This window comes from Lynx rufus, unplaced genomic scaffold (assembly GCF_022079265.1).
Source record: "Lynx rufus isolate CCGP_SWC_20201006 ecotype Redwood Valley unplaced genomic scaffold, mLynRuf1.p SCAF_3, whole genome shotgun sequence".
Taxonomy (NCBI): Eukaryota; Metazoa; Chordata; class Mammalia; order Carnivora; family Felidae; genus Lynx; species Lynx rufus.
The window spans coordinates 102,422,680-102,566,858 of record NW_025814845.1 but is presented as its reverse complement, the minus strand read 5'-3'; the positions used below and the strand labels follow the sequence as shown (position 1 = coordinate 102,566,858).

General features: G+C 36.3%; 1 long non-coding RNA gene across 2 annotated transcripts; it reads left to right on the top strand.

Moving 5' to 3' along the window:
- Positions 1-70,265: 70,265 nt before the first annotated feature.
- LOC124520721 (uncharacterized) lies at positions 70,266-127,473 on the top strand. 2 transcript variants are annotated; one of them, XR_006964386.1, is made up of 5 exons: positions 70,266-70,352; positions 82,439-82,504; positions 125,163-125,241; positions 125,986-126,207; positions 127,181-127,473. It is a non-coding gene; the product is annotated as an uncharacterized LOC124520721 (long non-coding RNA). The 2 variants fall into 2 exon arrangements; XR_006964385.1 differs by lacking the exons at positions 125,163-125,241; positions 125,986-126,207; positions 127,181-127,473 and adding an exon at positions 106,509-106,548.
- Positions 127,474-144,179: the final 16,706 nt, after the last annotated feature.

The following is a 144,179-nucleotide window of genomic DNA, read 5'->3' as shown; positions in this document are numbered from 1 at the left end:
TGTTTTTCACTTATGTCTTCAATGACTAATAATGCTACAGATCTTTTCATGTGCCTATTTGCCATTGACAAATCTTAGAGAAGTGACTTTCAAATTTTATACCCATTTTTATACGTTTCTGTTGTTTTGCTCTCATTATTGAGATTTGAGGGCTCTTTTTTTTTTTATTCTGGGTACAAATTCTTTATCGGATAAATGATTCACATATTTTTTCCCACCCTGTGGCCTGCCACTTTTTCTTCTGTAATTTTTAATTTTTATTTTATTGCTTAAAGTTTATTTATTTAGAGAGACAGAGAGAGAGTAAGGGAAGAGCAGAGAGAGAATCCCAAGCCACCTCTGTGCTGTCAGTGCAGAGCCTCTCACACACACACACACATACACACACACACACACACACTCACACACACACATAGATATGTGATATCTTCTTTACCCATTCATTGATCTTCTTTATCCATTCATTGATCGATGGGCACTTGGGTTGCTTTCATACCTTGGCTATTGTAAATAATGTTGTAACAAACATAAGGATGCATATATCTCTTTGAATTAGCATTTTCACTTTTGAGGGGTAAATAACTCAGTAGTGGAATTACTGGATCATGTGGTGTCTCTAGTTTTAATTTTTTGTGGAAGTTGCATAGGTTTTCCACAGTGGCCATGCTAATTTACATTCCCATCAACAGTTCATGAAGATTCCTTTTCTCTACATACTCACCAACACTATTCAGTTCTTGTCTTTTCGATTCCAGCTATTCTAACAGGTGGGAGGTGATACATCCTTGTGGTTTTGATTTACGTTTCTCTGATGATGAGTGATGTTGAGCATCTTTTCATGTTTCTGTTGGCCATCTGTATGTCTTCTTTGCAAAAATGTCTCTTCAGGTCCTCTGCTCATTTTTAATTGAACTATTTGTGTGCTTTGAAGTTGTGTACCTTTTTAATATATTTTGGGTAATAACCCCTTATTGGGTATATCATTTATAAATATCTTCTCCCATTCAGTAGGTTCTCTTTGGTTTTATTAGTGGTTTACTGCAAATTGCAAAAGCTTTTATTTGTGTAGTAGTTTATTTTTGCTTTTGTTTCCCTTGCCTCAGGAAACATATCTAGAGAAATGTTGCTTTGGCAGATATAGGAGAAATGACTGCCTGTTTCCTTCTAGGAGTCTTGTGGTTTCAGGTCTCACATTTAGGTCTTTAATTCATTTTGAGTTTATTTTTGTCTATGTGTAAGAAAGGGGTTCAATGTCACTCTTTTGCATATAGCTGTTCAGTTTTCCTACCATTACTTATTGAAGAGATTCTTGTTGTTTATCTTTTTATTGTCTTAAAAGGTTTTTCAAACAAAATTCTTTATTTTGATAATTTAATAAGCATATTAATTGTTTCTTTTATGAATCACTGGATTCCTAGTTTTATAGAAAGCAATAATAGGAATAACAATTGTATACTGCCCATCCTCTTCACACTATGCTAACATCTGCTAATTTGATATTCATTAGCTGTACATAGGAATTGTATTTTCCAGGCTAAAAGTCAATTCTATTGAAAAATAAGTAAACACAGAAAGATTCTTGATTGCAGTTTTTCCAAATTTCACACTCATAGCATCCAATATCAAATTGTTTCTATTGGTTATTAGGTTATTATTGAATATAATACCCCATAGTATATTTATAATGTAAATTATATTTTATAACATATTTTATATTATTCTATTTATAATATATTTTATATTAAAATATCTTATAATATAAAGTTATGTTTATAAAGATAATTTCTATTTTGTCAAAAGGGAGAGGTTTGAGGATTTATACTTTGTCAAAAGGTAGGGGCGCCTGGGTGGCTCAGTCATGATTTCATCTGACTTTGGCTCAGGTCATGATTTCATGGTTCATGGGTTCCAGCCCTGCATTGGGCTCTGTGCCAACAGCTCAGAGCCTGGAGCTTGCTTTGGATTCTGTGTCTCTCTGTTCCTACCCCCACTTGCGCTCTCTCAAAAATGAATAAACATTTAAAAAATTAAAAAAAAAGTGGAAGACAGTTAGTTGAACTTTAATTCTAACTTTTCATACATGTTATATTTTAGTCATCAATTACTATTACGGTTTGGATTCTCCATTAATTTTATCATATCAACGAATACAGAATAAAGCTCAAGAAATGGAAATAAAAATGTTTCCAATTATTATTTAAAAGGATGAAGATCCTACAAATGAATGAACAATTTCCCCATATGTCATCAGATATTAGCGGTAAGAAAGACTGTATAAGTTTGAAAGTTGGCTTATTTACTTCAACTTGTTTGTTTAAAGTCTAGATATTCGTGAGAAACTCCTAAACAGTCACAGGCTTACTTACCACATTTAGGAAATCTAATGACTCTTTAAAGTGTTGAGTTTAGGTACTCCTGGGTGGCTTCGTTGGCTGAGCATATGACCCTTGATATCGGCTCAAGTCATGATCCCAGGATCATGGGATGGAGCCCTGCGTCAGGCTCCAGGCTGAGCATGGAGCTTGCTTAAGATTCTCCCTCTCTCTCTCTCTGCTCTCTCTCTCTCTCTCTTTCCCTCTGCCCCTCTCCCTGGCTCAATCTCTCTGTCTCAAAAAAAAAAAATAAAGATTAAAGTGTTGACTTTACATAATAAACAGAAGAAACTTGCTGTTCAGGAATACTGTCTATATATGACCACAGATATAAAAATATTTGGCTTATCTGGTTTTACTGGCAACTTGATTTTCTGGAGGGCGATGCATTGATATGGAAACCTAGATTTTTAAAAGTAGTCTGGTTTTATGAAGGTTGAAGCACTGTAGAATTCAGTAAGGAGGCTTCTCGTTGATAATCATTGCAACACCAGCTAAACTTGGAAACGAAAAACTGCTCCTGAAGATAATTTATCGAAACAGAGTCAGAAAGTTTAGTAAAATAATAAAATAATTCTGTCAGGGACCCATAGGGTGAGAGAGAATTAAGTTTGGATCCATGTAGCTGCTGAGAGCACAGTTTTACTTCTACCTAAGGATGGACTGATTCTCCTCTAGTAAGGACTATGTAGAAAAGTCTGTCACGTGAGAGGAGTGAGTCAGCCTACTGATTAGGCTACTGATAGACCAGAATTCTGCCAGAGTGATAGGACTGATAAAGTGATGACATTAAATATTTACCTACAAAATATCTCCTTAAAAACAGTCTGCAAATGGGTAGATTTTGGTAACCGATTGTGTCTTAAACACTCCATATGGAATGTACCTTGATGATCTGATCCAAAGAAAAAAAGATTTAGGTCATTTATGGTATAGTAAGAAGTCTGTCAAAAGCAAAAGGCAGTAAACTTTTTGTGTTGGGATACTTGTGAGGTCATTAAAAAATAGAAGTTATTAATTTTTGTTCAGATTTTATACCGCCCATATTTTAATGTAAAACCAAAAATATACCATAGCTTGGGTCCCATTTTAATAGCAGGAATTTATGCTACAAGAAGATTACCCCAAGGGATGTAACTATAATCACATTTTAGAATCCTCACACTTTCCTCTACCTAGATGTGTGCCCATAGATGGTTATACACTCTCTATCAGATTCAGCTTTCTCATTTTTAAGGTGAGAAAAATCGGTAACACCTGCTTACTAATAGGTGGCAACACATGTAAATTACTTTGAATAATACCCGGTACACTGTAAACATTCAATAATGGGTTTTGTTGTTACTATTCACTTTCAGGTTTCTGTCTTAGCCACTCTGCAATTATAAGCATTAACTGTTTTACACAACTTAAAAAAAGTCAGCCAAATAGATAAAGAATTTGTCTATTCTACTAATATTATGGAATTTGGATGAACAAACACAAACATTATTAGACTGCACATTAATACATGTATTCATAATTGTCCTGGGGGTTAATTAAGTTTCTGACAAATCTGGGTAGTCCCAGATTTTAGTTAAGGCCAGGATAAGAGGGGATTAGTCAGGTAAAGTTCTGAGGACATAGGGCATTTTGGTGGTTATGGAACAGAGATTCCAGAATACTCGGATTAGATTTGCTTGGGCAGTCTCAGCAGACTTGGTACCTGATCACTGTGCTTTCTGATTGTTTAAAAAAAAACTTTATACACTTTGAAAATTACAGCAATATATACTGGTATTTCTATTTGGGGACACAACCAACAAATTACATATAAGATTAAAATTTACTCATACAAACTCACTCAGCGAAATTATAAAGTATGTTCCTCTCCAAGTCCAAATTATAAGATCCTAGAAATCAGGAATCCTGAGTAATGTATTTAAAATATATTAAAGGATTCAGATTCTGAATAAATATTTTTTTTTAATATTTTTTTTTCAACGTTTATTTATTTTTGGGACAGAGAGAGACAGAGCATGAACGGGCAAGGGGCAGAGAGAGAGGGAGACACAGAATCGGAAACAGGCTCCAGGCTCTGAGCCATCAGCCCAGAGCCTGACGCGGGGCTCGAACCTCCGGACTGTGAGATCGTGACCTGGCTGAAGTCGGACGCTTAACCGACTGCGCCACCCAGGCGCCCCTGAATAAATATTTTTAAGAAACAAAACTAAGGATTTTGTTCGTATAGTGTACTCTTCATCCAGAAACTCTGTATCTTTGCTACATTAGTGTATGATAATAATAACAATACCAATATTAGTAGTAGGAGTGGGCATTAAGTACTTATTCTGGGAAGGCATCTGTTCATTTCATAGTTTAACTCAGTTAATTCTTGTAACATTCTCATATAGATTACACTTATCATCCTTACTTTATGGATAGCGAAGCACAGGCACAGAGAGTTAAAATAATTTTCCCAGTTTCCTAAGAACTGGCATTTCAACACAAGCAGTCAAACTCCAGATATGAACTGATTCTCATTTTGTCTTACTTTCTGGAACAGGCAACATACATTCATATGGAAACTCTATTCATTCATAACCATCTTCCCATTAATCTAGGGCTTCAGGATCTTTCTTAATCACACTATTCTGCTATTTCCAGACTATTTCTCATAGGTAGAAAAGGTAGAAATATAATAGCAGAGCTCTGTTTTTTCTCTGTCAGGATTTTTCTTTTGCTAATCAGTCTATACTACAAAGTCCACAATTTTAGCCACTCCTTCAAAAATATCGTAAAATCCTATTTTATTGTTAACCCTGGACCAAAACAAATATTTTCTAGTATCTCAATTTCTGAGATCTGCTGGGAAACAAGCAATAACAATATGGACTTAGACCACTGCAAATGTAAGGTTTAAAATTTTAGCTGTATTTCTAAGTAGTTCTTTCTGCATACAATGCTGTGGCTATTCTTACTGCTTGAAGTACTTGCTCAAGTCCAACAGTTCTGTATTTCCCCACCTCTCCCACCTGAGGAAGATGACCTCGTTTCCCACTTCAAAGAGGAATAGAGTGAAATATGGCACTCTGTCACCAGCTTCTACATATTTCTTGCTTAGCATGCCCTTTCCCCCTGTGCACACAACGGATGCTAATATAAACTACATTCAATGTGGTTTTAGATTCCAGAACAGGCTATGATCAAAAGCACAAACTCTGAAACTGAACTTCTTGGGTTCAAATATGGTTCCAAATGTTGTTTCCTGTCTGACCACGGGCAGATTTTTTTAACCACTTGCAACTCAGATTCATTATCTGTAAAATTGGGATAATAATCGTTCCTACTCCTTAGGTGATTATGAGGACTAAGTGAGTAAATGAGTATAGACTGCTTGGAATAGGGCCTAGCACATAATAAGTGGAACAGTAGTTATTATTATTTTAATTACTTGTCTTCCAAGAATTACCTTTAGGTTTATCCTTTGCTGTATAGTTGTCTCTGATTCTCCATGTGGAATTAAGTTAGTCCCTTTACTTCTGTAGTCCCACAATTCTTTATATTTTAGTTTTATTATAGCACCTATCACCTTAAAATTATACCCAACAGTGTAGAGCTGTGAACAGAGGTTGTACCTTACCTTTGTACTGTTACCACATTCCCTTCCAGTAGTTCAGAATCTCAAAATATTGTTAGTAAATGAATTAAAATGAGATTATGAAACTACTCCTCATTAATACCTGAAAAATAAATGTAATGTCATTGATATGGAATGGTCTAGCTTTTCCAGGTATTCAGTTAGTATCTGAAGCACTTCTGTTCACTTAGTAGTGAATAATATTTTATTTAACTCTCTAGTGTGAACAACCATGGGTGTCTTATAACACACATCTTTCCTGTTTATTTTTTAAAATCTGCAGATAAATTTCAGGAAATATTATCTGTAGACAAAAAATACCTTGATAACAACAAACAGATATATTCAAATTTAAATAAGTCTAGCTGCATTTTGGCTCATAAAAATTTCAATCCCTATGCAATTTTGTGAGCTATTATTAATGTGGTTATCATGTATCTATGTATAAATATAAATAGAAAACTTCTAACTCATGTATAATTCATACACTTCCTTGAATGAACTGCAAATGTAAGAATTGAGGCTATAATCTTTTCATGTTATAGATCAGCAGTCCAAAAGTATGATCTGTGGGCCTCTAGACGCTTCTGACACATTTTCAAGAGTGAGTGCAAAACTATTTTCATAATAATATGACATTATTCTCCTATTTCATTGTGTTGACATTTTAGGGATGGTGCAAAAGCAATGATGTGTGAAAGTGATGTGCCTTAGGGCAAGCCAACGCAGTGGCACCTATTTGTACTGTAGTGATTGTATTCTTCATCACCACGCAAGCAAAATTCAAAAAAAAAAAAAAATACTAGCTTCACTTAAGGATGTCCTTGATGAAACAGTAAGTAGGATTTTTTTTTAAAACCTTAACCCATCAGAACATGTGTGATAAAACTGGAGTTTGCATTCAGCACACTTCTGTTGGGTACATACAAAAAATTGTTGGACAAGTAAAGGGACTAGTGCAATTGCTTGACTTGCAGGTCAAGCTAGCTGCGTTTTTTTTTTTTCCATCAAATGCCATTTTTTCTTGAATGAATGACAGGTAGACGCACTCTGATTATTCAGACTTGTATATCTATATCTGGCAGATATTTTCTCGAAAATGAGTGAAGTGAGCCTGTCACTTTAAAGAAAAACTGACAGCATTTGTTGCCAGTGAAGGAACTCAAGCTATCAAGTAAAAATTCGAATTTCAGAAAACTTGTGTTCATCATTAGGAGCTCCACAGTTTCTAATACCTAAAGACTTTCCTGATGAGGTTGGTGATAATATTAATAAATGATTTTTTTTATATTGTACACTGAAATGTGTCAACACCAGGAAGGTCTGCATACCTCAGTAAATTTCCCATATAACCAGCATATAATTTTATAAAATCATGCACGGTAAAATATTCAAAGTACAAGTTAAACTAATGGGTTTTAATATAACACAGTTCAAAAAGTTGATTGATATAATTACAGATTTCATAGTGCAGCTCACCTTTGAGAAACTACCACCTGTCAAATACTGGTGAAGTAGCAAAGAAGAAAATATGCAAGTATTTAAAAAAAACTGTTAAAATATGCCTTCCTTTTCCAACTAAAAATCTGTAGGAGGTCATATTTTCTTCATATACTTCAACAAAAATAATATATTTCAATAGATGAAATGCAAGGACAGATTTAAGAAACCAGTTATCCTTCACTAAGGTAGACATTTAAAAGGATTTTTAAACATGTAAAAACACTTAACGGTGTAAAAAGTAACTATTCTTGCCAAATATTCTTTTTTGGTTTGGAAAATATAGATACTTTTCATAAAACTATGTTATTTATACTCACATATAGTGGTGGTATTATTGCTATTTTAAAATTGAAACCTCTCTTTGGGTATCAATTAGTTGAGCATCTGGCTCTTGGTTTCAGCTCAGGTCATGATCTCACCGTTCATGAGCTCAAGCCCCACGTCGGGCTCCATGCTGACAGTGCAGCAGAGTCTGCTTGAAATTCTCTCTCTCTCCCTCTTTCTCTGCCCCCCTTCTCTCTTTCTCAAAATAAATAAACTTAAAAATTAATTTTTCTCTTTAAATTGATACATACTGAATATTGACATATGTAAACCACATAAACAAAAGCTCTTTGGGAATCCTCACCAATTTTTAAGAGTATAAAAGGGTCCTGAGACCAGTACATTTGAGAACTGCTGCAGTAAACAAACAGTGCAGTCAGCATTGCCAAAGCATATGGAAGGAGAAATCAATTTAGGTGTTTGGAAGTTCCTATCCATACCTATGTATGTTTGGCAAAGGGAGATGGAACACTTGGTGTAAAAGGGTCTTTAATGAAACAGTCTCCTTTCAAGTTCACATGCATGTCTGAGCACAGCCCCATAATGCCAATCCAATCACACAAAAGGAGATGCTATTCTTATTTGTGTCCATTATGTGTTAAGTATGAAAGCTGGGTCCTGGGTACCAGATTCTGTGCTGCTAAAACAAAAGTACGGGTATTAAAAAGATCCTTGTACTCAAGAGCCTTTCTCATTGGCTTATCTACTTTGTGCTGGTTCTTTTATATCATTTGATTAAACCTAAGAACAAAACTTTCACTGGTACGTAGACCTGAGAACAGACAGGAGAAAATGTGTTTTCTATTAGAGAAAGAAATTGTTGATTTGAGAAAGAAAAAGTATACTATGAGAGAATTCTTCAAAGTGAAATTATAAAAGTACCTTATTGAATTTTTAGTATCAAAGAAATAACATGTTACGAAATTTTGGCATCATAAACACCTGGAAGGGTTAAAATGGATCACAGGCTGCTGCAGAAATTTTGTTATCCATTTCCCCAGCCTCCCCTCCATTTCCTGCTTTGTGTTCTTTTTAAAGAACACCACTTCAAGGATGTAGAAGCTACTTTTTGATGTCAAAGTGACACTTCCCTTGTTTCTTTTGAGTGAGGAGAGGCCTGGAAATTTCATTAGTCCCTCATTAGGGCTTTCAAAAAGTTCAGCTATTGATTTCATAAAATTCCTTTCCTGTATTTTTCTGTAAATGTATACAATAGCTCCTAACACATCCTCCTCCAGGAAAGCAGACACTCAACTAGCAATTTGACCTTCAGAATTTCTAAATGATGTAAGAGTGAAGTAATTATAGCACATATGGATAAATCATTATCAAAAATATTCAACTACTGATTTCTTTTCTCTTTTCTCTTTTCTTTTCTTTCTTGTTTTCTTTCTTTCTTTTTTTGATAACGTGAGGGCAATGGGCTTGATATCTGGCACAGGGCTAACACTTAAAAATTACATATTGATTTCTAAATAATAATAGCAATTAGAGTTTCTTGTTAGGTATATTAGTTTCTATATGTATGTTAAGGATTTATAAAGGTTCATGAACTCTTTGGGGTGACAAGGATAATAATTGGCCATCTGTGAAAGAAAAGCTGTACGATCAACATTTCTGGAAGTTTTTCTTTCTATAAACTATTTAAGACAAAATTTGTAGTCTAGTGACGTGCAGTTTTCTACATTCTTGATTTTAATCCCTACTTAGAAAGTTTTTTGGCTTCAGCATCCTCTTCTGTTAATAAGAATAGCAAAACCACAGTCACTTATATGAAAGGTATAATTCAGAATAAGAGTTAGCAATTGCAATATTAATTAATCCTCTAATCTGTTTCCAAACAAAACTAAAACAATACAAAGTAATAGAATTAAGAAATAATACATTTTTAGAATCCCAGTTAAAGCATAGGTAAGAACATAAGATTAGAAATCAAAAGATCAGAATATGAGTGTAGGTTCTAAGAGTTCTATTTTCTTCACTTAAAATAGGAATAAGAATACTGTCATAATGTCTTGTCAAGTTACTGTATAAAAACATCTAACATACTCTAAAAGCTCTAAGTGTAGTAGCTATGATTGCCATGGATCTTCCCTTTACTTTTTCAAATTTTCCCCATCCTTCAAGATACAAATCAAATGGCTTTTTCATAAGAATCCCTAGTTCCATTCAGACCCAAATAGCTCTTCTTCCTATGGACTCAGCTCTTGTGGCACATACAATTAAATCAGGCGTGCCATCCCTCATGACATCATTTATCTAATGTTTGTATGGTTTTATTTGATTTTTCCTGTATTCATTGTCTCTCAATGTTGTATGTTCCTTAAAGTTATTAATGATGTCTTATTTTTCTTTGGATCTTTTATAGTTTGTGGTGTCTTGAACATAATAAACATACTATTAATATTTGTTGATTATTATATTAATGATAGGCTTTCTGAGGTTTTCAAGAGTACAGGAGACACTTTCATGAAAGCATTTAAGAAACTATAGAAGAAAGTAACTTACTTATAAAATTAATATGCCTCTTTGGAAGAGAGATAAATCACTGTAGTTTGGAATTGGAAAGGGACAATCAGATTATCTAGTGTAAAGTTTTATGTTATAGATAAAACTGGAATCAATACATAATTCATCACTGATTTTCATATTAGATAACTAGCTATCATTCTATGACTTTGTAAATCATTTGAAACAAATTTTCAAATAAGCATAAGTCATTTAAATGTGTGTCTTGTAATAGATGTATATGAACTCTACATGTTATTCGAAGTTTCTTATCTTTTTATCCTTGGTAATCATAAATCTAGCTATTGAGACAATTTATTGGTTATAAGCTATTTTCTTTCTGAAGGAGGAAAATAATTTCTGATTCCATGTTTTTCTTCTGAAAAAGGTTTAAATGTTTTGTTTCTGAAGATTCTGTTTTGTAAGGACAATGCAAACCTAACTTAAAAGTCAATATTTCATATATGTCACATGAAGATTCACCTCATGAAAAGAAAACAGGTTGAGGAAATAAAATCCTAGCTGGTTTATAGGGATAAAGAGACAGGCAATGAAAACCATTGTTTCCAGGAATAAGAAATCTGTCCTTATTATCTGTACATGTAACTGCCATGCCAACAGAGTGTCAGATACATTACAAAGTTAACCTCGAATCCTGCTCAACTCTGATACTATTGTGCCCAATCTATGTGCTGATGCCACTCAAAACACAGAAGCAATTTCATACCTCAGAGGCTTAATGGGAAAAGCACCTCTCTTACTTCTTTATGCTGCAAGCATGAAATGTGGACTTTTCTTAAACTATGGGAAAAAAAATTGTATCACTCATCCCAAAATTGAGGGAAAGGGTTATTTTGTTCTGTTTGTTGGTGTTTTGGTGGTTTTTTCTTTTCTTGTTTTTAAACCCCAAAACAGAGCCAAGATCAGTAAGTACATTTTTTTTAAATATGAAATTTATTGTCAAATTGGTTTCCATACAACACCCAGTGCTCATCCCAACAGGTGCCCTCCTCAATGCCCATCACCCCCTTTCCCCTCCCTCCCACCCCCCATCAACCTACAGTTTATTCTCAGTTTTTAAGAATCTCTTATGGTTTGCCTGTTTCGACTAAGTACATTTTTAAAATACCACCTTTTAATAAAATACCAATTTTCTGGTACAGAAATGATTTCACTGAGTCAGGTAAACCCAGCCTACAAATTAGCGTATAGTGTTCCTTTGATAAAAGTAATAAGAGCTGATCTACAGGATGAGAGGCTTTTAGTTCTCACAGAGAAAGGATGATCACAAAGTAAACTCCACACTGCTTAGGTGAGAGGGAGAGAAGCATGGAAACAAACAACAAACAAAAAAGTACCTGAAAACTGAAAGGTAAAAGAGAGGTCACCTCCAGGGTAAAATGTTGCCTCACAACAATTATAGACATTAGGACATATTTAATTGTCTCTGTCAACCCCTCATTTATGTATGAAAAAAACTCTCAAAGAAAAAGAATGTCGCTGTGATGCAGAACTCAGAGGCTCCCCTTGAATCTCTGGCAAACGTCTTGGATGTTAGGTGAGCGTTCTTTCCAAGAGATCACAAGCACATCCAGGCATCCATCACTCACTCCTTTAACAACCAGATATCAGACCTGTTCTCGGCACTAGCACGGTGCCGGTGCCGGGCACTCTATGCCCTCAGGCCCGGCCAGAGAAGGGGGGGCAGCTGTCAGGGACCCCGGGATCCTGTTTGTCTCCAGGTGGGGCTGAGACAAAGCTTTGCATATTCTGCCGCAAGGCTGGCAGCCAGAGTAAGTTTCCTGAGATAAAGCAACTTATTTCCCTTTCAAACTGTCACATGAACTCACTGGGAGAACGAGAGAAATGGCTGTAATGGGAAGGACACTGAATCCTCATTTTAGAATAATGGATTCAAGTTCCAGCTCTGCCATTTATTGCTCGACTTCTTCCGCCCCCGGTCCTCCACCTGTCCCCTCCTGTAGTGGATGCAATTTAACCTCTCTAGGCCTCATCTTCTCCACTGATAATGTAACAATAAGACCTCTACAGGAAGCTTATAAGGTTGTTAGATTTCAAGGAGAAAATCAATGTAAAATCACTTTATACGTTTTAAATACACTGCAAACAACAAAGTTATTATTCCAGGTCATAAAAGAGAATAGCTTCTATTTCAGAAATATCACTTAATCAAATATTGCACAAACGTATTTTAAAGATTAATATCTTCAATAACTTACATTGGCTTGATTTAATAAGCTGAGAATTCATTAGTTTTGCTCATCAAATGTATGCCTTACTGGTGATCATAAGAATAAATAAAAAAATAATACGACACGACACTGAGAAATTGCAAATAATGACATACATTCCCATTTAAAACATATTTAAAGTTCCCTACAAAAGAAATGCTATATTTTGGTATTCTGTTAAAATTCAAATGTTAACTTAAAATAGAAAAGAATAAAACAATGCCCCAGTTTATAAAAGAAACAATTTAAATAATATTCAGTATATGATTCTTGATGATTAGCTCTGCATAAAAGTATGTAAATCATGCAATTACAATGTGTACTATCAAAGACTATTTCCTGGGTTTCCCATCAAATCATCACATTTAGCTTTGGAGACAGGAAAGATATTACAGCATCATTTAAGGAAGAGAAATGCATTTATTTAAGTCTGGCTTTGTACAAAAGGAAATATCAAGTTGAAAGCAACCCTTTTTCTGATTATTTCCTTGATGAAGGTATAAAGAGTTTCTACTATGGCAAAGAAGCCTAGCTCCAACGTGAAATGCTTGACTGTTTTGTTTGGAACACACATTTCTATTTTGCAGCCACGGCAAGATTGATGAAATTCTGGCTGGTGAGTGTAGGGGGAAAGATAAGCCCTTATGTCAAGAGTTTCTGCTAACCTTGCTACATTTAGTATCAGAAAGAGAGTGGAGATTTGCGGCTTACTGAATTCTGAAGCCAAGAAAATGAGATGGAAAAAAAAAATTAAAGAAAAACTACACACATTCTGTTTTAGTAATCTCGTATGCTTTCAGGGTACTAGATAGCTATAATAGGATTAACTTCAAGACAGTTTTAATAAACAGAATTATTAAGTTATTGGGTTCATGCTATATCTTATATACACAGGCACATTTTTCTTGTGGCTTAATTGGGGATTGGGATTTCAGTCTGGTAGAAGGTCTCCTAAATGTAATAATAATAGAGTTAAAGGAAATTTTTCTAGTCAAACTCTTTCCCCTTTCCCAGCCAACTGCATTTAAATGAGGATACTTCTACTTGTTTGGTATAAGGATATTTTAAGCCATCCTATATTAAGGACAATACAAAGAACTACTAAGTTTGTAGTTCAGGTCTAAGTTTTATTCTAAAATTGCTGCATCCACTTTCCTCTAAATTTATAACCTTAAGTAGCTCCTCTGAGCCTCAGTTTCTCATGAAAATCAAAACTATTAATAATTAGCGGTCATACCTCCTGGTTGCAAGAAACAGGCTTTTCCTAATTAATGAGAAAACTGGTCCAATAATACAGTGGACCATTATGGAAATTTCGCTGTGCCACGGAATCTTCAAAATACTGCAAACACATTTAACCCCCACATTATTATTGTTATTCTCTGTGACAGATGAGGAAAGTGAAGAGCATAGGGATTAAGTTACTTGCCCAGGGTCACACAGCTAGGATGTAGCAGATCTGGGCCTGTGCTCATAACTCGTACTCTAAACTGAGTCTTTTGTTTGTTTGTTTCTTTGCTTGTTTGTCTTTGAGTCTTCAGCTCACTAAAATAATACTGGGTGACTTACAGAGATATTAGCCTGGAGGCAAGCAGTCAAAAGCAAAGATCAAAACCATGTTAATGAGGAAATTGCCCGCTGCCATCACACCCCAGCTTTGAGCCAATGAGCTCTCCCAGGGTAACTTCTATGCAATTTCCACCTCTGAGGCCTGCCTGTCGTCAGCAGTCACCACTGTTGCTGCTGCCATCCCCAGAGTATGAGAGGCAAAGCTCCCCATTGCAAGCCAGGCTCCGGTGAGACTGGATGTTAGTAGGAAAGTGGGGAGCGAGTTGACAAGGAAGGCTGGAAAAGAGAGCTCTGGCTTGTTTAGCTCCTCTAGGCCAAGAACCCATCTTGTTTCCAGCAGGACTCAGAGGGCGAGGGATTCTCCCAACAGAGAAAGTCTCTTAAAAGTTCAAAAAGTGAAACCAACAACAAAATCCCACTTTAATTGTTCTAAAGATTAATAGAAATAATGTCTAGAAAAGGCCAATTGTTTAGTGATTAATTATGTTCTGGTGTCAGCTCACCTCAGTTCAAACATCAGTTTTTCCCTCACAAGTTGTGTGACTTTAGAGAAATTACTTTATCTCACTGAGTTATTTGCTTCATTGTATGTTTTTGTTAGCATTAAACAAAATAAAGCATGTAGCTAATTATATTAAGCACTCCAAATGTACATATAAAGTAAATCTAGCTATGCCTATGTAATAGCAAAAAAAAAAAACAAAACAAAAACTGGTTAGTTAAAATAAAATGAAAATTATGGGACTCCTGGGTGTCTCAGTGAGTTAGGCATCTGACTTCTGCTCAGGTCATGATCTTGGGTTCATAAGTTCGAGCCCTGCTTTGGGCTCTGTGCTGTCAGCTCAGAGCCTGGAGCCTGCCTAGGATTCGGTGTCTCTTTCTCTGCCCCTACCCCACTTGCACTCTGTCTGTCTCTCTCTCTCAAAAATAAATAAATGTTAAAAAAATAAAAATAAAATTAATATACTGATTATTTTTTACCAGTTGACAGGAAATTTCTGATTTGGGTAAGTATAAAGTTCTAATCAATTTTCTTCAAATGACTGGAAAAGTTCCATTAAAAATATAGATCCATTTTTAATCAATATTTTAGAGTTTAAAGGAGCAGAATATTATCATAAAATGGGCAAGTTTAGTTCTTAAAGTTCGTTCCCATTCAATTTGGAGCTAGGTACTCTTCTTGTCTAATAAAACCTAACACACATTAATATTTGGGGACTGACAGAATTCAGAATATAATCCTGAAGTTTAAGATTTTTGAGTTTTAAATGAAATTTATATCTGTAAATGTCAATCCTTTTACTTGAGCATTCTGGGGTTGGGGTCTTTTAAGTAAAATCCTTACTGTTAAAACTATAGTAATTTCATAATTGTATGTTTAGCTCGATGTTTCAAAAGGAGTTATTTACACATATTTTGTGAGATTGTCATGTATCTTTATTTCCAGATGCACGGGTCATCATTTCTACACACATTGAATGGTGTGGACCTTGAAGGAGAGGAAGACCAGAATTGTTGAGTCACACTAAGGAAAATCACAGGCAGACCCGGCTAATTTCTTACTCACGTTATCCATTCTCTCATTTCTCCTTGTTATTGTAACCCCAACTGTGTTTAAAGTAGAAATGTCTCTTCTTAATGTCCCAGCCTTTACTGAAATTAGGGGTGGCACATGATGGGGTCCAGGACAGGCTACCCCAGACTGTGCCACTTTAGCATGAAGATTATTTTGAGCTGAAGACAATCAAGGCCAACAAGACTCAAGAAGAGTCTTTTTTTACTTCCCCCATTAATTGCCTACAATAATTTAGATATGGAGCCTGTACCAAGAAGAGAACTATTACTAAAGTAACTTTTTATACAAGAAATACTTTTCCACATAGTTTGTTTACCAAACATTTGTCTTCCCCTTTCCTTGTGAATTGATTTCCTTTCCTTTGAAGTCCCAAACCCCTATCCCTTTCTCCTTAGCTCAGGACTGCCTAGAAGTCTCAACTCTCTGACTCATATTTTTATGGGCCCCTTCCATATATTATTAAATGTGTTTTTCTCCTGTTATTCTGTTAATTTTATTATTAGACCAGCCAAATAATTTAGAAGGATAGAAGAAAATTTTCCTCCTCCCCAAAGCATATAGCACAGATCTGGCCACAGAGTTGTAGGTTAAATCTTCTGGGTATGGCTAGGAAAGGGCACCATATTGAGTAGAATTTCCCATATAGGATAGGCTCCCCCCCCCGCCTTTTTTTTTTTTTTTTACTTTCTTCTTCTGTAATATAGATATGAGTCAAGAATGAACAGCCATCTTATAACTGGGATGCCTATAAAGGTGGCAAATTACATCCAAAAGACAGTGGTCTTTAGATTGAAGGAACATGGGATATAAATGGTATCAAATAGTTGTTTCCTTACTATGACACATCTTATTAAGTGAAAAATTCATTTATGCCAGTGGAATAATATTTCTGCTGAATTCATTATCTCCAGCAATCACCACAGGGGATAGATTTCTAGGATGGAAAAAATTTTATCAAAAATTGAAAACCAATATTCCATTGTCTTTTAGATCCAGAGTTTTTATTAAAACAATAACAACAACTTACTCTTGTTTATTGAGTCTGTAACTTTTTTCAGCCTCCTCAATTGCATTTAATTTTTTCTCTTTATCAGGACCTGAATGTGAGATAGGAAACCATCAAAACCCTAGAGGAGAAAGCAGGAAAAGACCTCCCCCACCTCAGCCATAGCAATCTCTTACTCGACACATCCCCAAAGGCAAGGGAATTAAAAGCAAAAATGAATTACTGGGACCTTATGAAGATAAAAACCTTCTGCACAGCAAAGGAAACAATCAACAAAACTGAAAGGCAACCAACGGAATGGGAAAAGATATTTGCAAATGACATATCGAACAAAGGGCTAGTATCTAAAATCTATAAAGAGCTCACCAAACTCCACACCCGAAAAACAAATAACCCAGTGAAGAAATGGGCAGAAAACATGAATAGACACTTCTCTAAAGAAGACATCCGGATGGCCAACAGGCACATGAAAAGGTGCTCAACGTCGCTCCTCATCAGGGAAATACAAATCAAAACCACACTCAGATATCACCTCATGCCAGTCAGAGTGGCCAAAATGAACAAATCAGGAGACTATAGATGTTGGAGAGGATGTGGAGAAACGGGAACCCTCTTGCACTGTTGGTGGGAATGCAAATTGGTGCAGCCACTCTGGAAAACAGCATGGAGGTTCCTCAGAAAATTAAAAATAGACCTACCCTATGACCCAGCAATAGCACTGCTAGGAATTTACCCAAGGGATACAGGAGTACTGATGCATAGGGGCACTTGTACCCCAATGTTTATAGCAGCACTCTCAACAATAGCCAAATTATGGAAAGAGCCTAAATGTCCATCAACTGATGAATGGATAAAGAAATTGTGGTTTATATACACAATGGAGTACTATGTGGCAATGAGAAAGAATGAAATATGGCCCTTTGTAGCAATGTGGATGGAACTGGAGAGTGTGATGCTAAGTGAAATAAGCCATACAGAGAAAGACAGATGCCATATGTTTTCACTCTTATGTGGATCCTGAGAAACTTAACAGAAACCCATGGGGGAGGGGAAGAAAAAAAAAAAGAGGTTAGAGTGGGAGAGAGCCAAAGCATAAGAGACTTAAAAACTGAGAACAAACTGAGGGTTGATGGGGGGTGGGAGGGAGGGGAGGGTGGGTGATGGGTATTGAGGAGGGCACCTTTTGGGATGAGCACTGGGTGTTGTATGGAAACCAATTTGACAATAAATTTCATATATTGAAAATAAAATAAAATAAATAAAAATAAATTTTTCTCTTTATCATTATTTTGAAATTTGAGAATGTGTGAGTTTGTCTTTGATAATTTATATTGTGTGGCTTTTAGCAGGTCATAAGCTCTGAGAAATATTTTTCCCCTTTATATCCTTTATCCAACCTTCCTGGATCTCTTAAGCAGATGTTGGAATTTTAAAATTTATCCTCAATGTCTATTAAGCCTTCTTTCCATTTTCGTTGTTGTTTATTTATTGGCCATCTTTATATTAGAGAAATCTTGATCAGTGGTGGATGCCATTTCTGAGAGTTATTTTATGGAAAGGCAGAGTGGGGTGGTGATTTACTGACCTTAGCTTCCAGGTGAGTGGGATCCCGTTCTTCTTAGATGTTACCAGCTAGGAGATACTACCAAAGGAGAACTATAAAGTACTTAACTGCTGGTAGATTAAGTCAGGCTTTGTTTTGGTGTTTTAATAGTCATTCTACAGATCTTAATGATACCAAACAAATATTTATTGTAGTCCCTAGGGCACCTAGGCTGACAGGAAATCTATTCGGTTTGGAGTCTAACATTTCAACATAAAGCTTCAGGATTCACCATGGAAGGTGAAGAATACATTTTCTGAATGTTTCCATTTTGGAGTGACATTATAAGAATGACATTATAATTGTGTTTATCTAATATCTGAAGAAAGACCATTTACAAAACACATTAGATTGTTTTCATCTGATTTTAGATTGCATGACTGAAATAGATGAGATGGTGAAAAAAGCTGTTGATTCATACCTAGTAAAAGAAAATGCTTGTGTGTTTTTCATTTTGTATTTAAAAAATAGTTATACAGTTATACAGCCGCCTGGGTGGCTCAGTTGGTTGAGCACCCAACTTTAGCTCAGGACATGATCTCACAGTTCATGGGTTCGAGCCCTGCGTCGGGCTCTGTGCTGAACACTTGCTCAGAGTCTGGAGCCTGCTTTGGATTCTGTGTCTCCTTCTCTGTCTGCCCCTCCCCTGCTCATGCTCTGCCTTACTGTCTTTCAAAAATAAATACATGTAAAATAAATAAATAAATAAATAAATAAATAAATAAATAAAAGTCATACAAAGAATACAAGCCTCTATCCTCTTTAGTACAATACTCAAATTTCCTTCCACATTTTATTGGCTTGAAGCAAGTTATGCAGCCACTTGTAAGCATAAAAGAACATGTGTTAAAAAGGGGGAGAAAGCAAACATCTGAGAAGCCTGTTACCATCTGCTCTACTTTGTATGGCACAGGTACTGAACAGCCAGAATGGATACTGGCCAGAGCCTCAGACTGGAATCTTGCAGTCCCTGGTAATGCCAAACTACTACCCTTTGGTTGTTGAGTTGCGAGGAAATCTAAGGGTCCTGGAAGAGATGCTTGTGGGCTGAAGCAGTGAGCAGCACATAGGGGCCTAAGAGCAGTGTCCATTTGTCCATTTGTCCATTCTCAAAAAGAAGTCCTACAATATTTTAACAACTGGTTCAGCTAGTCTGTTCCAGCTGCATATTAGCCCTGCCACAGTCCTTTGTCCTAGATGGCCACATCTTCACTGCTTTAGCCTGGAGAAGAATCTCTGATGCCTATTTATAAGCAAAAACATAAGAGGAAGCACCTATTAACTATTATTAATAAATACCTATCAACTTTTCTGAATCAGAGCCCCACTGATTCATCCTGACAATTGCCAAAAGGAACTCTTCTACTTTACATTCTTTGTCTGTGAACATGGTGTGCCTTAGATTCCCTCCTGCATCTTCAGCAGGCTTTCCCAAAAATGGTTTGAACTATGGATCTTTTGACAATCTGGTCCCATCAACTTTATTTTCTTTCATAATTCTCCCAGAATTTTAGTCTGCCAGCGTTTGTAGTTTTCTAGTGATAATAATGATATTTCTTTTAAAATTCCGCATTTGGTCATTTCTAAGAATTTGAAGTGGGAAGGAAGATAGTCATATTTGCTTATTCTGCCATCTTGCTACGATGTCTTACATGGATTATCTACTAAAGTTCCTCCTTAAAAACTGATGAATTTTACATGACTAAAATAACTGCGAAATAGGTTGCACAGCCATCTGTTGACCAGCTTTTTCTGGGGGTATAGGAGATAAGAAAGACAAAAGAAAAGTGACAAGGGGTAATATCAAAAACCTGGCACTGAATCCCAGCTTTGCCTGTGAATAATTAAATACCCTTTTTCAACTCACCTGTTTACTCTGCAACTCTGTTCTCATATTTTAAAGTAGAGATAGTAATTTCTACCTGAAGAGTTAAGTGCAGATGATAAAGATAACACCTATAAACAAATCTGAGTCTTAGACACAAGTATTAAATTGCAGTTCTTAATATTAGTGTAATGCTAGAAAATTCACACATCATATGATGATTGACCAAAATTGTCTATAAACAGAATGAACAAACATTCCAGTTTACTTGACCAATACTAGTTTATAGCCGTTTTCCTAGCAAAGTATCATTGGCACAGTCTTCAATTCACAAAAGTATCCCCGTTTGGAAGACTGGGCATTGTATAATAATGCTAGCATTAAATACGCCGAGCTTCTGTAATACTATGATCCAGGATATAGGTATGCCAATCAGTGGAGATAACTGCCTTTCTTGGAACTTTGGTAATAAGCATTGAACCAGCCTTGTTCATTAAATGAGTATAGCCATATAACTGCATACTGGAGGATCTGTAGTAGCTAAGTGTTCAGCTACCCAATTGGGCAAGCATAGGTTGAGATTCAGGTTTCCACGTATACCAGTTCTGTGAACTTGGACAAGAACTCAATCTTTCTGAGCATTGGTTTCTTTCTCAGTAATATGGATAGTCATTAAACCCTTTGAAGATAAATGAGATAACATATGTCCAATGCTTATCACACTGTGACAAGCACATGTTGCAGCAGCATAGATGCTTTCTGCAGAAGACACAACGTAGCATGGAATTCACCGTAGATTTTGGCACTTTTTAACTTGTGCAGATGGGTTTTGGTATCCACTTTCATAGTGTACTATTTTTCCCTCAATGTGCAACAAATTGCACCTTTCAATTTATTAATTCTCTGTTTTAGAACACACGAGATACTATGTTGAGATGAAATAAAATGGCACATAGTCCCACGGTGATGTTCATGAGTAAAAAAGGAAGGCTGAAGCCTATGTCCTCCAAAGACCAGATGGGATATTTCCACTTGTTTCTGTTCATTTTACAGCCCAGATGAGACTGAAACAACAGGATCCTCGGGGTCCCCAAAGGAAGAGAACTCCATGTTGACTTCTGATTTATTGATTCCTTCCATTATTCTATCTCCTGGGTTTAAAATGTTAGTGAATGGAATGATTTTGTTGATGTTTCCAATAGTGGTCTCTTGCCCTCAAAGATGCATACTATTTAAACAGGAAATCTGCCCTTTTAGCACTGAAATAAATACAACTAGTGATGAACCACCCGCAGGCAATTTTCTAATGAAGCCCCTCAAACCATGACTTTCCTGCTACATGGGCCAAGGAAGACAAACACAGCTTTGAGAAGAAAAAGCTGACTCTCATTTTTATTGGAATTTCTCAGTTTTTAATTCATAGAATTTTGATAAATGCTATTGCTCCAAGGTCACTTCCAGGGTATTGTGAGACTTCTTTCTTCCCAGCCATCCTAAATATTTCCCTTTCTCCTCCTTTAAAGAAATCTTCATCCGTAATTTTCATGTGTTGTCTATTAACAAAACATGCACATGGAATGCAGACTCTCTATATTTCAAACATTTCTAACGTTCAAGGATGGGGGAAGAATTAAACAAGGGAGAAGGCTGGCTTCCAGCAATAACACAGCTTTAATAAATACATGAAATATTTATAGAACACATAAAGAACAAAGGAAATAGAACACTTCCTCTGTGTATGATTTCTCTCAATGTTTCAGTCAGCCAGGTCTTTTGCCAGTATTTTTTTTTCCTTGAGATGTCCGCTAAGCAACAATGAGTGAGGTGTACCTGGGGAATGTACTTTCAACATACCGTCTCTCCTAATTCTCAAGAAGAATTTTAGACGTTAATCATGCTGGATTAACATTTTTATTGTGGGCACATTTTTTTTGGAGTAAGTTCATTGAGAAGTCTAAGGCCTTTAATAAGTCATAGCTAACTGAAGGCACTATACAGTTTTAAGCCAGAACAATAACAAAATTTATTGAAATATCATAATTATTATTAATTATTAGAATTAGTTATTTCTCTGCATAACTTAAGAAACTTAAAGACAGTTATTTTCTCAAAGTCAAAGAGAGAGTTAGTGGCTTCATTTCTGTAACTCCTTTCTAGGGACCTAGCTCATACTTCTCTAGAGTTTAGTTTAAAAAGTCTTTGCAAATAAAATAATTTATTTAATTGGCAACAAAAATGTATATAATTTTTGTGATGAGAAAGAGAAAATTAGAGCATGACAAATACCTTTTTGGTAAATTACTGATGTATAATATCTACCCTGACAGTAGCATTACTGGGTATCTTCCCCATATATCATTCCCCATATACCTTCCCAAAGTTATATCTCTTGTCCTGTCTTCCCAAACTGGGATCCTGAATTTAGCACTGTTGCTAAGATGGTATTTATATTCAATAATTAAATTTTATAATGCTAGCTTATATTTATGTTACCAGAAGCTATGCTAAGTGCTTTACACAGGTTATTCCATTTCATATTCAAAACAGCTCTATTGTATTGGTATCACTCTTATAATAATATAAGAACACTGAGGACTTGAACATTTTAAATAATTTGACCAACATCACAAAGGGAAGGAGAACAGCCTCCACGTAGACACCTGGCTTCATGTGGACTCCATTCAGCCAAGAAAGAGGATGGTGCAACTTTAAATTGCAGTGTTTCCTCTCTCCTCAAAGTAAAATGTGGTAATTGATTCAGGAAACTTTTGTGTGTGTGTGTGTCAAATTTCAAATTTCACATATTCATGTCATATATACATAGGATATACTAACCTAAGATAAGAGCAAGCATCAATGTACACATGTACATTCTGGAATCAACAGGCAGTTGCCCGTGGAAATGATCTCCTAGTGTCCCACCTCCATTTTCTGGACCTGGCCTTTCCTTCTTCCGCTGAGGACCTTGCCTATGTTGTTTGCTTCGTTTAGGGGGCAGATCAACTTTCACTTATAAATGTTTTCTCCGCATGTGGGATTCAAATTGTCTGAACTCAAGGACTGTTAGGAGAGATATTGTATATGAGCCAGGACAAGACTTTCAGGGAATCTGAATAAGGCTGATTCTTAGCAAACCACTTGGAGAAAAGTTCAGCATGGAAGAAAGGGAAATCTGTACGCATACTGCAATTGGGAAATTAGTTTAAATAATCAAAGCAATTTTAAACAAATTTATTCCATTGGCTATAAAGACATGGTAACCTAAATTATGTCTGTGGACACCAAGCAGGGGCTACAGATAGATCTGTTACACAACACGTAAGCACATATACATATTCAGATAGATATACAGATAGATCTGTTATACAACATGTAGGTACACATACATATTCACCTACTTTTTATTTAATTGTTCTTCTGTATGACCTAATGACATGATATTTTTACTATGGTAAATAATTTCTTTAAGAATTCCTTTTAAATTTTGCAAGCTAACTTCTACTAACTCTATCAAAATTGGTTGATCCTCTAAAAATGTTGTGTGGATCTATACTGTGGGTGAACAGTTGTTTTTTTTTTCTTTTTCAGTTCAGTCTTTCCCCCCATGCTCATCTCAACTCTATCCTGAAAATAATAAAGATGGCATGTTGGCTGCCTTGAGCTAGTCAGCTAGCTGACTGCTATCAGTTTGATCTTATTGGCTTGCTGGTTGTAATTGTCATTATGTAAGTAAATTTTCCACCCCATGCTTCCTTCCCCTTTAAGGCTCAGATAAAAAATTAGCTCTTTCACGAACCTTCCCAGAATCCCAAGTAGTACAGTGTTCCCTGCTTATCCGCGGTTTCACTTTTCGCGGTTGCAGTTATCCACTGCCAGTCATCCTCCGGAAACAGATGATCCTCTTCAGAATCATGGTCAGAAGGTCCACAGTAGCCTAATGCTATGTTACAACGCCTACGTCATTCACCTCACTTCATCTCATCGCGGTAGGCATTCTACCATCTCACATCATCACAAGAAGAAGGGTGAGTACAGTACAATAAGGTATTTTGAGAGACACAGAGAGAGAGAGACAGAGAAAAAGACCACATTCACAAAATTTTTGTTACAGGATATTGTTACATTTTTTGCATTTCATTATTAGCTATTCTTGTTATTCTCTTACTGTGCCTAATTTATAAGTTTAAGTTTCTTATAGGTACGTATGTCTAGGGAAAAACATAGTATATATATAGTGTTTGGTATTATCCACAGTTTCAGGCATCCATCCACCGGAAGTCTTGGAATATATCCTCTACAGATAAGGGGTTAACTACTGTATTACTTTCTCCAAGGCTCAGTTCCTATAGCAGCTTCTGGTATCTCTGAAAGAGCTCCTTTTACCATCTGTCTTGCCGTATACGTGAGAAATCTTATATACTCTGTCTCTTTCACTAGTGTGAATGTAATGTGTACATAGAGGAAGGCTTGGTTTTCTTTCTCTTACTCTTTTTGCTAGCAAGGCCTAGCATTGTGTGTACTAGACATTTAAACGTATTTGTTAAATAACAACAGACCACTTTTATGTTAATGTGAAGTTTTTGATAAAACGTTTTTCTTTTAAACTTCAGAGCTATTATTCCCATTTTACAGTTAAGCAAACGTAGGCTCTGAAGAGTTATGTGACTTCCTTTCAAAAGGTGGCAAGAGTCTACTGTTACAGGATCCATCTTAGAGATGTTCCATTTTCATCTTGCAGTTCAGTATTTTTATTTATATTTGTCATCTTACTCTTTCTTAACCTTTTAGAGAACTTTAAAATAATGATAAATACACTTATTACTTTTATGCCTGTTAGTAATTTATAGTTGACCTGAATTCTACCTATGTGATACAATTTAAAAAGATACAGATGAACTCTGCTTATCTTTAAATTCTCTTCCAATGAACTAAATTTAAAACAAACAAACAAACAAACAAATACCTCTCTTTGGTGTCAAAGTAAAGTTAGATTTTTATCTCCAGAAGGCAGCAGTTAAAGTACATTGAACTATACTAGCCAGAGTAGTAAGCATGATTGTAGCTGACATTATGGAAGCTGACAGAACGAACTGCCAAATACATGAGAATAGATGTGTGTGGCAATCCTTAGAGGTTGAGACACGCCTTGAAAGCGCTGTGGGAGAACCCACAGAATCTCTCTTCCTGGAAGATCCCAGTGGCCCTGACATTTCAAGGGAACAGAGACCACTGCTTACAATTGTAAAACACTTTAGTTACTGGTGCGTGTAGCAGTGGGTTGCCTTAAGAGTGGAAACATTAGGGCAGAGGGTATTGAATTATTAAAAAGAGATGCCATCCAACAAATAATGGTGGAAATTGTGTCCTGATGAGAGACTTTTGATTCAGAAAAAATGGCCTGATTTGACAAAAAGTAAGTTATGTAGTTAAAACACCTAGTGTTCATTTTAGGATGAGGTTAGAAGAAATTTGAGGCCAGCTCTACCAGTGAAGGGGCTATGAATATTGAAGAGTAAACATGAAAGAAATACATAGACAGAGACAGACAGAGAGAGACAGAAGTGCCATTAGCTTTATTTTCTGCACTTTTCTTCTACCTAGGCTTTTCTCCTGTAGTCAGTTCTGAAGAGGACTGTTCTGAAATTCAGTCTGTGAGCCTTGTTAAATGGGATTAGTTCAGAGAAACTCTCAGAAATGACAAAAAACTAAAAAAACACATGAGGATTATGGGGCCCCACCCCTAGGACTGATAGCTCATGGTAACACCAGGGAAATGGAAGTGTTCCAGATATACACTTCACCTGTTGAATGACTACGATTTTTGTCTTCCATGCTGTTTACAATACCTTATAGGAAGCATTCAATTATGTTAATCCAAGATTCCCCAGAAATTTTAATATACAATGGAGGAGAAAAGGCAAATACTGAAAACAATCAAAAGACCTTTGAAAGCTAGGAGAAGAAAAGGGATAAGAAAGGGGAAATAAAACAAAAAAACGAGAGAGAGTAAAGTAACTTGGATGTTAGGGAGAAGTTGAAAGCTACAAATTTTTCCTCAGAGGCCACTAGGAAACCTTTAAACAAGATTCCTTTCTGGCATAGAGCAGTTTGAGCAATAAATGTAACTGATTGCTATTTTATGAAGAAAAATATTACATCATTTAAACAACCATCTATCCAATTGTATTCCAACAGATCAAAACTAAAAGCAGTCAAAATCCCCAATAAATAAAAAAAATTATGACAACATAGTTCTAGAATTACTGCATCTCTTTAGTTGAGTAATCACACAACCAGGTGAGTATTTAAAAGGCATATGCTGACTAAATTAGAAATGCAACAATTTACAAGGTAGTCAAGTAAATACTTTGCAGTATTTATTGAATGAATTAAATTAATTTTGTGCTTTCTAACTTAAACGCTGAGTTTTCTTGGATCTACTTTTCTTTTGTCTAAATATATTTTTGCTAAGAAACCAAAACACATTGAAATTAAATTAGGTTGCATAAACAAAACAATACTGAGGTTGAAATAAGCTTTTAGCACTATTTCTGCAAGTATAAGCATGTGTAAAAGTAGCATACTTCTATAAGTCTTTAGTAGCAACTATTTTTAGGGACTATGATAAAACCTGATTTTGAGTAAATTAGATTTTGAAACCTCAAAATTGAAATAGGTTTGGCATTTTCTCATCACTGGAAACTACCCATGTTATTAAATAAGAAACCTGAGAACTGTATTTTCCATGAAATTTTTGAAATGCCACAAGTGGCATTAAATGATATTTGGCTATGTCAGTGCAGTCTTGAGTCTCTTTTGGCTGAAATGCTATCCAAAGACAAATGATGCCAATTTGCCTATATGTACTTCATCCTCCAAACCCCACTTTTTTTTCCCCTTCATGAACATGTACTGAGATCCATCGCAAGAAAGCTTCCTTAAAGTAATATAATAGTCACGTTTCAAAATCAATATGTCAGATATTCCCCATTGGTATTTAAATATGTTCCACATTCTTCTTTCTGTGGAGTAGTATTAGCAAATTATATTATTCTAATTCACTGATGATTTGCCGTTCCCATCTATTACTATGGAAAAGAAATGACATAAAACATTTATTAAGTTTCTACTATGCGCCTAATAATTAAGAAACAATCCCTATTCTTGAGGACTTTATATTTTATTGGGAGACTGACAGTAAATAGGTTATTAAAATGCAATAGAGGGGCACCTGGGAGGCTCTGTCGGTTAAGTGTCTGATTCTTGATTTTGGCTCAGGTCATGATCTCATGGTTCATGACCTCGAGCCCCGCATCAGGCTCTGAGCTGATGGCACGGAGCCTGCTTGAATTCTGTCTCCCCCTCTCTCTCTGCCCCTCCCCTGCTTGTTCTCTGTCTCTCAAACTAAATAAAAATAAATGTAAGAAAATAACTAAAGTGCAATAGAATGAGTATGGTGACAACTGTATGAACAAAATACTATACAAGGGTTCAGAAGAGAAGCATCTAATCTAGTGTTAGAGATAAAAGATGCTTAACACTCACTAAAAATATCTGAAACTATAACCAGAACATTAAAATTTTAAATTATGATTTGTCAATAAATGTCTGTCTAGTCAGGAGTAAATTCACCAATTAGCTAGATGTCCTTGAGCAATTTCCTCACTTCATTTTTGTGTTTAAAATAGGAATAATAGTATCAGTTACAAAGTACTTTACTAAATATTAAGGGTCCAGTGTGTTTGGTTTAGAAGAAATTCAATTTTTGTTCTCAGATTTGTATATGGAGGTAATAAAAATCAACTGTATATATGCTTAAGTATCAGGGAAATTATGTTAACATAATGGGATGGAAAATAAAGTTTTATTTATCTTTTTAGTGATTTTATTTAGGATCTGATGAAAAATTTTGTAAATCATGGAAAAACATCACGGATGACATTGTAGCTCAAGGCCATTTTTACTTGAATGCTATTATTTTTAAGCTATTCATAATGGTTTTCTCACAAATATAGTCTGAGCTCTGTAATTTCTCAAAAACTATAGAGTCAATAGTTTACAATCCAAATGGTCTGTTTAATAAGATGGAATCGCTTTTTTATTTAATGGATTATGATTTGCTAGTAGAAAAAAATTTAGATCTATTGTATGTGGTTTTAATAAAACATGGAAAGTTTACAAAGACTTTGCAGTCTTGAACTTTGTCTTGATTGAAGCTCATACACATTTTACAAGCCTAGTCTATCTTTAGTACAGAAAGAGGTGCCAAGTATGAAGAGTTATGGTCCCTACCCTCAGAAAAATTGATGTGCACATAGTGGAGTGCCAAATGGCATAACATAGGTAATATGTGGTGTTGAGGTCATTGGGTATGGATTAAATATAGAACTACACAGATAAAAAGGTGCTGGTTTTCCCAAAGAAATCTTGTTAATTCCTACTTCTATATTTGTGTCCCTCTAATTCATTCTCTACCCACTGGGTCTCTACACACAGTAACATAAGGTTCTTTAAAAATATTTATTGTATCTTTCAAACTTCTTGCTAAAAACCCTATGATGTCTTCCACTGAACTTGGGAAAAAGACTAAAATGAGTACTATGCTCTATAAAATGTCTCATGATCTGAGCCCTGCCTGTCTCTCCTGTTTTATTTATAAAGTGTCTCCCCCCCGCCACGGCCTCCTTCATCAGACCTGAGCTCGTATGACTCTTCTGTCTTCACAGGTCAAAACTGATTCAGGCTCACAGTTGCTCTTCCCCGCCCCCCCCACCCCACCAGCTTTTTCTTTTTCTTTTTTTTTCAATATATGATATTTATTGTCAAACTGGTTTCCATACAACACCCAGTGCTCATCCCAAAAGGTGCCCTCCTCAATACCCATCACCCACCCTCCCCTCCCTCCCACCCCCCATCAACCCTCAGTTTGTTCTCAGTTTTTAAGAGTTTCTCATGCTTTGGCTCTCTCCCACTCTAACCTCTTTTTTTTTTCCTTCCCCTCCTGCATGGGTTTCTGTTAAGTTTCTCCCCCCCCCCAGCTTTTTCAATGTAACATTTTATCATAAGCGTTTTCTTATATAATTAAATATTTTTAACAAAATGATTTGTAGTAGCAACATAGAAATACATCACATTTTAAATCATTTTGAAGGGATAACTTTAGTTTCTCTCAGCTAAAAAATACTTTCCCTTGTTGGGATAAATTTCTTTTTAACCATCAATTTTCTTTTGCTTTGAACTCATGATTTGGGTAGAGCTGTTTCTGCTCTAAGTACCAGAGGTAGATTCTACTTAGCTTAAACTCTGAGTCAATCTTTAATCAGAGGCAGACACCAGGAATATTGCCCTGAAGGCCCCTATATTATAAAAAAAAAAAGAAAAGAAAAGAAGAAAAGAAGAAGAAGAAGAATAGAATCTACAGGCAAAGAAAGGTTGGAATTTTCAGTCCATCCATTTCTGAAACTAGCTCTAATTCTGATTTTTTCATTTCAAATTTCTTAAAATTTTACATCCAATATCTCAGCAATCTACCTTTGTCCTCATGTCTGATGTGAGATAAAATATTTTATTTATTTATTTATTTATTTATTTATTTATTTATTTAATTTATTTATGTCCCTGGTTCCTGGCACGGAATTCCTAAAACCTTTGCAATTTCCTAAGTGATAAAAATATTAGAAGCATCTTTTTTTCTAATATTTGATCTTGCCCTTAGTTCTTGACACAGAGTTCCTGAAACCCTTTAATTTCCTGGGCTACAGTGAGGTGACTCTGGGTGGGCTTCTGAATGACTCCTGGATGAGGGCTGATCCCTAGAAAGACCAAGCCATGATTTGAAGCTTGGAATTTTCGGCCCCCTGTCCCCCATTCTCTTGAGAAGGGAAGAGGGACTGAAAATAGAGTCAGTGATTGATCATGCCTACATGATGAAGCCCTATATAAAAATCCCCATTGTATGGGGCTTGGAGAGCTGCCAGGTTGGCCAACACATTTGCATATCAGGAGGGTGACACTCCCCAACTCCATAAGGAAAGAAGCTCCTATGCTCAGGACCCTCCCAGACCTCAGCTTATGCATCTCCTCATCTGGCTGCTCATCTGTATTTTTATCATATCCTTTAATAAACTGGTAAACGTGTTGCCCTGGGTTCTGTGAGTCACTTTAGCGAAGGGTGAGAGTACCTTGGAAATCGAGATCGGTAGCCAAGTCAGACAGAAGTTGTGGGTAACCTGGGGACCTACTACTTGCAATTGACATCTAAAAAAGGGTGGAGGCCGTTTTGTGGGACTGAGCCCTTAACTTCTGGGATCTGACACCATCTCCAGGTAGACAGGGTTAGAATTGAGCTAAATTGTAGGACACTCGGCTGGTATCACAGAGAACTGTTTGGTGTGGGAAAAATCTCCACACATCTGGTGTCATTGTTGTGCATTTGTGGTAGTGGTATGAGAGTAAAGGACACCCTCAAGAAAGAAAGACATAAGAGGTAGACTGAACTGAGTTTTTTCTAATATATCTGTTTCTTCCAGGAATTGAGTTAATGTTTCAAAGGGCAAGATTGTTTTTAAATCTTCTGATACATGCTTCCAAGTTGTTTTTAAGAGGTGAGAGTACCCTTCCAAATTCAAAGAAAAACAAAATCTAAGGGAGAAAATAAAATCTTTACCTTACATTCTTCCACTAGTTACTTACAGGATGTTACTAACTTTTAAGTTGGGAGTGATTTACATATTAGTATATGGGGAAAAAATGACAGGAAATGAACCCATCTGGGGACTGATTAACTCTCAGTGTTCTCAACATTAAGGATATTTAAATGATTATGAATGGATGGAAATCAGTTTTAAGATATTAGGCAATTAAAAAAAGTTCCCAGAAGCCATATATATTGTAGAATGTACTTATTTTTTTCTATGTATTTAATTTTAGTTGACTGTTTTACATTTTGCCTCATAATAGTGGTGTAAGGATTATTTTATTTGGTTGGGCCCCTAGGCCTATTCTAAAAGCCAAATGAGAACCATCCAATTAAAACTAAATAGTTAGAGAAATAAGAACTTTAGCAAATTGGTCATTTGGAGGATTATCTGTTTGGTGAATTGACTTTTGAAGAACTGACTTTCAACCAAATGACCTAGACCCAGATCCAGTGGGTCGAATTTTACTGTCTTAGATTATATGAACAGTCTTTGTTTATGAGACTTTACTAGCCCACAAAAGACCAACTCCAAAACCAAGAAATGGGCATGAAATAAAGAAGGGCAGATTTGGGAAGGTGGGGGTATCTGGGTGGCTCAGTCGGCTAAAGCGTCAGACTCGGCATTGCGTTCCACACAGACAGCTTGGAGCCTGCTTGGGATTCTCTCCCTCTCCCTCTCTCTCTGCCCCTCCTCCTGCCTCAAAATAAATAATAAATTTAAGAAAAGGGCAGATTTTAATTGGACATAAAGAAAAATTGTGCTAATTTTAATTGAGTTGACTTTCAGTATGCTTAGACACTCATCTCTGAAGTTCTTTTCCAGGCCTATGAGGATAATGCCTCTCTTAATCCAATCCAAGGCTAATGGGAAGGTTAAACACAGGGAAATGCTAAAGGATCCAGGAATACATGGAGAGGATAAGTTCAGAGGAATGCAACGAAGGGGAAGGCAAAAGTTCAGAAAGCACTGGCTGGGCACAAAAAGGACAAATGACAAGGGTTTTAAGCATTTCACACTATTATTGGGAGAAGCAGTGTGGACACAGACATAGGACATATGATGCCTATGACTGTTTCTTTAGAGGCACAGCCTGAGCGGAATTTTTGTGCAAATGATTTATTGAGAGAATCGTCTCAGGAGAAAGGGAGTGAGGGAAGCAGGGTGGCAGGAGGAAGTTAAGTAAGCATGGGTTTGGTCTCAGCTGGAATGCAGCTTCAGCATGACCCCAGAGGCAGTCCTGGAACCTGAATCCTACCTCAGAACTGATCCTTTCCTAGCAGTTGGCCATTGCCCAGTGGCTACTGTTAACACCCCACACACGATTTGTCTGTGGCTTACTTTAGGCACTTGGGGATATGTATACCTACATTTGTGAAATGCAAAGTAGGAATCATTAGCCATCCCTACCCTTTATGCGTGAGGTAGTTGATAATCTGAGGGAGCTAGATTTTCTATGAATATTTTTATGTTTATTAAATTACAGGGGCAAAATTGAGAAAAGTTTGACTTTCTTTGGTCATTAAATCGTGTTAGAGCTACAGAACTGTTTTCCACTGGTAGATACATTTAGCAGACTAAAGACTTCTTGGGTATACATTTTCTTCTACATTTTTTTTTTAATTTTTAAAATGTCTTTAATTTATTTTGAGAGGCGAGATAGGCAGAGAGAGGGGGAGAGAGAATCCCAAGCTGTCAGCACAGAGCCTGACGTGGGGCTCAATCTTACAAACCATGAGATCATGACCTGAGACGAAATCAAGAGATGGACACTTAACCGACTGAGCCACCCAGGTGTCCCTCCCCTAAATTTCTTATATCATTTGTTCCATTAAAGTGTATTTAGATTTATGTGATTATTTTTCTTAACAAGGGCTGTGATTGTTTATTTGAACTTCATCGTGACACATGCAGTGGGACTATAAAATGGTTTTAACCAATCCTGTTTACTTTGTGGGATGGCAAATGAGCTGAGTTAGACCACAAAGTGTTGGGCTGGATTGGAAGACTGGCACATGTTAATTCTGACTGGCTTCAGTAGTGTCTCATTTCAGCTTACCACTGAAACAGTAAACAAGCAGTACAAAGGTTCCATGAATTGAGGATACAAATAATTGACTGCAAAGAGCTTGGCAAAGCCACCCTGCATTTCTTAAGGAGACATGCCTATGGTTTAGGAGTTGGAAGCCTGTAGGTATTGAGAATCCTGCCCAGTGATAGATAATAGCTGACAAATGAAGGTATTTTATCCATTAGATTGGGACAGGGGCCACCTTGGCACTAAGCTCCTCTTTTACCAGTATATAAGACAATTCTTTCTATGCCACAGGTACTGTTTAGTTTCTTACTGCTGCATTAGGCCTATTACTATGGGCACACAAACATAATCAGCTTAATTATTGGAGATCTAGGGTGAGTAGGCTAATCGTGGGGTCAAAACTCATAAACTAAATCTATTTCTTGAAAAAAATCCAACTATATAAAAATGTTCTAAATTGTGTGTTAAAGACTGACTCCAACTGACCACAAGACTGATCCATTAGTTTCAGAAAAATTGGTCAAATGCTAAATAATCAGTATGAACCAACCAATATACATAGATTCAGTCGCCACTTAGATAGGAATAGAACTCCTAAGGTTCAGTAAATTGGGGCACCTGGGTGGCTCAGTTGGTTAAGTGGCTGACCCTTGGTTTCCTCTCAGGTCATGATCTCATGGTTTGTGAGTTCGAGCCCCATGCTGGGCTCTGTGCTGAGAGTGTGGAGCCTGCTTGGGATTCTCTCTCTCACTCTCTCTCTCTGCCCCTCCCCTGCTTGTGCTCTGTCTCTTATAATAAATAAATAAACTTTAAAAAAAGATACTGGTAAGTTACCTTATGTGGAACACAGTAAGCACTTGTAGCATGTATATGGGATGAATCATTCTATTTTCTGTGCAACTTTACTTCAGGAAGTGTTCATACATGTTTTAAAAAATATAATAATGCATTTACCTCACATTATAGTACATCCTGCCTACAAAAAGTAAATGATCATTCATACTATTGTAAGACTATTATTATCAGGAACTCCCTGATGCCAACTAGGAATCCTGTGATTTTTTCCTATCGAGCCCAGGGTGCAAACTTTACTTCTCAAAAAACACCTCTCTTCTCTTACCTCTTTGTCTCTTTCTCAAACACTTACATACATATCTTCTTTGTCAATCAGATTTCAATCTCTAGTTAACTCAGATATTGCTGGATGACAATCCTCTTTAATTGAACTTCCATAGTTCAGTAAAATTTTATGAACAACAGATCTGCCTGTTTGTGTGTGTGTGTGTGTGTGTGTGTGTGTGTGTGTGTTTATCTGTGCATTTATCTATTCACTCATCAGTGATTGCTTCTTCTGGCTACCACCTAGAATCAGGTCAACAGTGCGTGTGCTCTGCATATTCTTTTGTCATTTAGACAATTCACTCGTCTCTTGCATTTGTTGTCTACTTGCTTAGGGATAGGAAATCATTATATACCTATTTGTCACTAGAAAATTAATCAAGTCAATTTAATACATTGTGGGTTCCTTTTGGAAGGTAGGGGCATACAACTCAAGTCAATTATTTTATCCCTTAATTATACCTATGTAGCATTAAAAGAATTATTCTATAGAGAAATAATTGACAATTTAATTCCTCAGACACATTTCAATACATACTATAATCATGAATTTGATAACCATGACCCCTAAAGTATATTGTTTGAGAAAACGTAATGAAAATTCTTAGCATTATTTCACTGGATTAACAGATTAATAGCAAAACTAAAGAATTTTTTAAATTATGCCAAATTAAATCATTTAGTAAAGAAAATAATAACAGAAGATGAATTTCCACTTCTCAAAAAATATAAGCCATATTTATATATGGGAAAAAAACTACTGTTTGGCCTACTTTCTTCTGAAGCCTAGGAAATAATTCAGCAGCAGTAACATAAGAGCTTGCTCACTGCATTAAAACATAGAGATTAGTCAAGCACAGGTTGCTCCTAACAATTAGGCTTGATAACTCACAATCACATTCTTCCTGAACATTCTGAGCTTTGATACCATCAATATTTTTTAGTCAAGTTTCAGAATCATCATATTAAGGATTTGAGTTTAAATTATCCATTAACAACTTTCTGGCTGATGATATTGAAATACAACACTCTTGTATCTTCACTTTCACTCATCACCATGCAATATGCTCCTATTTAGTGTTAAAATGGGCTGAGCCATTTTGAGGAGTGTTTTTCTTTAAATACAGCTATTATTCCAGAGTTTTGCCAGCCAGTGACAGAAATCTAACTCCATGGCTTTAAATGGGAAAAAAAAAGGAGACTTTTTGGCTCTGATAACTAAACCATGAAAAAGAATGCAATAGCTGAACCCCGTCTCAGTGTCAGATTTCCTCACCATATCCCTTCCTCTGTTTCTAACTGTAAATCCTCTTCAGTCTCTTAGTATCTTGTTTTCACTAGTGACTGTGTCACCTTCTTCCAGATTTGCTTGCGTGGTTCTGCAGATGCCAACTGTACCCTTGGTTTCAAAGTTACATACTTCACAACATAGAAAGCTCCAGACTGTACTACAGGCCTATTGGATCACTGACCTTTTAGGTATAAGATTGTTTTTCCTTTTTTAAATTGAGATAGAATTTGCGTAGCAAAAAATTCATCTTTTAATGTATAAAATTCAGTGCTTTTTAATATATTCACTCAGTTGTACAACCATTACCACTATCTAATTTGATAACATTAGCTTGTCTTGAAAAGAAATCTTTTATAAACTAGCAGTCAATCCCCATTCCCACCCCCTTTCTTTCCTCAGCCCCTGGAAATCACTAAACTACTTTCTGTCTCTATGGATTTGCCTATTCTGGACCTTTGGTATAAATGGAATTATACAGGAGCTCCTGGGTGGCGTACTCAGTTAGGTGTCTGACTCTTGATTTCAGCTGAAGTCGTGATCTCAGGGTCATGAGATTGAGCCCCGAACAATGGGCTCCATAGTGATCGTGGAGCCTGTTTATGACTCTCTCTCTCCCTCTCTCTCTGCCCCTCCCCTTTCTCACTCTCTCTAAAAAGAGAAAGAAGGAAGGAAAGAAGGGAAGAAAGGAAGGAAAAAAAAAGAAAGAAACAAAGAAACAAAGAAAGAAACAAAGAAAGAAAGAAATGAAATGGAGTTATATAATATGTGGGATATTTTGTGTCTGACCTTGTGTTTAGCATAAGTTTTCATCCATGTTGTAGCATGCATCAACACTTGTGTGGCTATATAACATTCCACTGTATGGAGAGACTACTTTTGTTTATTGATTTATCAGTTTTTTCTATTTTTTTGGCTATTAAGAATAATTCCACTATAAATATTTGTGTGCAAGTTTTTAAGTGGACACATGATTTATTTCTCTTGGGTATAGGTCAAAGAGTCAAACTGCTGGATCACATAGTAATTCTGTGTACAACTTTTGAGGAATTGCCAAACTGTTTCTAAATCTACTGTACTATTTTATACTCCCATTAGCAATGTATGAGGGTTCTAATTTCTCCACATTCTCCTCAACATGGTTATTGTCCATTTTTTTATTCTAGCCATCCTAGTAGATATGAACTGGTATCTCGTTGTGGTTTTGATTTGCATCTTCCTGTGGCTGATGATGCTGAGCTTTTGTCATATGCTTATTGCCCATTGTATATCTTCTTTGGAGAAATATCTGTTCTTATGCTTTGCCCATTTATTGGGTTATTTGTCTTTTTATTATTGAATTGTGCAAAAACTGTACATACTATAGAGAATAGACCTTTATCACATTTATGGTTTGCAAAAATTCCACGTGCACTTGAGAAGAAGGTGTAGTCTGTTGGCATTGGACGGATTGTTCTATAAATGACTATGTAGCTCTAGTTGGTTTATAGTGTTGTTCAACTCTCTTATTTCCTTCCTATTCTTCTGTCTAGTTGTCCATTCAGTTACAGAAGTATGGTATTGAAGATTTCATTGATGATTGTTTAACTGCCCATTTTTTCATTCGATGAATCGATGTATGTATTGTATACATAACAGTATGGACTCTGGTTGACAAACTTTTCCTATCCTTTTATTTTCAATCTATTTGTGTCTTTGAATTTAAAGTGTGTCTTTTATAGACAGCATATAGTTGAACAATGTTTCTTTTTTATCTATTCTGCCAATCTCTGCTTTTGATTGGAGTTTTTAATATATTTACATTGGATGTAATTACTGACAAGGTAGAATTTATGCTATTATGCTATTTTGCTATTTTCTATATATCTCTTTTTTTTTTTTTTAATTTTTTTTTTTTAATGTTTATTTATTTTTGAGACAGAGAGAGACAGAGCATGAACGGGGGAGGGGCAGAGAGAGAGGGAGACACAGAATCGGAAACAGGCTCCAGGCTCTGAGCCATCAGCCCAGAGCCCGACGCGGGGCTCGAACTCACGGACCGCGAGATCGTGACCTGGCTGAAGTCGGCCGCTTAACCGACTGCGCCACCCAGGCGCCCCGTATCTCTTTTTGATTCTGTAGTTCCCCATCACTGCCTTCTGTTGTATTAAATGTGTATTCTCGTGTATAATTTTGATTCTGTTGTTTCTTTAAATACATTTTTGAGATATTTTCTTAATGCTTGCCCCAGGTGGTCACAATTAACGTGTTATAACAAACTAATTTGGATCAATACACACTTGATTTAAATAGTTTCCAAAAAATTTGCTCCTATATTGCTCTTTCTCCCATTCTTTATGCTGTTATTTTTATAATATATTTCATTTTTATACATTGAATGCCCATCAACAAAGATTTATAAGTATTGTTTTATGCAGTTGTCTTTAAGATGAGACAAGTGAAAAAAAGAGTCACATAAAAGATGAAATGTAAACCGTCCTTTATATTTACCCCTGTAGTACTTTTACCAGTGTCCTTTGTTTCTTTACACTGATTCAAGTGTTTTGTCTAGTGTCCTCTTATTTCACCATAAAGGGCTCTCTTCATATTTCTTGTAGGATAAGTTTTCTAGCAACAAATTCTTTCTGTTTTTATGTATCCAAGAATGCCTTAATTTTTTTTTTTTTTTTTTTTTTTTTTTTTTTTTATATTTTAAGGATAGTTTTGTTGGATATGGACTCTTTGGTTGACAAACTTTTTCTTTCAGCGTTTTGAATATGTCATATTCTGGTATCCATGATTTCTGATGATAAATCACCTGTTAATCTTACAGAGGATTTCTTGTGCTCAATGCATTGCTTCTCTTATGCTTTTGTCAGCTTGTCTTTGACTTTCAACAGCTTGAATGTGATGTGATTAAGTGCAGATCTCTGTGAATATATACAGTTTAGAGGCTGTTGGGCACATACAAGAAGTGCAGATTAATATTTTTTCATGAAATTTGAGAAGTGTTGGGCATTTCTCCAAATACACTTTCTGCCTCTTTCTGTCTTTCCTTTCCTTCTAGTACTCCCATTATACATATGCTGATATACCTCATGGTATCCCACAGGTCTGAGGCCCAGTTCACTTTTCTTCATTATTATTATTATTATTATTATTATTATTTATGTTTCTCAGAGCATTGGCCTGAATATTTGTGTCTCTCCACAATTCACATGTTGAAATTCTAATGTCCAATATGATGGTATTGGGTGATGGGGTCTCTGGGAGGAGCCTAGGTCATGACAGTAGTGCTCTCATGAATGGGATTAGTGCTTTATGAAACAGACCCCACAGAACTTCTTAGCCGATTCCACTCTGTGAGGACACAATGAGATGTCTGCAACTGAAAGAGGGCCCTCACCTGACCATCCTGGCACCTTAATCCTGGACTTCCAGCCTTCAGAACTGTGAGGAACAAATTTCTGTTGTTTATAAGCTACTTAGTCTGTGGTACAATCCTAAGGGACTGAGACACTCAGACTGGATAATCTCAATTGACCTATCTTTAAAATTTTTATCCATTTATTAATGTTCTCAGTTTGGTGAGATACTGTTCCCATATTTTCCTTTAACTCTTTAGACATGGTTTTCTTTAGTTCATTGGGTAAATTTAAAATAATGATTTAAAATCTTTATTTAGTAAAACTGATGTCTTATTTCCTCAATATAGTTTCTATTGATCTATCACATATTTTTCTTGTGTATAGGTCATACTTTGTTATTTATCTGCATGTTTCATAATCTTCATTCTAAAATTGGACAGTTTAGATAATACAGTGTAGCAACCCTGGAAATTAGATTCTCTCCCATCCATAGGATTTATTGCTGTTGCTGCATATTGTTGTAGCTATTTGTTTAGTGACTTTCCTGAACTAGCTCTTTAACATTGGTACTGTTTATTGTATGCGGCCTCTGAAGTCTTTGCATAGTAAGCTTGATGGTTAGCTAATACTTGGAGAGAGATTTCCTTAATGCCTTGAATCAATAAATGTCCCATCTTGCTGAGTGGCTGTGTATGAGTTTGGGGACAACCTTCAATATCCATACAGGCAGTTAGCAACTCTGCCTTAGTCTTCATTTCCTGCTCAGGTGCAGTTTCAAGGACAGCCACGGGTCAATGCTTACAGCTTTTCTTCATCTTTCCTGGGCAGGCACAGAGACCTATGCATGCACATAGACTTCTAGATTCCCAGAAATATCTTGGAGATTTTAAAAGCACCCTGTAGACATTTCATTCTCCAGGTTTTTATCTTTTAAGTTTTTCAGTTACCTTGTTGTTTTCCCCAATTGTTATTGCTACATATGACAACTCTAATGTTAAACAACTGCTGCTGATTACTTTTAAAATGCTCCCAGGGAAAAGATGTTCATACTGGATGAACTCTGACTCTAGTCAAATAAAGGAAAGCTTTGGGCTTTTCCAGGGAGCTTCCAGATGGATTAAATAATGGCAGTAATCTGGGCATGGGGCTTTGAAAGAGCTCTCATTCCATTCTGCTCCCTATCATGGCTGCTAGTCTGCTAGTTATCACCATGATTGTGGGACTGATAGTTTTTAAGGCTACCATGAAATTTGTGAGAGGGGTCTAGGAATATGAAAAATTAAAATTCCACAAGGCTCACTGATGCTGCTGAGATCCAGGCATTTCTTTTAAATAAATACTTTCCAGACTGTTCCAAGCTCTTTGTTCATTTCTGCTAATTTAATTTCTGCTAATTTCTGTTAATTTATTTTTGTTAATTTAAAAATTGATTTTGAAAATGTTTGCCAATGTTATGGTTGCTTTTATTGAGCAGAGAATATTTGGGGGTTCTTACTCTGCTCTTTCCACTCATGTCATCTGCCATCTGCCACCTAACGTGTGAGAATTTGAGTTTATATTTTCTTCTGGGTTACAACCAAGAGTATCTCCACTGATACCCTTCTCCACTCAGTATAATTTATGGCCTCCAGTTCTGACTTTAGATGTCTTTTTGAAGAGCTAGCTCGTAATTAATAAAATCTCGGGATAAATTCAGATTGACAGAACCTGAGATATCTCTCCATGTCCTGTACAGTCACTAAGACAAGAGAGTGTTGGTCATCCCTCAGTTGTACCAGCTGAGTTGTCAGATGAAAACCGAAGTGAAACTGTGCTGGCAGGCCCCACCTGGGCCACATTATTAGAGCAGGGAGAAACAGTTTCCTCAAAGTAAAGTGATGTTGTTCTGAACATAGAGAATGAGAAATGAGAATGCGAAATGAGAAACTATGATGTTCTGGTCATTCACAACATGGCAAAATCAGAAGAGAAGCTATATAGTCTTGTCATTCTGCTTTGGTTTCTTCCATGTTCCATACTCCATGTTTGTTATTAAAATAAACTTCAAATCTCAAATTCTATGCATGAACTTCAACTGTGAACTATGACTTCCCTGATCTGTAGGAACAGTGAAAGGCTTTGATATAAGGGATTCTGTTGGGAAGAGGAGGAAATACTAAAGAACAAAATAAATAGCATTCTACTTATCAGAAATTGCATACTATGATTTTTCACAGATAAGAAAAATAATGGCAGAAGATAAGCTGCCAAGTGTCTACTATATTACATGAATTCAAAAATAAGCCAGCAAGCAGAATGTTGGTTTGTTTGTTTTTGGTTAGAAATTCTGATAAAACATATTCATGACTGCATTTTAATCAGTAACTATGTTGCTGTTGAATGTTGTCATAATGCCAAGGCTTAAAGATTTTCATATATTTTTTGTTTACTTTGCTTTTAGAAAAAGCTCTTTTCACCTAATGTATGGATTTTGATAAAAATAGCTTTGAGAAATGATTGTCTAAGTGAGATTCTTATACATAACCATAAGCCACTCTTACATTTCAATAAAAGATTTCCCTTTGTCCATTCTCTTAGTTCAAAAATGTTATACACAATTCAGACAATAGTGCTATCAATTAAACAGTGCAATATCCTTGAAACAAGTTATGATTGGATAAATATTCCAAATGAAGTAGAGAAGGGGATTTTTGATGTCCTTTGTGGCTGATCCTATTTAAGTCTAAGGGTATAACTTAAATGTCTGGATATCCAATAGGAATAGTAAAATAATTATTCTGGTCCTTTCCTGTGTAGAAATAAATATTTCATAACTTTAAGACTGCTAGAAATTCAATATTATTCTATATCCTGGGGTCATTGCCAGTATACTCTTGTGTTTTGGGGTCATTGCCAGTATACTCTTTGGAGCTACAGATAACAAGGAACTGATAATGAAAGTGAGGTATGAACTACAGCTATTTGCTGTGTATTTAACCTCCCTTGCAACTAGACACTCTCAGCAGTAAGACAGAGGTTGTTTCCTTGCCAGGTCCTTATTCGGCTGAACAAAATTTTAGATTTCAAAGACTCTCAGAGATAGACATGGTTTTGCTTGTCACCCAGTCCACGATTTAATTGATACATGAATTTCTCTCAGTCATCTTCAAATGTTATCCTTCATCTTTAGAATACAGTCAATGACTGGAATCCTGATTTCCTAATGACACAAGCCATTCCAATTCCAAATACCTTCTAGAAACTTGTTTGTTGTATAAGCTGCAGTTTGACTTGAGATTTCAAATACTGCACTTAGTTTTGCCCCAGATAGGTAGGGAAAATTGAAAGACTTACATACCATACTACTGAGAAATTTCATACTAGGTTACAAAGAAATAATTCAATTTAGATTCTTTCATTGAGTTAATGAACTATAATATTAGAAGACTGATAAAGATATTGCTATTATAGTCCATTAAGATATTTGACAGTTTTTTATTATGATGACGAGAAAATAAGGACTGGGTGGTGGGGTGCCTCAGTGGCTGTCAGTCAAGCGTCCAACTCTTGATTTCGGCTCAAGTCATGATCTTAGGGTTGGTGAGTTCAAGCCCTGCATTGGGCTCTGTGCTGACAGTGCAGAGCCTGCTTGGGATTCTCTCTCTCCCTCTCTCTGCCCCACCCCCTGCTTTCTCTCTCTCTCTCAACATAAGTAAACTTAAAAAAAAGAGGGGGGCGGTAAAATTAATCTATAATAGTTGAGTGAAGAAATGTCCCCCAAAGAATGTTTATTAATGGATTTCTGTTAACTTGGAGTTTCATTGGAAAGAGCATTTGCTTGAGCTTGTCTCATTCAACAATTTTGTCAATATTTTGCATTAGAATGATGAAAAGCATATTTATTTATATGTAGATGGCATGACATAGAGAAGAGGAGCTCTTACATGTAATAGCTAACAGAGTCAGAATCCACATGATTATGGCACATTAGATGTATGGGCCAAACCTAATCCTCTAAAATTTTAACAGAGAAAAAAAAAAAAGTCTTAAACAGTGGAGGTCTATAGCTTACAAGCATATGAAGAAAATCTAGGAGTTGTAGGTGACTAAAAGCATATGAATAGCTAATGCAGGGATTAGCACACTAAAACCCAGTCTGTTTTTGTAAATAAAGTTTTACTTTACTGTATTTTGTAAATACTGTTTTTGTAAATAAAGTTTTATTTACTGTATTTCATCCAGCCGTGTTCATTCATTTACATATTGTGTTTGTTTTCATGCCACAACAGCATTGAGTATTGCAACAGAACTTCATGTACCTCAACACCTAAAATATTTACTACCTGGCCCTTTATGGAAAGACTGTGCTGACCCCTAACCTAATGCAGACAGTTTTTGTTAATAAACATAGAGTGTCCATGTACGGGGGGATAATAGCCCCCAGTGTTTTCTGCGCTATTTCCTAGTTTTGTCTTTATTAAAAATTTCAGTCCTGGGTTCCATGTTTTGCTAGGGACATTAACAACTACCCAGAAGACAGGTAAAGGGGCTGCAAAGCAGCCATGTTGAAGACGAGTAGTTAAATACATTGGAAATAATTAGCTTAAAGGAGAGAAAATGAAATCAAGATAGCTATACTTGTTTTAAATAGATGAAAGATAATTATGTAGAAGAGTTATTTGCTATATTCTCAAGCTTCAGAGAGCTGGGAAAAATGGGTTAATGAAATATATAGAGTTAAGGTTTAGCATATTATGACAAAGAATAATCTACCGATGATAATTATCTGAAAATAAAAAGTAGATTCCCATTTGTGGAAAGAATCAAGACTGACAGCTATGTCTGCTTTTTGGAATCAATATACATTGTCTGAGGAACAAGAAGAATTGTACTTTAGATGAATTTTGAGTCCCTACAAATTCTGATACTGACCACCACTCATCTAACACCAGACTTTGTTTTGCGCTCAGTGGTTTCCAGCTTTTATTTCCTCTGTTCCCACCCTTGGATCTGTCTGCTTTTGTGGCACACAGCACAAGTTCTAATTACCCTATCCTGACATCTATCTTTGATCTTAGATGCAATAGTACTGTAATTATTTTATCTGAATGATTATAATTCTGGCCTTAGACTATATAGTAGATACCTGGCTCAAATCCAACCCTGTGATCATATTTACTCATGCAACAAAACATGCATTGATCACCTACTATCTATCAGGCATTATTCCAGGACCCAGGGATATAGCAATGTTTATTGTTCATAACTGATCTGAGTCTGGGCAGCATCTTGGATGCACCTTATTTTCTTAACCACTTGTTGTATAAGAAGGATAATATTCACAGTAGGCTACTATTTTTTTGTTTTAAATTTTTTCTCAACGTTTATTTATTTTGGGGACAGAGAGAGACAGAGCATGAACGGGGGAGGGGCAGAGAGAGAGGGAGACACAGAATCGGAAGCAGGCTCCAGGCTCCAAGCCATCAGCCCAGAGCCCGACGCGGGGCTCGAACTCATGGACCGCGAGATCGTGACCTGGCTGAAGTCGGACGCTTAACCGACTGCGCCACCCAGGCGCCCCCACAGTAGGCTACTATTTTGTACTGTTTAAAGATATTTATTACACACTTAAGTGATACTACTTGGTAGGTACTGTTCTAAGTAAATCTTTACAAATACTAGGAAATCTTTACAGATACTAGATTATTTAATGCTAGTGACATGTCTACAAAATAGGTTCTATTATTACTTCCATATTACTGATCAGAAAACTGAGACCAAAGAAATTCAATAACTTACCCAAGACTACCAAAAGTGCCAGAACCAGGATTCAAATACAAGCAGTCTAGCTCTAGAATTCCTGTTCATAATCACAAGAAGTTGAGTGAAGTTTCTATTAGTTTAGATGGAAATGTTTTCCCTTTCCTTCCCTCCTTTCTCTGATCTTACTTACATTACCCAGAAAGTCTCTTTCAAGGGAAGCCATCCCACGAGAGTACTGAGTCTGAAAACCACATCAACCTTCTGAGTTCCGGGAGGTATTTGTTGGATAAGAGTCTGACAGATCTTAGTATAACTGCAAAGTGGAAATTCAGAACTCTGCTTAACTCCAGTCTAAGTACTGAGTTAAAGAAATGGAGGAGCAAGAGCAAAAGGAAAAGCAGGATGGGAGAGAATGCTGAGTCAGAAATGCAATCTTATAAAAAAAAACAAAATTATCTAATGCCCACAAAGAATATTCTTCAGGTACTGTGGTCATTTTTACAAAATATATTGCTCATGTATAAAATTAAAACTCTCAAATAGCTTCCATTAGAAGACCATAAGGGCTGTTTATTTTTCATGCTTATATTATGCCTAGCTGCTGGACATAGCCCATAAAACTAAAGCTGTTTCCTTTGGTAATTCAAGTACTTCACAGGAGCAGAGCAGAATTCATCTATGTATACAGATTTTTAAAAAGGCAGCTTGTATATTAAAGCCTCACTCTTAAGTACATGCTTGTCCACAAGTCTATCTTTCTCCAGGTATTGCCTAAGCTTTTGATGCAATCTTGTATATAGATCTATATATTGGTTTGTCATATGGTTTCCTAATCACCAAAGTTTTTACTGATCCTTTACATACCATCATCACTACACTGGACCAGGTAGACACTTCAGAAAAGTCACTCCCAATTCAGTCTTAGTAACATCTTGCTTATGTTTTATACAGTGAAAGGAAAATTCACTGTGCAGATTTTGTCCAGTTGAAATACATAATGAGTTCCTGCCTCCTTTCCTTTCTCCCTGATTCCCCCCCCCCTTTTATTTTTGCATGTATCAACTGTCCAATATGTGCTAGGTTCTAGAGCAAAAAAAGTTAGAAAACAGAATCGGGTCCTTTACTTTAGAGCTTATCCCCCAGAGGGGAGTCTCTAGAAAAAGATAACATGTACTGTAAGGAAGCTATGTCTTGAATACTATTATGTTATAAAACCCAGAGAAAGGGTATTATTTATTATTTATTGGATAAATAATTAACATGTGCCAAATAAGAATTAGACATTGTGTTAGTTGTTGACAGGAGGTGAAGAAGTAGAGACAGATTGTAGACAACTCTTTGAGGAGTTTTGTGGTGGGAAATGGCAGAGAAATTATATCCTAACAGGGTCTAGGGAGGGTAAGTTGGGTGATCAGAAATTAGATTTTTGTGAAGATGGAAAGACAACGGATAATGCACAATAAAAAGGAGGTGATTGAAGGATCAAACTCCTTGAAGAGGTAAGAGGAAGACGGCTGTAGGTCACAAGTGAAGGTGTTGACAGAGATAGGTGCAGGAGCTGTGCTTTGATTATAACAGGAGAGAAGATGAGATTTTGTGGCCAGAGACGGTGGGGGGTGGTTATGAAAAGATGAATCCTTTGTCAGCTGCTTGCATCTTTTTTTTTTTTTTGTATACAGTAAGGTGAATGAAGGTAGGAGGGATGTTGGAGGTACACAGAGAAGGCAAAACAGTAGTTGGTTTAGACAGCAAAAAAGTGAGTTTATTAGATGGGTAGTCTTTCTCAGAGTTTTAAGTGCTTATTTGAGATTTTGCTCTTTAATTTGAAGGGAGTCAAAACACAAACTTTTCTTCAGCCAGGTCCCGTGATTTAATATGTACAGTTACAGAGTAAGCAAAAATGGTTGGATTTAATTACTATGGAGCTTTCCAAAGTGAGTCCATCAGAAAGAGGGGTAGTAAACAAGGGTGTTTCTATGGAAGTAGTTATAGTGGAGAGTCATGAAAAATGAGCTAAATGAGAAGGAAAGTGAAACATTACTGAACCATTTTAAAAACACTTTTCAATTTTGCTCATCTGAGCTTCAAAATTTTCCCTCTATTACATGGGTAGGATATGGCTGATAGAGGGGTATGTTTAACAACATCTAAAGGGGATCTTGACCTCAGAGTTTCTTTTTAAATAGCAAAATGAGAATAGCAAAAAAGAAACTTCTAATAAGTTCTATGCTTTATGACACACACAATGAATTATGAATGATGGCTAATACATGCTGATCAGCCTGCAATTTCTTCTGTATCTAAACTGTCGAAAAACTTCAATCCATGAATTTAAGGGAATACGTATGGAACAGAATAAAGAGTCTACTGTGCATTCTAATTTGTTGTTATATTTGGTCTAAGATGGTGGCTTTTTGCCTCCAAAACCTTATTAGTTATTACAGAATGTTCTTATTATCTGTTCAATAACTTGGAAATGGCTCTGAGCTACTGTAGCTCTCTGTCTCTTTAGTTTTTGATTTTTGTATGCATCCATGGTCTCTTCATTCCTAGTATTTGTTGTGTAAAACCCCCCACTCTTCTATTTTTTTATTACATGGAGAAGATGCATATAGAATCCCCTTCAGTAGAACTATGGACAAAACAATCTAGATCAAATGTTGGCAAACTATAACCCATGGGCTAAACCTGGCCTGCCACTTGCTTTTCTCAATAAAACTTTATTGGAACATAACCACAGTCATTCATTTATGTATTGTCTATGGCAGAGGTGAATGGTCATGACAGAGATCACATGGGTTGCAATTTACTGTCTGACTCTCAACAAAAAATATTTACTGATCTCTGGTTTAGAATAGCATTATGTATATGCTTGAGGTCTAGTAGTGAAAGGTTCTGTTAGTCTCTCTTTAGCAGGTGACTACAGTGCCCGGACAGAAAGGTAGGGCCCCAAGGACTTCTCTAGCTTACCTGCCTCACCTTCAATGCTGCAGCCAGCTCCTTACAGTTGCCAAGAGTTGTCTGAATCCCTGCTGCTCAGTCTCTGGCTGCCCCAAGGGTTCTCTTGCCCTTGATCAAGATTAAACCTGCAGGCAGAATGGAACAACTTTTCAATTGATTTGGGAGACAATGCCGAGTTTGCTACTCTTAATCCTTTAATTTTGAAATTCTTGTGTTTTCTTATGTTTTGAGGAAGGGCAACATGAAGAAAACTGCTTTCCCTAATCTCCGTCAGTGAGTAACAGAGTTTAAATCAAACAGACAAGAACTCAGTGCTCTTTACTGAGCTGCAAAGTTCCCACCTCTCACTCCTGCTGGATTATGCATGCATCACAACGTGAATGGAGTTGCTGGGAGTATGATGTTTATTCTCACAATAGGTCTAATGCTGAGTGAAAGAACTAATTGAAAAATCAGAAGAATTTTGTCTTTAAGTGCTCCTGTTAATGATTACATTCATCCATTTGAATTCTGATGAACTGGGTTTTTGCGGTGGAAATTCTTATCACAATGGCCTGACTCTAACTTGTGCCCTGCCTGTGGGTTTGATTTATGACGTGCTTCTTGTTGTTTGCCAGCTCTTTTTGAAACTGCAGAATGGAAAGAAAATGTTTTAAACAATGTCACATCCAGAAGGTGATTTCTGGGAGCTTCGAATGCGAGCTTTAATCTTTCTTCCAGGTTAGCCATCCGCTCAGGCTGCTGAATAGCACTCGGGCTTCTTAGACACATTAGGGATTCTGGACAGGTTTCATCCAGACACCCTTGTGCTCCTTGCCATTCTAATAGTGGCATTTTGTCTCTCAGTGGAATCTTGTCACATTACATTTAGGGGAAGTGATTTGTTTCTAGGCTACAGCTTCCCAAAAGCTATGATCACATGAGTTAACTGATGTTAAATTAATTTCCCAACGTATCCTGTTCGGCAGTCTAAGGAGAAGGAAAGCAGATACTGCTTATTTTTTCTCTTGTATTCCCTTGAATTTTCCTCAAGTTTTTATTGTGCTGGTAAAGATGAAGAAAATGGGAATCGGTGGCAAGGAAAGGAGTTATAAAGGGAGTATCCATGGCAGGACAGTTTTTTTGTTTTGTGCTGTGTTGTTTTTAGCCATGGGAGACCTAAAGAAAGCTAAGTCAAAATTCACTAGGGTTTTAGGACTGTGGGCTGCGAATTTAGATGGCATGGTCTTTTAGTGTCTGCTATACCACACATATGTGGAGTTAAGGTATAAACTGGGGAAGAGGTTGGAAAAACATATAGACTGCCATGGAAGTCTTCCTTTTTTTTTTTTTAATTTTTAAATGTTTATTTATTTTTGAGAGGCAGCGGAGAGAGAGAGAGAGAGAGAGAGAGAGAGAGAGAGAGAGCACAAGCAGGGGAGGTGCAGAGAGAGAGGGAGACACAGAATCTTGAAGCAGGCTTCAGGCTCTGAGCTGTCAGCACACAGCCTGACATGGGGATCGAACCCACAAACTGTGAGATAATGACCTGAGCCAAAGTCGGATGCTTAACTGACTGAACCACCCACATGCCCCCCCTACCCTATTCTTTTAGAGAAAAACCAGCCCTTCCTTCCTTCCTTCCTTCCTTCCTTCCTTCCTCCCTCCCTCTCTCCCTTCCTCTCCTTCTCTCTCTCTCTCTTTTTGTATGATTGTGACTTAAATATATAAAGTATGTGTGGAGGTTTCTTCACCCTTCTTGTCCAGAACAAGAAACTGCTTGGCAGCAAGAGTATGGAAAGAAAGATGCACTCTATAAAATCTGAGTCAGAAAACACTTACCATAATTGGCAAAATGGGTAGTTTGGGATTTATGTTTGGGATCATCTATTATTTTAAGAGAGTTATACTTTTTTGATGAAAAGTTTAGGGTTATGTTCTCTCTCTCTCCCCTCTCCCTTCTTCCTTCCTTCCTTCCTTTCTTCCTTCCTTCCTTTTCTTCCCCCCCTTCATTTCTTTCTTTCTTTCTTTCTTTCTTTCTTTCTTTCTTTCTTTCTTTCTTTCTTTCTTCCTCTCTGATGAAAACATCTATTCCAATTCAAAAATTAAAATAATCATAGACTTGGGGCACCGGGTGTCTCAGTCAGTTAAGCTGTTAAGCGTCTGACTTCAGCTCAGGTCATGATCTCACATTTCACAAGTTCAAGCCTCACGTCAGGCTCTGTGCTGACAGCTCAAAGCCTGGAGATTGCTTCAGATTCTGTGTCTCCCTCTCTCTCTGTCCCTCCCCTGTTCATGCTCTGTCTCTGTCTCTCTCTCTCTTTGAAAAATAAATAAAAATATTAAAAATAATTTTTAAAATAATCATAGACTTGGAAATAAGAATGTAGATTTGTGGGAAGATTTCTATGACCTAAGTAGTAATTAATAAGTTAGAAAGTCAAAACCCAAATGAAAGAGAAAGGGAGGAAGAGAAGAGCTATAACTTAAAACTTGTTTTACCCGGTGAAAATGTCAGAAAATGAGATCCAAATCCTGGGTTCCCTCCACATTTCACCATCTACCCTGGATGTTATTTTTGTTTCTTTGTTTGTTTATTCTAATGTTCAGAGAATATAATCACAGAAAGAGTAATGTCATTCTAAGAAGACTATCACTAATATTATAGCTATAATTGCAAAATAATCTTATAGTCTATTGACATTTATCAGTTATTATTTTTTATTTAAAAAAAATAACATTCATTCATTTTTGAAAGACAGAGAGAGACAGAGTTTGAGAGGCGGAGGGAGAGAGAGGGAGACACAGGATCAGAAGCAGGCTCCAGGCTCTGAGCTGTCAGCACAGAGCCTGATGTGGGGCTTGAACCCATAAACTGTGAGATCATGACCTGAGCCAAAGTTGGATGTTTAACGACTGAGCCACCCATGTGCCTCTATCAGTTATTAATTAACATATGCAGTCATTCAATAATCACTGAGTGTTCACTCCATGCCAGGTATGGAGCTACATAATAGGGATAGACATCTGAATAAAATGGCCCACCCACCCTTTATACTCAATAGGCTTAAAGTCTTTTTTTTTATAACACTAGTGAATTAATCAAAAGATAGAAATAACAGCCAAACAATTTCAGTTCTCAAAGTGATTATATCTTTCTGATCAGGCAATAATAAACAACAATTCTAGCAATTAGGCAATACCTTCCTTGAAGTCAACTTAGTTTTTTATGAGGTATTATAACAGAGCTAGATGGGGAGAAAAGTGGAATAGTAAATGGGATGGCACTTTTATTTTTATTGTGTCAAGTGCAGAATATAAGCAGGTATCATAAGTATGTAAAAGAAGATTAGTGAAAGAGAGAGGTCAATGAACTGATTGTGTTTAGGAGTTTATATAATTCTATTACCCTAAGAATTCACCCTCCAGAACCACGGGCTGCTGTGAAACACTGAAAAACGCAGGTGCAACTCTAAGGCCTGACTCCACCATTTACTAGCTAGGAGACTTTGGATGTACAATGTCATATTACTTTGAATCTGAGTTTCAGACTTTTTTTTAATAGCCACAATAATATTTCCTAAATCACAGGAATAAGGATGTGAGATCCAGCAAGTGGAAACACTTTGTAAGCCCTAAAATTAAAAGCATTGTTAATATTAATAGACAACCAATTTGAGGATATTGTATATATATGAGCACATCTTTCTGTTTCCACAATCTTTAACAATGTTTTGCCCTTTCCTCTAATGTTTAGTTAATTTTCTTAATTGATACCTGCTACCTGCCCTATTCCTTCTCCATTTCTCTTCATTATATTTGTAAGTCAAAATTCGATATTAATTGTGACTGACAGACCTAATCACGGGGTTAATAATGAAAATAAAATTAAAATATGACTTTTGGTGCAGTGGAGATCTCAAATCTTAGAATCTTCAAATATATTTCTTCCTATTTATCCATATTTGAGTCTAATTAAAACAGCATTTCCACATGCATTAGATTTCCAATTATATTTTTCTTTTTTTACAAAATTTATTGGTATTGCAATATGATGATTTTCATCAGTTTTTTGTTATAAAAATAGAATAATTTCCAAATATCCTGGAATATTTAGAACATCTGAAGGGTTAAATTAGCTTTACTTACCTAGCGTGGAAAACAACCTCTACTCTCTCAGCATTTTGCTCTTACTTCTAATAACAGGATTTACTCCACCTCTTTTGTAAATTGAATGCTCATCTTATGTATTCTTTACTTTATTTATTTATTTATTTATTTATTTATTTATTTATAAATGTTTATTTATTTTTGAGAAAAAGAGAGACAGAGACTGAGTGTGAGCGAGTGAGAGGCAGAGAGAGCAGGAGACCCAGAATCTGAAGCAGGTTCCAGGCTCCAAGCTTTCAGTGTAGAGTCCCATGTGGGGCTCGAACCCACAAATGGTGAAATCATGACCTGAGCTGAAGTCACTTAACTGACTGAGCCACCCAGAAGCTGCCTGTCTTCTTTACTTTAACTTATCCAGGATAAGAGTTAAGTTCTTATCCTATCTATATCATCAGCACTAATCCTAATACCTAATAATTATGTTCAATAATGTTCACACAATAAATTATTTGCATTGAAAATGTAACATTGAGAGGCGGCTGGGTGGCTCAATCAGTTAAGTGTCCAAATCTTGGTTTCGGTTCAGGTCAGGATTTTGTGGTTCGTGGGATCAAGCCCCACGCTGGGAGAGTGCAGAACCTGCTTGGGATTCTCTCTGCCTCTCTCTCTGTCCTCTCCCACTTGTATTCTATCCCTCAAAATGAATAAATAAACTTAAAAAGAAAATGTAACAGTTATCTATAAGTAGTTTTTCAATGGCATTTCTAAAAAGCATTTTTAGAAACAGAGGACTTTCTATGGCTATTATGTATATGTGGATGTTTACACATGATAATCAGATTAGATTTACCAATAGCCCTTGAGGTCTTATTGTGTTTAGCAGTGATATATTCACAATATCAAATTACTCAACTTTGTTAACAATCTTGAACATTTGTATAGATTATTTTAGTACAATGGTAGAAACACCATATAATAAACTTTGATTGTATGAGAATATTAAAACAAAATCTATGAAAATCCTAGACTGTAAACTTTATTAATGATATAAAAGTTTATTTGAATAAAAAAACAACATGTATAATAAGCAATACTGTTTTATAGATATTAATTCTGTTTAAACTATTTTACAATATAATACAAACCAAATCAACATTTTAACAAGACTTTTGTCTTTATAAAATTATTAAAACATTTATTTGAAATAATAAGTGAGCAAGCATAAATAAAAATTTTAATTATGTAATAAGGTAGTAGGTGGAAATTGCACTAATAGATAATAAAATATATGATACATCTAAAAAATCAGTAGAATAGATTGGGACTATTTTATAAAACAAACAAAAATATCATTTTATGGGACTACTATCAAAACAAACAGAAAATAAAATAAAACATATCATAAAGTCCTAAAATTGAACCAGGTATGGGTAGTATATAATAATGCTTATATTAGTACATAATAAAAATATGCTTCAAATTATTGGTAAAGTTGTATACTACTTAGCACCAGTTCTTATTTTTTTCATAAAAAATACATCATGGAAAACTAGTAAAAATTATTGAATATATGACAGCAAAGAATTAATGGTTTTAATATACAGGACCTTTGTCAATCAATAAGAAAAATGTAAGTGTACTAACAGAAGAATAGGCAAAGGGCAGGACAGGGATTTCTAACAGAAAAATACAAAGATATCATAGACTCATAGAAATCATGTTAACTACACTAATATCCAATGGATAAAAATTAAATAAACTGTTATTTTATGTATATTAGGATAAACAACCAGTTTTAAAAATCAATTTTGAATTACTTTGCATATATGTGGAGAATAGGCTTGCTAAGTATCTAAATATCATGAGCAAATTTAACTCTACCCTTTCTTGAAACTCACAAATAAACATAACAAATAAAAGCAATTTTAAAATACAGTATGAAGACAAAAAAAAGAAAAAAAAAAAAAGAAAGAAAGGAAATGCCTAACTTGAACTGGAACAGAAGCACATGGTTTCTTTCTTTTCTTTCTTTTTTTTTTTTTTCTGGAGAGAAAATTAGCAGTATTTACCAAAATCTCTAACAGTAAGCATTCCATTGCCCTCCAAAAATTACATTCCTTGAAATCTTCCTTAAGGAACTAATTGAGTATGAAGGCAAATATTTATCTCACAAGATATATTACAGAGCATTGTTTATAATGGATAAAAATGGAATTTAGTTAAATGACCCTCCACAGAAGGATTAAACAAATGATGATAAAGTCTACAATGGAAAGTATATATTCATTTATAATCACATCATCAAAGAATATTTTATTACATGAGAATGTCTATGTATGTCTATGTCTGTCTATCTGCATATGATATGATAGATGTATGAAGCAGTATGTATGATGTGATACAATTTTTGCAAGAGGCTTCATTACATTAGGAAAACAGCAAGTATAAGATATAACACTTGCAGATGGCTCCCTTCATCATTGGCCTTGATGTTATAGTCAAAATGGCTGTTAAGGTACAGATGCTGTATTTTACCCATTTACCTCTCAGGCATTCCTTTAACCACAGAACCTAATCAGTCTTTGCACATTCTACTCCTTGGTGAAGAAGTAAGCACCTCTCTAGGAAACCAACACCTACATGGGCCAATCTCGTGGCATGACCATCAATCATCAATCATTAATCATCATTCCCATGCATTCACTTTGACCTAAGTCTTTAAAAATGTCCTGGAGAAATCTGAATTTCTCCAGAAATCACCTGGAGAGACAATGAGCTAAGTAGTTTAGACACTAACTGATATCTATTTAAATTATTACTCATCATTACTTAAATGAGAGTAATGAGGCCCAAATAGCATAAGGCACAGAACAAAAAGCAGTTTGAGAAAGTGATAAAGTAAGAAAAATGTAAAAACAAAACACAAAATCTTTGTTTTACTTCTATAAATTTTTGTCTCAATGTCAACAAATTGTGACAAGATACAATTTTGGTAAAGCTTCCAATGTTACTACATTTTTAGTCATTCATGAAAACCAGGGTGCCATTTAGTGGGTATCATTTCATAAATGAGCATCATAATTTCTACAGCTCAATATCTGGCATGGTACACTGCATTAGTGACTTCACTGAAGAATGTAATATATCTGGTAGCTTCAGTTTGAAATCACCCAGATTATTTTAGTATAGCCCAAGCAGATTTTTTTTTTCTAGCATTTGTATCCTCTAGATCTCACAATTATTTGCTAAGAGTCTGTTGAGTACCTACTATAAAAAGTAAAGTACTGTATTTCTCTAGTACTGGACATCTACCTGCCCAAATCCACTTCCTAGAGGAGGGTAACCTAAGGTTTTTTAAAAATTTAACATTCTTGGGGGCACCTGGTTGGCTCAGTTGGTAGAGCATGTAGCTCTTGATCTCAGAGTTGTAGGTTCAAGCCCCACGTTGGGTGCAGAGATTACTTAAAAATAAGATCTTTAAAAAATGTTTACATTCTTAGTTTCATAAAAATTAGGGCACTATGTGGAAGAAGATGCTGGAATATCTCCTCAATGAAAATCATCAATTGGCTCTGAAACAGAAAAAAAAAATTCTTTCCATTTAATTAGTAACTGCTCTGTATTTTTCTTCATTCATCTTTATATGGAAAATGCTCTCACTGAGCTAATCTAATGCCAAGTCTGTGATGTAAGATGCTTTTATTGCTTTGACTTTGTAGTAATATGAGGAAAGAACAGCTACTAATGAATTCTGAAGAAGGCAGTAAGTAAGCTTCCATAAACACAGATGATGTTCCTGATAAAACGGAAATGTGCTTAGTCTTAAGTAAGGTAAAGATGGTGGCACTTATGTTGTCAGATGACCCTGAGTCATACAGTTTTCACTTCTTAAAAACGATCTTCCTATCCAGAAGCCTGGAGGCCACGCCACATTTATAAAGTATCTGCTATGTGACAGGCATGGGACAAAGAACAGACAGTGCAGACATGAAGGAGAAGATCCCTATTCAAAAGAAGCTCTTGTAAATCTAGAGACATAAAATAAGTTAATTTTGATAATGAGATTTTTGTTCTCTTATAGACATGAATAGTTAGAACAGGTATTTCTACCTGTGAAGGGCTTGAGACATCTCCAGTGAGGTGCGGAAGAAACTGGGGAAAGGCAATGGAAAGAAATGGCATTTCAGGCTGAGGGAATCACGTGAGCAAAACTACCATTGAAAAAGTTCTGTCTGGTAGAAAGCAAACGCTCTGCACGACTCACCCAAAGTAAATAGCAGCGAAGCCAAAGACAATCCTATAGTTGCTAAAGGTGTATGGAAAAGCCTACGTGTACCTTCCCTGCTATAGGCTGTATTTGCTTGTTTCTGTTGCTGAGTTTCCCCCGAGAGCTGAAAAGTCTTCCATGTGTATCAAATGTTTTTCTCTGGGTTTCCTTTCCCTCGACTTTAGTTCTGCATTTTTGGGGATGGTTACTGGTTTAAGTTGCTCAATGGTATTTTTTTTTCTTGCTATCTTTGCTGGAGGTTGTGCCAAATACAGTTCTGCTGCTTCTTAATTATATTCTTAATCTCTATAGGCTTATAACAGAAAGTCTTTGGCTCTAGGCTGCGAGAAGAGAGAATGTAAGAGCAGCAAATAATACACAAAATGAAACCATTCATAATTGTTTAAAAAATGGGAAAGCTAGCAGCTGCTCAATTCCAATTATTTCTGTTATCTGCAGAATTTCTTACTGAAGGCAAGAATAATCACTGTACTCAGCAGCTTGGGAAATGCAGTCTTATATAAAACACAGGCTCCATAAAACTGCAAAATTACAGGAAACTTGGATGTACTTCAATACAGGAAAAACTGAGACCGGGGGAAAAAAGCAGTGTCTGAGGTTGCCTCAAAATAGTAAAATGTCCAGAGGGCTTTTAGTATTCACAGATACTCGTTCATCCCTGCATTGTGTTACTGAAGATTTTATTAGCCCCACTTCATAGATGAGGAAACTAAAGCATTCAGCATGTTCAAGTTCTTATAGCGATTCAGCAGCTAAAATCAAGAACAGAATTCTGATTTTCCAGTTCCCAGGCTCATGATTTATTCCCCTGTGTCACAGCTCTGTTTTTCCCACACTGTGACCTACCAGATGGCAGCCACAGCTGAAGTCAATGTCTGAATATCCTTGTGTTATGGCTCTTGACTTACATAAATGTAATGCGATATTGCCATTTCCTCTATTAATATGGATGTGTTTCTGTTGGGAACATCTCTCTTTATCCTTTTCTGGTAAGATATAACGTTTTGTAATCCTGAACTTTCAGATGATGGAATACTCCCTCAGAAATCTACTTTTCGGGGCACCTGGGTGGCTCAATCGGTTAAGTGTCCTACCCTTGATTTCTGCTTAGGTCATGATCTCATGATTTCTGCTTAGGTCATGATCTCATGATTCTGCTTAGAACCCCATGTCACGCTCTGCACTGACAGTGTGGAGCCTGCTTGGAATTCTGTCTCCCTCTCTCTGCCCCTCCGCGCCTCTCTCTCTCAACACAAACAAACGTCACAAAAATTATTTTTCAATTCTCTATGACAGATATTTGCCATCGCTTTCCTTTTATAGGCTTGCCTCAGTGAATCCATGTCAGAGAGTTGGTTTGCTTTGTTTGTTTCAGTAAATATAAGAGGGTTTCTACTCAGCTTTTTCAAATACTACCTACTTTCTGGTGTTGGACTGTGTGTTTTGTTCCCATGCTTCTCCTTTCCTTCCACCCACTAACATTTTTTCCACCCATCCCTATATCCATTTATCTCTTCCTTTAGTCAAATAATCACTCTCTAGTGCTTACCAGGTGTAAGGCACTATTGTGGATGCTATGAAGAAGATAAAGATTCAGTCACCAAATTCTTTATCCCATACACTTACAGTATGATAGGTTAGTCAGGACATTCATTTATTACGTTTTTCACTCATTCCACAATTTTTTTAATGAGCAGCTGGAACATAAGTCCTGTGCGAGATAGTAGAGAACAAAATAAATGCTGTCTTTGTCCATCATAGACTTCCTGAATGAGTGAGGAGCTATCGTATTATTGGTAGACTGAAACAGGAAGAGTATTCAGCAAATACATACAAGCACCACCTTCTAGGGAGACAGGCTTCTCGAAAGAATTATCTGGTACCTGAAACATGAGTATGAGTTAGCCAGGTAGAGGAAGAAAGGAGTATTCTAGGAGGAAGAAACATAAAGGTCCTGAAGAGAAGAAAGCTTATCGCATTTGAGAATCTCAACGAAGTTTAGTAAGACAGTCTCAGCAGTGTGAAGAAGGGGACTGGTAAGAAATAGGCTTCAGTAGAGAAGTGTGGTATGAATGAATGGAAGCACCTTGTAGTACAGACTGGTTAAGATATTAGAGTTTTTTAAACATGCTTGGGTGTTTGTTTTTAAAACTTTCTCCATCTCCTTGTTGAGAAAAGACCAGTGGTTCTCCAAATAGTCTCAGGACGAGCGGAATGAGTATCCCCTGGAAACTTGTTAAAAATGCAAATTTTCAGACTCCACCCCAAAGCTACTGAACCAAAAACTGTGGAGATGGGGACTCACCAATACATGGTTTCACAAGCCTTTCAGGCAATTCCACCTGAACTTGAACTTGCACACCTCATGTTTGACAGCCACTAGATTAAAGAAGAACAAGACTGGAGGAAGAGACTGTTTAAGAGATGGGGGCAGGGGCGCCTGGGTGGCGCAGTCGGTTAAGCGTCCGACTTCAGCCAGGTCACGATCTCGTGGTCCGCGAGTTCGAGCCCCGCGTCAGGCTCTGGGCTGATGGCTCAGAGCCTGGAGCCTGTTTCCGATTCTGTGTCTCCCTCTCTCTCTGCCCCTCCCCCGTTCATGCTCTGTCTCTCTCTGTCCCAAAAATAAATAAACGTTGAAAAAAAAAATTAAAAAAAAAAAAAAGAGATGGGGGCAAAAACCTATGTAAGATTACACAAATAATTACAAGGTGAGCTAGAAGATTCAGGTGACAGCAGAGGCACAGTCCAACTGCCTTATTTGTTCAGAGGAACAGGTCAGACTATTAAGATAGGCTTTTTAGGGGAAATGCCATTTGAGCTGAACCTATGAACTTTAACTCATATTTACTATCATATTTATTACTTTTTTAAAACTGTATTTCTCATCTTAGTTTTGAAAAAAAAATTTGCCACACTACTAGCTTTATATAAATAATAACTATGGAATAATCAATCTTTTTAGTGAATAATTTCTCACCGAGAATTGTATCACAAAAAAACTGTTCAGAATCAATTGACTCACGCACTTAAATACAATTTTGATAAAATTCACCCAATAAAAAATAAATACTTCATGATGATTTTTAATACTGAAACTCATTTTTTAATTGTTCATAAATAATGTAAAGTGGTGAGGGATACATTTATGGTTCTTTCAAGGTGATTTTTTTAGCTTATAAAATTATATATACATAACACACATATGTACATAACATATGTATATGTATACACATACGTATGTGTGTATATGTATATATAATATTCTTGTCTTTAGAATTTGCTGGACATTTATATATGTTTGCTAGAGAAATTAACCAAAACATAACTTGAACATAGCATTGTGTCTGTTTTCTCTTTTCCTCCCTCTGTCCCTTCTTTCCTTCTCTCCTTCTTTCTGTCTCTTTGAGCCGTGACCAATTAGATCACAAATCCTTAAGGAGAAGCTAGTTTGTTTTGACCATGTAGCCCAGAATTGGTGCAAAGTAATAATTAAAACTACATGCTATTCTTTTTGTGTATAGTCAAATGGACACTTTGCAAAGTTTGCTTTTCCTCATGTTCATATTTTTTAGCTTGCTGGCCAAAAATAGAATCTACTTTTTGTTTTTTATGCCATCAACTTAGCACTTATTTTAATAAACATTTTTGATATTTTTAATGACTCATTATACTTAATTTGTTATATGTAGAATGTGCAATATTTAATTCTACAAATAGTGATACTACGGTTTCGGTGGGCCAAGTCAAAACTTAATTTTTGTATATGTATTTAATTTTTTTTTCAATTGAAATGTTCTTGTATCAAATAAGGTCGGTGTAAAATATTCCAAAAAGTCCTGTAAGGATTAATCATAAGAAAGCTGAACAAAGAGTGAACTTTGCCAAGTCTTCTGAAAAGCCAGCTGTATGCATCTGCTTGTTAGCGTGTAGCATTATTCTGAGCTGGGAATTCTGTACACTTCAGAGTATACATGGGCCATTTGTCCTGGGAACATATTTTGTGACTGCCAAAACTAAACGGAGTTAGCCAGTTCCCGTGAGAGGAACATGATGGTTCTGAAACAAAAGGGAGAAAACTGAAAATAGAGGACAATTGTCATTGTGAGGGTGGGAAATAAACTGGAAACACAAGAAAAAAATATGAATCGGGCAAGTTTAACTACTTTCAAAACATTTTCCCCCAAAACTTTTGAATTGAATGATTATTAATAATGGTAAAATATTGTAGTGTACTACTTTTATTTTAGTAAATATCTTGATAAATAACATGTTTAGAGCATTTTAAAAATTGTGTGTGATATTCAAGGATGTAGCACATAGGACTATGTTCTAAATAAAGATATTACTATACAGTTTAAAAATTAAAACTTCAAATTCTTATTTATGCTACATATAGAACCAATCCTAGATTATTTTTTATTACATATTGGTTAGGATTGGGTTCAGATGATTACAGAAAAACAAACAAACAGAAACAGAAAAACCCAGGCAGCTGAGACCTAAATAAATAAAAGCCTAGATATGTTGTCCAACGTAAGCGGCACATGGCGAGAGTGGCAGCTCCATTAGGTCTTTGGGACCTCAGATCTCATTCAAGCTCTAGGCACGGCTGTCCCTCAAGTGTTCCCCTTCCCTTCAGGAAGCCTCTGGAACTCATAAATATTCCAGACAACAGGATAGAAGAAGCAAGACGTAAGATAGCTTCTCCTCTTCTCATATGAAAATATTTTCATGCCACCTGTCCCAGGCGCGTATATTTTATATAGTTGCAATCATATTATGCATGTAATGCTATGCTTTTTTATCTGTAATGTTTTTCATATCCATTCCCACTGCCCCTTCATACTCTTTTGAATGAGTGTCCCCAATTATTCAACTTGTTCCCTATTTTTGGACATTTTTTGACTGTTTTTGCTTCTACAAATAAAATGCAATGTCTTCGCCCGAGAGTTGTTTCTTACGTGTTACTTTCAAATGGGTGAATCTTACAAAATTGGAATATTAGAACAAAGAATGCAAGCATTATTATAGTATCGTACTTAAAACATATTGCCAAATTATTTGTCAAAATGATAGTGCTAATTTACTTTGCTATCAGCTAAGTATGACTTACTATATCATTGTTATCATGCTCTTGAAGACCATTAGATGGTACAGGTTTTTTTTTTTTTAATGTTTATTTATTTTTGAGAGAGAAACAGAGCATGAACAGGGGAGGGCAGAGAGAGAGAGGGAGACACAGAATCCGAAGCAGGCTCCAGGTTCTGAGCTGTCAGCATAAAGCCCAGTGCAGAGCTCAAACTCACAAACCCCAAGATCATGACCTGAGCCAGTCAGAGGCTTAACCAACTGAGCTACCCAGGCTCCCCTAGATAGTACAGCTATTAATGGTCAATTTAATAGGTGAAAAATGGTACTATGCCACTTTTTTTCTAATTCTATTTATTGCTTATAAATAGAATTTATTTATTTCAATTTATTTATTATTGAAAGTGCAGGCTTTTCAATATGTTGGTTTACTAAATGCATTTTCTCCTGAGGGGAGTGACTAATCATGTTTTTTTTTTGTTTTTTTTTTTTGTTTTTTTTTTTTGTTTTTTTTTTTTACCTAGGCATTGGAGTACTTTTTTCCAATTTTACAATAAACTTATATTTAAAAATGCAAACTTTTTTCATGTTTTTTGTAAATATTTTTCTAGATATTTTTACTATTTAAAAATCTTATAATAGATTAAAATTTCTATATAGCTAAAGATTATTTACTTTAGCATTTCTTCTAGTGTTTCCTTGCTTAGGAAACTTAGGTATTTATCAGCTTACATTTTCACTAGCCCTTCCTTCAGACAGTTGGTGAATACTTAATTGTCTTTTTTTCTGTGGCACTTTAGATCATATGGAATTTTGTTGCATGGTGTATAATGTGGATCAAATTGCTTTATCTAAGTGCTTTTGGGTTAACTCAACAACCTTTAGAAAATGATTTTAGTATTTTTTGTCATTTTCTTATGTCATATTCATCATGAATTAAATGTTTATGTAGAATTGAGTCTCTTTGGGGCTTTATAACTCAATAGTTCTTCATGACTATTCACGTATAAACACTTCACATTCAATTAGAATTGTTTAAATCATGTGCTCATTCATTCTTCATTCTTGAGTCATTCATTCATTCAATAAGTATTAACTGAATGTCTTCTTTGTAAGCTAATGCTAGGTATAAAGTGGTAGATAAAACCGTTCTGCTTCTGGTAGAAGTTATTTATTTTCAGATGAATAAACTAAATATACAGATTACAATCCACAGGACATGACCTTGAACAAGGAGTACCATGACGTAGAAACTCAGCATTTACATATCAGTTTTCCATGTATTCTGTTTGGGAAAAAACATGTCTTATCATGAGAAAATGTCCATCATGGGTCTCCACTCAGAATATGGAACAGTAGGAACAATAATTAAAGAATAAAGCACTTGTCTTGCTGACAACATGCAGAATGAGTACTTTCATTTTACTAATGAAGATGATGGATTTGGACTAATCAACCAAAGACTCTTATTTCTAAGATGATTGGACTGTTTTTCTTCATCACATCCCATAGTGACGATAACTCTTCTCCTACTGAATTGTGTCAGAGAGTCACTGTAGCACTGATGGCAGACTTGAAAGGTTTCTTCAGGGCCCCTCCAAAATATGTGTTCTCTTTCCTGTGCTGATCCCTTCTAATCAGTCATAATTCCTTGGACTTGATCTACTTTGTTGCCTCCTTGTCTGATTATAAATGGAAATCCCTATAAATAGTTTCACACAGACTACCTGGAAGAGGGGAATTTAAGGATGATTGTTAGAAGTGAGGTGATGTGGTTGTTATACAACATCCTGTATATTTACAGAGTTTATTTCAAGCTTAGCTAGGGAATGTATTTTTGCTTATTATCTTTGATGAGTACATAGTAGAATAAATATTCCGATAATAAATTCTCACTTTGTAAGCGAATTTTTATCTTAGGAAGTTTTGAAAAATTGTGTCATCCATAGTTACTATAGATAATCAGAAAATACTGTTAAATGGAAATGAAAAAATGGGATCTTCTATAATTCATTGTTTAGCGAAAACCATTGTAAACTATTTTTGGTATATATGTTTTAGACTCCTCCCCCAAATACATATAACAATTGTTATACAAGTTGTTTATAACTGACCAGTAGCTTAAATCAAAATAAAACATAAACACCCTTCCTTACCAGTAATAGATACATTTTCAGATTGTTATTCTAAACGCATCATATCACTTTATTACTTGAATGAAACAATTTACATATACAGCCATTTTTGTGCATTTTTAATAAAACTGTAATGAAAATCTTATAAATAAATATTTGCATGCCTGTTAATACTGCTTTAGAAAATATCCCTAGGAAAAAAAAAGGAAAAAAAAAAGAAAATATTCCTAGAGATGGGGTTTGTTCATTAGGATAGCACACATTTTAGTGCTTTTAAAACATAAGATCAAGTGGTCCACTAAGAAAGTTGGGCCAATTATAATAATCCCAGATGCACCTCAACACAACATTTTTTTTAATCACTAGGAATATTTAAACAGCGGTAACTTATCTTTTAAATTTGCACGTATCTGATTAATATCAGGATTCAAGATGCATTCCCATGTTTTCGGCTTCATTTTTCTATAAGTCGTAATATAAGATGTATTTAATCATTAATTTAAAAATAACTTACTCCTTCTATGATAATACCAATATTATGCCTTTACATATTGGACAATTGGCAAATGTTTAATGGAGAAGGAATGAAAACATTTGTGAGAATATTGCTATGAATAATAATATTACTGAAAAGCCAGAGAACTGCTAGTTGATGATTTGGGGGGTGGCAGTGGCCTAAAGAAACATTAGTCCAGATAGGAACTACATCATTCAATGTCACACAGCAGGATGGTATAGAGTTATTGGATTTAGCACAATACAACAGGGATACGGGTTGAAAAAACTGTCTTACAAGAAATCATAACATATAGAGATGAAAAGATGTGAAGAGATAAGAGTGAATGTGAAAAGAGATCTCTCATCAAATAAAAGAATTATGACACTGATTAAAAGAATTTTAGACTTGTGGGTGGATAACTCCAGTTATATACACATTTCTTGGATGTCATTTAGCATTTTGGAGTGCTTTCCACAATGCAAGAATCTGTAGACAATTTAATACCCTGACACCACTTCTGTGAATTTTATTCAAGACTGTAACACTCATTATCCTATTATACTTATATTTCAGAGACTAGCAGTTCTCTAAAATTATGCAGTGATCAACAACACTGCATGCACATCAAGTGTCTTTCTTTTTATTCATGTTCACTGAGTATGGCACCAAGTTGCTCCTATAAATGACCAGTAAGGGTAAGAAAAACATAAAATGATCACAATTTCTTTGAACTAACATTTAAAAATACTTTTGGTTTTTATTAATTCTATTTTTAATTGGCTTTTACCTTATTCCTTATGCTGTACATTTGATGATTTATTAGCAATGCGAGATGCTATCTAAATGATTATGAATCATAGCAGGTGATTATAAGCCAGTCCATATTAGGGCACGAATATGCTAGTGTTAAAAATTATTGGCTTTTAGGGGCACCTGGCTGGCTCAGTCAGTCGAACCTCTGGCTTCGGCTTAGGTCATGATCTCATGGTTCGTGAGTTCAAACCTTGCATTGGCTCTGTGCGGACAGCTTGGAGCCTGAAGCCTGCTTTGAATTCTATGTCTCCCTCCCTCTCTCTCTCTGCCGTTCCCCTGCTTATGCTTTCTCTCTCAGACACACAAATAAATAAATAACTTAAAAAAATAAAGATCTGTACTAAAATGTTTAAAATAATTTTTGGCTTTTGGATTCTATCTCTTCAATAATGACTGTGTGATGCATATAATTATTCAATGGCAGTTTTCTTTGGATGTAGGTAATTGCTAATTCATTGAGCCACTGCCTTTGTATAAAATGCAGCATTGTTAACTTTGGACTAAGAAAAAAATAAGAAACGGAAAATCTGTTTCTTGGGAATTCCCATTGGTCAGGTATGTCTGCTAAACATCTAGGTGAGAAATGTTTGAAATCACATGAGTGCATATCACAATGTAAATGTGCAGCTGTCAGCCCTTTATCTAAAAAAGGAGAATGCCCCTTTGGGAGTAAAATGTTATAAATTCAAATTAGTTCATCCATGTTCAATCTCACTTTTATTTTTATATCAGTGAAAAGCAATTTTGAGAGCAATGAGTCATTTTGCAATTTTTTATCAATTTATCTTGACTCAAATAATACTTAACTTTAAAATCAAATTTATCTCATGGAATTTTTAAAGCTAACATTTGGTACGTGAATTATTAAAATCTATAGAACTATCAACAGGCCACTCTGTCAGTGAAAATTTTTCTTTAAGAATAACACCATTTTTTATAGGGACTATGTAAATGAGATAAGGCACTAGAGGTCCCCCCCCCAATTCTGTTCTTGTGCTTAAAGTATTTAGGTTTGCCTCCTGTTTCATTTAAAATGCACTTCCATTTAGCTGCTGAGATAACCTGGATCAGTCTCAATCAGATACGGGAGATGGAATTTTTAAAATGTTTGTAGTGTTTATTTATGCTATTAAAGCACCTTCGCAATTTCAAAACTGGCTTTCTAAGCTCGGTGCTGCAGCCACAGCCCATGTCATCAATATGCTCTCACCTTATTGAACTGCTGTCTGGGAGAGCTGCTAATTTATCTCCCTTTGGACAACTGGAGGCTCTCAATGTAAAGAAAGGCCCTGTGTCAGGTGATGGTGGAAGTGGAGGTGGAGGAGGGGGGAGGTCAGCTGTAGGGGACTCAGATTTATGCTATTCTTGACTCTAACGGTCAAAACCTAAAAGTGCAAAATCTAAAAATTTTGCTGGCCTGGTAGACTAGCTATCTATTCAGAGGAGAGACGATGGGAACCTGGCAGGTTCTGCAGGAAAGGAGCAGCTGAGAACAGAGAGCATGAAGGCTCTCAACCTGGTGCTGTGGAGTGGTGTCCTCACAGTGGAGCGCCCAGCGAAGGGATTAGAGCACTGCTCCAGGCAGATGGGGTCTGTTAGCCCCCATGGACTCCAGCAACAGACCACACGGGAAGCCGCCTCAGTGTTCCCAGACAGCAACCAAGATGGCTTCTGGGGCTGCAGGCCTTGCATGGATGTTTAAAGCAGGAGGGAGGGTATCTTTAATACAGCTCAAGTCAGACTTCTGCCACCATCTTGGACTAGAAGCTGTGGATTTGGGCAATTCTTTCTCCCTTTGCTCCCCCCTGTACTCAGTTCCTACCAAAAAGCAAAAAATAGTTTTCATAGATATTTTCATTTGTTCATCCATTCTTTCCTGAACACTTATTGAGTGGCCAGTCTTTTAGAGGTAAAATACTAGCCCTGGGGAACAAAACAATCTGGCCCCCAATCTAGTAAAGAAAACACACATACAAAAACACAATTAAAAAATAGAGAAAATGCAATAAGCCACACTGACTCCCAACCCCATGTTCCCTAGAAGCCCTCACTGTACAGTCCCCCTATGTTTGATTTCTTTGTCAACAATGATTCAGAGGGAGGTGTTAGTGGCTCCAGGTTATTAGGCAGTTTCCTTGGAACAGCATACATTTTCCTGACCATTGCCTGAGAAAATAGTTATCTGACAAGTTTGATCTTTCATTTTAATATTTAGAAGATTGTAAAATAAAGGTGACATGTGTCATAATCATAAATATAAATCAACATAACAAGATGATGGAGGACATCACTCCCCTAATTTTAGCGGAGATATGCCTTGCTAAAGAAGAATCAGAGGCAGAGAAGGATGACCTTTCCCATTAGACAAGATGGGACAGTTGTGTGTGAGGAGTAGATGGAAAGGCATGGAATACAGTGTGCATGGAAATTGTGCACAGAGGTTGGGTACAATCTTGGCTGGTAAGAAATTAAACTTTGGAGATGGAAAAAATGTCCCCAGATGAATTTCAAGAAGTCAGGCTGAATTAAGTGCCCTCTAAATCCTTCATATTTCTCCCAAAGAAAAACCCACAGTAAAGATATATATGATTGTTCAAACTCATTGGATTGACATTTCCCGAAGGTAAATCAGTACAGATATTAGGCCACAGGTCTGCTTAGCTCTATGCAGTTGGTTACACAGACACTTACGATATTCTATTGCCTGGGAAGAATAATGGTTTGGAAGTGGACATGTGAGTCACATACCAAATTCTAAGCAAGCCATTTTTTCATTCTGGGTTTGTATTCTCTTGAGAAGTAGGACTTTAAAACCTCTAAAGAACATTTCAGTTGTCATAGATAAGGAGAAAGAATGATTGCTGGGGAACACAGCTCAGGGCTTCTCTGGTGTGTGTGTGTGTGTGTGTGTGTGTGTGTGTGTGTGTGTGTGTTTAATTTTAATCTTCTGAAATGCTCTCCCTATAAGCACCATATCAGCACAGGAAATGCCCAAATAGAATCTGTGCCCATGTGCCCTGGAAGCTAGGAAGGGCCCACCAAATAGCCATTTGTCCATCATGAAATTCCAGTAGGAAGACAGGACAGGCAGGAGGGTGGAGGACAGCCTCTCCTCCAGGCACATGGAAAGAACACAAACCAGAGAAAGACTTGAGCCTAGTCTGCTTTACTCTGACTCTGTATTCCCCACCAGATACATTTCCACCATGACAGTAACAACTGTACTCTTCATGTTGTCACGAAACGGAAAGATCTGAGGTTTAGCAACAGAGACTCGTGTTCATTAAGAGCCCATGTTATGATAGACATCGTTTTAGCTATTTAAACTGTAAGATGCTTTACCTACATTTCATTTAATCCTTAAAACTACCCAATCCATGAGATAGGAGACATGTATCTATATTTTGACAGATGAGGACACAGCCTAAAGTCCCAGTGCTTATAAAGTCAGATGTGGGTTCTTTCCATACTCCGGCTATTGTTGATAGTGCTGCTATAAACATGGGGGTGCATGTGTCCCTTCGAAACAGCACACCTGTATCCTGTGGATAAATGCCTAGTAGTGCATGGATAAAGAAGATGTGGTATATCTATACAATGGAGTATTACTTGGCAATCAGAAAGAATGAAATCTTGCCATTTGCAACTACGTGGATGGAACTGGAGGGTATTATGCTAAGTGAAATTAGTCAGTCAGAGAAAAACAAAAATCATATGACTTCACCCATATGAGGACTTCAAGAGACAAAACAGATGAACATAAGGGAAGGGAAACAAAAATAATATAAAAACAGAGAGAGGGACAAAACAGAAGAGACTCATAAATGTGGAGAACAAACTGAGGGTTACTGGAGGGGTTGTGGGAGAGGGGATGGGCTAAATGGATAAGGGGCACTGAGGAATCTACTCCCGAAATCATTGTTTCATTGTATGCTAACTAATTTGGATGTAAATTTTAAAAAATAGGGGCGCCTGGGTGGTGCAGTCGGTTAAGCGTCCGACTTCAGCCAGGTCACGATCTCGCGGTGCGTGAGTTCGAGCCCCGCATCAGGCTCTGGGCTGATGGCTCAGAGCCTGGAGCCTGTTTCCGATTCTGTGTCTCCCTCTCTCTCTGCCCCTCCCCCATTCATGCTCTGTCTCTCTCTGTCCCAAAAATAAATAAACGTTGAAAAAAAAAATTTAAAAAAAAAATAAAAAAAAAATAAACACACAAACAAAACAACAACAACAACAAAAATGAAAAATAAAGTCAGATGTGGTATAGGAAGACTACCTGCTGACCCTCAATCTTATGTTTATTTGTTTGTTTGTTTGTGTTTTTGTTTTTTCCCATTCCATTACAATGCTTTTCACATAATAAAGATACCTTGTCCCACCTGTAGTATCATAGAGACTATGAGCTAAAGGGAAAGTTCATTAGGATGCTATGGGGATTAAAACTACTATGCACCTGTCAGTCAGATATTATAGTTTGCTTGACGAAATGGCACACTTTCTTTATGGAACAATATGAACAATCTATTGTTATGCAATCATATAGATATATATGTTATTGAATAAAAAATAAGATTTTTATATTAGCCACATGTAAGTTATTTAACAATTATCAAAAAAATTTAAATGTTTATTTATTTTTGACAGAGAGAGAGAGACAGAGCATGAGTGGGGGGAGGGGAAGAGAGAGAGGGAGACACAGAATCTGAAGCAGGCTCCGGGCACCGAGCTGTCAACACAGAGCCCGACGCAGGGCTCGAACTCACGGAACGCGAGATCATGACCTGAGCCGAAGTCAGATGCTCAACTGACTGAGCCACCCAGGCACCCTAAATAATTATTTTTAAACTTACTACAATTTATTATCTTAAATGAGCCCACAGTTATTGTTTTTATAACTATACTGTCCACTAAGTAAGTATATAAAGTGGTTTCCTCCATCACCAGATTCTAAGATGGACGAGAGACAAATCTCTAGATGATTCATCTCTGTGTCTCTAAGACTTAGCCCTGAAATCCTGGTGATAAATATTTTGTTATTTTTAAAAAATTTTTAATGTTTATTTACTCTTGAGAGAGAGAGTGAGTGGGGGAGGGGCAGAGGGAGAGGGAGACAGAATCCTAAGCAGGCTCTAGGATCTGAGCTGTCAGCGCAGAACCCGACGCAGGGCTCAAACTCACGAACCGCGAGATCATGACCTGAGCTGAAGTTGGACACTCAACCAACTGAACCACCCAGGCACCCCTAATATTTTGAGGATACATATATTTATATATCAATTTCTTTTAAATATATTTAAAACAATGTCCATTGAGAACAATATGCGTAGTGAATAGCATCTCACCTTAGGCAATCATCATAACAGTTTTAAGAGTGTAGGCTCTGGTCAGGCTAACTGGGTTTAAATCCCTGCTCTGTGATTTACCAGCTCCATGATCTTAGGCAGGCCTCAGTGTTCCTTACCCTGTGATAGTCGATAACTGAACCAACCTCTTTCTGTGAGGAAAAAATGACTGATGCAAAGCATTCAGTTAAGTGACTTAAGACATAGTAAGTATCAATAAATACATATTATTGAGTGAAAAAATTAGCTGTAGATTCACTAATGTGCAAAGAAGTGTCTCATAGTGCACTATCATTAAAGATATGGAGAAGAAATATTTTTAGCTTGATCTAAAAGATCATATTTTGCCCTTATTTTCTGAACTCTACTTTTGAAAAAGAAACTATGGCCAGAAGAAGAAAAGGGGATTAAAGCATACTTTGGGGAATCATATACTTTCTCATTATTATTCCATTCTCCCTGCTTTCTAATTCAGCCTCTAAGTTGAACTGAAACCCCAAGCCTCCTCCAACCTTTTGATCAACTCAGAGTTTAATCCTTTCCATTTTAGCTGGATTTGCACTAAGAAGAGACTGTTAAATTATAGAAGACAACTCAATCTTTGCTAAGCATTAATGTATTTGATTTTTCCTTTTCTTTTCTTTTTTTTTTTAATTTCAGGGGATCCTAATGTCAAAATCTCTTTCTGGAATTTATGAGAGGATAAAAAGTAATATCTAAAATAAAAACTGTCTATCAAAAGTGATGTAGAGGTAAGTAAAAGCTTCATGAACAAAAACAAACTACCATGCTTTTGTGTTAGATATAAAATACCATCACTATTTTTTTATAAGAATCTCACTTTTGACAATGAGGAAATGAAGTACCCAAGAAAACATTTTCCTGATTAGAGCCTTTTATATAAATAAATATATTGCCCCTTTCCTGTCCTTCTTGACCAGTGTTAAACAATGGCCACTTATAAAGGAAATGATGTCAACACCCTACTGATAAAAATCAAACTGCACTGGAGAAAACACAGTGAAACATAACAGAAAAAAAAAACAAACACAGCTTTCTAACTTATGTATGTCCTGGTAACTCCATGAAGAACAGTAAATTATTAAATTTAAAGCATATTTCCATTATGTTTGTACTGCTTTAATATACGTATCTTTCAGCAAAAACAACTACGAAATCCAAAGGAAAAGGTAAAAATAAATTGTCTTTGGCAAACAATTTACAGCCATAAATGTATGTAACTCCCTTTTGATTAAATCTTAAAATTTGACTGGCATTCCAATCCCTTTCATAGCTATCCATTCTGGAAAGGGCTATTTCAGCAGGGTTTACAGAATGATTGTGGGGAATCTTGAAGACCATTTATCAGTTTAATGATAATGAATCAATGCTTGGCAGAACATTCAGACTATGGATAAAAGATCGTATAAAATACATGAAGAATGATCCCATACCTGTAGCAAAGTTGCAGGGTTAGAATTTAAGGTGTTGCAAGTCAACCTTATTCTCAAGGAAGTGATTTCTCCCATGGACATTCTAACTCTTCCTGAATAAGCATATACCTGGATGACCTGTTTTGCCAGCTTAAAGAACCATGAAGATCAAATATCTTTTTAGTTTTTTAAATTCATGTCTTGTTTCCTCTCCTAATTAACAGCTTTTGTGCAAACTATGCAGAAGAATAAACTAATAGTAGTTCGTTTTATATATTTTGCCATCAGCGTTTTTGAGTTGATTATTAACCAGATACGGTGATTATAGGAATCCCTCCATTGTATCTGAATTTAAATATTTAAAACACTTTATATAAGTGCTATAAAAAAGCAGAGCTAATATTGGTATTCATTGTTATCTTGCATGCAAGACAATAAGATCATAAACTGTACCCTGTGCTATGAAGTAGGGAGAAGGATACGGTTTAAAATGGATGGTATCATCGGGGCACCGATGGATAGCTCAGTCGGTTAAGTGTTCAACTTTGGCTCAGGTCATGATCTCGCAGTCTGTGAGTTTGAGCCCCTAGTCGGGTTCTGTGCTGAGAGTTCAGGGCCTGGAGCCTCTTCGGATTCTGTGTCTTCCTCTCTCTCTGCCCCTCCCTCACTTGTGCACACACACACTCTCTCTCTCTCTCTCTCAAAAATAAATTAAACAGATATTAAAAAAAAACTTAAATGGATGGTGTCATCAAATCCCTAGAAGCAACATGGCACTCCAACTCCCAAATGTCCAAAGGAAATGTGAAATGCTTTCCACGCCAGAACTCTCAGTACTTCATTTCCTCTGGTATCAAAGGTCTTATTTTAATTAAAGCCCAGGCAGCGCGGAGGACTCAGTCACCACCACAATTTAAGAAGTCAAGGAAGCAGTAAAGCCAAAAAGATTACCCTCTAGGGAGCTCCAGGTGCTCCTGTCACAAAACCCTCTCTTTCCAGCAGTCTCAGGCTGTACAGCGTCGAAAGTCACAAGTTCTCAAGGAAAGCAACAGAGTGGAATATCAGTCCTTGAAATGACCTTGGAGATTTCTCAGCTGGCTTAATGCTCTCTACAAAGAGACCAAGGTGCAAAATAATAATGACAGTAATAATAATACACAATAGTGACTTATTCTGTTGTCATTTTAAGTAGATTTAGTCTATTCAACGAACAAATAAGCAGATTAAAGAAAGAAAAAAAGAAAGCCTTAATCCATGTCTCAAAATGAGACTGAACTTAGTATGTTTTCTAGTATACTATCTTGTTTTTAGTCTCTTGAACAATTTGTTAAATCAACATTTAATTGTTTAATTATAACCTCATATTTAAAAAGAGAGACAAAAGAAAGACATCAGTATTAAGTGTGTGCTTCAGTTAATGGCTGTTATGTTTCAAATCAGGGAAACAAAATGTGAAGTATATCTCAATATAATAACAGAAAAAATGGAAGGGATGGAGACAAGCTCAAAAGGACCGTAGGACAATTACTCAGGCAAATAAAAAGCTTGACTGCATTGCACTATAGTCTTTATTTTCAGAGCATGTTCATTAACTTCATCAAGTTTTGTTATTCACAAGGAATCGGCTATCATGCTACTCTTGTGACAAGCCTACAACCCTGAAATTCTTAGGATGAATTTGCAGCAGATCAATTTCCAGTAGACTTTTTAATTTCTCTCTAGAAACTTTGAAATTAAGGAGAAGGGTATTAAAAATGACTTTTAGGGTTCCCGCCCCCCCCAAACTACTTAGAACCACTCCTTGGATCATTTTATAATTTTATTATTTAAAAGAGTTATTTTTATAATAATCTTGTAGCAACATGAAACACATATAAATGACATAACTTGATACTGACTGCTAAAGGAAGGAAGAAAGAAAGTAATTATAAAGCGATACAGCCAAATAATGGAGTCATACAGTCCCATGATTGGAGATTCTACTTGAATTTGGAGTCTGATAAACCTGTGCTGAATTGCATTCTGGTTACCGGCCAGCCCCTAGAATCTTAAACCTCAATCTGCATCTGTGCCTGTGGATGAGAGGCAAAAATTTATATCTTTGTTGTGAGGATTAATGGATATAACAAATGAGATTGCCTGATATAGTGCTGTGTTGGATAAATTGTAGATATTCGAAAGATAATTTTTGTGCAAAAGCACAAATATCCTGTAACTTTACATGTGCAAGCATAGATGGCGAAGACTAAGATGTAGAGAATCACTCTGAGAACTTGTTTTGCAGATAGTATTTGAAGGATTTTAGGAATTTACTGGTAGTTACATGAACTAATGGAAACCGGCACTTCTTCCAAATCAAGCAAACATTCTAACCTTGAAACAAAACACCATGATCTATAGAGACAGACAGGGCGGGGTGGGGGGAGGGAATCTATATAAGAAACTGGTAAGGTCGCCTCTAGGAAGGAGAAATGGTGGACAAAAGTGGGAGAAGACATAATTTTCACTTTTTCCTCTGTTATGGATGGAATGTTTGTATCCCCCCAAAATTCACATGGTGGAATGCTATACCCTATTGTGGGACCTTTGGGAGGTAATTAGGATGAGATGAGGTCACAATAAAACCCTCATGAATGGGGTTAGTGCCCTTTACAAGAGTCATGAGAAAACTTGCTTCTCCCTTTTGCTCTCTGCCATGTGAGGATACAAAGAAAAGTCAGCAGTCTGCAACCTTGAGAAGGCTCTCACCAGAATTGGACCATGCTGGCACCCTCATCTGAGAGTTCCAAACTCTAAATATGTAAGGAATAAATGTCACTCAGTCTATAGTACTTTGTTGTAGAAGGCCGAACTGATGAAGAAACTCCTTTTTATATATTTGTATTTTGGTATTGTGTGTGTACATATTTTTGTTACAATTACTTTGTTATTTTGAAATAAATAGAAATTGAAGAGAAATAGCATTTAAGTACATTGCCACAGTTGCATTCCCAACAATCAGTTCTTCTATATTTGGATAGAAACTTCCAAAAAAAAAAAAAAAGAAAGAAAGAAAAGAAACTTCTCTATAGGGAATCAAATGAAAGTAGAAAAGTTTGTTAAGCATATTTTTCATTCTTTTATAGGAGTCAAAACATGCCTCACGTATTCAAGTAAACTAATTTTTTATTTATAAATAGAAAACTACCATCACAAGCAGCTATGCAATACTTCAACTAAATAGCAAATATTTTAAAAAGTCTATATGCAAACCCCCTTTCTAGTCATTGGATGGGGAGGCAACGGGAAGAAGTCATAAAAGATTCTATAGATATGGCTAAGATACAGAGAGCTCTCTGTGCTCCAGATTATGATGTAGTGGAGAAGACAGAAACATACTTAAACAACATAAGGCATCATGTGATAGATTTTGTAAGTGCACATGACATTTATACATGCTATATGAAGTAGAAGAAGGAAAGATATTTTGCGTGTAGGAATATTTGAGAAGGTGACTTTGGGGAAGGTGTTATAAGAACAGATACCTGAAGGGTATCTATGGATTGAAAGGCCATTTACACAATGAGATCAGCTTGAGTTACAAGGCAGTGTCTGGAGAGCTCAGGGTGTGTTAAGGCTGGGTGGGGTGCTGGGGCACCAAGAGAAGGACAGCATGTTCGGAGAAGAGACCTAGTCAAGAAAAAGCCAAACCAGATCAGGATTTGGACATTGTACTAGGGATTTTGAACTTTTTTCTATAAAAAAAAAATTTGAGAAAATTTGAAGATCTTCTACCCATGTTTACATGTTCAGAAGATACTTCTATGGGTGTATAGAGGCTGGATTGGCCTGAGAAGACACTTAGGACGGTGAGACAGGGAGGGAGCAGAAATATTAAACTGTGGGCTGGCCTCCAAAGACAGCTCCAAAGCAGATACATCCCATGCCTCTTTTCACATATTTTTGAATCTGGAATCTTTGTTAACATCCTGAAAAGAAACACATGTCTGGCATTATTCGTGATTACCTTAAGTGGCGAGGTAATTCAAAAGCAATTGCCTGGCTCCGTTAACCGGAATTATGCCAAGGTCATAGCTATTTTTTTTTTTTAATTTTTTTTGACTTTTATTTATTTTTAAGAGACAGAGAGAGACAGAGCATGAGCAGAGGAGGGGCAGAGAGAGAGGGAGACACAGAATCTCAAGCAGGCTCCAGGCTCCATGCTGTCAGCACAGAGCCCCATGCAGGGCTTAAACTCACAGACCTCAAGATCATGACCTGAGCCGAAGTCAGACGCTTAACCGACGGAGCCACCCAGGCACCCCAGTCATAGCTATTTGAGTCAATTAAAAAATAACCAGTTGAGATGCCGCCCTTTTAAGAGTTCAGGCTAGACCATTTTCACTATCCACACTAAGATTTTTTTTTTTTTCAACTATGGATGCATTTGCTTTGAAACTGGGTTTTTGTATAACAAAACGTTGTGCAGTAAGCTTCCAGGGATAGTTTCCTAAGATAAGGTTTCATTTAAAGCTTTTGATTCTTTGTATAAATAAGAGATATTTTTCCAACCCAAGAAGCTAAGGGTTACTTCTGAAATTCTTTGGAAAAGTTACACCGGCTAGATAGCTGGCTCACAGTTGAAGAAATCCTTTGTAGTTTAAGGAAGCTTAAACAGAAGCCTTCGTTGCTGATTTGCCGACTGTGTCAAACATCAGAGGAATTTTCCAATGGGTCTTTACGAGTTTAGCATTTGCTTTAATTAGGAAGATACCTGGATGTTTAATGGGAACTTTTCAAGCTATTGGAGCAGAACTAGAGTAAATGACCATATTTATTTGAAGACATAAAGTTAACAGTGTCACAGGTGCTTCATAAAGCAACACATAATTGCAAATGGGAGGTGAGGAAAGTAACAGAAGAGAAATTTACATCAAAGAAAATTATATCCATATATGTAGCTTAGTTTTTCTTACCACTAACGTTCAAAACAACACATGCTTACCAGGAAATACAAAAGAAAACATATTTTCATAACAGATATCTGTAAGAATATTCATTTTATTTTGCTTGAATGAGTTCCATTATCAGTAGAACTTAAGCAGTTTGCAGCAATATGGTTTTTCTGGTTATCAAGAAAATCTTGATATTTGAGTTTTTGTTTAGACAACGGGCTCTTTAGTTAAGAGAGGGAACTTCTATAAACTATTCAAAACTTGAGTATGCTGTTCATTTTTTAAAATAAAAGCTATGATAAAAATCTAAGTTCTCTTTAAGAAGTAAGTTGGTGCTAGAAGCTTCTAGGAATAAATACTTATAAAAAGAAAAGGCTTGAATAGCTTATAAAAAAAATTTAGTGTACATTAGCTTTTTATGCCAGTTGGTCATTTTAAAGGACAGAATCTCTTAGAAAAGTAGAGAAATTAGAAGAAACAGGAAATAAACACTTTACCAGGAAGAAAGTCTCTGAGAGGTTTGGGTAAATCTGGGCACTGATGCCTCCTGAAAATATTTATATACTGAGGTGGATATTTCTTTTCTACCTCAGGCCACATGGAGCAAAAAGCTGTAAAAATCTGGAAATCCCATCCAGGTGAGCTAATAGCTAATCAGAAGTCCTAAGGAGGCAAGTTAATGTCTTGTCTCTGATCAGCTGTGAGCAGTGCTTAAAAACCTCTCAAGTTCAGAGTCAACTTTCTGTGAGGGCTATTTTTATCAAGGTTGTTCCAAAACACCAAAGTACTGGGAGTCCATAGTGTGTCTTCCAATGACTTTGCATTTAGGAAAATGCCTTGAATGAGTTAGAATAAGATTTGAATTTGCAATGGCTAGTAAGAATTCAAGTGTATTAAAATTTCTGACTTCTTCAACATTTGTTCTCAGTATTGTCATTTTATGATATATAAGTATACGAGGAAATGTTTAAATGTTAACATCTGTGTTTTGTTATTTTAAAAAAAGGTACTGGGTAGGTAGGAAAGAAATAGAAGTGATGAAAAATTAAGGCTGTGGCCAGTGGTGCATGAAAACATATTCAGCACCCCTTTTATCTGGTGGCAGCCACCGTGTTATGCCTGTAGAACTTAGACAGAAAGTTGCTTAGCCTAATAAGCTCCAGTTTATGGAGAGAGGGCAGAATAATACGACATTATTCTGGACAAGTGTAAGAAATGGTAGTAGTTCCGTATCTCTGAAGTACAACAATGTCTGAATTCCAACTTTGGTCATTTCAAGTATTTCATCAGGCTGTAACTTAACCTCAGGGGTTTATCTCTTTGCTTTTAAAGGATTATTCACGAAACCAAGGGACTGCAGCCATTCTGGAATAATCCCATTTGCTCAGCACACATCATGTATAATACCACCTCACTCATAAGGGCCATTTTTCTTCCAGGACCTTTTATTGGTATTATATTACCAACCCTCTGAGTTTCCCTGTGAGGCATGTATCAATGGTACCACGTTATTTCTGAAATTAAACCACAGAGAAGTTGGAAGTCTGTCCTAAGTTAAAATAATTATTGTGTACTATTTGTGATGAGTATCTGTCTCTTTTTTTCTCACTTAGCAAAATGTACAACCGAAGTGACCAGAGGAAAGGCAAAGTGGGCAATCTAATTCATAGTGTCACTTAATAGATGGCAAAACTGAATCCTTGCAAATTTCTAAACCACTTTCTTTGATTTAATTTGTCAGGCCACAGAGCAATGTAACAGAATTGCCATATGAAGAAAAACTATCTAAATATGTCCTTCACCTTGGTAGAATCTAGTGAAAACAAAGAGGGAGAAATTTAAACAAATCTTTATTTTTTTAAAAAAATAACTGTATTTAACATGAAATAAACATTTAATCTTCTTATAAAAATAAGGTGAATTATTTTGGTTTCCTGGCCTACAGGGTTGAATCCAGGTTTTGTCAGTTTAGAAGTTTATATAATTGGGGACCCCTTAAAAATTCATAACAGGGGCGCCTGGGTGGCGCAGTCGGTTAAGCGTCCGACTTCAGCCAGGTCACGATCTCGCGGTCCGTGAGTTCGAGCCCCGCATCAGGCTCTGGGCTGATGGCTCGGAGCCTGGAGCCTGTTTCCGATTCTGTGTCTCCCTCTCTCTCTGCCCCTCCCCCGTTCATGCTCTGTCTCTCTCTGTCCCAAAAATAAATAAAAAACGTTGAAAAAAAATTAAAAAAAATTCATAACAAATATATATATATATATATATATATATATATATATACAAAAAACAAGAAAAGAATTGCAATAAATTCCAAATTTTTCTGAGGTTATAAATATAGTAAGCATCAAAATATCGGAAAAATCATAATAGTTTTATTAATTTATTGTCTTCCTAATTTTTTTGTGTACGCTTTTATATTATAATAATTTTGTACTATTTTCTGTTGAGAGAATAATAGGAAGAGAATTTAGTCTTTGTTTTAGTATTGGTGAACACAAATTTTTCCCCCAATAGTTTAGAAAGTCTCCCTTACCTCTACCCATCATCATCAATAATGTTATACAGGACCATTAACATTATACAGCTGTCAAACACATTAGTCTCTCCTTTATCTGTGGCTTTCTTTCTGTGGTCAGTTACCCATGGACAACTGTGGCCTGGAAGCAGATGATCCTCCTTGCACATGTCATCAGAAGGTCAGCAGTAGCCTAACACTACATCATAATGCCTATATCATTCACCTCACTTCATCTCATCACGTGGGCATTTTATCATCTCATATCATTCATTCTAAGAAGAAGGGTGAATATAATACATTAAGTATTTTGAGAGAGAGAAAGAGAGAAAGACCAGATTCACATAACTTGCATTAGAGTATATTGCTTTGTGCCCTATTTTATTATTACTTATTATCGTCAATCTCTTACTATGCCTAAGTTATAAACTAAACTTTAGGATAGGTAGGTATCTTAACTTAACCCCAGAAAAAAAAATAGTACAGTTGGTCCTTGAATAATGCAGGGATTAGGGGTGCCAAACCCCCACTGAGTTTAACTTTTGACTCCCCAAAAAACACAAATAGTCGATAACACATATTCTACATATGTGTTATATACTATCATTTTATAATGAAGTGAGCTAGAGAAAAAAATGTGAAGAAAATTATAAGGAAGAGAAAATACACTTTCATGAATTTTTTTATAGTATAGTACTGTATAAGTGGGCCTGTGCAGTGTAAACTCTTGTTAAGAGCCAACTGTATATGTGGAGTCCACTACTATCCACAGTTTCAGGCATCCACCAGAGCTTGGAACATATCCCCTGCAAATAAGGGGGACTACTAAATAGGAGAACATCTTTATCAAATGCCTTTCACAGAGAACCTTATGATTTTAGGGTATTTTAAGTTTTGTTATGCAATGTAATCACATGGTCTTTGAATTGATGACAAAGGACCTCTACTCTGTCTTTTGAGTCAGGATTAAGATTCCTGGAATAGCCATCTCTGCATTCAGACAGTGGGCAATTACTCTACGTGTATAGGAAAGTTATTGTGAGCTACATAAATGTATCCCACTAAACCCAAACTCAAAGTATCCTCAGGATAAGTAACTACCTTTATCCAGATTCCCACACATGTTTGTGGCCACTCCAATATGGCTTGACATTGGGGGAAGTGGGGATAGAAAGATAGCAGAATTTTTAAAAAAAATATTTACTTATTTATTTTGAGAGAGAGAGAGTGCATCTGCGTGCACACGAGCAGGGGAGAGGCAGAGAGAGAGGGAGAGAGAATCCCAACTGATTCAGCACAGAGCCTGACTCAGGTTCCATCTCACAAAAAACCATGAGATCATGACCTGCACTGAAGTCAAGAGTAGGATGTTCAACCAACTGAGCCACTATGGCACTCGGAAAGACAGTGGTCTTAATCAACTTCAGTTAAAGTGTCTTATAATGATAAATTTCACAAAAATTATTGTGACCCTGTAAACATTGCTAGGGTCCTTCTGTCAAGGAGCCTGTATAAGTAAGGGGCTAAATCATAGTAAATTTGTCTCTGCTAAATTTAACAAATTAAAGAAACTAAAGATTTATATAAAATTTAGAGTACTAAAATTTATGTAAAATTTAGAAATTAAGGTATCTCTTGATAGGCATCCTTTTTCCATGTCATAAATAATTAACAATTAATGAGTTTGTTTTAGTAACATATGTACCACAACAATATGAAGGATGAATGGCAATCTTAACACTGAGAAAACACTTTTATGATGTTCAGTAGATTCTAATCTAAGACTAGGTCTGCCAAATCGAATTTTCAATAATGTAAAAGATTTAAAAGGCATTACCTACAGTTGAGGTTGTGGAACAAATGGCTGATTAACTAATACAATGCTTAAGTGTTTGACTAGTATAATGAGAAATCTGAGCACTTTTCGGAATATGATGGTATTCCCGTTATGGTAAAAAAAAAAAAAAGTAATAATAGTTATCAAAAGTCTGAATATCTAAGGGAATATTGTCTGGGGACTTCTGTCAGTGGGATGACCTATCCTAAGATGAAATTGATATGTAGGTGAAATCTTTTGGGCTACCATTTATTAAGAAATACTTCATGAGGTGAAAAATGCAGTTTATAATGATACAGTTGCCTGAAAATCACTACTCCAAAATAAGATTTTGCTCCTTGTTTTGTGTGACATGAATATAAACATAAAAATGGATCGGATAATTATTTTTACTAAATATTCTTTCCATTTTTCATTAATCTATGTGCTAGATTCTGAAAGATAATTTTTAGTCATCAGTCTCTAAGTTTTCTTCCTTCCACCCTTCCTTTTCTTTCTTTCTTTCTTTCTTTCTTTCTTTCTTTCTTTCTTTCTTTCTTTCTTTCTTTCTTTCATCTTTTCTCTTTCTTTCTTTCTTTCTTTCTTTCTTTCTTTCTTTCTTTCTTTCTTTTTCTTTTCCTTCCTTCCTTCCTTCCTTCCTTCCTTCCTTCCTTCCTTCTCCCATTGCTCATTAAAAGAACAGTGAACAAGATAGTTAAGTACTTAATTGCTCAGTTTTCTTACTGATAATTTCCTTATTTTGGCTTGTTCCTCTCAAATTCTCTATCTTATCTCTGCACTACCTAACACACCAAGCATCACAGTATGGAGAGAATGCATAGTGCGGGGACCATGCCAACTTTGAATCAAATAGAACAGGCCCTGAATCCACCATAATGTGACCAAAGGCAAGTTATCTCACCTTTTCAGTGTTCCATTTTCTGGTGGGTTCAACTCTACTTACAAGAGGATAAAGGAAGAATGGACACGTCCCACATAGTGCTTTCTATGCAGCAAGCACCAACTACATGAATGAATGGATTTATGTGACTTGGTTTTGCCTGTCTATATGATAGAAAAAGTCACCCAAGATACATTGATCTCCCCAGCTGTGTCACTGTTTATGATATGACAACAAAGTTTATTCATTGCAACTCTGCAGATATTGTATGAACTTTTTTGGATGTTTCTCAGGGCGCCTGAATGGTTAACTCGGTTAAGTGTCCAACTTTTGATTTCAGCTCAGGTTATGATCTCATGGTTTTGTGAGTTCGAGCTCCACATCAGCCTCTGCACTGACAGCATGGAGCCTGTCTGAGATTCTTCCTCTCTCTCTGCACCTCCCCTGCTCACACTCTGTCTTTTTTAAAAATAAATAATAAATAAAAAACTAAACAAAATATTTCACCTGCACAAACTCAATGCATCATAGTTTTCAGCAGATTAAAATACTGAACTAGAACTCCCTCTCCACATCCCCTCTTTCTGTCCCTCCATCTCTCTATCTGTATCTTGGAATCTATTTCTATTGCTTTTTCTCCTGTTTCGAGAGAGAAGGAAGGAGGAAAGTTAATGAAGAAAGGAACAGGGACATAAAAGCATTTGGCAATTAAGAAGATGGTTAGAAGGTTTTAATTTATTTTACTTGCCAAACTCTGAACTTATAATAAGGAAAAGAAGTGCTGTTCTTTTGGAGATTATTTCCCCCATTAGTTGCCAGGGGTAACATAATTTCAGAGACAAACAGGAAATTGGTGGGCCATAAGCTTGCTGTCATTGCCTGGGCCTTCTTTCCATGCCACATGTTTACATACATGCTGTGTTCCCCTTGACAAAGGCAGACACAGACACACAGGGACTTCAAGGATTTGCATTGTGTGTGTGAAATGGTTTCATTTAAGAGCTGCTGCTGTCACTTCTCAGACAATGCAGAGGACAGAGAGGGAGTGTCAGTGACTGACTAAAAGCTAGGTTGCACAGGAGGCTTAATTCTTTGGGCTCATATACATATACATACACATATATGTATGAGGAGTAGACATATTCAAGATTAGAATTTGTTATGAAAATTTGGCTTACGTGGCTGTAATCTGAGCCAGGCAATACTGAACTTTAATGTTAGCATCTTTGTTTCTGGCAGGCTTCACAGTGGTGCAGGAGGGTGGACCCAGTCCCAACAGTCAGTATGGAAATAAAGGACTATTTTGTGAGTACCGGCCAGTCCTGTGACTATTTCCTACTATTTATGCAGCAAGAGTAGAAGTTCTTACGATATGGGAGGATACAATCTGTGAGATTGCTTAATACTTTCTTCTCATTGGCTTCTCCAACTCAGAAGTAAAGAGCCAATGACAAAAAAACAAACATTTAAATCACTTATATCCCACATTTTCTGCCTCAGAGTTGCCCCTTTGCATATAGCTATTTTAATACTTAGAAGACCCTATATAGGTGATCCTAGGAGAAACACAGTGCCCCTTCTCCTTTATCAATCTAATGCACCCCCACACAAATCTATTCTGTGCTGCTGAAGGACCTAATCTTCAGCAGTTGTAAGGTTTGGTGGGGTTGTGGAGCTCAGAGGATTAGCAATTCATTCTTTGCCAAGACTCACCTAAAATACTGCATGTCCAATATTCCCAGAAAGGCTTATCATGTCTGTGTTTAGATTCAGGATAGAGGTGAAGATTTACACTCTTTAATATGAGGATGGAGAAGTGGGACGAGCAGCTGGCAAAGAAGGACACTCATGACATGCGTGGTCTTACATAAAATTAGAAGCAGCCTTGAAAGAAGTATTTCAGGGACAACAAAAGGAAATTTCCCTGATGCCTGCAGTTGCTCAGTTTGACTAAAGACTTTATCTTGCATGCATGTATTCATTCAACAAACATGTATTGAGCATATATTAAATGCTAGTCATTGCCCCAGGTACTGAAGATATAGCAGTGAGTAAAATGGACAGGATCTCTGTTCTAAAGTAGCATAATTCAAATCTAATGATTGAACAGTAAAGGAATTTGGATTTTTCAGTGATGTGTCATCTCTTTTCCTTAAGGAAGTTTCAGGAGTAGTATAGAAGAGAAATTGAAATATTAATTTCTAAAATCATGTCTTGGTATATGAGGGATGTGTACATGTGTGCATTTATGGCAAAGGAGATATGAAGTCTAGAGATAATCCTCCCTTACTTGTCATTCTTACCTGACAAAAGCCAAGCACAATAAAAGAGACTGACTTTGGACTTGAGTGAGAATGAATAAAGCAGAACATTGGAGGTGGCAAAACTAAACAGATGTTTAAAGTTTACGGATATTTTTAAAAGGAAATGTAAGACTTATTGAGAAACACAGCCAGAGACCAATTTGCTTACCTACTACCTCTCAGATCAATCTCTCAGCTATTCCCTAATATCAAAAATCAGGAGACTAAATTATGGGCATGCTAAGATGTGGTTAGGAAAAACAGATGATTTATATTTCAGACTTGTCCTCTTGTGAAAATGAAAACCTGGCGAAAGTCTTAAAACTATAAATATCACAGATTCAAGATGAGTTAATTTAATCCCGCCTATGTTCTCCCCCTTCACTCTTGTACATTGCACACATTTATGAAGTAGAGAAAAAAGTCCTTTTTGTTTCTCAATGGTCGGATAAAATGTCTTTTGTCTAATTACTCAACACTGAAAAATTTTCCCCAAAGAAGTTTCTAATTAAATATTTAGCTAAGGAAGCATTTTTTAGTAAAGATAACTAATGAATTATATAGACCATGTTTTACTTATTGTTTTAGAACATAAACAATGGACTTAAACCACTACAGTTTTTGATTAGAACTAAAGAACATAAACCTTCCTTTTATATTTATTTTCTGTACCATATATTTTGGCATTTCATCATGGGGTTTGCTATTCGTGAGGGTATGAATTGTTTTTTATTCGTTTGTTTGTTTCAAGATGTTTCCCATGTTTTAACTGTTGAAAAAAAAAGTATCCATTGTAGAGATTTTAAGTTTCCTAAATTGACCTTCACTTCTATTTCCTTTACACTCCCCATAACTCCTGGTATACAGTAAGCACAAAGTCCACACCAGTTGAATGAATAAACGTGGGTCAAATGGAATAACTTTGGTGAAACTCATCTGAAGACAGGACAATCAACTAGTTCTATGGAACTGGAAGTTTCTTCTAAATTAAGACACCCTGGGTCACATTCCTTAATCTCTGACATTTTAGCCAAATATATTTACCTTAATCACATAAATACAGTCATATAATATCACAGGGCCCTTAAGAAATTCAGTGTTTTGTTAATTCTTTAGAAACATAGAAAATGTGTGGTGTATAAATTTTCCAGTTGATTCCTTTTGGAACTGGAGATTTAGGTGAGTAGGTGTAAAGGGAAATAAAGTATCATTTTAGAACTTGAGACTTTGGCAACTAACAAATAATTTATGAGAACAAAAAAAAAAAAAACAAACAACAGAATAGGAGCCATCCTTTTGTGTTCCAAAGAAAATGCCTTGGAGAGGTTATGAATAAAGAATACCCATTGAAGCAGAAAAATTCAAAAGAATGCAAGCTTCAAAATTTCAATAACAATGAACATGTTTTTATGTTGGCTTGCAACTTCTCTGCAGATGTTACTTTGAAAGTTTGGATTCTGCTGGATCTTCACATAAAGCATGCATCTTTGGTCTAAACATTGAAATTTGGTTAGGGAAAGCCAGCTGGAAACAGCTTCTGGAGATAGATCTTTATGTTTTCCCAAAACGAACATAATTTTTGCGTTTTGGTATAGAAAAGATCTTTTGTAAGCCAACCCACTACAGTAAAATTATGGCATAAATCTGGTTGAGTGTTTTCTAGGGAAGCAATAAAACAAGCAGAATTTAGTTGACATGTTGTTTCTTCTACCTGCACTTGACATTTATTGATTTTAGCTCATATCTCATTGAGTTTACATTTGGATTCAAGTAAATCCAAAGTCATAGATAATTGGTCACTGCATAAAAATGAAATGGTTAGCGCCTGTGTGTGTGTGTGTGTGTGTGTGTTGTATAAAATCATTTCAATGGAACAAATTGTTATCACAGAATCATTTCTATTTCTTATAAGGTAATTGGATATAATTTAGAAAATGTACTAAAGAACAAAAAAATGACAGGAAACGTTTTCAGAGAGGAAAGTGTGTGTGGTCTTATATTCTTATGGGGAGTTCTGCTCAAAGGGCAATTACAGTGAAGGTCTTGGTTACATCCTCTGTTGTTGCTATTATGGAACTTCACATCTAGTACACCAGTATTATGAAAAGAACAAACCAGCAACAACAAAAATAAAAATATACATATATGAGCAAACAAAAACAAAAACAAAAACAAAACAGACAAGATTTTCATTCAAAATGATGGGCTTGAATGCCAGCCTTTTTATTTGCTAACCATAGATTTGTGGGTAAGATATGTCATATCCTTTTTCCCATTCTTATAGAAAAGGGAAAGATGGGGTACTAATAGTTACTCTTTATGGCATAAAGGGATTTTTTTAATATCATTAACAAGGAAAACAATTGGTGTACTGTTAATCCTTGAACAATGAGAGGGTTAGGGCTGCTGATTCCCTCCACCCCATCCAGTAAAAAATCCAAGTATAACTTTTGACTCTCCAACTTAAGTACTAATAGCCTACTATTGACTGGAAGCCTTACTGATAAACATAGAGTCAATTAAAACATATTTTGTATGTTATACGTATTATATTCTGTATTCTTAAAGTAAAGTAAGCTAGAAGAAAGAAATTTAGTAAGAAAACCATAAGAAAGAGAAAATAACATTTATAGTACTGTACTGATAAAAAAAAAATTGCATATAAGTGGACCCATGCAGTTCAAACTCGTATGGTTCAAGAATAAGCTGTATACCTATAAAATATTTATTTATTATTTGTTACATGTAGGTAGTAGGATAAGATACAAACCTTACAATTTAAAACATTACAGTCTCATTAATATTTCTAGACCAACATTATCTCTCAAACTCATCTTCATCATCTTAGTATGTATTTCCAAAAGAGACAACCACTAAACAGCTCATCCTGTCATTTCAGAAAAATTATTGCTGTCATGTCTTTCTAGTGTCATTTAAATTCTTTTGGGTTAGGTTTAAATATGTTTACATTTGGTGCTCCTTCTCCGTCCAAAAATTCCTCTTTATCTATCTGAAGGATTTAAACTTTTTTTTATGTTTATTCATTTTTGAAAGAGAGAGAGCACAAGCAGGGGTGGGGCGGAGAAAGAGGGGGACACAGAATCTGAAGCATGCTCCAGGCTCTCAGCACAGAGCCCGACGCGGGGCTCGAACTCACGAACCACAAGATCATGACCTGAGCCGAAGTCGGATGCTCAACCGACTGAGCCACCCAGGTGACCCATCTATCCGAAGGCTTTTATAGAAAAAACTATATATAACATTTATGTTTTGTAGATGGAGTTCTCTCATCTTTGTCATCTCACATAATGCCCATTGTGACCCTGGTAAAGTAGACAACGATGTACTGTTATGGGTTGAATTGTGTCCCCCTCAAAAAAAGATATACTGAAGCCCTAACTTCCTACGTGTTCAAGAAAATGACCTTATTTGGAATGAGGGTTGTTGCAGATATAATCAGTTGAAGTAAGGAATACTGAAGTAGAATGGGCATTGAATCCAGCATGATTGGTGTTCTTGTAAGAAGATGGACATGTGAAGACAGAGACACACAGGGACAATGCCATGTGACAGAGGTGTGTAGCTGCAAGCCAAGGAATGATGAAGATGCTGGTAAACCACTAGAAGCTAGGAAGAGGCAAGGAAGGATTCCCTTACAGGTTTCAGATGGACAATGGTCTTCTTCACACCTTGATTTCAGACTTCTAGTCTCCAGGACTCTGAGACAATAAATTCCTCTTGGTTTAAGTCTCCCAGATGGTGGTACTTTGCTACGGCAGCCCTCAGAGAACAAACAGAGGAAGGAGTCCATGGCACTAGCTAACATTCACCCAGTGCTAAACGTGTATTATACACCAAGAAGTCTCACAGTCTATGAGTTATTTCCCAGCCTTATTTATATTTTACAGATTAAGGTATTTAGGTTCAGAGAGGTAAATTTGTTGGACCAAATTTATACAACTAGTATGTGGCAGAAATTGTTTTTGATTCATGAACTTGAGAACAGGAATCATTAGTCAAACTTTCAAGATGAGTAAACTGATAGTCAGAGATTGACATACTCTTCACTTTGTCTTTTTAAGACTAACTGTATTCATTTCCTGTGGTCTTTTTCCTGTGCCTATAACCCAAACATTTTCTTTGCTACCTTTTTTTTTTCCTTATGTAGACCACATGCCCTTCCTTTATGATACCCAAAACTGTGTCTAAAACTATGATCAATGGAACATTTAGAGAGAGGATGACCCTGCTCTTCATACATATTTTAATCAATTCAGCACTTTAGGTGGCCAGTCTTGAATAGCAGATGAGTTTAATGCCTGTTTCTTAGTAATATAAAAAATTCTTACTAAATTCTATACCTGAAGCTAATATTATACTGTATATTAACTAACTGGAAGTTAAGTAAATACTTGAAAAAGAATTCTTATAATTATGATAGTAACTACCATTTATTAAGCACTGCTAAACATTAGATAGTATATTAGGTTTCTAAATACATGACTTGATTTAAATGTTTCCAGTGTCCTACAAGATCATTATTGTATTATTTGTAGTGCTAAAGAAGAGTTCCATCAATTTTGTTTTATATTCCCAGGGAATATTTTCCCAGGGAAAAAATTCTAGATGTAAGTGATTTACATAAGACCACTCAATAAATCAATAATTATTATGGCACCAGAACTAGAAGTCAGACCTCTTAACTTCTAATACAGAATTCTTCATACTGGTAGTTTTTAATTGTTGATCACCTAAGGAATTAACCAGAAAGTTTGTTAAAAATATAGAAGGTTGGAGGGACACCTGGGTAGCTCAGTCAGTTAAGCATCTGACTCTTGGTTTCAGCTCAGGTCATGATCTCACAGTTTGTGGGTTTGAGCCCCACACAGGACTCTGTGTGGACAGTGTGAGCCTGCTTGAGATTCTCTCTCTCCCTCTCTCTCTGCCCTTCCCCTGCTCCTGCTTGTTCTTTCTCTCTCTCTCTCAAAATAAATAAACTTTAAAAAGTACAGAACACTAGTATCTTTTAGGATAGAGCTCAAGCTAAATTTTATGTGTTTCCCAATAAATTCTTAAGCATTCTAAATCACTAAAACTGTGGTCTTGGGGAAAATGTGTTAGTCACTTAGCCGAAACCTGAGGAAATAGTCCTGGAGAAGAAACGTTTGAAAGGATGAAAAAGGAAGAAGGGGGAAGAAAGAGAGAGAGGCATTTGATGCTCTACTAACATTGAAGTATGAATTGAAATGCAAAGAATTTTACCTTTTCTAAATGTTAACAATTTTCTAACATTTGTTCACCCACTGATCTCAAATTTCCTTTAAAAAATTTATTTCATGGGGCGCCTGGGTGGCTCAGTTGGTTAACTGACCGACTTCGGCTCAGGTCATGATCTTGCAGCTTGTGAGTTCGAGCCCTGCGTCAGGCTCTGTGCTGACAACTCGGAGCCTGGAGCCTACTTCAGATTCTGTGTCTCTCCCTCCCTCCATCCCTCCCCTGCTCACGCTCTGTGTCTCTCTGTCTCTCAATAATAAATAAATGTTAAAAATAAATAAAAATAAAAAATAAAAAATGTATGTCAAAACACAGAAACATAAAAGCAACAAAGAGGTTAATCTGCGACCCGTTCATTCTCTAAACAGAGTTGCAACTCAGGCCAGCATGTGCCTGAACAAAATGCAGATTGATTGTGGGTAATATGGAAGTTAATTTTGAACACTCTTCCAGCAATGGATTCAAGAGGGTGTGTAAGCTACAGTTCATGTTCCTCCTTGCTCTCTAAACTGTTCCTGTTGTGACAGTCTGTGAGTTTGCCAAACTGGACTGAAGCAGCAGATCCTGTCTCCCACTCAAATTCTGTGCTTCCAATACTCCGTTAGCCTTTAATCCTTCATCCCCATGACATTCCATCACTTTGAGAACTGGGCACACACATAAGATTGATGCTAGAATACAGCTGTTTTAGCAGGGTTTTTTTTTTTTTTTTTTTTTTTTTTTACACAATGGGAGGATTTTCATAGATGTTCAGCTCTTAACTCTACTTCCTCCTGAAATCTCCCTGCTAATTCAACTGGGCATTGGTCTATTAATTTAAAATCGCTTCAATTTTCTAACAAAGAGCATGCTTCAATGATCCTCCTCATCTTACTAACACTTAACAGCTTTCTCTTACTATCCAAATACATGCTTATGTAAAATACAAAGTAAGGATTCTAGCTTGGTTTAGTTACTAATTAGGTGATTAGATGGATGTTCTTACTCAAACTCTTTCAAATCAGTATGCCTGAATTTCTATAGCTGAAAAATAAGGTGCTTACAATAAAGGGGTTTTAAAGGTCTCTTCCAGTATTAAATATCCATAACTCAGATTGGGAACTAACAGTTATATTCTGGGATATACACTGGACTCTAAAATCATATGCTTCCATATTGTGTAAAAGTATCAAAAGTATATAGAAAATAAGATAAATTGATGCACTGATAGAAAGATGTGATAAAGCAAGTATAGTAAGATGTCAGTAGTAGGTGATAAATATACAGGTACTCACTGTAAAATTATTTCAATTTTTCTCTACTTGAAAAATGTTGTAATAAGTCATTGTAAAATGGTATCATTAGCATGTATGATATATATACATATGCATGAAATTATATCTTCTAGATACTATGGCTACTCATATTTGGAATTCTCTAAAATAATTATACACACATACTCTCTAAAATATGTCTTCCTTTATTTTGTCCACCACGGCAGACTACAATTTTTATTCCTTCGGCTTTACTTGGTTATCTCCAAAGGATTTGGAGCATTCCATGGTGATTCCAGAGCATGTCAAATTCATTGCAGCTGTAAAACAGCTGGTGCAGCCCGCTCACAGTGGCACTCTGAAATGTAGTCTGAATTTATTAAAAGCTTGTGACTTGACTATAAAGTTTATTTTCATGTTTTATGATGTTAGAAATAAATATGGGAGATAGTAATATTACATTGCTTGGTAATTCCTAGCATTAAAAAAAAAAATTCAACATCCAGTTTGAGCTTGATTAATTTATTTGCTATCTCTTCCTTGATTTACTTTATGACATGCACAAATCATTGAAGTTGAAGCGAACTGCATCAAACGCTGTTTTGTGAATTGTAGTATTTTGTTCTTTGAATGAGAAGACAGACCTAGAGGCATCTCTGCAAATTTTACATAGAATGTGGTACAATTTTATCACATGGAGATTCTGGAAAAGTCTTGTCTTGCCATCTTGAAAACAACACTTTAGATGCAGTGGAAAAATTGCTACCTTGCTTATTTCAAGCCCTCCCAACAGGAACGGCAGTGGCAGGTTGGGGAGGCTAAACTGTGGACATGGTAATATCCACAAAGAGGGGCTATTCTGCATGACAGAGGTAGAAACACCAGGCACGATTACTGGGGACACCAGCACAGGTGGAAGCAGCTCCCAGAAGATAGAGTGTGACACGGCCATATCTGGAGACCAGGAAAGAATGTCTGGTGCTATGAATCAGCTGAATGATGTATTTATATTCCAGTAAACATTCCTGGGCACATGTTGAATACCTGGCACTTGTAGGAATGACGTGTCTAGCAATATTAGATGGGGCTAAGAACCAGTGCTATACAGTATATGCATATACACACACACACATGACCCACACATACCTCTGCCCATGTGTCTAACATTTACCACAAATTCCTTTTTATTTGGAAGCTGATATAATACATGAGTCCCTTGTGGATAAGTCCCCAAGGCCAAAAGCTCTTCCTTCCTCACCTCAATCTTGTGTCTCTCCCACCACTTCCGTAAGTTTCTATGTGTCCAATGAATCTACACTTTCACATATCCCTGATACACAATGGAAGGAGGAGGAGTCTCCACAGGAGACTATATTATTCCTTGTTTTGTGGTTGATATCTCTTGCAGTTAGTTCAACCCCTTCACATGTCCTCCAAGTTCAGGTGGACAGATATCATGCAAACGTTTTTCTTGCTCTTGCTGTTTGATTTCCATTTGCTACTTGCCTAGATGTATGCACTGCAGACATCCTTGAATACCATATTGTTCTGCTGCCCAGCGATGTTCATCTTATTAATGTTTTCTATGCAGTGGGAAAAGGTTACTAGTTGTCTTTGGCTTTACTATGTAAAAATAACTCATTTGGAGTTGTTCATTGTCTGATGTTACAAAACACCTTACATTCTTCCAATTCTATCATCTATAGTTGAAAAGAATCCACTTGCAACAAAATGGTTTCTTACTTTATGGCTTTGTTATTAAACAGAGGCATAGTTACTTTGCACATATATTATATTGCATACTTTACCTGAGTTTGTCCTTGCAATATTTCTGTAAGAAAGGCAGGTGATCATAGTAAGTGTTATTGTTTCTACTTTACAGTAGGAGATCAGAGAATCTTGTGACTTTTCCAAGATTACCTCAAATCAGTGACTTAGAGGTATTAAGTATTGGGCTCAAAGGATGTGAATAGTTGGTTTTGGCAATATCCTTCCTGTTGTCAGAGAATGTATGTTGAAGGCTTGAGAAGGGAATAACTATCATTTTTGACATTATTATTCATATGGTGAAAGGTGAAAGCCTGGGCCTACAGCAAAATATTTGGGATTGCTTTGAGAATTCTCCTACTGGTTGACCCAAGGCTTCTCATTAGAATTCACCAGAATGTTTATTTCTAGGTTCATAATGAAAACTCAGGAGGAGGTGGGTGGATATTGATGTCTAATAATCAGTTTTAATTCCAAAACAAAGACTGATCTTTCTCTAAAACAGTCTTCTCCCATGTTATCTCTTAGAATATGGCAACCCCATTCTTGTGATTGTTCAGGTCAGGATTCTTTTTTAAAATTTTTTTTTTCAACGTTTATTTATTTTTGGGACAGAGAGAGACAGAGCATGAACAGGGGAGGGGCAGAGAGAGAGGGAGACACAGAATCGGAAACAGGCTCCAGGCTCCGAGCCATCAGCCCAGAGCCTGACGCGGGGCTCGAACTCACGGACCGCGAGATCGTGACCTGGCTGAAGTCGGACGCTTAACCGACTGCGCCACCCAGGCGCCCCAAGGTCAGGATTCTTAAAGCTATTCTTGATTCTTTATATTGCACTGCATGCCTAGTCTATCAGCAAACCTTGAAAACATATTCAGAATCTGACCAATTTACTACTTCCATATCTTATACTTCATCCAAGCCAATAATTATTGGAATGGGCTCCTACCCTTTATCTTTGTCTCACCTTGATCTTCTTTAATCTGTTCCCAACACAATGGCCAAATGGGATTATGTTAAAACAAAGGTCAGATCATATTTTTCCTTTACACCAAAGCACGCAATGACCTCACATCTCACAAGGAAGTCAAAATTCTTATGATGGCTCACATCCTATGGATCATCTGCCTCCCCCATTTACCTCTCCAAACTCATCTCCTGTTGTTCTCTCACTCGCTCTATCCAGCTACACTTGCCACCTCTCTTCTTCTAATGTGAAAATTTATTCCTGTCTGGCGCTTCTGTACTCACCGTTCCTTCTGCCTGTAACCCTGCTGCTCCAGGTGACTGTGTAGGTTGTCTACACATCAGTCAGATCTTTACTCAACTATGACCTTTCATCAGTCAGATCTTGACTCAACTATGACCTTGCTGGAGAGACCTTCCTGGTCATCTTATGTAAGACTGCATAAGATCCATAAGCACAAACTCAGGCTCTACTTTTACACCTTAACTTTTATCATCATCTCACATACAATGTTTTACTTATTTGTATTGTTTATTTTATATCTCATCCAGTAGAACATAAGGTAAATTAGCGCAAAAATTTGGTCTGTATTTTCTCCTGTTGTGGACCCAAGGTGTAGAAAAGTTCTTGCAACATAGTTAGGAGTTAATGGCTATTTGTTGCATGAATGCATTTGTTGAATATGAAGTAGATGCTCTCTTTTGGGGAAAAGGGGTCTTTATTTTCTTTAGGCTATCAAAATGGCAACGAGCCAAATATGAAATAGACCAAGTCTAATACTGTAAGAGGTGCTAGGTAAGAAATGGAAAAGACAGGCATAGGAGAAAAATACAAATATGGTAGTTGGTAATCAAGATATAATAACACAGTAAATAATAATGTCTTTTGCTTAATTTGAATTTCACCACTCTCAGATTTGCAGAAAGTACATATAATTTCCTTTTAATAAAAAAGAAAACAAAAGTTCAGAGAATTAATGTAATTTGTCTAGAGTCACACTACTAGTACATTAGAGAGCTAAAGTTTCAACACATATCTTAAGATTTTGAGGGGCGCCTGGGTGGCGCAGTCGGTTAAGCGTCCGACTTCAGCCAGGTCACGATCTCGCGGTCCCTGAGTTCGAGCCCCGCGTCAGGCTCTGGGCTGATGGCTCAGAGCCTGGAGCCTGTTTCCGATTCTGTGTCTCCCTCTCTCTCTGCCCCTCCCCCGTTCATGCTCTGTCTCTCTCTGTCCCAAAAATAAATAAACGTTGAAAAAAAAAATTAAAAAAAAAAAAAGTTTCCGTGCTTTTTAAAAAAAAAAAAAAAAAAAAGATTTTGAATCAATGTTCCTTTCACTTTTCACAAACTCACTATGGAATAACTTATTTTCAAGTCAATGTTATAATAACAGGAAAATTAAAGCTTCTTAAATCAATACTGAAAATATGTTTAATTAGAAGGGTCTAGTAACTATACCAAAATAAAACAAACTCTCAGAAGAGTCAAAATGATTTTTAAACGATTTTACTATTGGCATTATTTTACATAGGGAAAGTGATGGGAAAATATGCAAATATTGCAAAGAAGCCTCATTGGAATTTCATTTATTTTTTTTCACTTTGCTTTCAGGAATGTGTAGACAAGCATTCTAACTCTAACAAAGAAATGCAAAATATTTTAAAGAAACACCCGTGTCAGGAACATGATAGCTGAAAATGAAATAGCTATGGAATTATACCATATAGTAGTTAACCTGAAGAGGTTCAATATACCATTCCAGATATTCTCACTAGGAAGACAATGTTTATTTAAATTTAATATTTGAATAATTTTCATGAAGAAGTAACTTCCTTGAAAGATAGAATAATCAGAGGCTATTTTTACTCTTAAATTGTTCTGAACTTCTTAGTACCTCATGGGAGCAGAACTTCACAATATTTTTTCGCCTTTGCTCTTTTTCCCTGTCTCCCAAATGATTAGTTGGGATTTATCATTATAAATGCTTTGGTAAATCCTGTAGTTCCTTTTAAGGATGAAATGTAGAGCAAATTTGAATGACTGGTGGCAAACTTCTATATTTCTACAACTAGATACGTTAACATGTGGCAGACTATACTTTATTACTTGTCTTTCTTATTTTTTCTTTTCAAATCTTTATTTCAATTCTAGTTGGCTATCATACAATGCAATATTGGTTTTAGGAGTAGAATTCAGTGATTCATCACTTACAACACCCAAGGCTCATCATAACAAGTGCCCTCGTTAATGCCTATCACTCACCTGGCCCATGCCCCACCCACCTCCTTCCATCAGCCTTCAGTTTGTTCTCTATATTTAAGAGTTTCTCATGGTTTTTCTCCCTTTTTTTTCCCTCCCATATGTTCATCTGTTTTATTTCTTAAATTCCACATAAAAGTGAAATCATATGGTATCTGTCTTCCTGTAACTGGCTTATTTTGCTTAGCATAATACACTCTAGCTCCATCCATGTTGTTGCAAATGGCATAATTTCATTCTTTTTGATGGCTGAGTAATATTCCATTGTATGTGTGCATGTGTGTGTGTATAAGATTTGTTTTTTTTAATAATTTGTAAAAACATATTTTTAATGTTGGTCTCATTTTATTTAAGAGTTTATTTTGTATCCTAAAATAGTAAACGGTAGCAAATGAGTTACAGAGCAAAGGAAAGACCAGTGTGGACTAAATGCTAACTAGTGACTAGATAGATACTTTATATGCATTATTTTACTTGCAATTCAGAATTATTTCATTAGTATGGGTATTCATAATCTGTATTTTATAGGCAGGGAAGATGAGATTCAAAAACTAAGTTTACACAGTTACTAAGGGAGAGACACAGAGTTTGAATTCCATTCCACCTCCAGAGTAAATGATCTTTCAAATACACCCTTCTGGATCCTCTGGTATCAGGGGAAAATGATCCAGGAAACCGCCCACAAACTTGCAATGCTTGAAATGGCCTAAAGCTGTCTTGGCAAATGATTTATTTTTTTTAAATATGGTCTTAATTTTTTTTCCAGTTTCATTGAGATATAATTGACACACAGCACTGTATAATTTTAAGGTGAACGATTCTATGGCAAAGAATTTATTAATTTAAGGATCAGAATATAGTATTTAAGCTAAAACTGTTAACAAGTTCTTTCATATATTGAAATCCAACTCCATCTCTACCGGTCCCCATTTATTATAAGAAGCCACACACAGCAATGACTTGCAATTTATTGCTTTTCAGGTATTTAAAAAGAGCTATTTTCCCCCTGAGTTTTCTCTTCTTTAGGTTAAATACTACAATCCATTTTAGATGATTCCCTAGTAAATAAAGTACCAATCATTTATGATCTGTAACCTGACAGAAATTTAAAACTCAGAGAGGGGTGCCTGGGTGGCTCAGTGGGTTAAGCCTTCGACTTTGGCTCAGGTCATGATCTCTTGGTTCATGTGTTTGAATCCCTGCTTGGGATTCTCTTACTCTCTCTCAAAATAAATAGGTAAACTTAAAAAAAAAAAACTCAGAGAAAATTTTTACATTTAATATTTAATGTCCATTCTATTGATGAAATAACTGAGACCCACATTGGCTAAGTAACTTTTAAATAAAAATAGACTATATTTATCTAAGTTTACTACAATGAAGGTAAGTATGCACTCACATGTGCATATATGAAAGAGTAGTTTCGACCTTATTTAAACTCCAGAAAGAAATATACTTCCAAGGATTTTTAAAGGAACAGCCAGCATGCTTATGATTGATTTAAAAAAAAAAAAAAGCATAGAGTCTATTGCTTATTTATTTTGATATCCTAAATGGCAAAGTGTCTTACACATAGTGAAGATCAATGGATACTTGCTACATACATTCTTTCCTTAATAACCATGACAGACATTTTGAAATAGATTTTTATAACTTAGCATTTGGTTTTCCCACTCTAATAGTATCCTAGCGCTTCTATAAGAAATTTTCAAAACTTGAATGGCTTGAAACAACAAATTTACTCTCTCCTAGTTCTGGAGGCTGGAAGTCAGAAACTAAGGTATTACCAGGGCCAAGCTCCCTCCTAAACCTAGGGAAGAGGATCCTTCCTTATCTTCCAAATTCTGGTAGCCCCAGGCATTCCTTAGCTTGCAGCTATTTGCAGCTGATTGAAATCTCCGGCCCTGTAGTCATGTTATGTTCTCCCCTCTTATAGCTTCTGTAATTCTTATAAGGACACCAGTCATACAAGATTAAGGGTCCACTCCACTCAAGTGCACCTACATCTACATCAACCCTATTTCTATTTCCAGATAAGGTCACCTTCTGGGTACTAACTAGGGTTTGTGACTTTAATATATTTTGAGAGGGACACAATTCAACCCATAATACTCACAAACATTAAAATCCTTATAATAATAAAAGTAAGTCCCTAACATATCCTTGTATAAGTTTTTAAGATGATTACACTTCATTTGTGCCAGAGTCTAAGTGTTCCTTGGTCCAACAAGTAAGTGTTATCTACAAGCATTTATTACACAATCTTGGCTTATTCATTTAGTGACAATAGGCCTGCAGAAAAAAGCTGGCAGAATCTAGTAGAAGGATCATGCTTCCATTTAGTCAAAAGTTAAACTGAGAACTAATTTAAAATTTAGGATATGTGAGGAGGTAGTCTCAAGCTATTTTTCTAAGCCTTTTCTAGATTTAATAGATCATTCTACCTAATTGGTTATGTAGAAAATTCAAACTCCATGAAGGGCTGTGTATCTAAAGTCCACTGTACCTTTGATGGATAGACTTCAGAATATTCTGTGCACTTCTTAAAACTGTATGAAGCGTGTTTGTGTGTGTGTGTCTGTGTGTGCGCATAAATGTATTTTCCTGGCACAGAATTCCTAGCTTTCCTCAGAGTGAAGTGATTCATCATCCTTCCAAATAGGAGAACCACTGACTAGATTAGCTAAATCAAGATGGTTCAAGGAAAAATAATGAATGTTGGCAAGGACATCTCTCCATGGCTTGCTCCTCAATATTCTACCTTTAACTTTTTCCCTTAGAGGTGCCTATATTCTTTAAAACTTTTAATTTCAGTGCAAAACTAGAGCCTATTGTTTTTTTTTTTCATCTTAAGCTTTGTAAATTTTCAACCAGTTTTCCTGTTTTACATCATGTTTGTCCCATTACTCATTTCCTCATAGCCATAAGTTCTACTTTGCAAAAAATGGTTAGATTTCTGATAACCAAATCTATAATAAAATTTAACGATTGACACTGAGCCAGTATTATGTGTCATTCGTCAAATATTTGGCTGACCTTATTATATTCTATTTAGATACTATACTAGGAATTAGAGATATAAAAGATAAAAATAATTTTTTTTAAAGAGTGGTCTTTTCATTCCAAAGAGGTCACAATTTATACAACAGTTTTAAAACTTGAACATACATATGAGTCACATGGGGATCATGATTAAAATGGATATTCCGAATTGGTGGAGAGGAAGAATTCTGAGACCCTATATTTCAAATAAGTTATCAGATGATGCTTATGCTGTTGGTCTGCAGATGATATCTCATGTAAGAAGTGTTCTGTGCAGTCTTTCTCAACTAGATCTGGAGGAGAAGTCTGTCCTAATGCCTTAATCATCCATTTATGTCCTAATGACCTAATTATCCATTATGTATTCACTTCAATGTCTCTAGAATGTGCTAGTTATGCACCTTCCTTGAGAAAACTGAGAAAAATAGTCTTTAAATCACTTTTTGTCTTCTGTGTTCAAGTAGAAGCTTGTATTATTTAGGAATGAATTCAGATTTAAGCAACCAAAAGTCTATTCAGGGACTTAGACAAATAAGGGTTACTTATTTCAGACAGCCAGAAGTCAGGGCTTAGTAGTTCAGTGCTCCAAGGAACTTTCACCTTTTTTTTTCCTTCAGTTATTCTCAGCATGTACAGGTAGGTGCTTACAGATGTTGTCTCTAAGTTGTGACAGCTGCCTCAGCAAGCTCGCATCTGCTTTCCAGGTGGAAGCAGGAAGAAATACGGGTAAGGAAAAGCCAAACGATAGCTCAGTTTATAAATGTCCCTTTTTAAAAGTTTCTTGGCAGGTAAGCACAGTGACTTCAAACTAATCTTTTTTTTTTTTAACTTAAAAATTTTTTTTAATATTTATTTATTTTTTGAAGAGACAGAGAGAGAGAATGGGGGAGGGAAAGAGAGAGAGGGAGACACAGAATCTGAAGCAGGCTCCAGGCTCTGAGCTGTCAGCACAGAGCCCAATGCGAGGCTTAAACTTGGGAACTGTGAGATCATGAACTAAGCCTAAGTCAGATGTTTAACCGGCTGAGCCACCCAGGCGCCCCTCAAACTCATCTTTTTGTGTAGAACTGGTTCACACAGTCATTCCTAACTGGAAGTGAGTGTGGGAACAGGACTATTTGAACTCTAGCTTTGGAGCTTCCATAGTAACAGAACGTAAGAAAGAGGTTTCAAATGGCTTTGGAACAGTCAGGCCATAGTTCCTGCCACACTCATGGAACTGAAATATCATAAGTAAAAACGCAATTATCCGTGCTCAAATTTAAAGCAATAGTGTGAGCAAAAATTCTCCTAAAATATCCGAGTTGTCTAGAACTTCAAAGATACTGTATCGGACGCTGCCTGTTCTGATTACGCTTAGATTTGGCTATTCCCGTACCATCTACCCAATGCAAGTAGAAGTGCATTTCTCCCTTTGGCTTTCCCTAAGTCTTTTCCTCAGTTTTACAACTTCCTTTGTAAATAGAAATAATACCTTAATGCACACAAGAACATGTATGTTTCACTTTTTATCTGTAAAATACCAAACTTTTCCACAAAAACACGAAGTTGTGAACAGTCTTAGTATCCTATGTTAGTCATAGGCAAACAAACCATTTGAAACAGATTATTTAAATATAGCTTCCTTTTTGATGTTAAAATCAAGTTCTAGTATTTACAGTCAGTTGTCTGTCTGACTTAAAAAGAAACAACGAAACTCCATGCAATGAAGAGTAGGGAATTAATAACAAAATACCATCGACTATGTCTTAGGCACTTTATATATTTTAATACCATTAGCCCTCTCAGCCACCAACTGAGGTCTTCACATAGTCCGTTTTCCTAATGGGGAAACTAAAGTTCAAAGCAGTAACTGCTGAACATCACATCATCCAGCTAAAAAATGTCAGAGCTGGATTTGAAGCCAAGTGTGTTTAAACTTCCCACTTCCTCTCTGTCTTAGAAGGCATGTGTGGAACGTACTATCTTACTCTGCTTATCAATTACCTTAATGACATTCATGATGGATGTGTATGTAAAAACAGTAAAGATTCATTATTTGCCTCTATTCTCTTTTTTACTTAGAACTGAATTTAATAATTAAATATGCATCAAGTGATACTTGCTGGAAAGAAGAAATGCCTATCTTTTATTTCAATGCTGTGATATTAGTAATAAAAATTAAAGGGAGAAGAAAGAAAAGAGCAGAGGCATTGGGGAAGTGTAGAAAGAAATGTAAAGAAGAAAATTTAAATCATAAATTAATTGCCACCTCTCTGACATAATAAATAAATTGGCATTTTACTTACAAAGTAGCCAAGATAATAAAACTTAGTAAAAGTGAGCCATCGGCATTTCCCACATTTTAGATAGTAAATGAAAGAAAATATTTAAACTCATGTTTAAAAATATATTTATGGCTTCAGATATCATATATGGAAGAAATAACAGTTTTGATTATACAGATTTAAATTTTCTATATTTTTAGAGTTTCTCTATAATATGAATTGCTCTAAAAATTAAGAAAAAAATTTTAACTAGGTAATTTTTTTTATTCCTAACACAAGGAATTATCAAGAATTGACTATGTTATAGCCCCTGGGCCAGGCACTAAGCATGTACTAAGTAAGGTACACAGATCCTGGTCCTGTCCTAAGAACCTACTCTAGTGGGATGACAGGTGAGAAAACGGCAATTCACACACAGTGTGACAAATACATGGGATTCTAGGGGACCAAACAGAAAAAAACATAGTTGTTTGAACCACCTTCAGCCTAATAGATTAGTAACTCCTCATTTTGTAAAAGTCCATTCCAAATGAATAAAATGTAAGGTTTAAATCTATATGAAGGTAAAACCCGGGCTTCCTGAAAACTTTCCACTCTGAAATGAATCATGTTGGAGGAATACAGCTACCAAGGCTAGCTCTAGATGAATTAAAAGATGTTGCATTTAAAAAAAAAAAAAGAGAGAGAGAGAGAGAGAGAAGAATGAGGTGGCTTCTGTAATTAAGAGAAAGGATAATCGTTTCATGGTTTCAAAGCTTCTCAATGTTAGAAGAGACAGCCTATGTAGTTACACAGAAATTGCATATAATATACAGAGAGAAAGATATAGAGATACAGAGATCTCTATCTCTCTCCCTATGCACACATATAAACAGTTAAATGCTGAGCAGGAAGTACGGCGTTCAGAGCCAAAGAAGTGAGGAGTGTCCTGGCTACCTCTGGGAGTTGGCAGGAAGTACAGAGGCTGCGGATAGGAATTAGAAGTATTTGATAGCTCAGAGGAAAACATAGCATGGAGGGGGAAATAGTGTAAACAGAAAGGTCACGAAATAAAGGCAGGACACTGGGTTCCCTGGTGGATGCGGACAGGAACAGAGGCTGTAATCCAATAACCAACAGGGTACAAAGCGCCTCCATCGCAGAAGTGGCGACCTTGGCAGGAAGCACAGATCATACCATTATGGCCTCATTTTTCTCCTCTGTTGGGAGCAGATTTTATGACTCTACTTCAGACAGAAGACATTGTAGAAAGAAAAATTATGGGGCACAGAGTTTTAGAAAAAGAAGAAAGATTGCCTTGAGTCTGTTTCACCTAATAGCCTTTTCCTGCAGATCAGGTTTTGAGGTTAATGATGTTTATTCTGTTTGGGGGGGACTGGAATCTAATATGTGAATTTTGATATCAATATCTAAAGAACTAGATTGACAGTTTTGATTTTTTTTTTCATTCAAAACTTATCCGAGTTAGACATACCCTGAAGCTAATATTAACAGCTGAAACTTTAGTTTGCCTCACTTTGGCCCTTACAAGACCCTGTACCTGATTTGGCATTTGTAATTTTGATTCCTTTTCAAATTGCATAAAGAATATGAATGATAATTTTTTAATAAAGATGGCAGATGACTACTTGGGTCACTGCAGCATTACTGACAGATTTTGTAGGTGGAACACTTTCTTGCCAGCTCTACGGAGGCCAAATTTCTACATTCAATGTGAAGAGTGCATATGACATATCAACTAAATGTCTAGAAAACTGAAAAGGATATTTTAATGCATTTCATAAGGAAAACTGGTCAATCAATCTTGAAATGCTGCAAACTGAAATTCAACACAGTTTTTGAATATTTACTTCAGTTGCTCAGATCGTTGAAGAAAACCATAATTGCAATCTGTCAGCCTCTGATGGTTGGATATTGGATAGATTTAACTTAGTGTACAAGCAAACACAATGTGAAATAGATGTTTCTGTAAATCAAGTTTATAAGCTTTACATTTGTTATTATGCTACCTTTTATCTTTATCTAACTAAATTTTATGCACTAGATAACCAAATATGATGCTTTGGGCTACTGGTACGAGGACCCCCAAGTGAAAATGATACGTATCATAATAAACATTTGTGACCTCACATTAACAGAGTTCCAGATAGGGCTGGACAGCATAGTGATGTAGGTCTGGCACACTGATGCCATTATCATTTTTTCATCTGAATTCCCTGCCATTGTCAGCATGTTTGCATCATCCCCCATCATGATTTCAATATAGCGTTGATAGTTCCATGAGGCACATGACCTCTCTAGTGAAGGACAAAGAGATGATCCCTTCCAGGGTCTCTGTTTTTGTTACTAAGAAATAAAGATCTCACTCCATCAAGCCAAGATTTAGAAAATAGATAACTAATTTTCCTTTCTCATAAAGGCTAATTGTGTGGTCAGCATTGGTCACATGGCATATCATTCCTGTAAGCTTTCCCCGGGGTCTGTGCCTGACATTTTTCAGCCTCTAAACTGGGAGTTGGGTTCTGCCAGGAGAGATGGAGGGGAGTCATGGGGATAGGTCTATTGTGAGCAACCAAGTTCCATCACAATTAGCCTTTATGAGAAAGGAAAATTAGTGATCTATTTTCTAAATCTTGGTTTGATGGAGTGAGAGCTTTATTTATTTATTTTTTTATTCTTTGGGTGTATACTTACTCATATGAGCACATCTGTGTTTTCACCATCTGTGTGTTGCATTTTTTCTCACTCTCCAGCAATTTTACTTGCCACAAATCTTCCTCCAGAGTCTGAAAAACTTCAGACATTTTTATGTTGATGTAAGCTCCTTTGAGCTGCAGACTTTGGCCAAGCTATAACAAATCCACTAAACTGTGGAGATTTTATATCTCACGAAGGCCAAGAGGGTGGGCCTCTGAGCTACACAGCACAGAATGCCAACCATCCTGCATCCAATTACTTGGGCACAGGCCAGAACAATTGGTGTTTCCTGTCTCTAGTCCAAACTTTGAGCTGCTTCCTAGCAGAGGTCACAGGAGGGTAAAGGATGTTCCCTAAGGACTCTACTGACCCCTAAGAACTTACTGGAAAATAGCAGACTAGCTCAGGCTCCAGAGAGTATCTCCAACTAGTATCTTCAAAGACTCGCATTTATTCAAAATGTCTGGGCACTGTTCTTGCATGACAGGTGAAGGTCTAGCTCCATTCCTTACTTCCTCCAGGAAATTTTCCACCCATACAGCAGCCCTCACTCAGCTGACCTGAGATTATATAACACTTTGTCAATAATTCTCATTCATCATTTAATCGTATGCCAGTCTGCAACATTTTTTTTTTCTTCAAGTGTCTTATATTCAAAGACTTTTTGTGTTTTTCCCAAACTACAAAATAAAACCTTTCAGATCAAGGACCACATTTTTCTGTTTCTTACCACACTCTTACTATCCATGTGCCATATAAATATATTAAATAAGCAACCACATATAAGATGAAAAAAACTTAAGATGGTGATAAGTGCTGGTAGAGGAAGGATCATGAGTCATGTGATGTATGGGGGGAACGTAACCTAATCTCCAGTTGAGAAATGATTTCTCTGAGAAAGTAATATATGACCTGACTGACACCTGCAGGATGAGCAGGAGAAAATTAGGGACAGATAATGTGCTCATGTGCAAATACGAAGTTGTGTCTGGAGTAGAGAGTGCAACGTGGATGATGGTAGAGAATGAAACTGGGGGAAAGGTGGGCCAGAGGGTGCCACAATCTGTTCTCCTTCCCAGACTAAGAGCATGGAGCTGCCCAACCAGAAACTGCACTTGTCATTATCCTTTCCATTAACGGTAGCCACAAGATACATCTCTCTCTGATGGCATGCAAGTAGAAGTGATGTCCCTATATCTCAGACAGGATTTTAAGTCAATGGGTGCACTTCCTCCACATGCTCACCTCCCATCCTCTGGGCTCCAATGGTAACAGCAGGGTGACTTTGGAAGCTCTGTGATAGAGGCCGTTGTACTACTCTTGGTCTAGGACCCTAAATGATTGCTTGCGTAAGATCCTTTACCAACCCGGAGCCCCTATCCTCAATTGTCACATTGAAGAAGGACAAACTTCAGCTTTAAGTCATTGAAAGTTGGAGGGATCTTTGCTAAGATTGCTTAACCTAGGGGCGCCTGGGTGGCGCAGTCGGTTAAGCGTCCGACTTCAGCCAGGTCACGATCTCGCGGTCCGTGAGTTCGAGCCCCGCGTCGGGCTCTGGGCTGATGGCTCGGAGCCTGGAGCCTGCTTCCGATTCTGTGTCTCCCTCTCTCTCTGCCCCTCCCCCATTCATGCTGTGTCTCTCTCTGTCCCCAAAATAAATAAAAACATTAAAAAAAAAATTTAAGATTGCTTAACCTAACCAACGTTAGGGAATTTGGTTCTGATATCACAAGCAATGGGAAGTTATTTAAAGATTTTTACATGGAGAGATATATGATCAAATCAACATTTTGAAAAGATTTTTGTGTGCAAAGTGGAGAATATATTGGGCTGAGTGAGAAAGAATTAGGTGAAAAAAAATAAAGACAAACAGAAAAGCTATTGCAGAAGTCTTAGTGAGAAAAAAGTCTCTTGAGGCTGTGGAAACAGAAGTGGGTGGATTCAGATCTACAGTGATGTTGATCAGATTTGGTAATGTATCGAATGTAAAAATTTGAGAGGGAGGGTATCTACAAAGACTGCTACTTCTCTGGCTTTGGGCACTGGGTAATTGGGTCATGGCCTTCCTTTTAGATTAAAAAAAAAATAGAGAAAAGTCTTGAGTTCACATTCATTTGCGCACATGCACAAGTAGATACCCTTATTAATGTACAAAGATCAGTCTCTTATTCCACAAAAATGAAAGGAGAGCTGTGCTGTCTTCGAGAGGTAGCCCTTTAAAGTCATTGTGCTGGTGGTAACTGAAGCCTGGAATCAGATCAGCTCTTTAGCTAAATAGCTAGGATGTTTAACTTGGTTATTCCATTTTTATCTGCAAAATGGGGAAATAATAGCGCCTGAGACATGGGTTTGTAAGCGGGAGAAAATGCAAGAATACATATAAAGCATGTAGAAGGATACTGACCCTTGGTAAGAACTCATTCACTATTGCTTCAAAGGCAGCACAGTCACATACTCTTACACGTTATCCAGGTTTGGAAGTGTCATCAGCATATCATGTACTCTTTAGGTGGCAAAATATATTCAGCTAAAGCACTTTTAATTTTACAGTGTATGCTTCATACAAATAAGTTAATTTTATAGGCCTGGTTTACTCACTGAATTCCACAGGCAAAGCTTAATGCTAATGGTCTGTTTTTCTGCTCTCATTTTGGCAAGTTTGTTTTCGGGCCTGATTTATAGATAAATTCCAAGTCTTGGCCCTTTCTTCCAGGGCTCCACATTTACCCCCATTATAACATAATACTTTTCCACAGTCACCTAAATCTGCACTTATTTCCTTCAATTCTAAACTCAGTACCCCCTCTGTGAATAGTCTCTTTAACCAATTTCTGCACTCTTTTAACTTCGTTAACTTTCTTACATCTTTAATTCTTTTAGTTACTTTCTTCTTAAAGGAATCCACAGCTGCTCTAATCTTCCTCTTGAAAGCAGCTTTATATTCAGTATCAATCTTATGCCCTATCATTCCTGCCAATATTCTCCCCATTATCTTCCTCGCTGGTGCTTATAGAATCAGTCTTATCTTACATTCCTTTCAATAGGAATGAGAAAGGGATATGTGTGTGTGTGTGTGTGTGTGCGCGCGTGCGTGTGCGCGTGTGTGTGCGTGCGCACGCGGGCGCACACGCACGCGTGCTTGTGCCTGGAGTTGGGGGAACCACTAAGGTTAAAAAAGAGATAATATATAACAGCAAAACACACAATATAAACGTAAACTCTCCACTAAAGTTATACACCTTAATCCAAATATTTCAATGCTTCTTGGGAAACACTGTAAAATTATGTTTTAGGACTATTTATAGAAGAGCCTTTCCAGGTATCAGCTATGTTCCCTACAAGCAATTTTCCACTTTTTCCTTGAGTGTGTGTGTGGGGGGACTTTTGTCAGATTCAATGTCCTAATACAGATTATGTTTTTTTTTATATATATGCCACTTTATTTATTTATATATTTTTTATTTTTATTTTTATTTTACAGAAAGAACACTGCTAGTGGGGGAGAGGAGCAGAAGAAGAAAGAGAGAGAGAATCTCAAGCAGGCTCTGTGCTCAACATGACCCTAATGCAGGGCTCGATCCCACAACCCTGGGATTATGCTCTGAGCCAAAATCAAGAGCCAGATGCTCGACTGAGCCACCCAGGCACCCCAATATATGCCACTTTAGAATGTTGCCTAATTTTGTCCCAAAATGTCACCTTTCATTTTCATTCACTGCCTTCTCATTTTAAATCCATATAAAGTTTTAAAGAAAAATATTCTTCTAATTTCTATGTATATTCAAGTCAAGTATAGTAAAATTTCAGGGAGATCCAAAAGAGAACAGACAGGGCAGGGCAGGATCTGTGTAGTTCTGATCATTTGGCCAAATGTTTTCATAGTATCAGAATAATATCACACCGCTACAGCACAGAAAAATGTAATGCCCCCAAAATAAATTTTTGATTTTACTATACAGAAATACTCGAAGGGCAGCTTTCCTTTTTTGAAGGAGATAACTGGAAGAATTCAAGCACTGCCAAATTCACTCCCTCCTTCATGCCTTCTATTCATTTATGCACTCGTTTATTCTTACACCAAATACTTTTTGACAATTTTGTTATGTATAGTGAGGTTAGAAAGATGTGAGATATTTCCCTATTTTGAGGATTCTAAAAATCTGCTAGGTAGTTAGTAAGCTAATTAAATATATATTCACATATTATATATAATATATAATATAACTATATATAACTATAACCCAATTAATATATCAACAATTAATAATATAATTAATTTATATATTTTGAGAACCAAAATCATGTCAAAGCATGTACAAAGCAATGCACTAGGACAAGTATTATTCTCCAATTTTTATGATGGAAGAAACAGAGACTCAAAGAAATTAATCAATTTATATAGCCTCACCCAACTACTACTTAAGTAACAGAGCCAAGATTTAAGTAAAGCCATCTCCCTCTGATTCTAGAATAGTGCTCTGAACAGTTATACATTGGTTCCTACTTAACAATTGTTTTATCAAAATAAAAGAAAACCTAGTAATGTTCAACCAGGTACAATAATACAGAGGTTTTATAAAATTAATAAATCAATTTTTTAATTGTGTTTTACCTAACTTTTTCTCAACATAGCTATGTTTAAAGGCATATTTTCTAATAGGTGATTCTAATTCATATAATAACGTGTTTCATAAGGGGACTCAGAATACTTTCCTTTTGTGTTTTTTTTAAATGTTTTTATTTATTTGTGTGTGTGTGTGTGTGTGTGTGTGTGTGAGAGAGAGAGAGAGAGAGAGGGAAAAAAGACAGAGAGAGAGAGAGAATGCGCTATCAGGGGAGGGGCAGAGAGAAAGGGAGACACAGAATCCAAAGCAAGCTCCAGGCTCCAAAACATCAGCACAGAGCTGATGTGGGTCTTGAACTCATGAACCACAAGATCATGACCTGAGCCCAAGTCAGATGCTTAACCGACTGAGCCACCCAGGCACCCCTGTGCTTTTAAAACTCCTATTCTTCCTCCTAGCCCAACTCAAAATTCACCCCCCCCTAAAAATCTTTCCCTGAACCAACGCCCAGATAGCACAAATCCTTTCCTTCATGACTGAACCTTCCTGGCATCGAGTACACTTAAGAGTCACAGGGCTACATCACATGAGGTAGTATTGTGTCTGTCTATGTGCCTGTCTTTCTTGACTGAATATGAGCATGACAAGGCAAGTCATAGTACAGTTCCTTCTCTCATAATACCTCATACATCATTTTCCACATAGTTAGTCTTAAGTGAATGTTGGACACTGCTGGTATTTAACTAAAACAGTATTCTGAGCCCAAATGTACTCAGGTATGTGATTCCCTGGCTACACTAACGAGGCAAAACTGAAATGTTAGACACAGAAAGGACTTTTTTTTTTTTTTGGTATTATCTGCCTATACTTTTCTTGATGTAAAAATATGTGCACTGGGTAAAGATTATCTAATGGTTACATTTACTCCTGAATATAGGTATTAAGCTAGTTGATGTGTGTCTAAAATAATGCTTTACAAATGATTTAATAAAGGAATGTAAGCATAAACAAAGGCCTCTAAATAAACCAGGAAAAGTTGACTATAGGTATGGAAAACTTGCAGGTCTATGCAAGGTATTGTTAGAAAATTTGTTACTTAGCACGAGGCCAATGTCCTTATTTTTAACATCTTAAGGTACCATATTATAATGGTCCATGTGGTACTTCTCTGTAATCAAACTGCTTGAGCTGGAATCATGTTCTTCACCACTTACTGGCTTAGACATTTACTTTAGTTTTCCATATTATATCCATTTGTAAAATTGTTGTGGGAATTAAATTAAGATAACTCCCCTAAAGCACTTGCTGGGTGCCTGGCATGCAGTAAACTCTGTACATGTTAGTGATTCTTATTTGAATTAGAATTCAAAGTTTCAGGTTTTGTTTCAGGTTACTCAATATGCTTATTGATGGACTATGTGAACACAGGACCTAGCAACGTCTCATGTAGCTAATGGAAAAACCTAAACCATAGAAGATGGTCAAAATGGTAAAAATCTTGGCAAATAACATTTCCCCTTTACTTTAAGCTGCTGTGGCTCCATGTTCTTTTTAAGTTTTGTTTTAAATTTGCAATACATGAGGTTTAAAAGTTTCCACACTGGGGGCGGGGGTACAAACATGGTGCCTCTTTAGGTTAGAAAATGACAAGATAAATACTGAAAGATTAGGAGAAATACAATAGAGAACCGTATCTGTGAAGAATATATCAAACTGCCATCCTCAAGGGACCATTGTTCATTTATTCATTCAGAGAAGCATTTTGCAACAAGCAGACTATTAGTGAGGCAGGATAAAGGAGTGATTGTACATGAGAACAATTTCCAAAGTTTCTAAAAGGAAGTAAACACTAAATCTCTCCCAGAAGGACTTGTAGCATTCTTGGCTTTACTATATGCCATGCATCCATCTATCTGCTTACATTGAGAAATCTTTACTCCACATTGCCAAGTAAAGTTAATGAGGAAGTATTCTGAGACAAAAGCTCTATATCCAAGCTTTCTACTGGACTAGCTCTTTGCCAGTCAATAGGTGTTCCTGTAATAAAATCCCTAAATGTCACAGTCAGAATACTAGAAACATTGATAATGGGACTTATAAGCAAACATGTCAAAAAAAAAAACATATATAACAAGAAGCAAAGAAAAACAACAACGATGAGAGACATAGGAAATAGGAGAAAACAAGAGGAAATTCTTCATGAAATAGATTAAATTTTTGACTGTACATTCTCTGTAAAATGAGAGGAACTGTTTCCTCTTTGAAATAAAAGCTCAAAGAGAAGATGTAAAGATTCAAAGACAAGCTGATATACAGTAAAAGAAAATAAATATTGGATGGCAGATCTTGTTTGAAAAAATAATGATGCCCAGTAGAGATGGCAAAAGTAGCAACATTTCGGTGGTGACAACTTCTCCCAGGGAAAAGTGATCTGGACAAAAGAAAGAGGAAAGAAACAGTAGAAGCCATATGGCAGCTGACCAGACGTGTCGGTGAGAATATAGGAGTCACCCCTGACAGAATTAACTGTTAAGATTCTGAATTGGGTTGGTGTCCTGTGTTAGTTCCCGGTAGTAAGAAGTAGTTAAATTATGTTTCCATGAACTAATTCCTGACTAATCTGTTTTGTTTGAAAGAGACATTCTAGAACTAAAAACACAAAACTGAAACAAAAAGGAATGTTGTACATTCATATTATTAATATTTTATCATTTTAGTTTTTGCCTTCCAAACACAGTCCAACAGTGCCCGGATCTAAAATGTCCAAACCCAAAATACCATCTCTGATTCAGGTAGGGAGTAGACATCTGTATTAGGTTCTTGATGAGATTTTGGTTACAACCTTGTCTGGATAAAAATGACTCTGGATACACAGTCAGGAAAGGGCTGCTTCCTATATGTCAGAGTAAAGCTTTAATTAGAAGTATTTACTGCTGACTCCTTGTTCCCTATCCTCCATACAGAGGAAACACAACCATCGTGCAATATTCATTTTCTTGGAGAAAAGTGAAGATTACAAGTTTCTCTCAGTTCAATAGAAAAGATAAGGAGCCAAAGACAGTGACTGGCAGAAATTCAAAAGAGTGGGAACATTGTGCTAAGAGATACAGTAAAAGGATGTTAAATTATGGAGAAGTGTTTGTTGTGTTTATTTTTTAACAACCGAGATAGCGTTTTAAGAGAATGAAACATTTCCAGTTATTTAAATGTCTTTGCCCCTCAACCTCCTTCACCATAGGGGTTGTAAACTCTAACTCCTTTCAAGTTCAAATACTTTGGATCTCTTGACTTCACTTTTTGTTTAGTTGTGTCTTTGAGAAAAGACCAGAGAGTTTTGAAATTTCACAGTGATGGCTAGGTGACATGGCTAGATGGATATCTACTCATGTAGCAAGTTGGTTGCTGAAATTCGGGAAACCAGGTACCGAGTATCTGGTATTTGCTATTGAATAGTTTCATACTGAAAGTTTTAATGCTTGTGACCTTAAATTGTGAAATGAAAACAAATGCATCCAAAAATCTGAATTTCAAAGTTCTGACCTTGGGTTAATAACATTGAATGTAGGCGAGGATGGTATTTTAAAAATGCATGCAGTTTTACAGTCCCAAGCAGTCTTCAACATTTTGAGTAGTCGAGCGTTGCAGAATATATCCCATATGAAAAGGGGGCCATGACTTTGAATTCCGTTTCCAAGCCAAATTTTACAAAGGTCCCTCATTAGCCCATTGTTCTCTATAGTACCCATCACCTCTCCTTGGAAGTTTGTTCCATTTCAGAAGAAAAACGAGGTCCACAGAGTCCGTTCAGTACATTTAAAAGAAAAAAAACATAATTGGAACAGGATTGCTATGTCACGTCCATAAGATGTTTATTTAATCCTGCGAAGTCTCTTTTCTCCTAAGTAGTTTATTTTGTCTCTATTTATCTAACTGTATCTTCTTTATTTAAGAAAAATATCTTGAAATGAAATTATCAGGTCAAAGAATATGCATTTTACATTATGATGCACATTGTCAAACCTTATTCCAAAAAGAGGAAAAAGTTATACCCCAATCAATTTTGCATGAATGTGCTTATTTCCGCACATTCTATCTCTAAATATTCCCAATAGTATTCCTTTTTTTATGTTTTTGTCCTTGCCTGTTTTTCTGTAAGGGGAGCCCATATTTTTCTTACTTATGTTTTAGAAATACTTGATATTTATATGTTATAAAATTATTTTTCTGTCATAAAAGTTGCAAGCATTTTCCTAGTTTGTTGCTTATGTTTCTACCTTTTTATAATTATTCTATGTAAAAGGAATCAATGTTTATATAATCACATCTCTTATTTTTTTTCTTAATCACTTATCTTTATGACTTTGTTATAAGTTTAGAAAGTCTTTTTTTACACTCAAGAAGTTAAAAAAAACTTTCACTGGGGCGCCTGGGTGGCGCAGTCGGTTAAGCGTCCGACTTCAGCCAGGTCACGATCTCGCGGTCCGTGAGTTCGAGCCCCGCGTCGGGCTCTGGGCTGATGGCTCAGAGCCTGGAGTCTGTTTCCGATTCTGTGTCTCCCTCTCTCTCTGCCCCTCCCCCGTTCATGCTCTGTCTCTCTCTGTCCCAAAAATAAATAAACGTTGAAAAAAAAAAAACTTTCACTATATTTCCTTCTACTTATTTTATTATTTTTTTAACGAGACATAGAAGAGTTGTTAAGGACACTGATTTCCACAAATTTGGATTTCAGTTCTGCTCTTTAATTTTAAACCATGTGAATTTAAGCACATTACTTTATGTCTAAAATGAGGAAGAGAATTTCTACCTTTTGTTATGAGAGTATTAAAGCAAAGAAATTTATGAAATACTTGGCATGGAGTAATGTGATATGCCCAGCATATTACGAGTGCTCTCTAGATAGGTATTTTACTATTATTATCCCTTACATTTAAATATTGGATTCACCTAGAATATTTCCCTGAGAAGTCAGAAACACCTTTTTATTTTTTAATTTGTTTATTTTTTATTTGAGAGAGAGAGAGAGAGAGAGATAGGGAGAGAGAGAAAGAGAGAGAACACGAGTGAGGGAGAGGGGTGAAGGACAGAGAGAATCTTGAGCAGGTTCCACGTTCAGTGCAAAGCCTGATGCAGGGCTCTACCCCACAACCCTGGGATCAGGACCTGAGCTGAAATCAAGAGTCAGATGCTCAATTAACTGACTTATCTTTTAAAAGTAAAGATTTTTCTTGTTACAAATCTTTCTGATACCACCTTGTGTTCTTCAGAATAAATCTTAATTCCTGAACTTGTCGCTATCAATCCTCACAATTTTGCTTTGACCTGGATGCCCAGCCAAAGCCTCCTGCTGCCGACTCTCATGTTATTATCTCATTATACCAATTTATTTATTATTTCTGAATGGGACTTGCACTTTGATACTCTTGTACTTTCTCCAAATTATTACCATTTTTTTTTCTCCCTGGAACCTACCCCCTTTTCTGTCCTGAACATATTAAAATAATTCTTTGAGGCCCAGGTCAAGAATTGCCTTCTTGATGAAACTTCCCATTGTTGCTCCTTCCCAACAGAATTAATTGTTTTCTCTTCTGACTTCCATCGGATGTTTGCCCCTCTCTTAGCACTACAGTACACATGGGCATTGCTGTGTTCACGAATATCCACCAGTTCACGAGTATCTTGTGGGAAATGTTCTGTCATGCTTTTCAAACTTACCTGCCCACTGTTTGACATACCGAGTGGGAATGGAAAATATGTGATGACTATAAAATACAATATATAACTTCTGTCCTATTTATGTACACCAATCACAACACTTACTTGGATATAGTTGCCCATATAAAACATATTATGTGTGTATACATATATATGTATAATTGCATATGCATATAATTTTTCTATGTAAATACTTATTACATATAAAACCTTCAGGTTACATTTATAAATTATATCAACCATGAAAAGTACTTTTTGGCAATGTCATCGCATCTTTTGAGCTTCAAAATATTAAAAGGCTGAACACTTTCAGATACCGATATATTCTGTGTAAAATTTAAGTCGGCAAAAGTCTTAAGATACAGAGAGTCTATGCTGACCTATAGTCACGGGACTTTAGAACAGCTGGCCATGTGTTCATATTCCTGTGTCATTTCCGTTACTGTACGATGAGATCAAAGATGAACTATAACTGGTCTGCATAAAATCTAGTTAAATTAACATTCAGGGATCACCACTGTGCCCAGATACTATCATAAGGGTGACCATTTTTCAGACTATACTCTCTGAAATATTTGACCTAGAAGATGCTAAAAGGTTCTCCTCAAATAAAGGAATTCTATAGAACAATTAGTTTGGGGTGTAGCACATACCGATTTCTCCCCTAGGAGAGTCATTATCTCTTGAACTTATAATTTAACTCCTTGTTCTCCAAAATTACTTACTTGAAAATTGAACTTTTTTCCTAGTACATACATAAAAGCCACACTGGGAAACCCTGATGGGTATTATCTCCTCTACTCTTTACAACAACTCTGTCAACAAGTGCTGTGCAGAAACTCCTGTTTTACACATAAGGAAATGGAAGGTTTGTCAAATGCCATTGGCTGTGAGAGGATAGAACCCAGGTCTCTTCATTCAGGTTCCAAGACTCTTTATACCTCAGCTTCCTCTTGTGAATGCTTTAAACAGTGTGGCAATTATCCTTATCTAGGAAAACAGGATATTGCTCTGGGAATTATGAAAAATATTTTTCTAGGAAAAGAGATTATTTTTCTAAGCAATGAAATATCCCACTACCACCCTAGCATCACCACTATCTTTTAATATTCTCATTCTCCCAAGATCATCCCGCAGTCCTATATTCTCCATGAGGTCTATTGTGACAGTTCCATCACATCCTTCTCATCCCAAATCTTGAGGAATTCTCTGAATTCTGCATTCTGTCAGCTACTGGATATTACCTCTTGTTGTTACATAACTGTTTCATGTGTGCCCGCCATATTTCTCTAACACCACATAATTTGTCTTAACTTCTTTACCTGTTATCAGTATTGAATACTTTATATAGTACTTGTTGAAGGAAGGAATGAATGAATGAGTGCCTAAGTAAATGCATCCAAGTGGATGACGGAGCTATGGACACATAGTATGGACACATACCGGTTTAATATCCCAATTTTTAAAATTCTCATATAGTGGGGATAGAGTGGCAAACTGGGAGGGAACTCTGACTTTTGACTAGTTCAGTGGCTCTCAAACTTCAGTATTTATCCGAATCACTTAGAGAGCTTGTTAAACCACAGGTTGCTGAGCCCCACTCTCAGGGTTTCTGATTCAGTAGGTCTGGCATAAGGCCTGAGAATTTTATTTTATTTCTTTTGTTTTTTGGGTTTTTTGGGGGGCCTGAGAATTTTCATTTCCAATAAGTTTCCCGGTGATGCTAATGTTGCTGGTCCAAAGTCCATACTTTGAGACACACTAAGCAATGATAAATTTGACAAGTCTAATCACTGGGTCTGGTCTGTTCAGCTGTGTGACTGAGCAAGGTTCTTAAATACTTAGCCTTAGTGTCATTTTAAAAATGAGCTTAATATACTTAAGTTGCTGAGTGATGGTGATGTAATATATTAAAAAGAGCCAGCCACATAAAAAGACATTAATACATATTAGATTGCTTCCTTTCCTCCCTTCCGAGGAAGTCGCTGAGAGTGCTTTATACTGCAGTCCTTCCTTTTCCTTGTCTCCATCAGTTCTAGAAATTTATACTATGCTGTTCTTTTATAAATGTGCCCAAGTCCAATAGCATATACCTTGGAAGCAAGATATTGGATAACAGAAGTAATAACACAGACCTCAGGCACAGAATTCATTACTCACAGCCAACAGCAGTTCTTAGTTCAGACTACAGCCGGTTCTAGTTACAACTATCCCTTGCTCAAGTACAGGGCTTCTGCTTCAAAACAACTCAGAGACACTGACTGCTTTCTGTTTTATCTCCTCATGTAGCAGTGATAGTGCTTAAAGTTATCCCCAATCTGATGCCATTCTGTCTCACTCCATCAAAAGGCACAAAGAAGCCCTATCTTTGCTCTATTACGGCATCCTTTCAACAGACCCTTGGCTTGGGAAAGAATAGAGCTGAACTTGGATGATATTGCCTCACTTAAGAACTTGACCATTAGCAAAATTAATTGTGAAAAGAGAGACTACAGTAGTTTAAAAATTCTCTGGTGAGAGATTTCTCCTAATTTTCAGTGGATGGATTACAATGAATATGTGCCTCCCTTCAGGCTTATATTATCAAAATGGTCTCCTTTAAAGTTAAAAAAAAACCTATTTTCCTGGGCTATTTTACTGTCTTTATTATTATGTGCATTACATATTTTTGACTCATTCACTTGTGATGATCAGAAACTATATTTACCCTGTTCCCAGTTGGATTCTGAGGTTGAGCTTAAGATGTGAGTCACAATTATGCATATTAAAGCTCAACATCTTTATATTATATAAATTTTCAGAATGCTGGAGGTGGAAATGTCCATAAGGATCAGCTACATTGACTGGCAACAAGTCTTCCAGGCTCCCACAGGAGGAGTTAGAAATGCCACAGAAAGTACTTGGGGTTCCTGCTATGCAATACAGAGAGTTTCTGAAGGTGGAGTGTGATCTCCTACTGCTACTGGAGAGACATTTCCCTCCATGTTTGAGAAAATGAATTACTCCCACTTGGTTTAACTTTCTGAGAACTTTTCTCCTCAGGTTTCTGGCAATTCTATCCCAACTCATCAGCACGACAACTGGGCTAAATAAGTCTGAAACACTGTCAGTGATAGATGAGTGGGCTTATGTTTTGGTGACTTTGCTTTCTTCACTTTGGCATACAGCGTCTTTTCATCAAAGAAGTAAAACAAACCATGGAGAACATGAAGAGAAAAACCCTTTGTATCTCATCTGACACCAGATGGATCACCCTAGTCCCTGCCAGTAGCAAGATTGGTAGAATATGAGAAAGGGGAATTAGGATCACCCAGACCTTTTTTTCTGCCACCAGGCAGCCAATGCTTACTGAAAGAAATCATAAAATCATATACATTGGTCCATTCCACACAAACACTCTCTAATTTCAACTGATCCTCTTGGCTAGGGAGTAATCCTTTGATCCATCATTCATTGAGTCATAATTTCATTTGCTACTGTAGTTATTTCAAACTGTCTCTATTTTTCATGTTTAGATGCTTAATCCAACACCCTCCAAATCACTCTCTCTCTCGAAGCTATCAAGAATATCAGGACTATTTGACAGCAGTTTCCTCAGAGTTCCCTCTCAGTGCACCCGTACTTTAGACTTACCATCTCTGCATGCCTGACACACTTCTAAGGAAGAGGTTCCCGTCTTCCTTGCCAAGGCCCTGTGTGCGTACTCAATCTCACTTTCTCACACTTCCTTCTTCACTGGTACCTGTTTCCTCATGTTGCTTTCTCCTTCTTTCTGGCTCTAAAAATTCCTATTCCTTTATTTGTGACCATGCATGACCAATAGTCATAAAACAACTTTCTCATAATTTACTCCTCTCTTAAGTTCTTATCCAGTCTCTGCTTCCTTTCACACAGAAGACTGACTTACCATCTGGCCTCTGCCCTGACTACTATATTGTAATTGCCATGTTAGACAGTCTATATTCTCACACTCCCTGTTCAACTGAACAGTGTGAGCTCCTTGTTTTTGTTTGTTTGTTTATTCATTTCTTCTTTGATATTTGTGGCATGTGCTGCCGCTGCCAAAATTTCCATCCCTCTTTTTGTCTCTTTAATTGACTCTTATTCAAGTGTTCAGTGTCCTAAGTATTGGTATTTCCCAAGTTTCTACGCTAAACACTATTTTTGCTTTCTGTGATTTGCTTTGATGAGTCCTTTTATCCTTAAGGTGTGAACTATTTCCACTGAACAAATCAATAACCATCTATCTCTCCGGCCCTCCCCTTTTTCTAAACTCATACCTCATCAGCTCTTCAAACTCAAAATATTATAAATGAGATTTCCTTCCAAATCAACCTCTCCTTCTAGTTTCCAGTTTTGATCATTCAACACTGTTTCTCTGTTCATGTTATCATCCCCCTACTAAACAGTAAGTTCCATGAGGACTAGTTTGTTCATCCCTCTCTCCGAACAACTAAAAAAATGCTGGCACATGGTCCTTGGTATATAAATATGTGCCAAATTAATGAATGAGAAAATGAATGGATGAATCCTGCTTATCTAAGCTTGATAAATTCAGTCATTTTTAACTCTTCTTCCCACTACCTCACTAATCAAAATGGTGGCCAAGTCTCTTGAGTACTTTTACAGCATTCCTTCTCTATGCACTCTCTATTCTGACTGCAATTTATTTGGTGGTTTAAAATTTTAAATTCCTCTTGCTTGGCCTCTTGTTTTAGCTTCCTTATTGATCCTTCCAATGGCCAAAAGCAGTTTGTCCCTCCTCTCAATTTCTTCCATACATTTAAGATATTTATTACTGGTGTTAGGTAGCACAGCTCCAATGTACATTTTATAATGGTTCTCTAAATTGTATGCTTGTTGAAGTAGAAGGTTTATCATGCTATCCTTTTTATTTCTCATGGCATTTAATGTATATTTCATTATTATGAAAATAATTGGCTAGTAAATATATGTGAGTGAACACCAATACCACAGTACACTTTAAAAAAAAATTAAGTTTATTTATTTTGAGAGAGAGAGAGAGAGAGAGAGAGAGAGAATGAGTGGGTGAAGAGCAAAGAGAGAGGAAGAGAGAATCCCAAGCAGGCTCTGCACTGTCAGTACAGAGCCCGATGTGGGGCTTGATCCCACAAATGGTGAGATCATGACCTGAGCTGAAATCAAGACTCCAATTGAGTCACCCAGGTGCCCCCAGAGTAAACTTCTTAAAGCACAACTCTTTTCTAGTCACTTCCCTACAATTAAAACCTTTAATGATTTCTCACTGCATACTGAATTAAGCTTAAACTCTTCAACTGAGAATTTAATCTATCACTTACTTCCTACCCATAACGTAGGCCACAACCTTTTACCAAGGTTATACCTCTTTCCCTTCTTGCTTACATATTCTGTACTCCAACCATTCTAAGGGAGGGAAAACTTTACCCATCTTAGGGTTTTAGCTGGGCTCTTTAACAAAAAGTAAGATTGACAAGAGAAAAACAGTTTATTAATATATGCTATGCAAATCACAGGAGAAATCTTGACAAAAGTAACTCAGCATGGTGGTCAGAATTCCAGCTTATACAGCATCTTAAAAAAAAAAAAACATACTTGTAGAAAATGACAGCAGAAAAGAAGAAAAGAAAGCAGAAAAGAAAGTTTCATGCTTCCAAGAGGAGCAAATTGTGGGAGGGGAGTAATGGAGTAAAGTTTGTTTGCATATTCCTCTGGTACCTCTGTGCTGCTAAGAGTTTGTCTCCAGTAAAAAGAAAAACTATATTCTGCTTTTAGGCAGGAAAGGGGAGGGTAGAGAGAGCTTTCCCTGCCTTTTTTCCTTCTTATTGTCTTCAGCTCAAAATGATTTTTGTGTCAGAGGCATATTTTCCTTCACTGAGTCCACTTCACCAATCATAATCCTCATTTTATTCAGGCTGTTCCCTCAAAAACATTCCAGCTTTGTTTCTGCCTGTTAAAATCCTATCTACTGTTCACGACCTATCTTCAAGAGTTCAGCATGTTGGAAATAATGTTGAAGCAAGTAAGAATCAGAAGAAAAATGAAGATAAAGAGACAGGGGACTGTTTCCTGTGGATTTCTCTGTTACCAAATCCCTGCATGAACTATGTGTCCTATCCAAAATTCCTGTCACTGTTCTGCTCCCTGCTGTGGACCCACGACTAGTATTAGGCATAGGTTATGTTTAAAATAGTCTACTCTAGTCAAAATGCCCTAGTCATTATGATAGCATTTGGATCTAGTTTCCTCCAACGTAGAGTTGTTTCCAGTTTTGCAGGGGAGATTGGCAAGTACATAACAGAAATAGTATGTGGCACTGAACAAATAAATCAGGGTTGGAAGAATAGGATAAGCAAGTGGAAAATCTTTTTCTCATAATATTTTGGTCCACTTCCATCCCCAAATAATTTCTTGGTTTTCTTTTTTTTTTTTTAATGTTTATTTATTTTTGAGACAGAGGGAGACAGAGCACAAGTGGGGGAGGGGCAGACAGAGAGGGAGACACAGAATCTGAAGCAGGCTGCAGGCTCTGAGCTGTCAGCTCAGAGCCTGATGTGGGGCTTGAACCCACAAACCGTGAGATCATGACCTGAGCTGAAGTCAGACACTTAACCGACTGAACCACCCAGGCACCCCTCTTGGTTTTCTTTACTACCATTAATATTTTTAGTCACTGGGATGTGGGCAACAGCTTGAATCATTCTTATTAATGTTAACCTCATAAATAAAATTTTTTAAATTTATTTTTTATTTATTATTTAAGTATATTGAAGGTTATAAGTAAATTTTTACATAAATATAAACAGCATCACCTGCTCCCAGGTTGAAAGAGAGAAACCTAGCACATTGTCTAATCATCACAGATATTGGTCTCATTGGATGCAGTCTTAGAGTCTACCAGAAGCCCTTTACTGCATTACTAAGGCTGTACAAAGCCAGTTGCACAGATGTAGCTCTTGTTGTTCAGATGCTTACAAACTGGAACTTTAATTCACAGTGCCACTCTTAGGATCTGCCAAGATCAAAAGTTTTGCGTGCCTCTTCTCTACTCAGGAAACCATTAATTAACACCTCTTCACAAACAAAGTTCACTCTGACTTTCCTTCTGCTCATTCTTTTGTCTTAAGATCCTCCTGACATAAACAGGTAGGATCAAAAGCCGCACCAGTTACTTATCTTCCATAACCACCCTTAAGTCTGCCCTGGTATTTATGTCTCTGCCTACCAGACAAGAGTTTCCTTTCCACTTCGCCCAAGAGTATATTCTATTGTGTATTAGAGCTATGAGGATGCAAGCTGACACTCTGGGTAGGATGCTAAACAATGCCAGGGAAATACTAAAAAGCATCCTATTGAGAAAATCATCCACTTACTGAAGATTAGAGCCACATAGGCAAGCCAAACGTGCCCAAGTAGGAAGGAGATACATAAAAAAAGGGAGGTCAGAGGGTGGAGGGGTAAGTGATTAAAGGAAATAAGTAAATAGAAATCAAGTGACTCAGAGCCAGTGAATTACCTAAAGGCAATGAAAATAAAACAGCACACATGGAATCTGGTGATTACGTAAAACTTGGAAAGTTATGTGTAAGTCTAGAACTTCTTCAATTCAAATCCTATTCAATTCTTCTGAAAATAATCTCATTTATTTTCAAATCTTTGACTTTGAGCATAGCTGGCTCCTCTTCATTCATTTATAGAACAGACATTCATATGAACACTGCACTTTCCTATGATGACTAATCTAAGAAAAGTAAAAGGGGCCACTGGCTTAGCAATGGCTGCCAGATGGCAGCTGGGACACCAACACCCCCAGGCATCACAAGGAAGTAAAAAGAATAGTTTACTGCAGGTGATAACACCACTTAAAGCAATGCAAATCATGACTAACAGATTCGAGGAAAGTGTGGATGTTTGTTTAGCACTAACTGAGACCTAAATAAAATCAACTCTGAGTCATCAGGGGAAATTAATGACATTTAAATCCATTCTTCTAAAACAGGAGTAAGACATTCCCAGATTGCAGCTAGGGCTTTTGTGCCCCAGAAAAATTAGCTTGTAATCCTCTGACAAGGCTGTGAATAACTCAAATGAATATAGTCTTAGTTCAATTTGGAATTAAATTACCATATACAGTGCTGCTGGCATCTGTGCTATCCTGGCCTTTAGACAAGTGCCTTATTTCATTTACTCTAACTGTCTATCTGTCTATCTGTCTGTCTATCTATCTATCTATCTATCTAGTGTTTATTTAATGGATATAGCATGTTTCCTTGTTTCTGGATATGGTTTAGATTCTACTGATAATATGGTCTTGTATGTAACCTGAAAGATAAAACATAGAGCCCAATTTTTCTTTGCCAGAGGTGAAAGCCACAAAGGCTCTGACAGATAGGAGTTCTTACAAGGGCGGTCTGAATCCATTTCAATCACCCACTTTGGGGGTGTGGGGGCAGTTGAGACACTAATAGTCATTTTTTGCATTTTCCTGACCTCTAGTGGCAGTAACTTCACTATTTTCTGGATCACAGTTGCATCTGTGACTGAAAGCCAGTAATAGGTGCCTCACACTTGGCTTCCCTAGTCCTCGTAACCATTATATATGCACCTAACTCCCTGCATTAAGTCCATTTCATTTAAAATACTTGGAAAGTTAGTTCTAAATGAACCAGCCTCCTACCCCACCTCAATGCTTAAAATCTTAGAGCATTTTTTCACAATGCGTATAAATAACACACATTTTACTTATCCGTTCATCAGTTGATGAGTATCTGAATTGTTTTCTTTTTTGAGCTGTTATGAATAACGGTTCTATAAACATCCATGCACAATTATAGTTCTATAAATATACATGGCTTGTTTTCAGTTCTCTTGGATACATACCTCAGAGTGGAATTACTAAGTCATATGGTAACTGTATGTTTAATCATTTAAGCAATATCCAGACTATTTTTCCAAGGCACCTGCACCATTTTATAGTCCCACTATCAGTGAGCAAAGGGTCCAATTTTTCCACATTCTTGCCAACACTTCTTATTCTCTGTATTTTTTACTATAGCCACCTTAATGGATCTGAAAGTATATCATAGTGATATTCTGATTTGCATTCTTTATAGCTAATAATATTGAACTTCATTTTATGAACATTTTAATCATAGTATGCCTTCTTGCTCCTTTTTTATTTATCTTTCTTATTAGATTAATTACCTTTATTACTGGCTTGTGAAAGTGCTTTATTTATAGATACAAGTCCCTTATCAGATAGACACTTTCCAAAAATTTTCTTCCATTCTGGGCATTGTCTTTTCACTTTCTTGATGTTGTCTTCTGAAGAACAAAGCCTTTTAAAAATTATCTTGATGATTTCTGCCCATTTCTTCACTGGATTATTTGTTTTTTGGGTGTGGAGTTTGGTGAGCTCTTTATAGATTTTGGATACTAGCCCTTTGTCCAATATTTCATTTGCAAATACCTTTTCCCATTCCGTTGGTTGCCTTTTAGTTTTGTTGATTGTTTCCTTTGCAGTGCAGAAGCTTTTTATTTTCATGAGGTCCCAATAGCTCATTTTTGCTTTTAATTCCCTTGCCTTTGGGGATGTGTCAAGTAAGAAATTACTGCAGCTGAGGTCAGAGAGGTTTTTTCTTGCTTTCTCCTCTAGACACTTCTCTAAAGAAGACATCCAGATGGCCAACAGGCACATGAAAAGATGCTCAACATCGCTCTTCATCAGGGAAATACAAATCAAAACCACACTCAGATACCATCTCACGCCAGTCAGAGCGGCCAAAATGAACAAATCAGGAGACTATAGATGCTGGAGAGGATGTGGAGAAACGGGAACCCTCTTGCACTGTTGGTGGGAATGCAAATTGGTGCAGCCACTCTGGAAAACAGCATGGAGGTTCCTCAGAAAATTAAAAAAAGATCTACCCTATGAACCAGCAATAGCACTGCTAGGAATTTACCCAAGGGATACAGGAGTGCTGATGCATAGGGGCACTTGTATCCCAATGTTTTATAGCAGCACTTTCAACAGTAGCCAAATTATGGAAAGAGTCTAAATGTCCATCAACTGATGAATGGATAAAGACATTGTGGTTTATATACACAATGGAATACTACTTGGCAATGAGAAAGAATGAAATATGGCCTTTTGTAGCAATGTGGATGGAACTGGAAAGTGTTATGCTAAGTGAAATAAGTCATACAGAGAAAGACAGATACCATATGTTTTCACTCTTCTGTGGATCCTGAGAAACTTAACAGAAGACCATGGGGGAGGGGAAGGAAAAAAAAAAAAAGGTTAGAGAGGGAGGGAGCCAAAACATAAGAGACTCCTAAAAACTGAGAACAAACTGAGGGTTGATGGGGGGGGGGGTGGGAGGGAAGGGAGGATGGGTGATGGGTACTGAGGAGGGCACCTGTTGGGATGAGCACTGGGTGTTGTATGGAAACCAACTTGACAATAAATTTCATATTTAAAAATAAATAAACAAATAAATAAATAAATAAATAAAATATTAAAAATAAAATTAAAAAATTATTTTGATGATATCTTTTTTATTGTTTCTTGTGTTGCTTGTTCTTTTATTGTCTTATCTAAGAAACTGTCTAATCTAGAACTACGGAAATTTATGCCTACATTTTCTACTAAGGGTTTTATACATTTAGGCTTTTGATCCATTTTGAAGCTATTTTTGTTGTTTTGTTTTGTAGATGGTGTGAGGTAGAGGTTCAAGCATCATTCCTTCACTAATGGATATCTACTTTCCAATATCATTTGTTGAAAAAGCATTCTTTTTCCATTTATTTGTCTGGATACTCCTATAGAAATTCAACAGACTATTAAGTGTGTGGGTTTCCTTCTGGATATCAATTCTTTCCTGTTTTTGTTGACTATATATTCTAGTGACCTTTCTAACCTCATTATATCTAATAATTTTTAAATATATTCCTTTGGACTTTTTAAAATGCAAGATCATATTACTTGCAAGTAAGGAAAGTTTTTTTTTCTAATCTGGATGCCTTTTATTTCATTTTTATGCTGAACTGCCCTGACTAGAACTACTAATACATTGAGGTATAGATGTTGTGAGAGACACTTAGAGAAAAAACAGTCAGTCTTTCATCATTTCGTTTGAAATTAACTCCTGTGGGTCTTTGTGAATTCAGTTTATCAGGTGAGAAAGTTCCCTTATGGCATAATAGCCTGTTTATTTTTTTCATGAAGGATGCTTAATTTTTCAAGTGTTTTTTTGTGTTTCCTGATATTGTCATGTGATTTTTGTCTTTTATTCTATTGATGTGGTGTATCACATTAATTGATGTTCAAGATGTTAAACCAATCTATCAGAGAAAAACTCATTTGGTCATGGTGTACTATACTATCTACCTGTATTAATATTTCTGGATTTTGTTGAGGATTTTGATATCAATATTTGTAAGAGATAGTGGTCTTCAATTTTCTTGTGATGGCATTATGTGGCTTTGGTATCAAGGTAATACTGACCAACTAATGCATTTAGTTGGGAACTAACTGTTCCCTATTCCTCTATTTTTGGAAGAGTTTGTAAAGAATTGGTTAGCTTATTTTATAATTGAACTACCTTCTAATAATTAACTTCTCTAACCAATTCAGAAGTTATTTGGTTGTATAGAATGAGGTAGCAAAATAAACTGATTTTTTTTTTTAATTAACATTTTACCAAGATTTTGTTTACACTAACATGGAACCAACTGGACCAGTATTTATGGAATCATGTTCTTAAATCACTGAATTGGAAAGTTATTCTTTAATAATATTAAATTCATAGATTCATCAATTAAAAATTGCTGTTATTCCTACTTTATTATTTGTCTAGATTATCTACATTTTGGAGTCATTCCATAAAGAATGAAGTCCATAGACTTCCTGGATGCCATAGTAATACTGCTTTAGAGGTAAAGTCTGTAATATTGTGATTCTCAATCTTCTTTAGCTCTGTAATTAAGAGAATTCTATCTTGTATCCTACTGCATAACTGCTCAAGGAGTTTTTCAGTCTTGTACTCCTGCATCTTTATCTTTGTGGATAGCACATTTGACTTCTATTCTATTCTATTCTATTCTATTCTATTCTATTCTATTTTATTCTATGGGGCAAATAATGGACAATACATTCCTCAAAACCCATAGAACTATGCAACACAGAGTGAATTCTAATGTAAACTATGGATGTCAGTTAATAACAATGTATCAACATTGGTTCGCAAATTGTAACAAATGTACTACATTAGTTGACCAGGATGTCAGTAATACTTTGTAATGGAGGAAGGGGGTATTTGGGACCTTTCTATTCTTTCTATTCAATTTTTCTCTCAACCTAAAGATTCTCTTTAAAGAATATATATTGACTTAAAATAAATGAATGATATGTGAAGACATTCTAAAGAGCTATATGAATGATAGTTGTTTTTAAAATTAGGTATAGGGATGCTTTGCAGATTATGGAGTTTCACACTATGGTTCATTATTAGTGAATTCTTTCCTTTACTGTTTCGCCAAAGATGCTCTGCAGATACACCAGTCCCTTGTGACCTATTTTTCTAAATTATCACGTCTCTGCTCTATAATGTGTAAATGGTAACAACTGTGACAATGTCATGTCTATTCCCGTGTGACTTAGTTGGTTATTTCCTTTTACAGAGTCTGAGTGCTGATAAAACCTTGAAGATTCTACATCCAAGACAGCAACATCACTTCCCTCTGTAAATTGTTGCTTCCCAATAAATCATAACAAAGAAAAACAAACTTCATCTAATTCCCAGGACAAGCACAAACTGAAATAATATGAATATACATCAAAGTTAACAGAATTAAATAATCATAATCTAATGAACAGTGGAATGTTCTTCTGCTATCAAGATGGTATGAACATTTAATGACATGGAAAACACTTTCAGTATGCTCAATGGAAAGATAAAAATCGATAGACATAAATATAGATATGAAAGGAGATACATCCAAAATAAATATTCTGAGGGCGTCTGGCTGGCCCAGTCAGTTAGGTATCTGAGGCATCTTACTTTGGCTCAGGTCATGATCTTGTGGTTCATGGATTCAAGCCCTGTGTCAGGCTCTGTGCTGACAGCTCAGAGCCCGGAGCTTGCTTGGGATTCTGTGTCTCCCTCTCTCTCTGGCCCCCACGCCATTTGTGCACTCTCTCTCTCTCTCAAAAGTAAATGTTTAATGTTTAATGTTTAATGTTTAAGTAAAACATTAAAAAAAGTTATTCTGTCCAGAATTGCCTTAAAGAATCAAGAAACATTTTAAATTTAAAAATTCCTACAGTTTGTCACCCTGGCATAAACTTCATTAAGTAGTCAATTAGAAAAAACAGCTCAACTGAAAATGTACACTCACAAGTCTGAGGTCCTATTTTTGTACACGGAAGTGGAAAACATGTAATTTTTTAAACTTTTTATTTTGATATAATTTTAGATGAGATACAAATAATTCTTATATACCCTACACCTAGATCCCCCTAATATGGACATCTTATGTAATGATGGCATGCTTATCAAAAGGAAGAAATTATTGGTAAAACACTATTTAAATAAACTACATATTTTATTTGGATTTCATTAGGTCCCCGCCCCCCCCCCATGTCCTTTTTCTGGTCCAGGATACCATATTGCACTTAGTTGCAATTTTTTTTTTAAATGTATTTCTTCTGTCTACTCCGGTCTTGACAGTACTATGTTTTCCTGGTTTTCATGACCTTGACACTTTTGAAGAACACTGTCCTGGCATTTTGTAATGTTTCTAAATTTAGGTTTGTGTGGTATTTCCTTATAATTAGACTGAGGGTATTTACTTGTTTGTTTCGTTTGTTTTTGAGGTTTGTTGTTTGTTGCAAGACTTCTACAGAGGAGAAGTGCCCTGCTCACTACATGATATCAAAGAGTATATGGAGTCAACATGACTTACTACTGGCAATGGTTAAGGTGATGCATTCAGGTTTCTCTACTATAAAGTTATTATTTTTCCTTTTCTGCACTCTATTCATTAGAAATTAGCAACTAAGTCCAGCCCATATTCAAAGGCAGGTGAATTAAATGCAGAATATATTTTAAAGCAATGTTTTAAAAACATCTATTTTCTTGGGGTGATTGTGTGGCTCAGTCAGTTGATTGTCGGACTCTTGATTTTGGTTCAGGTAATGATCCTGGGCCGTGGATTGAGCTCCACACTGGGGGTCTGTGCTGAGAGTGAAGCCTACTTAAGATTCTCTCTCTCTCTCTCTCTCTCTCTCTCTTCCTCCTTCTCTGCTCATTCTTTCTCTACAACAAAATTAAAAAAAATAAAATATTTATTTTCTGTATGGCTTCTTTTTTTTAATTTTTTTAACGTTTATTCATTTTTTGATAGAGACAGAACGTGAGTGAGGGAAGGGCAGAGAGAGAGGGAGACACAGAATCTGAAGCAGGCTCCAGGCTCTGAGCTATCAGCACAGAGCCCGATGCAGGGCTCGAACTCACGGACCATGAGATCATGACCTCGGCTGAAATCGGCCACTTAACCAACTGAGCCACCCAGGCGCCCCTCTCTATGGCTTCTGAATGGTGTCTCTCTTGGTTGACAATGTGTAGCATCCTCATTATATATGAATTTTTGCCTCTGAAGGCTGAGGCCTAGCCATGAGGGGCTCACAATATATTTCACACATGCCCTAATAGTTAAAGTTTGGTGCCATTTCTACAGCCATTTTTGCATGGTGTGATAATAGAGATAACAGAGAATGACTACCTTCTTACTTTTTTTTTTTTAAGAAAGTGAGAAAGAAAGAGAGAAAGTGTGAGCAGGGAGGGACAGAGAGAAAGGGAAAGAGAGAATTTCAAGCTGAACTGACAGTGCAGAGTCCGAAGTGGGGTTCAAATTCATGAACCATTAGGTCATGACCTGAACCAAAATCAAGAGTCAGACACTTAACCAACTGAGCCACTCAAATACCCCTCCTTTTAACTTTTATAAATAAAAATATTGGTTCATTCTGGGGACTGTAATATTAATGCTTCTATTTCTTTTTAACCTTTTGGTATTCATGAAATTTTCTTCAATATAAACGAGGGGCTTTCATAACAGCAAAAAGTGATGCTATGTAAAAACAAATGAAACAATGGGTTTATGCAAGGAATATATACTAATGGACGTGTAGCCTGAAGGTAGACTAGAGAAGAAACATCAATCTTAAACATTTTTTCTATGACTAAACATATGGACTGGTTTTGGTGGTGCTGGTTGTCTCATACTCTTTTCTCAACTTTTTACATTCCGTCCAGTTGTCCAGGTTTGCTCTCATTGCTGCCATTCATAGCAGGGTGAAGGATTAGTGGGTGCCAATTATAAAATAAAAAAAAATTTCCAAAGGAAATAAAACCTGTGAAGTGGATGGATCCTCAAATTATGCTGCTTTTTACTTAATAAATGTGTCTTGAGGTCAGTCTCTTTTCTTCATCCTGTTTTATGTCACAGAATTATTTCAGAGCATCACTGCCTACCACTTTGCAATAGTCTGGTGGCCTCTGTCATTACTTACCGCCCAGATAGGACAACTACACATTGTGGTCAGGTTGAACTGCCTATTATATGTCCTATGGTGTGTTGAACAGTAGGTCCTGCAAGAGATATGACTACATCCCAGAACCCATGAATGTAACATTATTTAGGAAAAAAGATTCTTTGCAAATGTAATTAAGGATCTTGAGATGACATAATCTTGGATTATCCAGGTAGTCCCTAAATCCAATGACAAAAATCTTTATAAGAGAAACACAGAAACATACAGAGAAGAGAAAAAGGCCATGCAAAGATGGAAGCAGAGACTGGAATTATGCAACCATGAGTAAACAATGCTTGGAGCTACCAGAAGCTAGAAGAAGCAAGGAAGGATTTTCTCTGAGACTTCAGAGGGAGTGTGCCCCTGCCAGCACCTTGATTTCAGACTTCTGGCCTGTAGAATTATGAAAAAAATAAATTCCTGCTATTTATTTATTTATTCATTTATTTATGTATTTATGTATTTATTTATTTATTTATTTATTTTTAAGTTTACTTATTTATTTTGAGAGAGAGAGAGTGTGTGTGACAGTTAGCAGGGGAGGGGCAGAGAGAGGATGAGATAGAATCCCAAACAGGCTCTGTGCTATCAGCATAAAGCTTAATGCAGGTCTTGAACTCACAAACTGTGAGATCATGACCTAAGCCAACACCAAGAGGCAGACCCTTAACTGACTTAGCCACACAGGCGCCAAAAATTCTTGTTGTTGTTAAGCCACAAGTTCATGAAAACTTGTTATAACAGTCCTAGAAAATTAATATACTTTCAAATTATAAGCTCTTGTTAGATCCCTATGATCTAAGACTGCTTTTCAAACTTGGGAACTCACAAACTCTAGGAATATTTCTATAGGCTCCTGAAGTCTAAGGACCCTATTTTGAGAAATGTATCAAATTCATGTCATCATTTGATTTTGAATTCATTGGGTATTTCCTATGTACCAGACACTGTGGTAGTCTTAGACAGTATATCAGAAACAAGACTGGTATAATCTCTACTCTTCTCAAATTCATATATTCATGGGCAGAATGAGTAATATAATTCTAGATGGTCATAGAGACTATAAATAAAGCATAGGCTGATGGGAAAGAATTTAAACAGAGTGCCAGACACTTCTAATTTCAAATGAGTGATCAAAATCTCTTTGAGGAGATGACTCTCAAACAAGAAATGGATTACATGAAGCAGCCACCCAAGCAAAGTGAGAGAATAGCATTCTAGATGGAGAGTGGTGTGAGATTACAAGAGAAACATATTTGGGGCTCTCCTGGGATTCTGGAGAGCCTTGTAGGCACCGAGGAAGAGTACAGACGTTAGTCTGGTACAAGGGGCCATCATCAGTGGGTTTTAAATGGAGAGTTATATGAGGTGATGCCCTTATAAAAAATAAAATAACTGACTGCTCTGTGGAAAATTGATGTAAACTCCTCAATGAAAGCATAAAGAAGGAAGTAGGAAAATGAATTGGTTTCTCAGAGATGAAAAAAAGAGTGGAAGTATAAAGAACTGGAAAAATCTTGGAGGTACAACTAATAGAACCTTTTGATGGGCTGGATGTAAAAACTTGGAAACGGGAAAAAACAGGCCTCACAAATCTGGATGAGCAATGTAGAAAAAGGGTATGGAAGAATAGATTTGAGAGGAAGGAAATTTAGAGTTCTGTTTTAGACATGTTAAGTTTGAAATACTATTAGACATTTAAGTAAAAATGACATGTTGACATTTGGACGAAAGTTCATTGAAGATGTAAGGACTACTGGGAGTCATTAGCATAGGGATGATGGTTAAAGACATGTGGCTGGAGTAACTGAACTTCAGAGAAGACAGACAAGAATAAGGAAGGAGAAGGGAAGAGAGGGAAGTAAAGAAGAGAAGAGGAGAAGGTGAGCCCTAGGGAATACTCACATTTAAATTCTTGCAGATGAGGAGACCCTTATTGTAAGAGAAAGTCTGGAGAATACAGTCTCCAAAGAGAAGAAAGCGTTTCACTATGGGGTGACTTTTCAACTCTACTGTCTGCTGTTGGAAGTCTGTATGAGGTGAAGAACAGAGTGTTAATTTGGTAATGAAAAGGTAATTGGTGATTTTCACAAAACAGTCATAGTAGAATTATGAGTGTGGAATTATGAGTATGGAAGTATGGAAGACCAATTAGAATATATTTACAATAGAATGAGAAGTGATAAAATGGAGACAGGAACTAGGTATTATCATTGGAGATTTTTTTTTTCTAGAATGTAAACAGAGGGAGTACAATATGTAGAGGGGTATAAAGGGCCATGGGTGGGATTTTATAAGATAAGAGACAAAACATCATAGTTGTGTACAGATGGAAATAAGTAAAATGAAAGGAAGAAATCAGTGAATGTAGACTCTGGGGAAAAAAGTTACTTGCAGTAGGGGAGTCCTTGGAGAGCAAGACAGGGTGATATTCCAGGCACACAGAAAGGATTTAGCCCATGAGAGAAGGAAAGGAAAGGAAAGGAAAGGAAAGGAAAGGAAAGGAAAGGAAAGGAAAGGAAAGGAAAGGAAAGGAAGGAAAGGGAAGGAAAAAGTCATAGGACAGAAATAGGTAGGCTGCTAGCAATTGTGTTAGCATTTTAAGTGGTGATTAAATGAGTCAAAATATCTTTTTGTTAATTTTAGGTAATTACATAAATGTAAAAAGTTATTTTTTTTTTCCTTTGGATGCTGGTGATTTCTCTCTCTCTCCCTTTTTTCCCCTCAGTTTACACACAGTGTAGTCTTGGCTTCAGGAGTAGAATCCAGTGATTCATCACTTACATATAACACCCAGTGCTCATCCCAACAAATGCCCTCCTTAATACCCATCACCAATTTAACCTACTCCATCAACCCTCAGTTTGTTCTCTATATTTACGAGTCTCATGTTTTGCCTCCCTCTCTGTTTTTATCTTATTTTTCCTTCCCTTCCCCTCTGTTAATCTGTTAAATTTCTCAAATCCCACATATGAGTGAAATCATATGTCTTTCTCTGGACTGACTTATTTTGCTTAGCATAGTACCCTCCAGTTCCATGCACGTTGTTGCATGCAAATGGCAAGATATCATTCTTTTTCATCGCCAAATAGTATTCTATTGTATGTATTTACCATATCTTCTTAATCCATCCATCAGTAGATGGACATTTCATCTCTTGCCATAATTTGGCTATTGTTGCTATAGCACCAGAATTCTTCACAGAGTTAGAACAAACAATCCTAAAATTTGTATGGAACCACAAAAGACCCCAAATAACCAAAGTAATGTTGAAAAAGAAAACCAAAGCTGGAGGCATCACAATCCTGGACTTTAACCTGTATTACAAAGCTGTAATTATCAAGACTGTATGGTATTGGCACAAAAACAAACACAGAACAATAGAATAGAATAGAGAACCCAGAAATGGACTCACAAATTTATGGCCAACTAATCTTTGACATAGCAGGAAAGAGTATCCAATTAATAAAACAAACAAACAAACAAACAAACAAACAAACAAACAGTCTCTTCAGCAAATGGTGCTGGGAGAACTGAATAGCCACATGCAGAAGAATGAACCTGGACCACTTTTTTACACCATACACAAAAATAAATTCAAAGTGGATGAAAGACCTAAATGTGAGCCCGGAAACCCATCAAAATCCTACAGGAGCAAACAGGCAGCAGCAACTTTGACCTTGACCTTGGTCACAGCAACTTCTTACTTGACATGTCTCCAGAGATAAGGGAAATAAAAGCAAAAATGAACTACTGGGACCTCATCAAGATAAAAAGCTTCTACAGAGCAAAACAAAAAACAAAACTAAAAGGTAAATGATGGAATAGGAAAAGATCTTTGCAAATGACACATCAAATAAAGGGTTAGTGTCCAAAATCTATTAAGAACTTACCAAACTCAACCCCCCCCCAAAAAAAATAATCTGGTAAAGAAACGAGAAGACATGAATAGACACTTTTCCAATGTAAAAAGTTAATTTTTAAAAACCTCTTTACAATCTGAACACCTGAGAATGTATCAGCAGACTTAGTTTGATATATACTAGCCTACAAAATGAAGCCCAAATTTTAATCTTAACTCCTTTGAACACATGAGGATAATTTGCTAACTATGTGTATACATCATCTTTTTTTTGGCTTTAGAAGGAAAGTCTGCCTCATTAAAAAGCTTTTGTCAACACTGTAATATTCTTCAGCTAAAGTCTAAACTGTAAGAGGTTTTACTTGGAGTATGCACCTCTTTAACCTTGTTTTGTTTTGTTTTGTTTTGCTTTGTTTTGTTTTTTTTCATAAAACTTTTGTTTAGGGTCTCAAATTCTGCCCCAGATTTTTGGTCAAGTTGTTTCCATTAAAAGATACTGATTTTAAAAACTAGTAACTTAAAACTGCCACACAGACCGCATACAAATGGTCCACTAAACATTCTCCTTCCCTTCCGATGACTTTCGGATGGCACTGTTATCATTAACCAGTCTTACACTATTCAACTTAAATGGCTAAATTGACACAAACAGTTCTGAGACCATTTTCCCACTACTGACTAAGACTGGGGTGGCAGGCATTGGGGACAATATTCATTTAGCCGTCTGAGCTTTCTGGGCAGACTTGGTGACCTTGCCAGCTCCAGCTGCCTTCTTATCTTCTGCTTTAATGACAGCCATGGCAACAGTCTGTCTCATGTCACAAACAGCAAAACAGCCCAGAAGAGGAGAGTCCAAAGGGACAATGGGAGTTAACAGTTTCACATTACAGATTTTTTTCTCCGTTTATACCAACTCTAGCAGGTTGTTAGTAATTCGGCCTATTGTTTCATCATTCATAATTCGGAACTATCCTATATTGGTCTAAACAAGATTTAGTTTTCCCACACCTGGCTGAATGAACCTTTTGTCTACATGGAATGCTATGTTAGGGTCACCATTCTCTTCTCATTCTCAGCACAGTGACTCAGTTCATCAAATGTCAAAAGGTTGCTGGGAAATTGAAGACATATAAATATATACTATCATAGAAATCATATTTTCTACTTTCTACACATAATATGATAATAATGTAATTCAGAAGAAAGAGAGCACATTTTTAGCTTACAAAGGGTCTGAACCAAAGTTCACTGAAGAGGTGAAATCCTATCTGAGCAGAACAATAAAGGACATTAGCCACCCTTGGTAAAGACTGAGGTAAAGAACCAGCCAAAGAGAGAAACTAGCATGATTAAAAGAATATATACCATCCCTGAGTTTGACAGCAGCATAGGGTTAATGAAAGCAGGGGAAGAGTATAAAATTAATTTGTAAATGTAAATTCTGACCTGGTTAGGAGATGACCTGGCTTTGAAAGATTGTCAAAACTTGACCACATAAATCTGAAATTAATAGATAACCACTTACATTTTTTAAGACAGGAGGTGGGAGGTGTAACATGATAAGACCTGTGCTTTTGAAAGATAGATGAGGGAGCTGCGTGTCTGGAGACAAAGCTGAAAGGCTGTGAGTAGTAATTGCTGTCAACCTTGCTCCGGAAGCGCAGGTTAAACTAGACACGTGTCCATGGCCAATGTCTCTTCTGTTTCCATCAGGTTTCTTCTAAAATTAAACAATTTAAACAAATTTAAAAAGTCACAAATAAAACAAGTTCAGAAATTTTATTGACTCCTTAAAATTCCACAAATAGGGAGAGCGATGACCTTACTTTTTGCAGAGACTTTCCCCAAACCTTGCCAAAGTGGAAAGCTTCAAAATATTCTAATTACTTGATAAAAGCACAAAATTTGCTACTCAGAAAAGGGTCAGTATTTTACAGCTAGGATAGATTCTAATAACATCAGCTAAATAGCTTACAGTGGCCAAAACACTGTTTTGAATGCTTTTAACCTATCTGACTTATTTTAATAGAAAAGATGACCATTTTATTTCTTTACTTATTAATTCATTAGGATACTTATCCATTTAAGTTTTTATTGTGTTGCTTGTCTTTTCTTCTAAATGACCTTAGTTATATCTCCATGTCTATATTTATCTGCCTAAAATGAACATGGCAATATAGGACAGCATAAGGCTTACTTAAGGGACATTATAAAGATGGGGACAGACTTATCAGAATGTAGAATGTAACATGGTACACAACTCTACCTAACTTTCCCTATTCAAGAGATTCTTCATTCTCGTAAGAATCTATTTAAAGTAAATACGGGCACTTTTCTTACTTTTTTTTTTTTTTAAGAGAGGGTATTGTTTGATTTCACACATGTAATTAAAAATTGATTAGAGGGGGCATGTGGGTAGGCTCAGTAGGTTAAGCATCCGACTTCGGCTCAGGTCATGATCTTGCTGTTCCCGAGTTCAAGCCTCACGTCAGGCTCTGTGCTCTCAGCTCAGAGCCTGAAGCCCATTTCAGTGTCTCCCTCTCTCTCTGCCCCTCCCCCACTCACCCTCTGTCTCTCTCTCTCTCTCAAAAATAAATAAAAATTTTAAAAAATGTTAAAAAGTTGATTAGAGGAAATAAAATGGGACTTATGCTGTATTATATATGATTTAAAATGATTACATCAACATTGTCAATGCATCATGATTACAAATAAATATTTAAAAATATAAAGTATAATGTAAAGTTAAGTTTAATTTAAAATTTTTACTAAATTTGGTTCATCTTTAATCATAAGTGATAATCCCAGTATAATCCAAGGTACTCATTGTTTATTGTTTTCTACACTTAGAAGGAATGAAAGAAAATTTTCTACATTTCATAGTAACTAGCTCAGTTTTTTAGGAAACCAGGAGAGAAAATAAATGTAATTTAGCTATTAGGATTTCAGAAAAAAATAGACATTAAGGCAAAATACATTTTTAGGGTCACTATATAAAAGATCAGTGTGTAAATGCACCCAAAGATATGACAATTATGATTGCATTTGTCTCTAATAAGCTAGCCTTGAATTATATAAATCAAAAAATGTATAGATTTCTGACAAGTTTAGGTAAATCTAATATAGAGGGAGAGTTCAATATCTTTCTATTAATCACTGAAGAGGCAAATAGAAACTCCCTCCAAAATTAAAGGTATTATTTGAATAGTAAAAATGATGCGTTTATTCTGATGGAGATACACAGGTTTCTGTGCTCTCAAATTAGAGTAACCACATTTTTTTGAGTGCATAGAGGCACATTTACAAAATTTATCATTTCACTCAGCTACGGATAAGGTAACAATAAATATCAAAGTGTAGATATCATATAGATCATGTTCTTTCAGGATAATACACTTCAGTTAAAAATGTAAAAGAAACAACAATAACACAAGATGAATAAATATTTTCATATATTTGAAAATTTAAAAAAACTCATCTAAACACTTATAGCGAAAGAAGTTGACATGATGCAAATTTAAAATAACTTAGAACTAACTAAAAAATAATCACACTGTACATCAAAATGCAGAAACAATGTTTAGAAAGAAATACATAGCCTTAAATCTTAAACTAGAAAAGAAAAACAGTTGGAAAAGAATGAACTTACTTATAAAAGGAACGCCAAATAAATCCCAAATTAGAAAGAACGATGGGAGCAGATCAGAGAACTAGAAACACTTGCACACATTTACCATGCGTTTCAAGGCAAGACTGTTCACAGCACTGTCTGTAATAACAACAGCTGCGAAGAGCACAAATGCTAATCAGGAGAAGAATATACACATATAGAAGTGCCTGGGTGGCTCAGTCAGTTAAGCATCTGAATGCTGATTTCAGCTCAGGTCACAATATCATGGTTCATAAGATCAAGGCCCATGTAGGGCTCTGTGCTGACGTGCAGAGCCTGCTTGGGATTCTCTCTCTCTCTCTCTCTCTCTCTCTCTCTCTCTGCCCCTTCCCTGCTTGCTCGCTCTCTCTCTCTCTCAAGATAAATAGATAAACTTAAAAAAAAAACAAAGAGAATACACACGTTATAGTCATATTGGAATATTAAACAACAGTAAAAATGAATGAAAAAAATCTACATGCAAGAAACCGTATATCTCCTGGTAGTTAACCTGTCACATAGGATGAGCTGGAGTAACCAAAAGAAAAGAAAAAAAGAAGTCCCGGAAGACGATTTGTAGTGTACTCTACGATAAAGCTCTAAAACAAGCATTGTACTTTTAAATTAAACTTTCTATTTTGAGATAATTGTAGATTCACATACAATTGCAAGAAACAATACAGAGAAATCTTGTGCACCCTTTATGCAGTTACTCCCAACGGTAATATCTTGCAAAACTATAGCATATTACCACAACCAGGATTTTAACATTGACTCAAACCACCAAACTTATTCAGATTTCCCAAGTTTACCTTGTATTTATTTTTGTGGGCATATTTAGTTCTATGCAACTCTATCATATGTGTAGGTCTGTGAATCGATTGCTCAGTTATATAGAGTAATTTTATCTTTTTTAAAATTGTTTTTTAATGTTTAATTTTGAGACAGAGAGAGAGAGAGCGAGCGCAGGAGTGGGGGAGGGGCAGAGAGGGACGGAGACACAGAATCCAAAGCAGGATCCAGGCTGCAAGCTGTCAGCACAGAGCCCAATGCGGGGCTCGAACCCATGAACTGCGAGATCATGACCTGAGTGGAAGTCGGCCGCTTAACCAACTGAGCCACCCAGGGGCCCCTAGAGTCATTCTATCCTAAGGATCCCTCAGGGTGCCCTTGTATAACCACGCTTCCCCAACATAATCCCTAACCTCTGGTAACTACTGACCTGTTCCACATTTCCATAGTTTTGTTATTTCAAGAATCTTATATAAATGAGATTTTACAGTATGTAACATTTGGGGACTGGCTTTTTTCTCTCATTACAACTCTGCTGATGCACTCAGGCCACCACCTGGATCAGTCATTTTTCCATTTTATTGCTGAGTAGTATTGCGTGGTATGGATGTACCACAGCTTGTTCCACTGCCCACCCACTGAAAGCCATCTGGGTGGTTTTTAGTTTTCAGCTATTATGAATAAAGCGGCCATTCTTCATGTACAGGGGTTTGTTTGTTTGTTTGAATGAATGTAAGTTTCCATTTCTCTGGGATAAATGCCAAAGTGTCCAATAACCGTGTTACATGTAATTACATGTTTAAATATTATGAGAAGATGTCGAACCGTTTTCCAAAGCCAGTGTACAATTCCACACTTGCACCACCAGTGTACGAGTGATCAGTTTCTCTGCATCCTTGTCAGTATTTGTCATTGTCACTATTTCTTGTTTTAGCCATTCTGATAGATGTGTAAAGAGATCTTACTGTGGTTTTAATTTGCATTTTCCTAATGGCTAATGATGTTGAAAACCTCTTCATATGCCAGATATTCTGTCCTATTTTTTTCTAAAAGTTTCATGATTGTATATTTTACACTTAATTTCTTTTACCCATTTTGAGGTCATTTTGTATAAGGTGTGAGGTTTAAGTCGTAGTTTATTTTTATTTGTTTGCTTATGGATGTACAAGTGCTTCCGCATCATTTGTTGAAAAAAGCCCAGGGATAATGTCAAAGATTGGGTTCTCTGGAAAACAGAATCTGAGAAGATTTCTGTGTAGAAAGTGAAGGAAGAGGAGAGATTGGACTGAGTAAAATACACTCTTATAAAAAGGCCTAAGCAGGCCTCACACTTGGACCAATGATGACAGTGTGTCATATATGAAAAATCAATACAAAAAGTCAAATATAACTTAGATAACGAACTTGTGATCATTCCTATGGACAAATATTAGCTTCAGAAGCTGAAATATTCCATTGCCAGATGAATTGTTCCTCTAATACACCCGGTCTGGGAGTCTGTTTCCTATGCCTCATGTTTCCTCTCACCTTAATATCAAATGAAAGGGTTTTCACCCATTCCAAAGATCTATTCACATCTTTGCTATTTATTAACTTGCTGTTCTTATCCTCTGAGAAACAACGAAGAAACATACAATATAATCAGATATGTGCCTCTCAGAAATTAATCAAACAAAGCAATGTATGATTTCAAAGCTTTAAACTTTAGTATTATTTTCTTGCTTTTTAAAAAGAGAAATCATGGGGCGCCTGGGTGGCTCAGTTGGTTAAGGGTCCAACTTCAGCTCAGGTCATTATCTCAAGGTCCGTAAGTTCAAGCCCAGCGTCGGGCTCTGTGCTGACAGCTTGGAGCCTGGAGTCTGCTTGTGATTCTGTGTCTCCCTGTCTCTCTGCTCCTCCCCAGCTTGCTCTCTCTCTCTCTCTCTCTCTCTCTTAAATTTAAATAAAAACATTTAGAAAAAATTAAAAAGAGGAATCATTATAACATTCTTACTTCTTAAACATGAATTCAGGAAAAATGTACGTGAGGCAATCATTGAAAATTTAAGTAACTGAGCCTCCCGCAGGCAATTTCCATTCCCAGTCTGATTCAGTGATTTCCATTTCCAGTCAACTTCACTAGAGCGTAAGCCTGTGAACTGTCATGTATTTGCTAACAGCAGTTCTCTTTCGGAAAAAAAATCATTTGTTCTCTCTGAAGTGTGACTCTTTAGGCAGAGGATGCTGTGAGTGTTTACTTTGTGGTGTTTGAAGTTTCTTCTTAGCTTGAATTTCCCTTTACTCAAACACAAGTATGTAGGACATCGGGTGAAGGGCAGGGAATGGTGAAGGAATAAAGGTCAGGTTTCTGTGCAGGCACAATTTTGATACAGAGCTCATATTCACTCGTTTCCAGTTCTATACCTAGACTTGTCCAGAAACCCATGTACTCTGTGCTCGAATTTCTGACTTTTCATTCTTTAAAGTCCTTTTATGATTTGCAGACATGCTGAGAGTGATTTGAATGTAAAAGAGGGTTCAGGGTTATTGTTTCTGCAGTTGCTTTGTTAGTCTGTAAAGCGTGTCTCCCTGAACTTTGATTGTAGTCAGGTTCTCCCCAAGCACACGCATGATGCTGTTTGCCATTCCACTACATGACATAGGATGGTAACAGCCAGAATTGTTCACAGCCTCCATCTTTAAAGTTACCCCAGTGCAAAAAAATATTGCAGTTGAGAGATTTACATAAATATTACATTTATAATAATGCAGGTTTGATTATTTCCCTTTAGAGGAAATATTTATTTCTAAATGCTACTACGTATTTTTTTATATACAAAATGGCTGGTCACAATTTTCTCCTCTGGTTTAGAGCTTAGAAGAGAAAATGAGGTTTTTGAATAGGGAATCTGGCATTTCTCATTAAATTCTCATTTCACTAAGTAATAGGTGTGATTATTGCCATTGTACAAATGAAGATAGGCTGTGAGATGCTAGGTTATTTGAGGGATAAAAGAGACTGATACGGTTGCTAGTTTGGAACTAATTTTCTGTCCCATTACACCTAAATTTTGCCAATTTTTTCTGAGTGACTCAGATTTTAACAGGTGTTCAAACAAACAAACATAACCATCACAGTTTGGTTGCATGATAAAATGTTTAGAAAATCTAGGGTAATCTATGTTGCTCAAATTTATTTATGGCAATACTTCTCAAAATTTTTAATTGTATCATACAATATGATATGAACCACCCACCCCCAAAAGATGTAGGATTTCCTTCTGTAACTTAAAACATTTCAAGGAAATGTCATTCAAAGATACAAAATTTTAGAAGGGTGTTGCCTCTAAAGTATATATGCCTCTCAATGAAGTGGTCTTTGAAAAAAAAAATCTAGCTCATTTTCAAAAGCAGGGAGTCCCAAAATTGCTTTTTCCACAAGGTATAAAGAAACATTTACTTTGGAGTGACTGCAAATATGTGCTGAGGGTTGCATGTATTTTGTTCTCAATATTTTCTTAAAACCACAGGAAGGGATTAGGTTTTATATATTCCTCATATCTCACATCTTTGAAGGAAGACAAAGGTATCAGGGTATGCTATGATTTATTCTCAAGGGAATTTCTATTTGCATTTTATAAGTATTTTTGTTTTGGTATATAGGATTCTCTATAGTATATATACCAAGAAGACTAGAAAAGACTTCAGAATATGGCAAGGTCTTTGATAAAAGAAAGACAAATTATCCCCCATAGTGCTTTCCATACTACTGGCCCAAATACATATTAATTGGACTTTGCCAATAATACCTTGCTTCTTTTCACCCTCCACACTTTCCACCCTCTACCACATACCTACACACAAACACCCAACATGCATATACTCACAGACAATCCTAATATGCAAAACAGAAGTAACATGTGGATAATGACAGTATGGATAGAGTGTTTTGAAATCTCTAGTCTTGAGCATTTTAAAGGAAGCTGCTACACATTTTAAAAAATCATTTTTATATACTTCATTCTACTTGATAAAATAATATTTATCAAATTTCTACCATGTTTTGGGATTTATAGCACAAATAAGGAGGACAAGCATGGAGAAGATAGATAATATCCCAGTAGATATGGGGCTTAGAGTCAAGTGTGGACACTGACCTGGAAAGTGAAGTGTGAAGTACATTAAGAAGGAAGAAGTTCTGCTTCAGATTCTGTGTCTCCCTGTCTCTCTGCCCCTCCCCTGCTCATGCTCTGTCTCTGTGAAAAAGAAATAAACGTTAAAAAATTAAAAAAAAAAAAAGAAGGAAGAGGTTCGGTGTACAAAGTCATTAGATTAAATCATGAGGAATTAAACTTGTCTAGTGATGAGAGGCTTCCTTAAAGAACTGAGTCTTACATGAGAGGATAAATAAGAATAGGGTAAGGATGAAGGAGTGATAGGATCCCATACAAATATATCCCCCTGCAAAAACAAAACAAAACAAAACAAAAAAACCCAATGAATTCTGTAAATAATGCTTGAAATCTGAAATAAAGTTAGAAGATATATAGCATAAAGATCAAAGATAAAATGACATGAGATAAGTTTGGAAGTATAAGGAATATAGTGTGGATAGTTGTGTAGGGATTTTGTATATTTTAAGACAACATGAAGCTACCTCATGATTTTAAGAATGGCAATGACAAGGTTGGATTTGTATTTTCACAAAGATTCCTCTGGTTTCTGGGCCAAGAATGAACGAATCAGAGAGGACAAGTATAGACATGGAGTGAATGATCAAAAACCTTCACAGAGGTAAGCAAGCCTTTGAACTTCATTAATGATGGTGTAAGAAGGAATATTACTAATATCCCAAACATATTTCTGAGATATGAAGAACAACTTGATGAATGATTAGATATGGACTATGAGGAAAAATGAAAAATCGATTACTTCCAGATATCAAGTTTGACTAGCTTGGAGGTGGTGGTCCTTTTTGCAGTGAAAAGGAACACTGGAACAGAAATATGCCGCTTTGAGATGATGAGTTTGTTTGGTTAATATGTTGACCTAAACATTAACCTATGTTTAACCAGAGCTTATTGAACTAATGAGAAAGTGTAGTGGTGACTGGGGCTCCCTCACCTCTTCCCAGTGGCACTATTCCCCAGCCCCTCATTTTACAGAGAGTGTTCAATTTAGGACTGTTGTGGCCATTTCGATCATCTTTGAAGCACTGTTCATTCTGAATCGGATTCTAATATTGAGTGTGATACACAAGCACACAACTGCTTGTCATTCATGAGTGCTGACATTCCCCCCAAAAGTATCAGGTAAAACCTGGTGTGTCTAAGCAAATATTTAAGAAAACTCATCACTCCTTGGGGCGCCTGGGTGGCTAAGTTGGTTAAGCTTACGACTTCAGCTCAGGTCATGATCTCACAGTTCGTGGGTTTGAGCCCCACGTTGGGCTCTGTGCTGACAGCTCAAAGCCTGGAGCCTGCTTCAGATTCTGTGTCTCCCTCTCTCTGCCCCTTCCTGCTCATGGCTCATTCTCTCTCTCTCTCTCTCTCTCTCAAAAATAAATAATTGTTAAAAAGAATTTAAAACAAAAACTCATCACTCCATTCCTCTCAACACAATATTACTTGATATACTGATAAACTTGATATCCTAAGTCTAAAACAATCAAACTGAGAATTTTTTTTTTCTGTTTTGCATTTTGGTTTTCTTCTTTTCTTAAAAATTGAATTTAGTATTATTTTCTTTCTGAAAACACCAGATAACTTAGCAGCCATAGGTACAGATTTAATTTCAATTGAAGTTCCAAGGTCACCAATCATGATAGTGATAAATATCTATAAACTGTTTCAAATAACTTGGGGTCCCTTGTTTTCATTTATAAATTCAAACTGAAGTATAGTGAATACAAACAGATTTGCTAAATTTGTCTATTTGGACTCTAATCTCATAATATGCCTCAAGATTAGATTTTAGTTCTTAGTAGTTTCACCAACATTTCCCTTTGGAAGTTAGGAAAGCAGTTACCTCCAAGACAAGACTGGAATTAGTGTGTAATTCTTGGAATAAGAAATGGCAATCACATCTCTGTAGGAGATCTAGCTCCTTATGTCAACTTCAGAGCTTTCTGCCTTATATCTAAAGCTTCTGTGGTTAACGAACAGTAGTTCTTTATACAAGGTCAACGAAACTCTGATTTGAAAGTTGCAGAGACTCATAGTGAAAAACTTAAAAGGAGAGTAAACAAAATGAATGGAAAGGATTTTTAGAGATTGATTAGCACTTATTTTTTGTCTTTTCTCTCCAAAGTTTAAGATATATTTACTTTATCAAATAAAAGATAGCAGTAGAAACACTAAGGGAAATCTAACATTAGAGGAAAGGCTTTGGAATAAAAGAAGACAAAAAGAAAAAAAAAAGCTTTTAAATAAATTCTATGGTTTTACTACCATACTATTATATTCCAGTCCATAAAGTATATGTCATGTTTGAAAAAAGTGTCAACTATTGGAGCATTTAATACACAATGTAAACTTGGCTTCACTCTGTCCTGGAACAGACTGCACTCGTATGGAGCCAAATTTCAGATCCAAGTACAACTGGAAAATTAGGACTTTAGTCTTGCAGCAAAGGCACACCATGAAGTCAGTTTAATTGCCTGCCATAGTTGCTGTTTCTGTAACCATGTCAACAAAACATAAACAATAGTAGATATAACTCTTTAGGGTGTTTAGCCCATCAAGCTACCAAAATTGTATGGAAAATTGTATGGAAAGGAAGTACTCTAGCAAAGGAACCCAGGGTGGAAGAAGAATCTCAGAGAAAGCAGCTATTTTCCGGCAGAGACTAACCGTTTGCTTAGATTTCTCATTCAGAAGGACCTTTGGAGTTCTACCATCCACTGACTTCATCTGTATGGAGTATTTAACCTTGGATGGTAGAGTGCTTTCTAAATTTCTTGCCCATTGCAAAGTAAGTTTCTTTTTTTTTTTTTTATA